General features: G+C 38.4%; 3 protein-coding genes across 12 annotated transcripts; all 3 read right to left on the reverse strand.

The window, feature by feature from the left end:
* Positions 1-4,979: 4,979 nt before the first annotated feature.
* Positions 4,980-42,353, reverse strand: ZDHHC21 (zinc finger DHHC-type palmitoyltransferase 21). Of its 9 annotated transcripts, none has more exons than XM_062017896.1 (9): positions 41,934-42,190; positions 38,955-39,157; positions 38,109-38,207; positions 35,364-35,478; positions 33,786-33,924; positions 26,154-26,270; positions 12,753-12,796; positions 12,049-12,222; positions 4,980-7,277 (listed from the first exon to the last, which is right to left on the reverse strand). In XM_062017896.1, exons 1-8 carry the CDS (start codon positions 42,185-42,187, stop codon positions 12,090-12,092), a joined length of 1,104 nt encoding a protein of 367 aa, XP_061873880.1. In that variant the 5' UTR covers positions 42,188-42,190; the 3' UTR covers positions 4,980-7,277; positions 12,049-12,089. The 9 variants fall into 9 exon arrangements, with proteins under 9 accessions (XP_061873880.1, XP_061873886.1, XP_061873881.1 ...); XM_062017898.1 differs by lacking the exon at positions 4,980-7,277 and adding an exon at positions 15,610-15,662 and having other exon boundaries at positions 12,132-12,222; XM_062017902.1 differs by lacking the exon at positions 41,934-42,190 and adding an exon at positions 42,233-42,353 and having other exon boundaries at positions 4,980-12,222.
* A 9,798-nt stretch (positions 42,354-52,151) lies between these two features.
* CER1 (cerberus 1, DAN family BMP antagonist) lies at positions 52,152-54,350 on the reverse strand. Its single transcript, XM_010195521.2, has 2 exons — positions 53,823-54,350; positions 52,152-52,445 (listed from the first exon to the last, which is right to left on the reverse strand). Exons 1-2 carry the CDS (start codon positions 54,348-54,350, stop codon positions 52,152-52,154), a joined length of 822 nt encoding a protein of 273 aa, XP_010193823.1.
* An 8,009-nt stretch (positions 54,351-62,359) lies between these two features.
* On the reverse strand, positions 62,360-121,220 carry FREM1 (FRAS1 related extracellular matrix 1). 2 transcript variants are annotated; one of them, XM_010195630.2, is made up of 36 exons: positions 120,925-121,220; positions 116,115-116,209; positions 115,264-115,565; positions 114,565-114,761; positions 113,645-113,968; positions 111,772-111,880; positions 111,514-111,645; positions 108,486-108,830; positions 107,735-107,877; positions 107,222-107,418; positions 105,934-106,024; positions 104,733-104,900; positions 103,988-104,196; positions 103,109-103,202; positions 102,397-102,649; positions 100,316-100,513; positions 98,923-99,108; positions 97,815-98,011; positions 96,811-97,039; positions 95,096-95,240; positions 91,694-91,835; positions 90,142-90,337; positions 89,114-89,378; positions 82,978-83,392; positions 82,337-82,538; positions 81,728-81,872; positions 79,663-79,792; positions 78,192-78,264; positions 75,165-75,314; positions 73,740-73,978; positions 72,872-72,919; positions 72,442-72,624; positions 72,046-72,171; positions 71,221-71,336; positions 64,506-64,591; positions 62,360-63,479 (listed from the first exon to the last, which is right to left on the reverse strand). In XM_010195630.2, exons 1-36 carry the CDS (start codon positions 121,150-121,152, stop codon positions 63,280-63,282), a joined length of 6,558 nt encoding a protein of 2,185 aa, XP_010193932.1. In that variant the 5' UTR covers positions 121,153-121,220; the 3' UTR covers positions 62,360-63,279. The 2 variants fall into 2 exon arrangements, with proteins under 2 accessions (XP_010193932.1, XP_061874158.1); XM_062018174.1 differs by having other exon boundaries at positions 82,930-83,392.
* Positions 121,221-144,179: the final 22,959 nt, after the last annotated feature.

The raw sequence follows: 144,179 nt of genomic DNA on the forward strand, positions 1-144,179 counted from the left end.
CAGGAGGTTGGGACATCCCTTTTTTCTATAGTAGCTAGCAACAGGACAAGGGGTAATGGGATGAAGCTGGAACACAAAAAGTTCCACTTAAATATAAGAAAAAACTATTTCACTGTGAGAGTGAGGGAGCCCTGGCACAGGCTGCCCAGAGGGGTTGTGGAGTCTCCAAACTTGGAGTTCTTCAAGACCTGCCTGGACATGTTCCTACTTGACCTGATCTCGGTTGACCTGCTTCTGCAGGGGGATTGGACTAGATGATTTCTAAAGGTCCCTTCCAACCTCTACCATTCTATGATTCTATGAAACTTTAGAGTTATCTCAAAAAACCTGTTGTCTGTACAGATTGCTTTCCACATTTTGCCTTCTCTCTCTACATCTCCAAAGAATAGCAACTCTTTACAGATCTATGATCATAGAATCATAGAATGGTAGGGGTTGGAAGGGACCTTTAGAGATCATCTAGTCCAACTTAGAAACAAGCAACAGAACAAGAGGAAATGGACTCAAGTTGCACCAGGGGAGGTTCAGGCTGGATATGAGGAGGAATTTCTTTACTGAAAGTGTTGTCAGGCATTGGAACAGCCTGACCAGGGTAGTGGTGGAGTCACTGTCTCTGAAGTGTTTAAGAGCAGGCTGGATGTTGCACTTAGGGAAATGGTATAGTGGTTGATAGGGCTGGGGTAAAGGTTGGACTCGGTGATCTTAAAAGTCTCTTCCAGCTGAAATGATTCTATGATAGCAAGTATCAAGTCTGCAAACTTACATGACAGAAGTTAATTTTCAACATTTGTGATTTTTCTTCATCATTTCAAAAATTTTGTATCTCATTTGTCAGAATATATTTTGAAAATAAAAATTATAGCACCAAAATCTTTTATTACCTTTAACAATGTTATCCTTAACATAACTCTGTGGCATAAAATACTTGTAGTCCAACTCCACATCAGTCATAGAGGCAGAAAGAAATGGAGACTAGATGCAATAAAAACCTACTACCTCGTCCCTAGAAGAGGATGTTATAGCAGTGGATACTGGAGTTTCAACCTGCAATGAAGAAACCATGGGACTTGGAACTTGGTGAATAGCAATCACGAGCATGCAAGATGTGGTAGAACTACTCAGACCTGGCAGGAGTACCAAATACCCTGGGAAACAGCTCTAACTGCAATTCCTGCTCAAAGATATGCGCAGACACTTGCTCTAGCCATAATGTGGCAATGGCTGCCTCTCTAGTCGGTGAATCTATGCATCCGGTGTTTAGGCTGCACGATTTGGGGATTTCAGGGAAGGATCCCCCGTGTCCTGCACGAGAGGTGAGTGTGCAGCTCTTCAAGCAGAGGTATCCTGGGCCAGTGGAGACGACACATTGCTATGGACATCCCAGTAGGTCTGGGAATCCAATATCGATTAATAGCCTCAGCTGCTGTGTCACTGAGTGCAGCAGCACTTGAGCAAGGAATCACAGATTTCACTTTTAGAATTGCAGCTCTACTCAACTCTTGCTTCAGGCACTCAGTTGTCTTCATCAAGACAGCTGGAGATCACACTAAGAAGTGAAGGCAGATTTTCTGAGACCCAGACTCATGGTCTAACTCAGTGGGTAAGTATCCACTACCTATCAAAACTGACTATCAAATTTAACATTTGTACAGCTTGAATTAGCACATTGTCTGCATTTATACCACTTGGAAAAAAAGAAAAAAAGGAGCCCGTCAGCCAAATGGCAATCAACAGACTGTAGAAGCAGGGATTTTGGGCACAGCTACAGACAAGTCCCAGTTTCACAGAATAAAAGGGTGAGGTTGTGAAACACATCCTAAACAGCAAGATCATGTTTTACTTAAAGGTAAATTATTACTTAGGCTTGAAAAGAATCATTATTCCTCAGCAGAACCTGTCCAGTTCATTTTATATTCAGTTCTGTGAGACTGGAATACATCTTTTTGGCTTACTGTATACAAAGCCTATTGCTGCATGTGTCTGATCTTAAATTAATCCTTCAGCAAAGGGAATGTTTGTGAGAAGGGAAGTCTAATGAGAAAAGTATTGTGAAACTAGAGGATATACAAAGAATATGCTGTGACTGACACAAATTCTCATCTGGTTTTTTTTTTTCAAATTATTTGTATTTTATTCAGACTAACACATCCTCCGTCCTTCCTCAACCCTATCTACTCAGCTGGATGTCCACAGGGTCCAATTTTCCCTTCAATTGCCCTTGCACGCTAATATAATTGCAGCTCATATGGGTAATTGGTCAGCCTACAGCAGTGTTTGCATACATTTGTTCATCTGTGCTACCTGGCAGCCTCATAAAATGCATTTATAGGCTCAAAATTCTGTCAAATAATTTGTTTAATTCCATTTATAATAGGACAAAGCACATCAAGAAATGCTTCCACAAGCTTTAAGCATTAAAAATACTGCAGTGTACACATTAAAATTATTTTTATGGGCAAATCTCTGTTTCCACCTATCAAAAAGAAGGCACACACTCACACAAGTCAGTTGTATCTAATTTGTAAATACTAAACAAATTTCATAGCAGAGACCAACCAGACTTGAAATTATTACATTGGGGAAAAAAAGCTCATTGAAATTTCGGACAAGTAAAACTAAAATTGTTGGTAGCAGGCAATAACTGCTTTTTGTGGAATACACATAGAACACAGAATTTTACAGGCTAGTTTTGCACTATTATGGAAGGATCAGTGTGGAAGTGATTTTTATCACTGTTATTACCAGAATCCAGTTTTTGGGCTGGAGGAGAAGATTTAAGTTTTGTGCCACAAACTGTCATCATGTAGTTTGTGCTCTCTTATTCACGAGACGTCAAAAGTCAGCTATTCTAGTCATTTCATTGCAGGCATAACCACTGGCTTTTTTCTTTGGCTCAGTACTCTTACCATAGATCTTCCCAGGTGGCTAAATTAACCCTTCTTCCACAGTTGAGACTACTGCTCACACCGTATCAAACTACTTCTATTCTTCCCAGCTACATTTTTCTGTGACCAGCAATACTTCTGCATTTCTTTTTGCATGTCAAATCCAGTATCTTACTTGAAATTTGAGACCAAAATGTATGAAACTTCTGCATCAAAATATGACATAAGTTCACAGGTACGCAAAATGTATCAGTTGCTGAATCAGATCCATTTAACTCTCTCAAAATGTTGTAGTGGTTTTGCCTGGGTCGGGTTTTGGTAGTGGAGGGTGCTACAGCTGTGGCTTCTTTAAACAAACTGCTGCCAGAAGCTTCAATATGTAGCTGACAGAACTAATGCCAGTCAGTTCTAAGATGGACTCCGCAGCTGATCAAGTCCTGGCCAATTAGTGATGGAGCTAACACCTCTGTGAATAACATATTTGAGAAGGGGAAGAAGTTGCTGGGCAGTTGCTAAACTGCAGCAGCAACAGGGAGTGAGAATGTGAAAACATCTGTGGAGACACCAAGGTCAGTGGAGAAGGAGGGGGAGGAGAGTGCTTAGGCCCTGAAGGAAAGACTCCCCTGTGACCTGTGGTCAGGACCATGGTGAGGCAGCTGTGCCCCTGCAGTCCATGGAGGCCACCAGGGAGCAGAGATCCACTCACAGCCTGTGGAGGACCCCACTCTACAGCAAGTGAATGCCTGGAGGCTGTGACTCCATGGGAAGCTCACCCTGGAGCAAGTTCCTGGCAGGACCTGGGAGTCTGTGGGGAGAGAGGAGCCCACGCCAGAGCAGGTTTGCTGTCAGGACTTGTGACCCTGTGAGGGACTCAGCTGGGGCAGTCGGTACCTGAAGGACTGTTCTCCTGGCGGATGAGCCATGCTGGGACAGGGTGTGAGGAGCTGCCACCATGGCAGGCCTCATGCTGGAGCAGTTTGTGAGGAACTGTAGCCCATGGGAAGGACCCACGTTGGAGAAGGTGCAAAGGACCCCACAGTGTAGCAGTGGGAAGTGTGAGGCCTCCCCCTGAGAAGAAGCTGTGGCAAAGTCCATCTGTAATGAACTGACCACATCCCCCATCCCCTGTACCACTGTATGGGGAGTCCAGAGAAGAGGAAGGAGTGGGGGGAGTTGTTTTAAGATTTGGTTTTATTTCTCATTTCCCTGCTCTGTTTGATTAATAAATCAAACCTTTTTCTCCCCAAGTCGAGCCTGTTTTGCCTGTGATGCTAATTACTGAGTGATCTCCCTGTACTTAACTCATGAACCTGTCATTACAGAATGTACAGAACGTATACAGAATGTGTAAACAGAATGATGATGAACAATCTAGTAGATTGTATTAGGGTTTACTTTTAAAAAAAAAAATCTTCTTTTTCAGAAAAAATGGGAATTTATGCAACTTTTTGTTTATAGCTACATCAGATGCTGTTAGGGATTACTGAAAACTGTGAATGCCATCGTGGCATAAATATGCCAGAAGATGTCTTCTGTGATTGTACCACTTGATCAGCACAGTTGAGAGATTTGTTTGGTTTTTTACTAGAAATCAAAAAATTATTAAAAAAATGGGTGGGGTGTGTGTTAATGCATTGGTATAGCTGCATACATGTAACTGAATTATTTAGGCAAGAAATTTAACTGATAATGTAACTACTGTTGTTACACCAATAGATATTCCTAACAGAACTTTTCAATGCTTCTGCCAACACTGATTTGCTCTCTTAAGAGCAAAAAAACAAAGTTCAGATAACAAGTACCTCATTCTTTGACTTTTCACAGTTCAGTTTTGCAACATGAACATTTGGGATTATAGCTTAACCTTGCCATAATTAAAAAAAAATGAGTACTAAGAGTAACTTATAAAAGAATTATGAACGTCTAAAAATTTATTTGAAAAATATTAGCAAAGTATTTAAGCAACTTAAGGCAATGTAAATGAAATCCAGAGCAGAAAAAGAGATTTTAATTATTAAAAAATAAGATTTCTACAAAAACACAGTGCATAAGAAATCTCAATAAGGATGAAAAAATAATACTTAATCTGAAAAGAAAAAACATAAACATTACATTAATAAAGAGAAATAAAAGGCAATACATTGTTTTTCAGCTGGATATACTCTTAGACTTCTAGATTTGATTAAAAGAATACCAGAGTTCGTTTTCATGTTTTGATATTATTCAACCATTTACTTCACACATTACCCATTCAGGTACAATCAGTGTTAGACCACATAATCTTCTTCAAGTTCAGCATAAACCATGCCCAGTATTGTTTGAAACCAGTCAAGATCATAGAACAAATTAGTAAAACCTGTTCATATGCCCATGTGTAAACTACAAAATTCAGAATGCTAATTTACAAAAATCAGTTCAATTTTGCTACTTGTCACTTAGATTGAAGCTGTTACAGAGAGAGTTTCTGTCTATAGAAGAGACAGCCTTCTATCTACAAATTACACTGTGATCTACAGAATATCAGTCTTGGGAATGTGCATAGAAAGACACAGTAACTTATATTTAAGTTTCATATTTTTTTAACTCAAAAAGTACATGATCCATCATAAATCTGAATTATTCTTACTGTTATAAATACAGGAGACAATGAGATGGCCCTTGTTGCAACACCTAGTTTGGCAAGACACAAGATGCCATTGAGCAATTTCAGAACTGAAGTCCTAGGCTTAACACAGCTCACAGACAGAAGTACTTCAGTGAATTCTGAAGTTCAAATACACAGTCACTGAGCAAGTAGTACAAAAATATTTTAAATAATGCTTCCTGAAGTATTCAGTCACATGGTACGTCACAGAAACAGTTACACTGTTTTTAGAAGTACTGATTCTTCACAAAAGCAATCCCTAGGATCATATATAGTTATAAAGACTGATGCATAGGAGATCAGATTTATTCTTACAATTCCAAGTATGTGAAAAATCAAGTCTCTCAAGCAGATCAATTTTTAAAAGTCATTTTTTGATACAACAGCCCATGGATCTTCATCTCCTAAATACACCTGTGGCAGCACCAGAACATTGCATGTACTAGCTTTGGTCAAGAGATACTGACTCAGGCACCGACAAAGTAATAACAACTTTATTATATGCAAAATGATGCTTAAGGTTATGAAAAGCTCCAGCTGTGCTTTATTACAGAAAAATTTATTACAGAAAAAAAAAAAAAGCATCATTTGTTCAAAACCCATGAAGAGGTGTGACAACTCCACAGCTTTCCAGGCTACTCTACCACAGTGTCTATTCTGGCCATGATGATATGAACGTGACTGCAGGTAGGACTATTCCATGCTGCTGTTTGTTCAGTGAGAAGACAGAAAAGGAAGCATTAAAGTTGAAAATGAGCAAAAGAATGAACAGAATTCATTCAAAGTAGTAACTTTGCTATGGTAGAGAATTCATGGCAATGGAAATGATTTTGTCGGGGTAACTGAGACTCAAGTACAACAATGGTAATTGCTCACAGGCAGAATTTCTTCCTAGGCCAAGGAAATGCTTCTTAAAAATATTCTAATTTACACGAACCTTCCTACAATGCAGACTGAGTGTCAAGCAGCAAATATTTTGGACAAAAGATCCAGAGCTGAAAGAAAAGTCATTATCATACTCATTTTATGGGAGATACTACCTGCAGCTTCAAACTCTGAGTCACCAACGGAGGTTACTTTTCAATCTGTCTCCCTCTTTTTCAAACACAAATATCATGTCATTAATGTCAAGAATCCACCACTCAGCAGAAAAAGTTAGCCAAACAAGTAATTTTCTTAAAACAAAGTGCAAAGTAAGCTTCCAGAGATCTGGGATTTCTTGTTTCAAAGGTCGTTCAAGGATTCACACTAATTAGGACATCACAAAGCCTAAGGGTTGCTCAAAATCCATTGTTTGCCCAGCTTGTATTTGGGCTTGGTACTGTCTTGACACATATGCAGGACCTTGAACTTGGTCTTGTCGAACTTCAGTTAGGCTCACATGGGCCCAGTTCTCAAGCCTGTCAAGGTCTCTCCTATTGACCACACAGCTTGACGTCATCAGCAAACTTGCTGAGGGTGCACTCAAAAGCACTGCCCACATCACTGACAAAGCTGTTAAACAGTGCCAGTCCCAGCACTGACCCTGAGGAATGTCACTTATCACTGGTCTCCACTTGGGCACTGAGCCTTTGACCGCAACTCTTTGAGTGCAACCAGCCAGCTGATTTCTTATCCATCAAGTGGTTCATCTGTCAAATCCGTGTTTTTCAAATTCAGAGTCAAAGGTGCCGTGTAGGACAGAGTCAAATGCTTTCTCCAAATGTCCAGGTAGAAGACATCAGTTCGTCTTCCTTTATCTGTTCTGACTGAGAAAGGACAGGCTCTGAGAAGTGTATACATTGGGCTTGTGATATGCACATACAAACCCATTTATGCTTATTGATGCTGCTGGACAGCTACGATTGCTCAGTTGGATCTCATCATTCAACTAAAACCTTTGTCCACAAACTTAAACATCAGGTATGACATTCTGTGGCTAAACAAAAGCTATCCATTTCTTGAAGTGCAAAAACCAAAACAGTACCTTTGTCTTCTGACTGTTACCTTCCATTTGGTTATAAGATAATGAATGAAAGTGTATTCCCTATACATACAATGCAAAAAAATCCAATTTATTATGTTTGCACACATTGTAGAAGTACATGACTGAATGAGAAGTATTTGGTGGTACTAATTAAAATGCACATTGTTTCACGCAACTCTTATTCTTCTGAAAGTACACTTAGCTTTTATTTTAGGACTAGTTGAGAAGTGCTAATACAGTACTACTGATGGTAATACATGTAGAATAAGCAACAATTTCTGTCCAGAAAGATCAAGATTCCATCATCAAAGGAAAGATTTTTAAGGAATGCATTGGTGTTTCCAGCTGGGATACTGACAAGAGTCAGTCAATAGATTTTGTCTTTGTGATGTGGTTGTTCCAACAAACCTAAGTTAGCCTCTTATTTGTGAGCTGCAGCAAGACTGAGTGTGTGGTAAAGACAGAGGATGGAGATGGACAAGTTAAATAACACATATAAGTGATAGCATCCCCAAATATGTAACAGAAACACTCTGCTGTAAGTGAGGTACTGCTGTGAGGAGGGCTAGCTAAATGCAGTAAATAAGGCATTACGAAAAAAGTAGCTTATGTTAAGTAACAATTCCAGGTTACTAGAAAACCCATTATGATGTTTCAGCTGAATGTAAAGTTGACCTGAGAAAGATTCTCTTTCACAGTACTGCAGAAATGCTGTCTTTGACATCTACATTCGTTACACTGGCATTAAATGGCCTGCTACAGCAGGAAATAAAGCATAATTCATCATTTTTCTGAAGTATCATTTACTGAATAAAACTGGACAACTGTAAGATGAACATTGAAAGACATCATATAATGATGGCATGTGTATTTAACTCTAACTCCCACTCTTTGTGATCTCAGTTCTTTGGGTAAGGTTTGGTAGGAAAAAAAAAAAAAAGACCACTCTTTTGACCTCTTCTCCATTTACACTGTGCTTTCTGTTCTTAGATAGTTTCTTACTTGTGAATTGCCCTCAAGACTGAAAATTATTGTGTCTTAACTGCCAGCTGCTCAGTGAAACCTGTCCTTCAAACGAAGAGATAAGACAGGTTGGTAAATATTATTTAAAGCAGAATCTTTCATTTTAGACATCAAATTCAATCAAATTAAATCTCAGATCTCTGATATTATGAGAAGACAGTGTCGTTCAGCCTTACCAGGCGCTACCCCATACTGCAAATCAACAGTTATGTTCAAACGTTTTGACTTTGATTTTTATTAGTGCCTTGACTTCTCTTTGTTCTCCTCAGGAAATCAAATGTTGTCAAGTTCATAGCTAATATCTGCTGTGCTCAATAAAGTGTGTGTAGTTCTGATGTTATGTTAGGATGAAATTCATTAATATCGTATCAGATTTTTTAAATTAATAATGATACCAAGGACTAATTAGTCTTAATCATGCAGCTTCTACTAAGATAAAAAGAATCATGAAGCAGAGCTGGAGGGAAAGAAGTGTGATTTCAATGTAAAGAATCAAAGGATTTCAAGGTTTAAAGGATTTCAAATTAGATATTAAAAGTCTACCTGCTCTTTTCCTGATATAACAACTCTTTCTGAGAATCAGTTTCAGAAACATCACTCTAATAAGTTAACAACATGATAGGGTCATTGGCTGAAATCTGAAAAAATATTTTTTATTGCTTTCATGCTTTCAGAGATTTGTCATTCAAAAGAGCCCAGTAACTCAGTAACTCTCTGCAAACTTACCCTTCTCTCCTCCACATACACAAAAATGGGATTTTAAAAAATTAAGTAGCTACATTAATCATATTACATATTGATTCCTAATGTTAAGGATGGATGGGAGACTGAGAAAAAAATGTATTTACAAAAAAAATTCAACAATATAAAATAATTTGAGAAAATGTGAATCTGTGAAGTCACCATTTGCATTTGAGTCAGGCAAGATTTTCAATTACATCATTTACTTAAATGTATACTGGATACTTCAGCCTCAAGGTTCTTCTGGTGATTTAAGTATCTTAGAATTTATAGATTTCTTATTTTAAATTTATAATTGGTTGAAAGGAAAGTCGAACACTTCCAAAGATTTTCTGGATGAAGCTGCTATTCTGCACTTCCAGGCCCAAAGAAATCACACAGCCTCTGCTCCCAATACCTGCTGTGCCATAGCGACATGGGCAGCCAGGCCCACTGCAGGCCAAGAGCCCACCATTCCCGTGCAAGATTCCCACAAGATGTGGGTTTCTGTACCTGCAGGCCACAGTTAATCCCCACCTGTGCCACCTCAGTGCTGGCTTCTTATGTTTGCTACTTTGAGACTACTGGAATAAAACTCATGACATTTGGGCTATTTGTGGACTTTCATCCCAACAAAGCAGGAACTTAACAGTCTTGTTACTTTATCATGTCCAAAAATTAAATGCATTAAATTAATAACTAAAGTTCTGACTGTCAAGTAGATTCTGTATTACAGACATGGTTTTCCATGCATGATTAAATTAGTAGAAACAATGATACTAGCAAACAGAGTAATTCTATGCCTCCATAATGATTGTATCAAGAACAGTTACATTCTTGAGCCTCTTTCTTAATAAGCTTCAGAACTGTGTGATCTGCTATTAGAATTAATTAGCATGAAAGAATTTTAATAAACTTACTATGTTTTGCTCATGAAACAGATTTATATACTGGCATGTAAAACAAAACTGCTATTATTCCCCCGTATGTTTCACAGAGATTATAATAGTTAAATTCCTTAAAAAAAAAGAGAGAATACAATTGTTACTTTATAATGTACATGTGTATTTTTTTTCTAATTTTAGGCACTGCTACAGTCTTTCCATGCATCCTACTCAAGCTTCTCTTTGTTTAAATATTGCTGTCAATACCACCTGAAAGTCTAAACTCACTTCTAGAAAATGCCATGAAAGAAATGGTTGAACATTAGTCTTGAAATGTAAATGAAGCAAATATTCCATCCATTTTTAAAAGTAAAGTTGGTTCAAATGTTTACATCCATTTGAAAACCAAGTGATTTTTAAGATGCAGCTTTTTGAACTTTCAATGGCTCATCAAATCTGTTAACAAAGGAACATAAAACATTAGCAATGACTGTTAAGATTTTAAAAGAGCTGATGTAAAAATTCAGTGTGCATACCACTCATAACAAATCTAGCCCTTCCTTTTGAATATACTGTTCACAAATGAACAATGACTCTCTCAAAACACTGTCTACATATATTCCATCTGGATTTTGTGCCCTTCGTTATCTTGCTGCATGACTCTCATTTAAGGTGTACCTTCATCTGGTTAGACTAGACAACAAACACAGCAGGGCAGCATAACTGAAGACACTGAAGCTCTGAATTTCTCATAAAAAGTCACAGAACTTTCAAAATTCATCTCAGGCTGATATCTGTATAGATATAGAGGGCTATAACAAAAGATATCTTTCTTCCAGGTACAGCTAAACTGAACCAGTACACTGGGAATTGTCATTTTACCATATGCAATCTTAAGGATGCTTTCTTTGGTTAACATAAAGGGCCCACAAAAGGCTGTGGTACATCAACATAGTACTCTGTTAAATGCATTAACATACTTCACTATACACGTTAGTAGCAAATATCTGTATTTATGTATAAATATTTTTAAATATTTTCACATATATTTCCAATACACAGTTAGACCAATTTCAGCTACTTATCACTAGACAAAAGGAAATATTTTTTTACTTTATTGACAATATACTCTTCTTTATGGTACATTTTGCTAACTGATTAAGTTTGCATTTTCAAAAAGTGATAATTATAGTATCTGTAATACACAGCTTCTTTGTTGAATTATTGCAAAGAAACACTTGGGATACACTGAAAACCTCCATATCCGCATATTTTACCCTGGAATGTTTCATCACTTTTGTTGACATAAAGACACAAATATTTTCCATTAAGATAATGAAATACAAGTGTAAGATCTCTCTATATAAACACTGTATTTATGTGTATATATAAAAACCTCTCCGAGAAAGGTTTAGGAAGAAGTCTGCCTCAGTTTTAAGTGTTACCTTTTATAGTACAATGCCGCACAACTGCTACTGTATATCATAAAATAAATGGCAGATTCTGGGAATTTTAAAGAAATGTAGCACAAAAAAATACATGAATATTATCTAGACAGATCTACTGATAAAAATACACACAAAACAATTTCAAGGAAGAGTAAGATAGTGTAAAAATGTAAACTTCAGTGTTTCCTACCAAAAAAAAAAAAGTCAAAAGAGCTAGTACCAAACAAAGAGAGTAAGACTGCATTTCAGTCACCTAGTTTTGGTATTAACCTCAAAGATTAAATAAATCCCTCTGGAAAGCTAATTTGAAGGTAAATATGCCTTAAATTAAATGTACAACTTGCATTAATGTCAGAACAGAATCGAGACCACTCGTAAAATAAAGCCTGGGGCACATAGTGATACTTGTGATTGGTGGGAGGATTTTAATTGACTTGAAGACTGTCATAGTCCTATTATCATAAAACCTGTAACGCACTTCCAGCATAGAGGACCCATCTGTGCCCACCATCCATCTGTTTAGACATGATTGGCAAAGTGGTAGGGAACTCGCAGCGGTTGTCTCTGCCTGAAAGGAATAAACCACAGGATCTTCCAGTGAGTGCCAAAAACTTCTGAGAAGGTCTGCTGCCATGGCTTTCGGGGCCTTGATCTACAGAAGACAGCATTATTAGTGAAAGACAGCACGCCCACAGTGCACTTCAGTCACCTAGAACAATGCAGGTTGGCTCAGAATCGATTGTTGGACTCTGATGAATTGTGTTCCAGAATCACAAATACAGCTTTTCTTTTATTACAGCACACAGCTGAGACTTAATTTACAAGAACAGAAACTATCTGTGTCAATCAAGCAAAGGCAACTTTTGAAGCAGAGGAGAACCTTAGAATCAATGTATATCAAGACACAGCAGAAAGTGTCTTTTGATTTGTACTATAGAAAGAAAAGAAAGTTATTGGCCTTGAGTAGGAACAGAACGGAAACAATGTGAGGCTACTTTGCATACAACCAGTATTAAAAGATTAGTGAGCTGCTGCTAGAGATAGGAAGTACAGGACACAGTATCACACAAAATAATCTTAACAAAGTGCCTTTAGTCCCGTTTCCGTCTCACATCGTTAAAAAAAACCCAACTATTGTTTTATCTTTTCAGCAAATATATGTAGAAATTTTACAGCACTTACATGTCTTCACAACAGTTTGACATTTTTTCTATACTTGTCGTGTCCTGTTGAAGAAAAAAAAACACACTGAAAAAAGTATTTATTTACATTCCCAACTGTTAAAACATTGTTATGAAAGCAGGGAACCAATTCTTAGTATACACTGCTTTGGCACTAGTCCAGTAGGTCACATATTACTCATACGTCATACAAATTTTAAACAGCTGTGAGATTTATATGCACAAATTTACTCAGTCTGTTAAAATTATTTTTGTAAACATGATATGAAACTATACTGTATGGTTTTACATACCACAGAATGTCACAAAACCTTACAGCATCAATGCAGCTAAAATTAATTCCGATATTACAATTAATTCATGGGACATTTAGGAGTATTAAGTGTGTGAGGTACATTCTTGCCAGATTTGCAGTAGTCCACTGAGATAATCACAGGAAAACTCAGGAAAATGCAACTATTAACTGATGTAGTATTTTGAAAAATAGGAGCTATTACATTTTAAAATAGTTGTCTTCATTGGTATCACAATGCTAACAGCATCACTAGCAATATGTCATCCGTTTCCACAGTCACTACAGGTGACCAAATGTAGTAAACCCTAAATGATGTTCAGAGTGAAGGGACCCCTGGAGTTAGCAGTCAACTCAAGCTTTACTAAACATGATTAATTTAATGAGTGATAATCTTTTACAATGAACAAATCCATCTAAGCTTTAATCATGCTCAAATAAAACTTTAAAAACTACCAACAATAGTACTTTTTTTCTCATTATTGCATCGTGTATTTAGCAAAAAAAGCTTGCTGTGTGAGGATCACTTAAATTTTAACTCCAACACTATTAGCATTTTCAATGCATATTCATAGTTCATTATGTCCAAAATAACTCATGAGGTCCAAAATACAATAACTGAAATATTTCTCATGGTTCCATCTCCTTTTCATGGTAGCTTGGTATTTCCCTTTACTGTTCATTGATTTAGGCATGCACATAATGCACCTGTCAGATTACACTAGCATTTGAACAAAGCCAAGAGTTAGTCTCTATTGTTCCAGCCATACAGAGACACAAGGGCTGTACTTTAATTAGGCTGCAGTCTCATTGTCATCTGGAAACACTATCTAGCAATAAAACCGTACTGTGTTCCTTGATTGTTCCTGCCATTAGTGCATCCAATTCAGTGCAGGCGCTGCTGGGAATCCGCCACTATCCTTCATAAAGCTTTGAAGGGGAAGGGTGAAATGTGAGTGGAAAACAATGTACAGAAAGCTGCCTCCCTGCTTCACCAGACATGGGTGGCCTCAACTCTCCTTGCCAAATTTTGTCTTTCTAAATCCACTTCCCAGCCTTGACAATTTTTGGAACAGGATCCCCTACTAACACATGCTTAACAGTAAAAATCTTAATTTTGCCCACAATCTACCCATCTGAATCACAGACACATTATGGCTAAGAAACCCCCTCTTCTCATGTCAGCCCACCATGATGCACAAGTTCTTCCCTGTTTGTGCAGAAAAGGCATGCCCACAGCACACTATATAAATCATTCTGGCCTCATCACTAGATGGATTTGAACAACTCCTCAACAGTGAGGCAGGACATAACATGAGAAACAGATTGTATTATCTGTTGTTTTGATTCCCATACATACTGCTTCCCCTCTCCACTGCATGGGTTTGTCTAGCATATCCCCCCTCACCTGCCACAGGTGGCAGGAAAGCATTTTGAGACACAAACTTTTCTCCTGGTTAGGGTAGGACTTGACTGCATTGCCAAGAGATATTCTTCTTCCTTGGGTTGGCTTTTTATCCAACTCTTGTTAGAACAAATGTCCTTTTCCGACCACAGAAAATCACACACAGCTTTCTGAATAAAAAGGACTAAGTAAACACAGGTATTACTTTCACATTTCAGTGAGATTGTAACAATGTCTTCACAAGATGCTAGAGCTCCTTCTGTAACTTCAAAAATACCTCAGCTGTAGGAATTTTCCTCTAGTGAACTCCAAGCTGTCTATCTGATAGTACAAAATAATATTATTGCATTTCAAGGTAACAAGTGCTGATGGAGTTTTTTTGTATAACTGCAGCATGCCTGTCCAGACTATCATTGATTTCTAGCTACCAAAGACTTATGCTATCATTTCACAAAAGGAGCCTATAACCAGCTTTGGGTGCAGAAATAACTTAATAAAATAACATTCCCTAAGAAAGTCCGTATTTGAGATTTTTTGAGGAATTCCAAGGCTGGGAACTGGGGCTTGTATTTCTTTTTAATTGTTAACACAGCATGTAATTAAGACCTGAAAGACGCTCATCAGGCTCCCCACAAAAATGTAACTCATTAAATGTAACCCATAAAAATAGCTATGTGAAAGCACCAACACAGAAACTGCAGAAAATGACCACAAGAATAGATTGTCAAGCTTCCATACCTTTAAAACAGACCATGGATTTTAATTTGATAGGAAGTCAAATAAAAGCCTTCCCCCTTCCTTTTTTCCTTCTTTCTCTCCCTCCCTCCTTTTTTCTTTACACTAAAATTCCAACATCTGCTTAGAATACTTTTGTATTCTAAGGAATACAAAAGGAAATGGGATTGAATCCTTTGCTTCTGGGATCTCCTTCGGAATTAAAAAAAAAAAATCCTCTATAGCCACATTTTAAATGCTGTGAACTAGAGCTGGAGGGAATGGGAGGAAATATCTATCTGAAGTTCAGCTGTTTAAGAAGTGCTGGTGATTGAACTTAAGAAACCAATGATTCTATGAAATTCCTCTCACAGCTTCCCTCCCCCAACACTGCTTCCAAACACGCCCATTTGAATTGTATTTTCATTTGCGAGTGAACCAATTTACCTTTTCACATGAATGTGAAACTTCACAGCACCCCAGGAAACTTGGTTGCCCCTCTGGAGACAGAAGAGGAAGGAAAGGGAGAAGACCACAGTTGATTTTTGGCCTGTTATTTAAGGCTTTCTTCTCAGATAAATTTTTCTTCTTTTGGAGACAGGAGGACCAGAATAACCTCTGTTCTTCTGAACGACAAGGTGTTACGTTCATTAATGCATCTCACCAATGGCTTTCAACTAAAGTATCATCTCAATTAATTATGCATTTGGTGTATACCACAGTTTTGCTATAACATCGGTATTACCGTGTTCAGCCTAAGAGGCTTTGGCTGTCTGCATTTACTATCAGCTCGGATTAGTATCAATACAAATAAAACTCTGCAGAGATATTTTTTTTCCCGCCAGACTCACAGCAAAGGCTGATGTTAAAATCTTGTGGAGAATTGGCACTCACCCAAAAAGTTGAAAATAGCTTGGTATGTGCAAATATGTCATATCTATTGAGTCCTAGTAATCTCTATCTCCAAAAATAACAGAAAATTTACAATTACATTCAAGATGAAATGGACTAACCTGCAATTGATTAACTTCCCATGAGGGTTCATCTGGACCCTCAAAGTCATAATCCAGACTATTGTTACTGCACCTGGTTATTCAGACACATATCCATTGCTAAATATCTTAAAACAACTAGCAAAAAAATTATACCTTAGAAAAAGGCCAAAGGTTTCAGATTCTGCTGAGCTGATGAAGATATTTTTTTTTTTTTTTTTTTTTTGCTTTGAGGACTTACTACAAATCTGTAACGGCAGCTTGTCAACACAAAGTGAAGTAAGCTACTGCCACAGCTATAACTCTTACAAAGGAATGGAGTCAGGGCAACAACTAAATTCTGCAGACCAACTTAAGACTCATTTGCAAACAAATGCACCTGTGTTAGCTACTAAGAGAAACAGATTTTTCAGATCTACATTTTTAATTAGAATATCTAACCGTCTGAAAAAAATTTGTAAAAAAAATACCACACACTGTTTAACATCTGCCATAGGACGGCATTCACTGTGAGCTCTCTTAATATGGAAGAAGCACACAGGAATATTATTTTCCTCTTACCAATGCATGTTTTCCAATGGAAAAGCTGCAATTCATAACTCACAGGACTAGGTCCAAAGCATGCACCCACAGTCTCTGGTTCAATTTTTCTTCTGTGTTTGCTTAAAGTGACATGTAATCAATACAACCATAATACTTGCAATAGAAGAACGTATTTCTTAACAGAATATTTTCAAATACTAAGTAAGAATCAGAAGGAAAGCATGATAAAGCAGAAAGAAGAAAAAACCAAACAAGCTTGCAAGCCTTCCTGGATTTGCAGCCATTGCTTTTATCCAGAAGTACAAGATGACACATCCTCTATCTGACCCATACTTTGGCATTCCTTTTCCTCACACCCTTTCATTGCAAGTAGGGAAATGACAAGTGAGCAACTGAAGAATATAAAACACTGAACATCTTAGACTGTGATTTCCCTTTTTAACATTAATTACATTTAGCTTTACATTTAGCCACTTTTTAGCATTGTTTTCTTAATCTAGACTTCCCACACGAGCTAATATGATTAATTTTATCAATTACAATTAGGTTCAGCCTGATAATTACTAGTTCGGTTTTAACTTTAAATCTCTATATCAGAGAACTGTATGCAAAATGAAAAATGAAGCTACACCATGTTATATCTAGGGAATACTCCTACACTCTGATATGTTCTGATGAATTTAAATAGATTTCCAATGCATTTGTCAGATACTAGAAAATTATGACATTAAAAGAAAATCTCTGGTAACAAATTAGGAAAACATCTACAAAGAAGACGACTCAGACCTTTTTCCTTCAGTCTGTTTCAAACTCGTGGTGTCTTAACTGCAGAGAGCTGCATGACATCATGATACATGATAAAACACATTCTTCTTCTGGATACTTACAAATAACTTAAGAGAAAAATACTAAGAAAAAAAATGTTCAGGAAGGCTAGCTTTGACCTTCCTCACACAGAAGCCATTTTAACGGCCTGACGTCTAAATTTGGCAAGCAATATTTAAACAAAATGTTCTCAAATCCCAAAGCATTCAGATATCATTATTACAGCTACTTACTCAACTGTTTAAAAGTATTACATTATTTAGAAAAGTAAACTGAGTTGTAAAAGGACTCCACCTTGAGAGATGAATAGGGGATGTTTTTGGCATGATATTTCTGACTGTCTGCATAGTATAAAATCTCTTTTCCTTAATAATATTGTAAATAATTATTTTAATTAAAGTACACTCACACAGTGATCTAAATAAAACAGATTACCTATTTTGTCACTTAGTACGTCTTACACTTGAATTTATTCTTACATTTTAAATAGCTCATGAAATAGTTAAAAATAAATTAGAATTTTACTTTGATACTAATAATAGTTTAAGATTGTCAGGATACCGTCACTAAAACTGTTAAACAAACTCTGAGTCTATTTGAGAAAAATAAAAGACATAAAAGTTCACTTCACACAGTTAACAAGATTCCATTCAAAGACCAGGACATCACTAATTCCTAACAATTTACCTTAGAGGACTTTGTGCAGTCTTCTAATAGGGGATTTACCCATAGGTGAATTAAAAGTCGACATAGGAAAAAGGAAGATATGGACAGATAACATTAATATGAAGTTACTTTTTGTTATATCTCTAACTTCAAATTACTATTTGGGTTTATAATTTCTATACCTTTTGCCTTCTCTCTACAATTACTTTATATCTTACACATTATTATAGCCAGGTAAAGACCGTGTTTGCCCGCGAACCTTAATTTCCCCTACCAATCCTAACTTCTTTTGAGCTAAACTTAATTATAAGGATTAATAGTTCCTGATTACATTTCTGCCATGTTTGGAAAAAAAAAAAGAAAAGAAAGTCTTTAATATTTCCCTAATCAAAAATAGATTATCTGATTAAAGATATGATTATGAATATTTTTTATTACAAGATACTTATTGTTAAAGACAAAAAGCATTTTAGCACAACTAGGCCACTTGTGCACTCTGACCATTAAAACAGCAATTTAATTATTTTGCATTTGAGTCTTTGTAAAACTCTGACTTACTAATTACACAGAGAATTTTAAATTTCTCCCTGGAATTTTTACTGTTTGCACTTCCTTTTTACATTACACTAACAAACAAAATTATACTGCTGAAGCAAATTAACTGCCTGAAATGATTCCTTTGGGACAAATATATCAAGGAATTAACTTGTACAATTTGCATCTTTTTCTAATTTCCTTAAAGGGAAATTTTTGTTCCTTTGAGAAGTCCATCACAAAATAAATAATATTCCTTACTGCATGTTCACTGTATTAGTCACTCTAATTAAAATAGTTAAAATATATGAATTATGAAGTTCAAGACATTCATGTGGAGATGGATCTGTTTACAAGAACAAAAAAAAATAGCTACTGAAATACATTTGCCACTTGAAGGTGAAATGGAGAAACACTGCAACACTAAAACATACCACTTAACAAATATCAACATTAAAAATTCTTCTAAGGGGAAAAAATTCTGTGGTAGGCATCACATTGTGCACCAGACAGACTGCTGAACACCAGCTGTTAAATTATTTTCCCTTCCATTCTCCTCCAAGCAAATAAAGGGAAATTTCTCTCTACCACATCCACACAGTACTGATGTACAAGGATATTGGCATATCATTGTACACCACTCAAACAGTTAATTAACAGGAAACCCTGGCAGCATTAATTAAATTAATAAAGTCACTGTCCATTTAATTTATTAGAATACAGCCACTGCCTTGCACAGACCACATGGTATCTATTAAATGTATAAAAACTCATTCATTACATAGCTTTGCCCACAAGAAACAAGTTTTTTATTAAGTAATTTCAACTAAAAATTTTACTTTGCAATATGAACACATAAAAATCACATAAAATCATACTTGACAGACTTTATGGAAAAATGCACAAATTTTCTTTAACTCCATATAAATAGTATTAATAGATGGAAAATGAAAACATAAACTGTTTAGTGTTTGAACTAAAAAACAATCAAAGGTAATCCTTTAAAATTAGGGTTCAGATTAGTCTCTGAAAGGATGCTGTTTAACTGAAACATCTGGTAGTGTTACGTTGAGAGACGGGCCTTTTTTAACTTTGGAAATGAGATTAGTAGATCAGTTATTTGTAAGTGTCCAAGTAATTTCTAATTATTTTATCTGGGTCACAGATAATCCGCTTTTACAGGGCTCCCACAATGACATCAGAGGATCACTGATGAACTGATTATCCTGTTACCTTCCACCATTCATGGGAAGACGGGATTTTCCTTTTGTTCAGAGGAAGAGAAAGAAGTGGCTGATTGCTTCAGACAGGTGGCACCCAATAAAATAAAGAACAACACAGATCCTGAGAGGAAGAAAACCTTGCATATGCAAAAGGTATCAGCCTCTAAAAAGGTCAGCAAACTGATTACTTCTTAGTAGTGTCCAGTGTAACTTAAAATCTCACTAGATATGAACAAATATAAAACAATCAGACAAGCCATTGTTTTAAAAAGCATGTCATATTATTCTTCTACAGGAATGCCTTGTAGATCAAACATAACCAATGGCACAATCTTATTACATAAATTTAAAAATATATATGTTTTTAACATTATCTAACTACCGAAATGATGTGAAGTACTTTCTCAAAGTAAAACCAGAATATGAGAGAAAGAACTGCAAATGCAAATGCCAGGGTTAGTGTTATACTAACATACACATGAGCATCCTGATAGTTCCACCTTTCTAAAAGAGGTTGAAGTGCAGCTCTTTAGCTCCTACCATCGCAAATGAGAAGCAATCTGTAGCTGATAAAAAAGCCCTTTTTTTTTTTTAGGTGAATATATACCTTTTCCATGACATAAATGAATAAAAAGGCTAGCTATGTATTTTTAAGGGGAAAGGCATCTGTTACATATAAAAATATGAATTGAGAGAGGATTTCATAAAAACACATACCAAGAAAATATGTCCTCAGAACACAAGCAAATTTCTGGATACCACTTTATTTAGCCTCCAATTAAATTTTATTATTTTATACGAATATAAACACAGAAAGAAAAGCAATTGCAAATGAAAATAAGACAGAAATGTCTTGCTCAAGATTTTCTTCAAGGTTAAGTGCAAAGTATTTTTTTGTAGATAAACTTTACATTTTCTGTTGTAATGCAATGTCATTAACAAGTATAGGCCATAGTTGCACAATAAATTGAAATTTGTTAAACTGGTTTTTTGGTGGAAGACTTCAAAACTTTCTAAAATTAAACTATCTCTCTCAATATGACAATTTATGTGTAATAGTATTTTTACTGTTTATTGCAAACAATCAAATATGTGGATCTGCTTTGGCAGGAGGGTTGGACTAGGTGACCTCTAAAGGTCTCTTCCAACTCCTATGATTCTATGAAATAAAGACAACATGGGAGTATGAAAACGTCTACACTACAGCTATCTTGATATGCTGTAGCAGTTGAAGTAAGAGAGGAATAATTGCTTGTAGGAGTACAAGTAGCAAAAAATGGTCTGAAGTAAGAGGTATCAATAATATTTTTTTTTAATTTTTTTAATATATACGTTATTCTCAGTAGGAAAACATTTCATTTTTCTAGGGTTCAACTGGCAAAACATTTTTTATTGGTTTTGGTTTTTTTACTTTCTATTTCATGCTAGGATTGCTTTTATTTCCCAACCAGTGTCATTAAAAACCACCGTTCTGCCTGGGAATGCAAGTATAAAGGCTAGTTTCCGGTTAAGGAACATAAAATTCAAATTTCTGCTGCAAACAATGACAGAGAATAGAGGACTGGTAAAGCTATCACCAAGCACTGAAGATAAGCAGGCCTTCAATATAAATGTATGATCAGTTTGGAAATTACACCTGACAGGGCTTTCTTCATGGTGAAACTGACTTCTTCCACCCAGCACTCTATGAAAATTACAATTCAGAAGACTGTTATACTGAGATTTTAAGAAGTGCATCTCTTACAATCCTAAGATCTTCAATTTTTATTTTAGAGGCTTCTGATTTAGAGACAACTTACATACTTCGACTTCCAAAGTATGTAAATAAAAGTTCCCCAACAGCAATCTCAAGTATGTGCTGGGAGAAGTGTTAAAATTCAGAATGATTAAGAGAGGAAAGGCAAACAGAGTTTGGGGAAAGCAACTGGAGAAGGAAGATGAAAAGAGATATGTGCCCCTTCTGCTAGAAGTATGTTTCACATATGCCAGTTCCTTAGGAGAAAGCACTAATCTTGTATACAGAGGCCACCTCAGCTGTTACCCTCTTCATCAGAATAATTCATGTCAAAAGTTCCTGTAAGGACAGTTTTTGCTAGCCAGCTGTTATCCTCTCATTGTAGGAAGGAACCTCCCTTGCTCTTTGGCTTCCTGGACCTCCAGATGAGAACTGAACAGTCTCCTGCTAATGATAATCTAACAGTGATAGCACAGTAAGAGAGGTGGCAAACATACTCAGAGAACTATCTGCATGACAAGTATCTCAGTCTATTAATCATCTTCTCAAGCAGTAGAACCTTAAGAATATGCTGTGTGCAAGAGTCAAATTTGAGTACATACACTAGAAAGCTTTTGCTTTTTCCAGACAGCACATTTTTTCCAAGCACCTTGCTATCTGTTGAACACACATGAAACTGGAGAACAGCAGATTATATGCATTTTTTTCTTAAAGAACTTTTATATAATGGCTCTACCATTGTAATCTATGACAGTTATGCAGTGACAGGCACAGAAGATCAGCCAACTGCACATCACCACTGAATTTTGGAAAGTGTAGGCACACACATCTCATCTGCACTTCATAATATGCTGCTTTACCTTCTGGTCATTTTGCCCTTCACAGAAAACAACCTTGGAGTGCATCAGATATATCCTTTCCGTTATATGTTCAGTTGAATAACATTTTGTCACTTCTAAAAAATATTTTTTCATAAGAGGAGAAAATGCCAGTATTACCCCTTAAGATCCTATGAAACAATTCTCATTTTTATGGCTCGATAATTTATCACTTAGCTCAATCCTAGTAAAGAGAAACTCTGCTTATAAAAATGCTGTATATGAAAGTCACTTAATGCAAATTAATTCTATACTTTATCTATCTTGCTGCAGTCGCAAAGGGATAAACGTCTGTAAATACGAAGAATCAGCCCAAGTGCTCTCATGCAGAGTACATGTCGTACACCATAATGCATGCTATATCCCAATCACTGACATTTGAGTAGGGCCACCAGACTGTGGAAATCAATCACAAACAATGAAGCATGAAGTTGGTCTTAGTTCCTTATTACTGATGATGCTAAAGGAGAGCATGTACCTCTGTAGTTTCATTATTTCAAGTCAATTCTGTGAGACTGGGAGTGAGCAGAGCATTCTGTGTGCATACTGACAGACTGAGAATTGGGCATTTTTTTTTAATCTGCATGTCCCGTAGTCCTGGAAAAAGTTAGTCTGGAAAATTAAGTTGACACTCAAGCAAGTTTACCTTACGGAGAATCAGGAAGTTTTGCTACAAAAGGGTGAAAGTTTGATAAATCTGGAGTTTATTTTCCATTCAAAAAATGTAACTTTACTTTAAATATACTTGAAATACGGGTAAATAACATTAAATGCCAATAAGCCTGACTCATTTAGCAACAGTATGTATCAGTGAAAATTTAGATCACAGAGCTGCAATTATGATTGTCTCTATTATTTAAAAACATTTTTTATACAGGAGCTGTGGAACAACAGGCACAGACTATGAACTAGGAAAACGTTTATCATGTGTTTGAACTGTACCTTAACTTAGTATAAGCTGAATTTTGTTACAAAGTCATTAAACAGAGCTCATTTCAGACACAATTTGCTTAGTTTATACAGGAAGGATAAATGCTGAACAGTAACTCCAGCACAGTACACAGGAAGAACATTGCTGTGAATTAGTGATTACAGCTCTTTGCTTCTACAGGACTTGAATGTCTTCCACACTGTATACTCAGCACACCATGTAAGTGGATATACCCAGTTTCTTTGTTTCACTATTCTGCGCATAATAGGTTTGTCTCTGGGGAAGCTGTAGAGGAACTACTCACTCACCTGCCACCCTTTCTCTCCTCTGCTTTTTCCATGGGGTAGGCAAAGCTGTTGTGCTTACGAAGGTGGCAAATCCCCTCACTACAAACACTCATGATCAAAAAAATTTCTGACACAACTTGCAGAGTAACCACAATCTCACCAAACAGATATGGCTTTGTTTGTTTCAACCCTGACTAGTTGTTCCCAGGTTGATTTCCTCAAAATGACTGTAGTTTATTCTTGCTAATTCTATACTCATGAAGAATAAAAAGGAAGAGGATAATTTTGCTGCTGGTATAGAAATGCTTTAAGCGGGGGATGGACTTGATGACTTACTTTCCTCACTTAGCCTATGTAAGAATATCCACATGGCATAAATGGGTTTAGAGGTCCTGGTAATGCATTTCTACTTGCCTGGCAATTCTAACCCAAGATCCTATATTTAAGAACTTATCCATATGAGGCAAGCGCAATAGCCCCTCTGCTACAGGTAGGGTGCTGTGAGAGCCCCTAATGCAGAAGATCTGTACTTTACAGCATCTCCCTCTCATAGTCCATCCATATCTGCAATTACTGTGCTGTGTTTGTTTCACAAAGTTTGGCAAAAGAAAGGACAAAAGAAAGTATGCAGGCATACAGCAACTGAGCGATCCACAGAATTACAATTTGAGCCCAGAAAGGGAGGTTGGTCTTGAAAATGCTATTAGGTAACATCTGTTCAATGGCAGTGGCCATCTCAGCAAGTGCAATGGGACATACTTCACAGTATACCACATAACCCATGTAGAACAGGCCACTGCAGAGGCAGCACTGTTGGTATCCTGTGTGAGAACAGAAATGTCCCAAGTTTCGGGTCTATCTGACAGAATCAGCTTCAGTCTGAGGAGGTTTTTTTTCATGTATACCATCTGAACGGATGCTGATGGCCACTGACAAAACTTAGTCCAGCTTCTGGCACCACAGAGAACAGAATGCTAGGCTTACATTTTGCTCCTCCTTTTCTTCCGTATCATTTCTGTGGTTTAGCGTAGTACCAATCTTACAGGATTTTGTTGTTTCTCATAGATCCATAGAGACTAAAAAGACATCCATATTTCAGCATCTGAACTCTAAGGTTCCTTGAGTTTCTGTCTCTCCCACTACTGTGAGGGAGAGTAAAGGGAATATAAAAGTCTGCACCACTTCAGCTAGATACCACATAGACATAGTGTCAAATTAGAAAAAAATTCAAACTCTAGAAGATGTAGGTACAAAGGCTGTGTGCCAGCATTTAAACAGGGAGGTGAGAACTTGTCAGTAAGACCCTGGAACAGAAGTCAGGCTCACAGTAAAGTGGCACAAAGGCAAATCTGTAGACCTGAGGGTTGACAGAAAGTGTACAAAGCAGCCTGGTAGAGCAACTGAAGGATGGCAAAAATAATACACAGCACACTGCAGTCACACAAAGAACAGAGGGCAGTAAACTTAAGGTAATAAGATAAAAATAATAAGAAATATTATTGTTCTATGTAACAGATGGAAAAACTATACAGTAATTTTTGTCCTTTATTCCATACAAAGCAATTACACAATACAGTTCAGAGAGTTTCCAATATTCACCTGCAAAGGTTAATACTTTGTAAACCCTCATAATCCCAAAACAAAATCTCAGGCCGACCTCAAATCGGTTGCAGTCACAAAGATGCTGTAATCTTATATGTTACTGTCTTAAAAAAAAAAAAAAAAAATGCAGGCCAGATCACACACCCTTTCAGACATGTACAGATCCAATTTGCTCTGTTCAACATTGCAGTACTTCAAACGCAGATTCTCAAAATAACTTAGACTTCACCAGCAGTCACTAGCTTCTAATGTACAGAACAAGATATCACAGCAACGAATAATCGTTCTTGAAGATATTTATTACATTACCATAAATGGAAAAATTTTCAATGCAGACGAATTTTTTTTCTGTACTTTTAAATGCAGAGTATGCATTTGGACTGTAAATTGTACATGGCTCCATTCCACAACTTAGTAACTAAGATGTTAATGTAAACATGTTTATTAAAACACATCCATAGAATGTATGATTTATCAGTGAGCTTCAGTATCACAAAGTATAATTGATACCAAAACCAAGAATCAAACCCCAAGAATACATACCTTACGTACTGCATAATTCCAGGACAATTTATGGTTTTGATTTACAAATCAGGAAATCATCTTGATAGAAGTATTAGATACTTGTTTGTTAGAAGGTTTCTTGAGACTTCCTTGGTGACAAGAGTCTTGACAGAGTACATACCAAATAGATGCCTCTTCCCTTAAATGCATCTGCTTTGATTAATTTTATTGAAAATAAAACTAATATATACTTCTAAAATTAGATACTTACAGTGAAAATACCCATTAGCTGAGCGTAAAACAGTCCGCTTATTCCACCTAATATTATTAGACCCATTAAGGCAGATATTCTTAGGAGAGCAAGTTCATGTCTAAACACAAAAACATCCTAGAACAAGACAAAAAGAAGAGATGCTTTAGCACCTACAAAATAAGTCGTTGAACTGCGTGGAAATACCAGATAAAAGTTGTTCCTGGAGACTTACAGCTGAAGGCAAATACTACATTTTACAGCTACTTTGCAAAACATGTGCTAAAATTATAAACCAATAGTCTTTTATTTATACATGTAAACAGTCACAGAAGGGTTTTACCAGACTGCTCACTCAGGTATTTAATGTTTGGGAACAGACAGGGCTCAAGGGGCTATTGCTGAACCTTTCATCTCAAACTGTACCAGATTGCTACACACAACTCCAAAACATAGCAAAACCATTCAATTGAACACTCTGATAAGACTCCTATATCTTGGCTCCCAGTCACAGCAAATTTCATTTTAACATCATCTCTTTTGTAATAAAAACAACATCCTAACTTGACTCTTGAGGATGGTATTTACAAAATCCAAGCGTCTGTATTGGAGTGGTCTCCCTGTAATGCCATTATTCAACACAAACATTTCATAATCTTTTCAGTTTTGGCTTTAAGTGGATTACCATAACTTTGGAAATGGTTATACAAGTTGCCTCTGGGTACAGGACAGTATGAATTTACTGTATCAGCTGATCTGGAAAGTCTGCTTTCCCCCAGCAGAAAATATGGAAAGTACAAGAAAGTCTCATATATCTGTTTGAAAGGATAAAACACAACACTTCTATCACAGAAAAACATTTGTGGATGGCAGTTGCTGTGGATGTACTGCAAGTTCACTTCCCATCTTAACCCTTTGATAACAAGTTAGGACACCCATTCTTTTCTTTCTAAGTTATGATTATGTTGTCAAGACTGTCTTTTGAACATACACATCGGTTTTCCACTTAGAAAAGTCAGATCACGGTAGAAAAAACTTTTCAAGTAAACTTTCAATTACAATCAGAACATAAAAATGAACTGAATGGAAAAACAAAATAAAAAAAACAACTCCCTCTACCCCCAAAATAAACAGAAAAAACCCACTGCTTTTCAACTTTTCTTCTTTATGTTCAACTAGTAGGACTTAAGGAAGACGAATTCTTAGATTCAGGAATACTGGGTATTAGTTAAACAGAGAATAGTTTAAGCAAATTGTACCTAGCAAAAGAAATCTGATTTTAGATTATTTCCATTAAGGTTCAAAATATAAATCTGGGAAAAAGTTTATATTGGCTACTAAAGCTGTGAAGAAAGTCAACATTTAATGAGTTATCACTAGTTAGCTAGATAAAGCAAAAAAGAAACTCTCATTAGTCTTTTCTGAACTGGTAGGCCAGTTCTTGTTAGTATTGGGTTTTTGGTGCTGCAAAAAAATACGTTTCATTTCCTTTTTTTGAAAAAAGTAAATTCTTACTTAGTTAATGACTTAATTCAAAGTTAAATAAACTCAAAATAAAAGCATCTGTAGTAATTTTTATTTCTCTTTCCACCAGTCCACCAAAGGTTTGAAAAAAACCAAGGTCGGACATAAGTTATACTAGCCATAAAATACTTTCTCTTCATATCTTCATAAGCATGTTAGTTTTTGTATCAGAAATGTCTTAATATATTCAAATTCAATTTTACATAAACCAGTGACACATAAGAGAAGAGTGCCAACAGTGAAGTCACATTTTAGATCTAGCATCATGCTCCCACATCAGAAAAAAAGCTTATAACACCGCTCTTATCCCCCCCAACACTGTAATTAGAAGAGTTCTTTCTCTTGAGCATCATTTTCATAAAGAAAAGATATCACTTGACACATGAAAACAGAAAATCCTAACATAAAGATTCCACAAGTTCCATTTTGCATTTGGTTCTTCTAATGCATGTTAAAACTATAGGTACAGAAAGACCTTCCATACTGCACTGGACAAGGAATACTGCACTGTCTTTCCTCCCTTCCTACAAGATGAAAGCATCTACTTCAAAAGAGTGTGGGTTGCCAAATTACCAGTGCAAAGAGGTAGCATCATCAATGTTTTTTCCTGTTATTACACAACCTTAGGGAAATCAAAGTCTCCGAGGCAATGACAACCTGGAAATCAATACTGGCCCCTCACCTAGCAATCTCTACTGACAGAACAGCATTTTTCTATAGAAAATCAAAGTATACACAGGAATAAAGTATTTTGGTAATCCAAGGTTAATAACAGAGCTACTTGAACAATTCTGCATTGAAACAGAAACCTGTGACTCCACAAAAATAGAAAAAAAAAACCCAAAACCACCATTTAAATCACAATAATAATCATAATGCATTTTAGGATGTTGTTGCTTTACATAAAAGTTCAATCCAATTTGGTTTTATTATTTCTTCTCAGAACTAACAACAACATCTTTCCCAGATAAGAAAAACAATCAAAATTATAATAAATTAACCCACACGACTAGTCAGTAATTAATCATCCCTCTTTTAAGGTATTTGAAACAGATCCTTTCATTCAAACACCATTTAGGACTCGCCAATCTCAGTGCAGTGTAAGTACAGTGTAAGCATGGAGAGAACCTGCCCCTCCACCCTCCAAAATTACAAAGTAACAGTGCTAAGAGAAAAAACTATGCAGACAAAGCTTACACATGCATAAGCTAACATCACCAATGCATGTGATCTCTCATGGCACAATAGGGTATTGCCCCATAGAGGTTTTTTTCCACATTGGGTAGGCTGACATATGCAGCCTTTGCAAGGACGTTAATTGCATAGTTTTAACTACTTGAAAGCTGCTCTTCAGGTAACCCCTTCCTCATCTCCATTTTGTCAACATCATGGCCTAACTGCTCCATCAAAACATCAGTTCGTATGGGTTGCTGCTACACAGGTTGGATGTGTTCTCCTCAAGAGGCTGTTGGCTGTTCTAAAGGTATGAAAAAAAAGAAATGTATACAATAGAAGCTTGCCACAAAATAAGAAAGTGTAGGTCTGCACGATATGTTGAGGAATGGATTATAAACCATGAGATTTTTCTCTTAACAAGCAATACCAAAACATGCCACAGAATGACAGTCTCTGAGAGATTCTCACAAGACTTCCTCATCCCATGGCAAAACACAGGCCATTTTCTTCATATGTGGAACTGCTGTGGATGATGCCTATGATGAATGCTAATACTGACTAGGAAAATAGTTGTTATAACTTTATGCCATTATACAGGATAGAGGTCAAAAACAATGATGGGTCCAGCTCAAGATCATAATCACTGATTTGACCACTGCTTCCAAATTCAACTTTCTTTTTACGCTGCTAAGAACAACAACAAAAAACATAAAAACATTTAACTAGTCCTTGCAATTTGCAGTATTGGGCTACTATTTTCAAGGGTTTACAATACTCCTTTAAAAACAGCAAACTATGTAAAGAGAATGGAGCTTGCAGCAGGATCAACGTAGGTCTGCTGAATCTGTTCCAGAAGAGACAAAGGGAGAAACAATTTTCCTAAGTTCTCGTTTACAATGTGAGACTCATTTACTCAATCTTGATTCTTTACTGAAATATATACACAGAAAGTAATGTACTAACAAAATATATTAAGATATTTCATCTTTCCCTTGGGGAAGAGATGCCTCACGTAACACATGCTAACCTGCTTGTCTATTCTCAGTTGCAAATGTCTGGGATGTCTGTCCCAGTCTGCTGATGAAGTCAGTCTATCAACCTGAATATCAAAAAAGCAGTGCAGAATACAGAACAAAGCCAGGCTGTCAGATTCAAACAAGCTAAACAGCAAACAGACTGCAGGTTTTGCAGGAAGAAAGAGGAAGGAGAGGTACAAGAAAGAAAATTCACACAATCTGCACTCTAATAAGCATTGTTGCAAGGCTACTTATTAACAATCAAAGTTTATGTAAAGCACTTTTTGATTCAGAACTATTTCAGGTGTCCTAAATGAGTAATTTTCCAGTCTGATTCATGACCAATTTGGTTTCAATTGAAAATGGGAATAGCATTGATTCCAAAAACTATGGTCTACATAGAGTTTAATCCAAAGTGATAATTCTGAAATAATTTAAAACTAGAATAGATTCTAAGAAAAGGTCATACAATCTTTGAAAAAAAATGACACTATCAAAATATTAAGTTTTAACAAAATGCTATCCTCTCATTTGTTCCTACATTTTCTTTACAGACCATGTATTTACTTTATAAACTGAAGTCAATGTTCACATACTGTCCTTACTCAGAAGGAGATCAGTTAGGTTGGTTTTGCCAAACACCAAGAAGTGAAATGTTGATGAATTTGCATTTCTTTAAGTAAGTCATTTCATGACACTGAAACAATAAATTTTCTTTAGATTCTCTTTACAATATAAATGGATTTTGGATTATACATATTTCCATATTTTAATTAATATTAATCAATACATAATATTGCAATAGCTATTACTGTAAATAATCAAAGTCTAATGACGATTTCCCAGCATCATTTATTTGGAACTGGGAAAATCAAGTCACAGATACAGTAGGCTGACACTGTCACACTGTTTTCTCCATGATGTTCTTTCCTCCTTCTAACAATAAAGCCCAGAACACTTTAAAAATTGGTTCACAATATTTTCATAATACAGAATGAGCAACTGAAGAAACAAAATCCAAGTAAAAGGAGTTTAGGTTTTTATAAGCCAAAGGTTTCTGTGATAATATTCATTCTAGCAACCTTTATAGAAACAGAAGGTATCAGTTAAACTTTCGCTGAAAAGATTCAAAGCTTCTATGAATCAGGTAAAACATCCTACCGAAGTAGTTATTTTTGCTACTATTGACAACCTGGGAGAATCTGTGCCAGAACAGCCACACAGAGAGCAACTATGTAGTCATAAGAAGATTGCTATTTGTTCACATCTCACTATCAAAAAAATAAGTGTTTCCTAAGAGATGTAGAGTTTCTGGCCTTGATTTTTTTAACAAAAATCCAAAATTAAGAATGTTCTAGTCTTAGCCTCTGAAAATCACCAACGCTAGGAGAGGATCTCATATGCTGCTTTATTCGAATTACATATTCTGCTACAGTTTCACATAAACAACCTAATTACCATTTCCTTCATTTCTAGCAGTAATTGTACTCCTCCTGCTGGACAAACACCTGCAATAGCCATAATGCCTCTCTGACAGTGCATCAATTATAAGACCTATGAATACCATAAAGCAATTTTCTGCTATAAGATCTGAAACTGAATGATTGAATCTCTATTGAAATGGCTTCCTCCATCAGCTTTAAAGCTATCATCCTTATCTTTGTATACTAAATAAAAAATGTTTGTTTTTTTTTATTATGTAATCCTTTAAAAATTAAAAAAAAAAAAAGTTCTCATTCAGAAGGATATACCAAGATGTAGACAGTAATCACATTTTCGTAATGCACTAGTCAGTACTGTGCTAAAATTATTATTTCACTACAGCATTAAAAGCAATTTTAATTCCACAGCGTCAATATTATGTACTATTTTATATCCAAAGAATTAAAAATTAAGATGAAGGCACACTGCCAAAAAAAATCACAAGTATTTTTAATGACCAGGAATAAGCTAATTCCAGATGGCTGTTCAGAAAAAAAAAAAACTTACCCAGTTTTTTGAATCTGTGCTGAACACTAGCCCTTGTCAACTCAGATAAAGTAAGTTCTTGATAACAGTCAAATTTTCAACAAAGAGTATTGCTTCCACAAAGGTAGAAGGTACTGCACTCTCTAGATTGTTGTGGTACTTCAGCTTTAATCGATATACAAAGACTAAATTAATTGTGCACAATGCTTGCCTAAAAATCTAATTAATAATAAGTAAATCTTCTCACTCATCCTGTTCATTTAATCTCAAAACTATACAAGTTATTTCATGACACAAAGTGATACACCACCATATCCTTAGCACCACTTTAAAGTTCAGCTTAATGGGGCTCTGATGTCATCTTACAGGCAGATACATTGACTAGATACCCAATCATATTATTCTTAATTTTCTGTATTTCCACATGTGCCCCTCAATCCCACAGCTGAGAAAGCTAAATACTATTTAGTGTAATATGAGACTTAGCAACGGTCTGGACAGAGTAGACCTGCTGTGTCTATTAAGTTTTTCTATATGGTGTAAACATATTTATCTCTGTGGTGCACAGAATGTTATCTACTACAACATAGATCCAGTTTTTCAAAAGCAAAAGTGTTATTTGAAGTGTTCACACACATAAATGGCTAAAGTCAAAAAACCCACTGCTACACCAAACCAAAACTGAAGAGAACAAAATACCTCTTTTTTCATGACTTGGTGTAAATTTAGGCAGACAGACATGGGAATCTGATGCACTCTTCAGGCAACTACAGTAAACTGGGTTAAAACAGTTCTTTCGAGTGTATTCTGCCTCCTAACCTGTCACACCTTCTAAATGGTAGATATTAAAAGGAGACCTCTCTCCAAACGACTTGAAATTAACAGAGCTAAACTACCAAGAAAAGAGTTTAAGATGTGTTCGTTTTTTAACTGTTATCATTAACAACTATTTACAATTACCTCATTAGAGGTGGTGAATATGATTTCCCACTTCCTGTCTTACACAGATCATCTCCAAGCAAATAACTTGGTTTCCTTTCATCCAGCTTTTTAAAAGTAAGGCTAACAAACAGAACTTGGGTTTGTCATCTAAACACAGTGTAATTACGTAAAGGTAGTTAGAGCATTCATGGGACTCTCATAACAAAAAGCAAATATTCTACCATGAAATTATACTATTAGAGAAGAACTGCCCATTTCATACAAAGGCTTTATCTTTGGAAAAGTCCTTTCTCCAAAAGAGTGTCAGCATTGCTGTTCTAGCTCCTCCAAGCATTCAGCAAATTCCAAGCACTTGAATATTCTGAACATTACAGATAACAGACTTTAAATGGCATCAGACACAGAGACTTTACAACTTCAGTTCCATAATGAAAGAAATTCCATAACTCTTTTCCATTCTATAAGTTCTTTTTCTCTGTGTTCAGCTGCATCTCGCTTATGACAACTGAACTTAATTCTGCCTTAATCTACATGAACCTTTGAAAGCAACACAAAATATTGCTTCAAGACCAATAAACATTTTCCTTCTCTCAGAACAATTGCATGGTTTTTTTCCATTTTTCTGGCAATATCAGAATTTTTAAATGGGGACTTAGGATAGATATAAACTCTGCATAAATTTACTCTGGAGAAAGTAAAAACAAATTTGAACACACTTGAAGCAGTTACTTTGCTACTTCCCAGTATTCACTAATCACTTCTAAAGGAGCCTACTTAGTTCTGTACTCCTTTCCTACATTTCTAAGAAAATTTGTGTTGAGTTTTTAACAGAAATCACACAACCTTTAAGAATAGTATTTTGTTACTTAGCAAAATCAATGTTTGCTCATTTGATAACATTTATCTACATGAACTCTCTTCACTGTCAACAACTAGGCAAGTAGAAATGTGTAGTAATTACATAACAAAATAAATTACATTGCAGTACTAGCTGTTCATTCACTTTGTAGAGAAAATAGATTCTTACCCAGTTTTCTTTTTTCAGAGGCAAAAAGTAGTAGTAATGGCAGAAATCAAGAATCAGTGTATAGGAACTAAGGATCTGAGTGTAGAAACACAGCTGTAAAAACAGCCAATGATTGTCTTCACCAACACAATTATTAATCCTGCAGAGAAAAAAAAAAGGGTATAAAAAGACAGAAATTTAAAGACTGTGAAACAGACATATGATCATCTATGGAGCAAATGTAAAAACTATTGACTAATTACTCCATTCTAAATCAAAGGATGTCATCTACATTAGAGATGGCAGTTACCACAAAAAGTGGTTTCCTTGCACTGCCACTTGAAGTGGAGGGTGCATTACTGAGATCACTGCTTAGAACAGGACACATATTTCTCTGTTTCTTCATACAGAAAAGGCACTCCTACAATTTTAGGTCATTCTCAAGTAATAAGAACTATGTAGAGTCCAAAACTTCGAAATCAAAATGAACAGTTATCACAGGTATTCCAATGACAAACACGCATAAAATAAGGAGTCTAAGACAGAAGCCAGAACATGCATCTTTCTTCAGAAACTCCTTGTGCCTACTCCATACATAAAGGAATCACAAGGATTCTAGAAATATTAAGTAAGAGATTCAAAATTGTTACAATCTAGGTCTAACCTACTTCACAGAAGTTAAATTCATGCAAAAAACATCATTGAGTAGCAATTTTATACAAGCAGTCGAATAGACATCAGTAGTACCAAGCTAAGCTGTATCAACAAAAGCACTACACTGACACAATTTTCTCAAGCAGTGATTGACAAAAAGGGTAGTATGAAAAATGGCTAAATCAACATAAGAGGACTCTGATGTGAGTTCTGTCCTCTACAGTTCATCGTTGTTGTCTTGGTGCTAATGATACATCAGAACTACTAGAGAGAATGTTTTAAGCTACAAGCAATCAGTTTAGAAAGAGAATTTTACCCAGGATAGTTCATTTGGATCAAAATTAATTAGAGAACACTAAACTAGCAATTTCATTACAAATTCAAAGTGGCCATGACAAGTAGGGTACAGTGTAAGTCAATAACATTTTCTACTCAGTACAGCCATTCAGTAAACCGAAAACCAAAAACTGTCTCAATCCATGACCTATGTTTATTATTATAAAGGCATTCTCTCTTATACTGCAATTTTATTTTTTTAGTTCAATCCAAGAAAAATGAATGTTTCATTTCTAACAAAAAAAGAGATTTTTGCAACCTTAGAAACTACATGACAACAATAAGAAAATAAATCTGCAATATACAAAGGAATTATGTTCAGATGAGCTTTAGGAGTCAAAATTCCAATTCTTTAAACAAATTATATGAACTTTCCAAAAAGATAAGGCATATAACAACTTGACAATGATAGAATGGTACACTGTAACAGTTCCTACTGTCAGTTTTACTGTCGACATTAAAAAGTCTCAAAGCTGTTCTCTCTCTGCTCTAAATGCCTAAATGAATAACCGCTACTGGGACACATATAAGACAATAGTCAAGGCCATAAACTTTGAAATTATTCACTAAAACAGCAGCAGATTGTTAGAACAAATGTCCTGGTCTTACCATGGACAGTGGTGATCCATCCTTCTCACGCAATGTCCACAACGACTGCAGTGGTGTGAACGCTTTGGCCTCATCATATTGCATTTGTTACATAATTCCCAATATTCACGTTCTACTTGCAAATTTAAATATTAAGACACTTTAGAAATATTTCAACTCAACACAGCAAACTCATGATAAATCTTTATGCTACTAAAAAAAAAAAATCTTACTATGATCTGAGAAAGGTAAGCAGGATATAAAAAAACTTTTTTCCCCATGGTCACCTCAACTAAACCGGGAGAAATTACTGCCACTCTGGGCCGGTTTTCTTCTCCAAAATCTTCTCTGCTCCTGTATATTTGCAGGGAACAATTATTACAGCACAAATCCTGTCACTCAAACAAGGAATTCAGTTCTCACATGTCTACTATGAAAGAACAAATCTGCTATCTAACCATCATACAATCTCTGTGCTATTCCAAAACCTTCTCAGGAAGCACTGCTACTCAAATTTGTTAAAGCTAGTTAAGTGAAATAGATAACAACAAACAATTCAAGAACATCTTCTAGCTCACAGCATTTTAAGACATGCACCTCATAACACGCAACTTGAGACATAAGGAACCAAAGAACAGATAGAGGGTAGGCTTGTATTTAAAAATATAAACTATATCAAATGTGAGACTCTAAGCTGATCTCTAGAGACAGTGAGGAACTGAAGTTACCAGGAGCTACTGTTGTCACCTTAGGTAATATTTATTTCCAATTGCATAATGCAAATTAGAAGAAGACTTTAAAAAAAAAAAAAACAACTGATACAAGAAAGTTCATCTTCACATGGGAAACAAATCACACTAATGCTGTAATAGTTTCATTCACAAAAGTACATATTTTCTGCCTTTAAGGAAAATGGGTGCATGACTGAGGATCTTAAATACTTCAGCTGATTCCTTCTACCTTAATAGAACTATTCTGATGCTGAGAATTTTTCTTAAATCCCAGGGGAAAAAACAAACAAAAAAACCACAAGTTTAGTTTTTACAGTAGGGTATTCTGAAATTTTATACAATAAAGCATGTAAACAAATTTAGAACTTCTGAGCCACCTGCAGGCAGCTCTAACCTTGTCTTTCGTGCTGCAAAATAACATTTGGACACTGCAAGTAAAGGAGCCCAATATCTGAGATCATTAAACTAGTAATAACACCAGATGGAAACTGATTTACAATCTGTTCCCATAAATCCAGTGTCACAAAGGTGTCATTCCCTAATAGGGTAGCTACCAGCAGAGTTCAGAAACACCTCAACCTCATTTTTTAATACAATTTAATACCATGCAAAAATGTATCTTCCTATCAACCTAGAGAATACCAGACAACTAAAGTGCTACTCTAGCAAATACAAAATATCTGATACATCACACATCATAATATCAATGTCACAGTCAAGTCTAAATGTTCCATCTTCAGAAGGATCTTTAAAACACCATTGCCATGTGAACTGAACAGGGAATGCAGAGGTGAGAAAGCTACTTCAAAAGGATACCTTAAAAGAGAGAGAAACATTTGTGCACAAAGGGAATTTGTATTGGTCCTGACATTTTGCAGGTAAATGAACACTCAGTCATAGATGTAATAATACTGATTGTCTCCATTCTCCAGCTCTGGTTGGCAGGATCCATGTTATTCTTTCTGCAGCAAGAACTCTGACTGCAGAACCCAAGTCTGAGTCACCTTTCATTTAACTAAGACTTAGTTACGCAGAGTAGAAAGAACACTGACATCAGATTTTCTTTGATCTTCATTTCAGACTTGAATCCCAGGGAGATATATCCCTTCTTACTATCTGCTGCCTAGTTTGTGTGCATTGTAACATCAGTGCTGAGGCTAAATAAATCACGTGTCCAAACATGTCATCCTAGATTGTCACTAATATCAGGAAGAGTAAAATGTTACTCCTGGCATCTACCACATCACAAGACAGGACTGCACTTGATACATTTTTGAAATTCAAAAAGTCTCTTCAGTTAATTCTCCTCATGCTGTCAATAAACTCTAAGCATTGAAAAAGCACCTTAATAGCATCAAGCAATTCATTAAATATTGGCTTTCTCTGTGGGCAATTATTAAAGTTTCAAATTTCCTTCAATTTCTAGAGCATTGAACACCATACAGGAATTGTAGGATAAATTCTCAAGGACAGAAGTGAATTCTCACATGTTAAGCTGCTACTCTTCAGCAATGCAATGTAATGAAAATCATATTTGTTTGGGTAATAGCCCATACAAACATAAGTCACTGAAAAAAAAAAAAGTAAAAAATGCATAGGTAAAATCCAGCCTAAGAATATCTTCTACCACCACTTTGAACACCTTACAAATTTATTTAGAAAAAAACCTGTATATTATAGTGACTAATCATCATTTAATATTAAAAAGTTAGAAGTATGTGAACACATCTGGAAGCCTAGAATGCAAAGAAAAGTCTTCCCATGGAAAAACTTCCTATCGTAAGTTCCTACACAACTAAACTTCTGATGCAATACAAGTTTTGAGAAAGATGTTTTGAGACTACACAAGGGAAAGTGATAGAGTTTAAAAAGATAAGAACAGTGATATATTGATTTTAATTTCATCAACAATATCAGCTTCAGCAGAGACAGCTCAAAGTTTCCACCAAATCTCACAAAAATCAAACTGATTGCTAATTATTTTGAGGATATGAAAATAACTTTGATTCAGTTATAAAGAAATAACTTAATGTACCTGTAACCGGTATCTCTGGGTTTTCAGGTAGCTTTCCTGGATCAGCTACTGAGGCTCTTAGTAATGAAGCTATACAAAACAACGAGCAGAAGTAATAACCTGAGAAAAATATAAGTTTTTTTTAGTCTTCTTCAGGTGTACAAAATATCTCCTATATACTGCATCAAAAATATGACACTTCAACACTGATCTGTTTATTATCCAGTATTGTACAGTCTACAATATTAAGTATTCCACGGTCTTTAAAAGGGAGAGGAAAAGGTAGCAATGCACATTGTTCTGATAGCATGAGCAGGATGTCACTATGGCCTTTACTGCTGTATGTATGTAGTTCCTCCAATGTCTTATTAAATAAGCACTAATCATTGTACATTGCCTTTATGCGTAAGGACATTACCAATAGTCCCACTTCATTTCAAGGTCGGTTCTACTGATAATTCAAGTCTCTTGCTCAGCAAAACCTATTAGCATAACTTGTGTTAGCTGACTCATTCAGGAATGTATGACAAAACTCAGTTTGGCAACCAACAGTACTACCACCCCAAATTCTGACAAGCACGAAAAGTTGTGGGGTCTGAAATTCTGTCAACAAGTTCTACCCACAGGATCTGAAAGCCATATGAATGCTTTTCCCCAGCTTCCACACTAATAAGTTTTACCATAATACCTTTGAAATGAATGAAGTGTTATCAACTTCTCAGAACACAAATATGTAGGCAGGATGAATCCTAGCACTCTTATTCTTTATCCTTCAGTTTACTCTATATTTTCTGACCTTTGTCATATATATTAACTACTGAACAAAGATATTATTTTGCCTAGCAGAAAAAAGTTAAACTGACTTACACAAAATTGCCACAACTGAAATATGCCCCTCATCATAGTGAGGAAAAAGGATGACTTTTGGAATGAAGATTGTATTGTACAGCCAGACCAAGATAATCAAGCCCATACAACACCAACCCTGAGGGTCAACCACAAAGTGTATTTGTCGTCCCATTGAACACAGCAGGTAATACTCTGTCAGGATCCAGGAAGAAAAGATGATCCTAGAGAGATAAATTAAAAAAGAAGAGTAAATTAACTAGTATCTTACAATCTACAGGGTTACACAAATACTGAAATATGAAAAAAAACCCAAACAAAATTGTCAGCTATTATTTCAGGAACTAAATTAAAACTTACAGACATTTCACACACACACTGCTCAAGAACCAGAAAGAAAAATATTTTATGATTTCATTAGTTAGTTATACCTCACTAAAAAGTAACATTTATCATCAAGATGCAAGTAAAACAAGTTCCCAAGAAAACTATTAAGTAACAGATAAAGCTTAACACTGTCAGACAGATGTTAGCAACACAGGACACAAAGAAGTCTCATATGAAAATAAAAAGGTTGCAAAGCAAACAAGAAATACAAGGAATTATTTATGTTATGCAGGATTTAATACCACCTACCTGTCATAATCTCCCAAATATATTTCAAGATGATTTTTTAGAAGCCTTTATGCTTAAATAGTCACAAGCCTCCCTAGGAATTTGTCATTTTTCCCTGACTAAAAAAAAATTATGGCATTTATAGATACCAATAGAGAAAGGAACCACACTAATCTAGTATCTTCTACATAGCTCATTAAGAGTTATACAATAACAAGTTGTCTCACTGTTATGCTTAAAATGTGAAGGTTTCCATTCTGGTAGTCTAAGTGTGCAGAGGTTCTTTTTTGGTTTAGACTAAAGAAATCCCCTTCAATGTGAACTTTGGAGTTTTATAAACAGATCTTCATAAAGATGCAGTACTTAGTTCTTCATACCTTACCTCACTGAGCAGAGCCTCTTCTCTAGCTGCTTACAGAGAAACTCAGACTCTTTGCCTCTCATGTCTGAACTGACATGCTGATTCTAACTAGCATTCCTTGAACTTCAGTTCTGGGCCATTTCACAATTTCAATATAGTTAAAAGGATGGAAACATTCAGAGAAAGGTCTATATAAAACTGCACTACTGCCAGTTTAGTTCTGTTACTTTAAATGCCTTGCAAGTTACTTGAAACACTCTTGCCTCTTGCAAGCCTGTTGTACAGATAAGTTAGGTTTTCTATTTTTCATAAATGCATGGACAGCATTTTTTCCTAAGCCAAATTCAAGTGACAGTACCATAAACTCACTACAACTCCAAAATCATTTGTCATGTGATGTCCACTGCTAACAAACTGAATAACAAAATGAGACAGGCAGGTAGGAAGTCACTTAAGAGAAATGAGAAAGCTCTGCACTACCCAGGGATGCTAACGTGAAATAAAATTGTCTTAATAGATTCATTCAAATGCAAACATCAAAAAAAGTATACAGCTTTGCATCGAGACTGTCTCAAAACACACTTAGAAAATCCAATTCCATAAGTAAACTCAACACAAGTAGTACTCAATTTTTCAACCTAAGAAGTCACAACAATCAGCTCTGATGACATCCTTCTCCTTGCGCTTCTATGGCTGTTAAACTGATATGGAACTAGAAACCAAGATCCTAGACATTCTGCCTCACTTTGGCCCTTGACTTCTTCAGTAAGAAAAGTAAGACCTGTGAAAACTCACTTCCAAAACTTGTTTTCACAAATGCTTAAACAGGTACAGAATATCACAGATCAATCATTTATAGTGCTGTTCACTGTAAAACACAATGTTAAGACCCTACACAAACTGAACAATTCTATGCTCTGTAAAACACACTCCTAGAAAAAACACCACTTTCTAAAAAGGCTGTATTCTAAGCAATCCAGACAGAAAAAGAAACAGAAAGTAGAAACACGAGAGATACACTTGCTATAATATTTGTGCATCCAAGGTAAGGCCACAATAATCAAAGCCTCCATCCACTTGTTGATCCAGCTGTGGTTGTTTATATCTGTGAGCTTCCTGAAATCTAAAGTATTACTGTCAAGAATTACTATTATATAGTTAAAAATATACTTCACTGGAAAAAAAAATAAAAAGTCAACTCAAACCAACCAAATTACTTTCAACCATGTTTTAAAGAAGTCACTTATGTGACATTATCAGGTGTCAGAACAGAATTACCATTATGCTTAACAGTGTCTGAATACCCAGATAATGCACGCAGCAGTATACTTTTGGCATGACAAAACCCATGTACCTGACGTTGCACACGTTTATAACAATAGATGGTTGCCAGTACAGATCTTGTCACTACCCAGGTGGCAGATAGTTGTTGACAGGTTGGTTAAGATAGGCAAGACATTCCCACTTGATTCTTTTTTACAGATAGGGTTTTGCAAGGTATAGCTGTAAACATCAACTGTACGCATGATTAGCAACACATGTGCTTGGACTGGGATGTGGCTTGACTTAATGCATACATAGTATATCCTCGCTGATCATAAATTTACATACACTATCTTCATCTACGACTTGCTTGCCAAACAGCAGCCTGTGGACTGATAATATATTACTTAAACAATCGCTCTTTCGATCCTTAGGGCGAATGGATCAAAGACCCACGACTTTCCTTTTGGTAACTACTGGAGGCAGAAGATGAAAGTGTGAAACCCAGAAAGGTCACGGGGCGTTGCACTTCCTTATGCAGTGTTGCCAGAGCACACAGTCAACAAGCCTCACAAGATGCCACTTCCATCACCACCTCAAAACCAGCAAATGCCCTCTCCTCATTCTGGAGCTTCCGGAAAAAGACAACAGTACTTCTGAGACGCTCACCAAGCCCACGAAGGATTCTTCTCTCCCGGCTTTCATTCCTGAACTTAGGGTTAACAGGGGCAGAGCGGACACCCATCAGGGGTAACTCCCACCTGACACAGGTACCTCGGTGGCCCCAGCGCGCCCTGGAGACCGCGCACCGCCTTTCCTGAGACCGCGTCGCAAGGCGCCCGCGAGGCTCCCTCCGCTTGCCACAGCGCTGCCGGCGGCGGCCTCCGCATCGCGCCTCTGCTTCGCGCGCGGCACGAGGCTCCTGCCGGCGCGGGGCTGGGGCCGGGCGCAGCCGCTGCCACGGAGGTGCGCTGTCCTCGCCCGACTCGGCCCGGCCCGGCCCGGCCCGCCGCATTCCCCCCCCCGCCGACGCCCTCCCCGGCCACGAGGCGGAACCAACCGTTGCGCAAGGCCGCCAGGAGAAGGGAGGGGCGGCGGTCACGCGCGCCCCTCAGCCCGACTCTCCATAGCAACCGCAGAGCCACTCCACCGCTCGCCGCCGCCGTCGCGCCTTCCGCTTCCGCGTCTGGAGCTGCGCATGCGCGCTGGCGGCGCAGGGGCGGCCGGGCGGGGCCGTGAAGGCGGGGCGGGGGGTGGCGGCGGCACTCGGCGGTGCGGCGGGTGCTCAGGCGGTTGGGTGTGGGTGTCTCGCCTTCCGTCCGTGCGCAGGCGGGACGGGCCACACGGAAGGGACGCACTCTGCCCGGCTGCTGCGGGAGTCGGCGCGACCCGTGTGCCCTTCTCGCGAGCGTGAAGCCCTTTCTCTGTAGCATTGGGGTTCACGGGTGCAGCTCGTTTCCCTAGCGCAGGGATGGGTTGCGTTTGTGTCTATAATGTCCCTTTCCAGCTCCTGACGAAACCTTAACCTCTGCCTAACTTCTCAAGCACCTGTTAGGACAGTGTCATTCCCTAGAAACATTGATTCATAGAACCATAGAATGGTAGGTGTTGGAAGGGACCTTTAGATATTATCTACCCCTGCAGAAACAGGTCCACCTAGATCAGGTCACACAGGAAGACATCCAGGCAGGTCTTGAAGACCTCCAGAGAAGAATACTCCACACCCTCCCTGGGCAGCCTGTGTCAGGGCTCCGTCACCCTCACAGTGAAACAGTTTTTTCTTATGTTTAAATGGAAATTTTTGTGCTCCAGCTTCATCCCATTACCCTTGTACTGTTGCTAGATAAAATAGAAAAAAGGGCTACACCACCCTCCTGACAGCCACCGTTTATATACTTGTAAATATTAATGAGATCCCCCCTCAATCTCCTGTAGACTAAACAGCTCCATTCCTCACAACCTTTCCTCATAAGGAAAATATTCCCAGTCCCTTGATCATCTTGGTAGCCCTGTGCTGGACTCTACAGAAGTTCCCTGTGCCTCTTGAGCTGAGGAGCCCAGAACTGGACACAAGACTCCAGATGACGCCTCACCAGGGCAGAGTAGAAGGGGAGAAGAACCTCCCTCGACCTTGCTGGCCACACTCTTCTTGATGCATCCCAGGATGCCATTGACCTGCTTGGCCACAAGGGCACATTGCTGGCTCATGGTTAGCTTATTATCAATCAGGACTCCTGGGTCTCTCTCTGCAGAGCTGCTCACTAGCAGGGCAATCCCCAGCCTGTACTGGTGCATGGGGTTGTTCCTTCCAAGTGCAGGATTCTGCACTTGTCCTTGTTGAACCTCATGAGGTTCCTCTCTGCTCAACTCTCAAGCCGGTCAAGATCCTGCTGAATGGCAGCACAGCCTTCTGGGGAATCAGCCAGTCCTCCCAGTTTGGTGTCATCAGCCAACTAACTTGCTGAGGGCACATTCTATCCCCTCATCCAGGTTGTTGATGAAGATAGGTAGGTATTACACCAATTAATCTTTATGGAATTGTATTAACTTTATTAGTAGTGTGAAATCTTCTTAGCTTTCTGAAGAGATACTTAATTGGCCTTGCCTACTGCATAATCACAGTTGCATTAGCATAACCAAAAGGCTCAAGGTCACAACAAGAAGGAAAAGCATAGCCCCAACCTTGAAGACAAGGAAGTTTTTTTTCACTGAATCTTACAGCCATCCATGAAGAGGAAAGGATGCCCCTATACCAAGACAACACTGTCATCTCAGCCCTTCCAGGAGTTCTCTGAAACCTACCCATTATCTGGCACTGTAGTTGGGACACCCGGGTCAAGAAAGAAGCAAATGGATGATAGCACCATAGGACTGCAGTTGTTTTTTAAAATATTAGCAAGTGTGTATTAAGTAGTGAATGATTGAAACATGTTGGAACTGAACACTTCAACAATATGCAGAACTGTATGTAGTGTGACCCACTTTGAACGGGATACCTCACATGCATGAATAAAGTTGTAATTCTATACTTTGCATCCTAGCTCATCCCTTGGGCAGCAGAGGCCAGTTGTGAAATTTTCATGCCACTGGGGTCCCCTGCTGGGCTGTACCCCTTGCTCACAGTTGGCTCTTACATGGCTGTGGAAGCCAATCTTTGTTTTTAAATTATAATTCTGACCCGTGAAGGATTAGCAGTGGCTAAGAGCCACAGACAGCTTGTAATGGACAGCATTTTCAGTGTTCCCAGCTGGGAGTTGTGCCTTGAGCACCCATTACTGATGCACATACATGATCCTTTGGCTACCTAAAGGTATCTCCATCTGTCTGAGTGGCATGGTTCCCACTGTAAATTGATGGACTCTTTCCCTGGAGCATTTTTCCTACACAATAATAGATTAAATGGATGAGGAGTGACATGGTGATCGCTGTTGATAAAGCAAACTCTTTTTTACTACTGAAAACATTCTTCCTAAAACTTATTCATAATATGATTGTTCTGCAAAGAGAGTATCCAGTCAGTTAAGTGTGTTTCAGGCTTTTGTTGGTAGGGAGATCACTCAGAAATCAGCAACATGAGCAAAACAGACTCAACTTGGGGAGAAATGGTTTGATTTATTAATGAATAATCAGAACAGAGCAGGGAAATGAGAAATAAAACAAAATCTTAAAGCACCTTCCCCCACCTCTTCCTCTTCCCAGGACTCTTCTTCCTTCCCACTCAACGGCACAGGGGATGGGTGTTACGGTCAGTTCATTACAGATGGACTTTGCTGCTGCTTCTTCTCAGGGGGAGGCTTCATCACACTTCCCACTGTTACAGTGTGGAGACCCTCCCCACAGGAGGGGAGTCCCTCATGAACTTCTCTAGTGGGGGTCCTTCCCATGGGATACAGTTCATTCTGAACGGTCCTTCCCATGGGATACAGTTCATTCTGAACTGCTCTGGCATGGGGCCTCCCATGGGGGCAGCTCCTCAAACTCTGCCCCAACATGGGTCATCCATCGGGAGAGCAGTCCTTCAGAAACAGGCTGCTCCAATGTGGATCTCTTACAGGGTCACAAGTCCTCACAGCAAACCTGCTCTCTAGCATGGGCTCCTCTCTCCACATGGGATCCCTGATCCTGCCAGGAACTTGGCTCCAGCATGGGCTTTCCATGGAGTCACAGCCTCCTTAAGGCATCCACCCACTCCGGTGTGGGGTCCTCCACGGGTTGTGAGTGGATCTCTGCTCCCTTATGTTCCCTCATGGACTGCAGGGACACTGCCGCCTCACCATGGTCCTTATCACAGGTCACATGGGAGCCTTTCTTTCAGGGCCTAAGCACCCTCCTCCCCCTCCTTCTCCACTGACCTTGGTGTCTGCAGAGGTGTTTTCACATTCTCACTCCCTGTTGCTGCTGCAGTTCAGCAACTGCCCAGCAACTTCTTCCCCTTCTCAAATATGTTATTCGCAGACGTGTTACTTCCATCACTAATTGGCCAGACCTGGGTCAGCCATGGAGTCCATCTTAGAATTGACTGACATCAGTCCTGTCGTCTACAGGGGAAGCGTCTGGCAGCTCTTTGTTTAAAGAAGCCACCCCTCTAGCCCCCCTGCTGCCAAAACCCAGCCCAGGCAAAACCGCTATATTCTGATTGATTTTTCAGTGTCCACTGTCATCTATTATATAGGGAAATTATTAACATTTCAAGCTCAAGTTGCTCTGACTGAATATATGTATTATTAGCAGGAATCTGAATTTGGAAAGAGAATGAAGCATGTTCCAGATAAACCAGAAGACAGCACTTCCTCAAGAGAGACCTACATATGTTCCTTGGACTAAGTTACACTGAAAATAAGAGACACATTAGTTGAACAGTTAAAGCACATGGCAAAAAGAGTCTCTGGAAAGGTCATAATAAAAAATAGCCTCTGTCTCTATGCCATGACAGATTTCTCATATGAATTTATCCTTATGTGTAAAAGACAAAATAAACCATGAAAACTTTTCACTGATTTGAATAAATGTAGATGGGGAAAAAAAGAAACCAAAATCTCTACCAAGAGGTAGAAAGAAAACCATGGACCTGGGAAATAAAACAGAAAAATAAAGAGGGATTGTGCTATCAATACAAGTACCTTGTAGAATGAAAAAGAATCCATCAGTAGTGTCATCTTCTAGTCTTCTGGGTATTTGCCTGTGTGTAGTGGTTCACTATCAATGGCCACTCATTAGAGCTGGAGTCTTGTCAGACAGGTTGTACTATACTCTTTTCTACTCATGGAAGTGCAGAGTAAACACATGTTGCAGAACAAGGGCAGTAGTTTATTCCAGCTCAGTTACCAACAATGCAGCAGTTCCCATTTGTTATTTCTTTTGGGGAAGCACAATGCAGGAAGAAAAGCTGGCAATCCTGTGCTGGACTTCCCAATTTAACTTGTAAAGGCTTGGACTACAGAAATTACCTGACTCTTTTGCCAGTGCATCAAATCCATATGGATGATGAATCTTTGTGGTGAACTCCATTCTGAAGGAAAAAACCATACCTAAGGGGAACAATAATTTGCATAATATGGACTTGACATAAAGTCTAATATGGATGAATTACACAAAGGTTATTAGAAGTCTGCAAAATTAGAAAAATACCCACATTCTTCAATGCTGAATATTGCATAGTAGTGTAGAATTCCTCTTGGAGTATCTGATGTCTTTGTTGTGTTGTTGTTGCTGTTTATAAATTACCACAGGAGCCACCAGCTGTCATCTTATAAATTTTATTGGCATTCTGTAAATATTAAATCAGCATGCTAAAATCAAGCCATGTGCAGTAACAGCTGATGCTCTGTTATGGAGAGCACATGCAAGAGAGGTATGCACTGTGATTCCCACGGCTGTCACTGCTTACAAGCACCTTGCTTCATGAGGCTGTTTTCCAGGATTCATTTTAAGCCCAATTGTGCCCCTTGATTGATGTACAGAAAGGTTGCTGTCAGCACACAGAGGTCTTCAAGGCTGAGAAACCAGTCTTCTCAACAGTACTCATCCTCCTGGGTCCTTCTGAATTGCACAGTTTGTAATTGCCACTTCTTTTCAGCAGCACCATTGCATTGCTTGCTTCCTTGTAAACCTTGCTGATGTGCATAGGAGACACTTGTTCACTCTAGAACAGAAGCAAAATTGTTTATGTTGTGAAGATCCTTGCCATGAAGGTAGAAGCCTGTCTTGATGACACACTGTACTGAAACAATGCCTGCCCTGACCCAGAAGTTTTGTCAGTCACAGTGTCACATACTGAGAGTGAGGCAATAGATGTTAAAGGAAAATGTCTCCTGCTCTCCATTTTTTCTCTCACCTAATCACCAGAAAAATCAAGGAGTAGGCATAGTGAAATCTACTAATCCCCCAGCCCAGATACGGGCTAAGCTACACCAGGCAGTATTGTAATTTAGGGAGTTAATTTTCATACATGAAACTTCCACGGCGTGAGGAACTCTGTTCAGGTAATGTCTAGCTGCAGATGTCCTAGCATTAGCTCTCCTAATGCCCCTCTCCCTCCAGGAATTGGTGTCTGAAGTCCAGACATGGCAACAGATGGGTTAAATACTTCCATATCTATCGCAGTGCGAGGTGAGTTTGAACGAGCTTCAGCAGAGAGTTAAGCTGAGGTACTGCCTTGGTCAGAATGACAGATTTGGTAATAGCCTGCTCCATTTGAACACCCTGAGCACAGGCTGCAGCCACCACCACCAGCCAACTTCAGACTGAATGGCTTATATTAGCAATACCCTAAACCAACAAAGCAAAAATGCCTCAGAAAAAGCTTTGGAGAAACACAAAGCTGGCTGACTTTTCTTATTATTATTGGTCTATTTTTTGCTTTTCAAGTTGAAGTGTATTTTACTCATGCCATGGAACACCAAGCAGTGTAAAGGGCATGATTTTGTTCTTGGTGTGGACAATTAACATTTTTATCAATATTCTTGTAGTGGGCCAACTACAGAGTCTTCTCATCCTCATTCTTTCCCATCAGAGCAGAGGGAGGGTGTACAGCTGTCAGGGAGAGATTGCAGAGGAGCTGAAGTTGGTGGCTGCATACCAGATATTCAGCTGAGTTAGGTTTAACAAAACAGCCAATACAAAATATTTGTTATTCACAATCTACGTTCCTACTTCTAGTGGCAGGCTTCCTGATGGGTGACCTGAGGAAACCTGAACCCCACACCTCTTCACGTGCACCATACTGCACTGCACACAGTCCCAGACATGATGTGATTACGCAGCTGTACAGACTGTCAGGGAGCTTCTCTGTGAGTAGGGAACCTTGTCATCTTGCTATTGCAGCAAAGAGCTAGTATGTTTAGGAGAAAGCACCACAAGAGGCTTCACCACCTGTCAGTAAAACATGCTAAAGCTTGTTAGCTGACAGCCATGAGGTCAGCTGTGAATATTTCATAAACGGTGAGTAAAGAACCAAGCACAGCATGAATTGTCCAATGCAAATTCAGAGATTTTTCCCTGGAATATATAGTTGCACAGAATTTTATAAGAGCTTTATGCAACTCCAGTGTTTGATGTAATTACAGGATTAGAGACAGATGCATAAAATCTTTATTTAAGAGAAGACCATTTACTGGAGATTTATTTTGCTTAAGCAGTTAGAATAAATGACATTTCCAACTACTTTCGAGGTAAAGTACATCCATTTGGAAAAGAGAAAATATGTCAAATAAAAAGGCAGAATTATACAAACTTCACTTGGGATTCAGATGAATTTTTAGAGTGCTCTGCAACTGTGGCTTAGTCTTGTTCTGCAAGATAGGTTTGCACAAGGAGTGCTCTGAAATAGAAATCCCATCAACAGTACTTCCATTGTAAGCATGATTACACTGAAAAAGCTTTTGTTACAGAAAGCAACCTCTAAACGGACACAGCTAAATTAAAGTCATGCAGGTCTGCTGCTCTAATGGAATTACTACTGGAGTGTTCCATATGGTGATATGGATCACACCCCTCACCTTTTTGACCCACATCATTACACTAGGAGAGGCCATCCTAGTTGTGCTGAGAGAGCAAAACACTCTGTTAGCCCCTGGGCACAACTTATTCCTAATACAGAATTTTTAAAGGCTGAGAAATCTGATCCAATTAACACATACTTGATTTTGCAGAATACTGTGCTAATTACATGCAACCAGCCACTGCTGGGTTAATTAAACATTCATCCAAAAAACCTACAGCACTAATCTAATTAGCAATTACTACAGCTGTCCTTACCTCTTTTCACCTACTTTTAAGCTGTGCTAAGAATCTGCTCCTGCAAACTCTTGACACAAATAGCTTGCTTTGACTGCAAGAATGCTCCAGTACACAGAAGGAGCTATAGAAATTAGGCTGAATACTTTACAGTCCATACAATAGCATCATTTCTGTCATCCTTATGTGCAAAAGTCATAGTTTATCAGTCAGTTATGTCAAAATTCCATGACTGGAAGATTTTTCTTTTTAATTGGGAGTGTGTGTAGGTCCTACCTTCAAAGAATTCTCTGCAAGTACCAAACCTAAAACATACTTGCATTTCAGGAAAACAAACAAACAAAACCCAAAACAACAACAAAAACCCCAAACAACAAAACCCCTCATATATTCACACAGGTTTAAAACATCAGTGGTTGAAAGCCTCAAATGATTTACCTTCTTCAGCTTTAAAGTTGGGGGGAAAAAAGAAAAAAAAAAAAAGATGCTTTGTGTGCTTTTCTTCCTTAGGCTTGATTAAAGATGAACACTAACAATCACACACTGTAACTTTCAGAGGTTTGATAAGATGCTGAGGTTTGAACCTTGTGGTCAGTCAGGAAGTTGTTTCCTAGCTTTTCCATGTGCATATAGCATGCTTTGACAAAGCACCAGTCATTAAGCCTGGCAGTGCAATTAGATGTGCCCAGGGAGGAGGAATGTCTAATTTAAAAAAAAAAAAAAAAAGCCACACACCAAAAGAATTATATTGTGGCATCTGAAACTATACAGTTGCTAGCTGGTGCTATTTGCTGGTTACACAAGCTTTTCTCTATCTGGTTGAAACCTGGGCCCATTCCTGCTCAGTGCAGCTGAACACGTGAAGGTAAATTTCTGAATCCGAGTGCAAGTTCATTGGAGTAGCATCCTGAGAATATCTTTACACATTATAAAGCTATAATAAATATTAAAATAAGTATTTCCTTTTTTCCATTCAATACAGAGATGGGAAGACCTTGATAGCTTGTTACTTTGGATACTACTTTGGGTAGTATCATGTATCAGGCCATAACATACCAACAGCCATAAGCAGTTAGCACATCAGTCCTTAATGTAAAAGGATAGACATAAGGCTTTGCTCACTTTTAATATAAATTTTTTATTATTTAAAAACAAATGTATATATAATGAAAGGTAACTGTATGCTGAATCTTCAGTTTGCTCACTGCAAGTGACCTGCAGAAGCAAACAGTTATCGGAGCAGTTCAGATCCAGTATCAGAATATCATTCATGTGCAATTTTCAGTAAATATTAAACATGGGCTTCACACTCCAAACCAGACTGAACAGGTTTAACAGAATACAGTTAAAATACTGGAATACACAGTACAGTTAAAATACTGGAAACTGCTTACCCAACCCTTGAATTGACCAGCTAAATCAATACTGATTTCCCATACTCCAAAAAAAAAAAAAAGCCCTCCAACAAAACCCAAAAACCAAACAAAACCCAAAAACCAAACAAAACCCAAAAACCAAACAAAACCCAAAAACCAAACAAAACCCAAAAACCAAACAAAACCCAAAAAAATGTGGCTGGTTTAACAAGAGAGGCCCAGGTCTGAGTGTTTGGCAGTAGAAGTGCAGCGGATTACCAGAGAACTGAAGAAAGTGGGTTAGAAACAGGCTGAAATCTAGTTACTGGAAGCTGATCACTATCTGGTGTGCCAGGTTTGCAAGACAAATCCAGGGAGAAGCAGCTGGAGAGAGCAGGGAAGCCAGAAGTTCAGCTAACAACCACTGCTGCTGTGTTGGCTAGCACTAGATTCAGACCTTTCGTAGCAGAGCCTTCTCAGGTTCTCCTGTAAATCTATACAAATATTGCCATGCTGATAAAATCCTTCTGCAGATTTTCAGTCACACAAATGCCTTTTCTGCTTGAGTTTAGCTGTTGAGAACATTACTTAAACATTATCTTGGAGTCACTGATAGTGTTAAAATTAATCAGACTAAAAAGAGTACCTTGTCTTTCTACTGTGAATTTAAACAATTATAACAATCCATTTATTATGTTTTCTGTGTGTATTTTTTCCTTCTTCTGCTATGTAACACTTTCAATAAAGGAAATATGTAAAGCAAATACAGACATGCTGAGGGTAAGTGGTTTTTCTATGGCAGAAATAGCTTTTAAAGCCTGTAAGTGTGTAAACTGTGAGGAGAATTAGTTTTCACTGGGAACTGAACTCCATCTGGGAGCAATCACAATGACCTTAACTAGTAAACAGCATTCTGTCTATCTTACGTCCATTTATATTTTCCACTTTCCAGGCACTATCTTGATGTAAAAGTAGACCTGCTTTTGCAGGGAAGAGACATCGTCTGTGTTGCCAAAACATCTATATTGTCAGTCCCTGCAAGAAAAGGCAACATAAACCAGCCAATATGTTGGTTTTGCATAGATAAATCATGACAGATCTTCTTGCTGTTTACTAGCATCCTAGAAGAAGTAATAAGAAAGGCACAATTTTTTTAAAAAGGTTTCCATTGTTAAAGTAAGAACTCTACACAGCTAGTAACCTCATGTCCATTTCTTTAACTGCTGCAAAGAAACATGTTACATTTTAGGTAAAGTTATTGCTGAGGCACAGAAGCAATTCAAGTAGAAAGTCCACATACTTAATATTTTTGTGTATCTGTGTGATGAAAGCTCTAGTTTTTCTTTAGCACGTTCTTATCATCAAGGAGTTAAGAGGTACCTTCATGGGTTAATTATGCTCACGTACATTTGCACGGAAGTCTGACATCAGAGATCCAGTCTCATGGTCTTTAATCTTCCGAGTCTCACATTTACACTCTTCCACAATCATGACTTCTTTGACCACTGGGGTAGAACTGGTGCAGTTGAGGTGCAGATGCTTCATGAAGAACTTACTGGGCAAACACCGAGAGCAAAAGGTGTAAAGATGATCTTCTGGACCAGGAACATGAAAGGAACTACATTTTCCAAAACACAGATTATTCTGTATGGTCACCTTCTCACAGTTCTCATGAGTAACACCCTGAAACAGAAAGCAGTTTCAAGTTTATGGAACATGAATGGCCCATGGAATTTGCCAGAAAGCAGAAAGGGAAAAAACAAAACAAAACACAATACTTCAAATTTTCTGAGAAGAAAAAATACCTTAAACGTGAGGGGTTTCTGGTTTGGTGCTTTTTTCGTTTTTTTTTGATGTCAAGCAAGTAAAACACAACAACTTATAAAAGCACATTTTAGCACTTCTATGGTAATTAGATTGAACAACAAATGCAAAATGTGCTTCAGTCAGAGCCTCTGTGAGCTAATGAGTGAAAAATCAATCAGGTGGTTTTGTCATATTTAGCTTTTAATTGCTCTTTTTATGACATGGTTAAGCAGTCTCACCCACTTAGCAGGACTTAAAATATCATTTTGGCCCCATGTTCTTGTATAGTAGCCACAGGTAGACTCAAGTGTAATCTTAAAGATTTGTCTCCATGTGGAAGAGACATAATGTTCTTCAGCATTAGGATTTTTTAATTAAAATCATAAGAGTGCAACAGATGTTCTGTAACCTCTTAGTTTGCAAGAATAACAATTCCTTCTATCAGGAGAGCCTATGTCAGTTTCCCAGCCACAAAAAGCTAGATTGAAGTCAGCACTTTTATATTGTCATAACCACAGCCATCCTGGAGAAAGCTTGCCATATTACATAGCACAAAAACTAAAATGGTACCAATCTCTAGGCCATATCTGTCTCTATATGTATCTGCCAGGAAAATAAATCTAGTGAGAGATATGAAAAAAACATGATGCTTGGTGGACTGTTATAAAAATATTGTGCCTTATGTGGAATACAGCACTTCTATATGCACTCTTTTCTTGTCTCAGCATTCCAGTAGGGCAGAATGGCTTCACCTGTACATGGGACCACTTACCAGTTCTTCAGCATGCTTAGCACAGAATTAGATGTATCTATCAGTCTTCCAAATGATACACAAAGCTAGTGGCATCCTTACTTGGCTGTAGAAAACCACCAGCTTCTTCTGTACATACTTACCCTGGGAATATTTAGATAGGCACACATACACACACACACACACAGAGGTAGCTCACAATATGCAAACTGTTTAGGTGTATATTCATTGAACAGATAATTCTCACTTGCTTCCTCAAGCTAAGACAGAGTATCTAGCATAAAAAGAATAAACAACTCTCTGAAAACTGAATATGTGTCTTTACAATACCACAATTTAGCAGTTTGCCTCATCAGACTAAAGCTTTTTCAGCAGTGTTTTTCAGCCAGGATGTGAGAGTCCTGAAGCACTGGGACTTAGCAAATGAAATAACCTGTGAGTCTTTAGTTACTGATTACAAGAGGCAGGGGACACCTTTGTTGATCTTAGGCACCTGTTCTTACCTGAGAAAAAGGCAAGGTTCTGCAGTTTTCTTGGTGCATTTCATTGGTCTTAATTGGCAGGACAACCTCTTCAGATGCTGAATTTTTCTTTAACATAAAATGGTCCCAGAATTTCTTGGCATCTTTTCTATATGGACGTTCAGTCTCCTTCTTGATAGAATAGTGTGATGGAGGGAAGCTTCCTGCAGGAGAGATGTCTCTAGGTGCTGCCCAGGTTCTCAGGTCTTGGCCTGCATGAAGTTCTGCATTGGGAAGGATGAATCTGGACATTTTTTTCTCCTCTTTCTTCTCACTTTCAGATGCTGTCTGTGGAATTGCTACAAAAAAACTTGGTTCTCCCAGAATTTCCTCAACACGTACTGGCCTCTCACTTCCGAATTCATGAAGTCTCTGACTTTCAAGTAGATTTTTGTCCAGATAGAAAAGGCGATGAAACAGCCTTCTGCCTTTCCTCCGCAGTGAATCTCTCTGCATCTCAGTGGCCCCAAGACATGTGAGCACTAACAGCTGAAGGAGCAGCAGTAACATGATGCTGTTAAAGTGCAACCCTGCAGACCTGCTGCTGTTGCAGTGAATGTAGCGTGCTAGCTTTATACAAGAGCCTGGTGTCAGCTTATGGCTGCTGTCTGTGTGCAGGTGAGGGGAGGGCTCAGGGGAGACACTGGTGTGGCTAATTACATTCATTTACTGTAGATTACAATTATGATAGGGAACTTTGTGCTAATGAAACTCTGCTTTCAATCTGGATTATGTGTATTAGAAGTTCCTATCTAAAATCTAGTAACTCAGGATGGCATACAGGACAGAAGGAGTCATCAGGAAGAAATGTTTGGATAAGCTGTCTAGTTTAGGCCTAAGAATTAAGGAAACATTTCAGGTTGTGTATTAGCATGTTCAATGTGGTCTTCATTGTTTATTTTGACTTTCCACTCCACAAAGCCAGAGACTGTCAAAACAGGGAGTGTTATTTTATCACAACAGGAAAAGGCAAGATAATTAAAATTTGCTAAAACATGAAGCTGGATGTGGAGGCACAAAATCAGCCCATTTTCAAAAGCTGAGCCTTTCAGATTGGAGATAGAACCCAAGGCCTGCAGCAGCACCACTGCAAGCTGTCAGACTGGTGCTCATACACCCAGTGAAATCTGACAGAGAGCACTAGCCCTTGCTTCACCTCCTTCACAGCAGGTTTGCAGCTGCTGAAGGGCAGACTAGCTCAGAAAAAAAGATCCCAGGGTGAAAATACTCTATACTCTAGATTCTCAAAGATTAGCTAATGCAGCTACATCCTATTCAGATACCAAAGCCACTACAGCCATCTTATAAAGTTGGTAAACAAAGTGAGGATTTAAACAAAGCAGGTTAGAACTGACATATTTTATGATTCTAGACATCAATGTCTCAAGGTAAATATCCAAAGACCACTAGACCCTTAACTGGAGGCATCTTTTGCAAAATTAGTACACTTTGCAACATGTAAGAAAAAAAATCTGATAGAAACTCATAGATTGGAAAGTTTTGAGAGAAAGAATTTTTTTTTTTCAATATACATTGCAAACTGATCCTAATCTGAAAATACAAAAAGGAAATTCTGTTTCAAATAGTTTGCCATTTAGGTACTCTAATCTCTACACACTCCTGTCTCTACCAGAGAACATCTATCAATAAATTCTAAAATTTTCATCTGATCTATTCATTATTCTTGAAAATTTAAGTGGTTTGTATAAGATGCATGGAGCTATTTGACTTTCATTTCCAGGGAATTAGTTTATTCCCCGATAATTGAAGTAAACTAATTGCCCATCAACATCCTGATGAGGCAAAAACTTCTAACTGTAGCACAAAGTTAGTGGACATAAGAGCTTTTCTGTACATGTACTTGACACTTGAGTCAAAGTTTGTTCTGATCTTGAGGTTCATCATGACACAGAAACAAGAATGGGGTTCACACACCAGCACTAGAGAGTGGATGTGCCTTGACCTCCATGAGATGATCTTGTTAAGGAAAGCACAAAAGTCAAACATTAATCTTTATTGCTCTGTAATTTCAGCCGGAAGCAATTTCATTCTGTTACTGGTTTGTTGCCTTCCTGACATCTCAAGTATCCCCTGGGAAGGGCAGATTCTTCCATAATTATCAGGAGTGAAATCATTGGAAATATGTACATCAGATCAGATGTGAGGTGTGCATGCAAAAAGGACCTGCATCATATTTACAAAAGCATGTGCAGCATGAGGGGGGAGCAACAACGAGCCAAGAGGATTAATTTGGTGTAGATAATTGAGTAGCCTAGCAGTGTAATTTGAATCCTCACATCCTATCTTTATTTGCCAACAAGCTGAACTGAAGCGATTGACCTTTGAAACTAAAATTCCTTATGTCTGATGCATGCTGGTAGTAGTTATTAAAAATTATTCAGCAAAGATAAGGACATCACATTTTGAGTTTTCCTTCTTTTTTCCCTCTTTATTTTAGTTGCCCAGACACTGGGCTGATACTCAGACCTAGGTATGATATTAACACAGAAGGGTTTGACATGTTTGTGTAGCATCAGGAGGATGGAGCCAGGTGATGTCCAACGGTAGGACAAGGAGCAATGAAACATAAGAAGCTGAAACGTAAGAAGTTCCAAAGAAACAGAAGTGACAGAGCACTGGAACAGGCTGGGCTGTGGAGTCTACTTCTCAAAACCCACCTGGATGAGTTGCTGTGTGACCTACTCTAGGAGGTCCTGCTCTGGCAGGGGGATTGGACTAGATGATCTTCCAATGGCCCTTCCAACCCTTAAAATTCCATGATTCTGTGAATTGGCAATGGCTTCCAAACATGATTTTTATCTGAAGCAAGATATATTTTTGCAGCACTTTGCTTCAGAATTTAAAAATATAAACCTAATTAGAACAATTTAAAGATGATTCTGTCTGGATTACAGGAATACAACAGAACTCCTCTGTTTGCTTTTATCTGCCATTTTTTACTTCCTTTGCCAGGAAGTGCCTTTTTTTTAAGTTTAGACCACTAGTATTCCAGCTCTTTCTGTTTAAAAGTTCCAGCTGTGGTCTTCATCCCGTAATGTCTGTATTTAACTTTATCCATATAGGCAAAATTGCATTAGATTACTCAGATGCATGTTTACAAAATTGAAAACTGGGTTTTCAAAGGCCCAATTTGCCTCCCTTCATAGCCTTCTTAAAGAAATCTTTTAAACCTCAGTTTAATTGTATCCCAATCTTTCTTCAATACATATGTGTATGTGCACAGGTATGTCCTGGCCTTCTTATCTAATGTGGCTGAGGCATGGTTTGATGCATCTTAGTTTCTGCCAGAGAGTTAATTTCTTTGTAACAAGAACATGACCAAAATCATTTTGTTACTGCTCTTTATAGAGAGTTCATTCTACAGCTCTCCACAAAAAATAAATCACGTTGCAAGCAGCACATGTGGTACAAACAATTTAATGATTTTTCCATTGATACACAGATAAAAATTAAGTGAATGCTAGTACTGGAATGATTGGGCTGCACAGACACTTCTGTCTAAATTAAACTGGTCTGGATTATTGGTTCAGTGCAAATATTAATGAGGAATACAAAAACCTTAGTGTTGGCATATATGTATAGATGTTTAGCTTCTACTGTTACATTTGCAGTTCAATGGCAGTGAAAAAAACCCTTGTTCAAGATCAAGATCCATCCATAGTACATACCATTCTATTTTGTAGCAAGAAAAAAAGGCCTGCCTTTGAGGGCTTCAGATGTAAGAGCACAAAGTATTATTTACAGAAGGGTAGGAAAGAAGGCTGAAGCAAAGTAGTGTCAACAAATCACTCCACAAGCAAGCCAAAGGCAGAAAATGGAGCTCTCCACCTCTAGGTCAAGACAGTTCTACTTCCTGGGTTTTCTTGAATGGTTTTACCTAAGATCTGCTGAGAGCCAAAAGCAGTATGCCAGCCCTGGTTCTGCCAGGCCAATCAATACTGTTCCTTCATGCCTATGGTAATAAACTGTGGCTGCTTTCCAAGAGACAAAGTGGTAAGAAAAGGGGTAAGAAATGGGATCTGGTACATCTAGGCACAGTTTGTTCTATATTTATATATTGTCTAAATGTGTTTTGTAGTCAGCTGCCTGTATAACTCTGCACAGGTAGCAGATGTATCTTCAGCCGCTCAGCTCAGCCAGGAGCATGCCTGCATGATGGGAAGGCAACCCAGCTCAGACAACAAGTTTTGAGAATAATGCTGAAGTTAAAAATAGTAAGTATTTACAAGTCTGTTTGTGGTGACATCAACTGCATAGACTAATAATTGACAACAGAAATTGGATTGGGCACATAATCATTAGTTTTAAATACAGCTAATCTCAGATTTGTACAGAAAGCAATGCTGTATCTTTTATAAAAACTTGTTTTCCTGCCTGATTACCCTTTCATATAAGCATAGCACATGTTTTCACTGTATTTTGGTTGTTAAATCTTGTCACTAAATGCAGCAGTGTCTTTCAAGCAGGCTTTGATTTGCCTTCATAGTACCAATTTATTCAGGACATTCTGTTTTCAATACAAATAAGCACCATGAATGTTTGCCCATCCTTTTAAAACTGCCAGGCCTATAGATGACAAGTGCTATGCAAATGCAAAGTGGTATTATTCATTTGTTTTAGAGATAGAGTTTATTCTGTCATTATGGACATAAACTGGGTAATTAGTTACACTGCCAGTTGATGCCTAAAAATAATTCTTAGGCAGTGCTTGAATTACTTGCCTTCTGTTGAGATAAATAGGCTCATCATAGGATGATTGATGATTAAATCATTAAAATGGATTTCATATATTACAGCCCAGTTCAATATCCTATCATTTTCCAAACACATCCTTTGTAGACAAACTTATATCCGGATATATCTTTTACAAAACCCACATGAAGACCTCAAAACTAATAAATTAACACTATGAAGTTTATTCTTCCATTATTTTACTTATCAAAGAAACCCATCTGTGATCTTTGTTTTACTAAGTTTCCAGAAAACAGATCACAGACAGGCATCTTGGGAAAGTTATAATTATGAAATCAAACAGCTTTTTATAAGGTATGGTATGAAGAACAAGCAATAAATCTGTTTAGTTTTGTACCTTCAATCTTAGATATTGTACATCATTAATTCCCTCCCTTTCTATTCTGTTTAAAGTAGTCTATTGCATTGTTTCTCTTTTCACTCTTTTATACTTTCCCATTCACATTTCTCTGTTTCTTTTCTTTGTGCTGCAGCAACAGAACTGAGAACAGTCTGAAGTTTCAGACTGCTGCAAAAATGCAGATGCTCGCGCTGAAAATGACCACAGGTGTGTCCAGTAGGGCTTGAATAAGTGTCCTTTCATGTGTATTGGTTCATGTTCTCATGGCCGTAGGTATGTACACGGGATGTAATGGATGGTTTTCTCTCTGTTACAAAATGCTGTAAAAATAAACAAAGAACCTCTAATATGTTCTTGTATTCTAACCTTATACTGCTTATGTACTGATGTAGAGGATAGTAGTTAAGCAATGGAATGAGAGCAGCAGTTCTCCATATTACAAGTAGCATGGCTTCTTAAAGGGTAGTAAGATTGTAGAACTGACATTAGCATATTTTCTGTGAAAAGGACTGAGGTTACTGAGGGACAATGGCTTTTTTTACACATTCTCCTTTAAATCAAGAATCATACTAAAATTAAATTTTGTGGACTGACAGTCTTTCTTTAATTTATTCTGCCCCTTGTATATCTGCTCTCAGAACTGTAACTCTTCTTAAATCTGCTTCTGAAAATAAACAGCATTTTCTCTTTTAAAAATGGCTTTCTCATGATACAAATGCCCTTGTACTATTAATTCAGAAATAGGATCATGCAGGAAAAGAAACAGAATTCATAAACTGTAGATATATTTTACTTAACTATAAGTGAATATTTACTATGCCCAACACTAGGAAAAAAGCTCTTGTGAGGTTATGAAACAGAAGAAACATGTATGCACCAAAATATGTTTCAGTTTTGTATTAACACATATAAAAAAGGTAAACATAACAATATATATATAGTGTTCTGAATACAAGAATTACAATAGCACCAATCTTGTAATGTAAATAATGTAGAATCACAATATTTACTGAATGAGATATATAATTCTCTTAAAGCTATTTTTTTATGATTTTAGAATGAGTGAAAAAAGACTTGAAGGCATTCAGTAAGTTTCAGTTTGTACAAGATATCAAGAAAACTTTTTATATTTTTGTCAGATTGAAACCTTGATCTCTGTGAAGTTAATAACAAATGTTTTAGAAGTGAAATAAGTGCTCCTGTGTCCAATTATGTTTTTTTTTTTTTTCATAATCATCATCTTTGAATCTCCCGCTTCTCTGTCAAATTTGCTTGAAATTGGTCAATAGATTTAAAAGATACTTCACAGAGAGAGACAGTGGTTAAAAGAAACAGGCAGACAAAGCGCTCACATTGCCCCTCCCTTTTTTGAAATCTAAGCTAACAGCTGAGTCCCTTTCACTGGGCAGTTGTGTCTTGGTTCTATTGCTCTTAAAAGTTACATGGATAGTTCTGGTGAAATAAATCCTTTATCCAGAAAGTTTGGTATCCATAGGTGATGTAAGAATTTCCATGCACTTTGTTCTTACTTTCAGTCTCTTGAAGTTCCCTGCTAATCCTGATTGTCTGAATAATTATTTTCCCTTGAGTTTATTTAGTCTAATTCAAAAGTATTGAAGACTGGAAAAACTCCCAGTAACTTCTCAGGAGGCCTTTCTTCTGCTAAACCTCTTAGAGACAATAATTTTCTATGGCAACAGAAAAAAATATTTATTTGTGCTTTCCCTGATGGAGTATGTTGTTTGAACTCTAGTATTCTAATAAAAGGTATACAAATCTATGGAAAAAAAATACTTGATTTTTAAGGACAGAAAATTAAAATTTATTAATAAATCTTTGGAACTGCTCATTGTATGGAAAGACAATTGAGCAGTCTTTCAGGGTAGGAATGTCCTTGCACTTCAATATAAGAATTTTTGCTTCATTAATGTGGTGTATTAGATCTAATGAAATTAGTAAGCACACAGTTTGCACAACTAACAGTCTACTGTGTACTGAAATTTCAATACTTTTCAATCACTTTAGAGTAGTTCAAATGAAATACAGAATAGGGAAACTCTTCCCTCTTCTCACAAAACCAAAGCTCTGAGATCACTGTTGTCTCAGACTAGGCTTGAAACATTTATCATGAGTTACTGAACAAGTAGCAAGCAGCTTGGTCAAAATCCCCTCATTTACTAAACAATTGCAAGAGGTATTTAAATAATCTGGATAGGCTTTATCAAGTTAGCACCAATAAACTGAGTAGTTTTTAAAAAAAGAAAGCCCTAAAAAATGAAAGTTTATGTCTAACTAAGCCGATTTTCTCCGAAAAGAATCCCAAGAGAGGTTTTTTGGATTTTAATTTTTTTTACAGTGAAGACTATCAGATATAAAAACAGGTCTGGATGGGTACTCAGCGTACTTGAAACAATTAGATCTATCTATGTTGATCTAGAAGACTTCTTCAGCAAAAGTGTTATTGTCTAGCAAAAGTATCTAGAAGCTTGGCATAAAGATTTTCATGACAAAAGAAAAAAACACATCCTGGAAATATTTTTGTCTGTATCTGTTGATACCAACAATAAGGGTGAGGAGGTTTTGTCCATAGTATTTTTCCTCTAATTTTGCAATGCAGTCATTTTTATCTTCAACAGTCCTTTCAGAAAGCTTCTCTCCAATAGGCTATCCAGCTACTCACATGCATATTTGTTTTGCATGTCCCAGGCAAGGAGGATGAATAACCCATACATACCAAAGGAAAGGAGGAGAGAGAAATAATTCCTGAAACCATATTCTTCAGCTGGGAGAGCTCATTCTGCTGCATTTGTTTCTCGCAGGACTGAGAAACAGCTGGAAGAACCCCAAAAGGAGATTTTGCATCTCTGGTGCAAATAGTGTACAGATGTGATTGATCCAGAGCCTGGCTGAATAGATCAGCTGATAGGGAGCAAGGGGAGAGTGAACCATTGGCAGCAGGCAGACAGATGGAAGCGATGAGAGTTCATAAGGAACAGGGTAAATGCACCCTACTTAGAGCCACACCAACTGACACACACTCATCATGGGCAGAGGAAGCATTAAAGAGAAGCTTTGTTTTTCTTTTTTTTTTAGGAAGCTTGTGACTTCCTTCTTTCTTTCTTTCTTTCTTTTTTAATTTTAAGGTTGGCAGTAAGAAGATCTTAAAGCAAAATTTTTGATAGGTCAAATATAAATTTGCTATAGTATTACAAAATGGTGATTCTACAACTGCATATATTTAGAATAAGTTAAAATTAAGTTATGGGCAGCTGTTTTTTCCTATTAAATGCTTATTTTTAAGCCTCAGAACAAAATATGGATTTTTTATTATTATTTTTAAAAACCTCAAATCCTTAATAAGGACTTAGATTAATACTTTTCAAAAGCCGTAGCTGCTTTAGTACAAAATGTCTCATGATTACATTGGTTTAAACACACATATAAATCCTATTGATGTTCATGTATTGCTGAACATCCCAAGATAAAATTCTAGGATTCAGCTTTAGTATTAATTTTTTTGTATGTGTAAATCATCCTTTGATATAGCATTAGATTTATAGAGGTCCCATTATTTAATTATACTAAAAATTAGAGCACCATCCTGCAACTCCAAAACACATAGAACAATTTTGGATAGGCATGTGAAACAATATGCAGCTCTGTGTGACCAGATCCATTAGGATCTGAAGCCATCCTTGGGAAGCAGAAAAAGAAATACAAGGCTTTGCTCCAGTTAGAACTCTGTTACTAAATCCTACTATTGGTATTTTCGAAAGACAATGTACTAGGACATCCACTAAAAAAACCTCAGTCTTCTGGCATAATATCCCCTTGTCACCCAAGAGGACTTGTTTTTAGTCTAAAGTCTCTGCCCTCATTTCTACCCTAAGCAGTCATCCTCTTTTTGTGACTGCAGGATAAAAACGCAGTTTAAATTGCAAACAAATTAAAGCAACAGCCAATTCACAACCTCTCGAGAGCAAGGCAAATCAACGGATTTACTACTTTCTTTTTTTAAAAACCAAAGTATTTTCACACAGAAATGTGATGAAAGCCTTCAGATCTAGCTCTTCAGTGTAAAAACACATACAAGTAAGTAACAGATCAAATTCTCTAGGAAGAGTTCAAAACCTTAACCTGGACTTAATCTTTGCAACTGACTTCTATTCCTTTGTCAAAGTCCAATCATCTGCACCTCTGGCAGCATATAAAATCAACCTTACTGATTACAGGACAATTTTCCAACTGCGCACCATCACATGCCCGCAGAGAAACAAAACTCAAACAACATGAATATGTGTGTCTTTCACAGAGATCCTCCATTCTTTATAGCTTTCTTGAACATATATAGTTGTTCCTTTTGACCTTCATGCAGTCAGTTGCCTTCCATTTTCCTCGCTTCTGGACCAATACACAATTTCTTCCTCTCTTTGGAAAGTGGTAGGAGCCTCTTCTCCAGTTTATGTAGGTTACAGGTTCTCCTCCGTTCCACTCCCAGTGTCCAGGATTGACTTGGTCATTCAAGCCTGTGTGACATCAATACGACAAAATCAGTGATGTTTATCATCTCTGGAGCCTGTTGCCCGCAGAATCATTGTAAAATTAGGTTGTGTAACTAAGACCAACATGGGAAACATGTTTTCAGTCATGACCTGTCTTCTTAACTAGAAGAGACCGAGATCAGAAAATTGACACAATGATCTTGTAGTCTTTATTCTTATCAGATGAGTTTATTTCTCTCAGGTTAGCAGAATTCTGATACCATTAAACATGACTCCAAACTAACTGTAGTATTTAAGGTTAATTTAGTATAACTAGTAAACCTGTCCCAGGAAAGAGGAGATTAAAACTGTAGTGCACTAAGAGATGAAAACTGAAGTTCACGATTGCAAAAAAAAAGGAACTTAAAATGTAGACAGTATATCAAAAAAAAGAAGTGTTAGAAGAAAACAATAGCACTAGTCCATAAGCTAAAGTGGTCATTCACAGAAAGGGATCAGAGGGTATAGAGAAGGCTCATCTCAGTTCTTTGCATTTCTCATTAAACGAAAGGGCTGTAATAATAGACAGCTAAATCTGGAAATGTGATGAAACTTTTAGCTGATCATCTAATTGAGTCACAAGAATTCTAATACAAGATATGTATACATCATTAAATTATCTGTAACATATATCATTAACATCAATTATCTAAAGTTTAAAAAAGATAAATTACAGATAAAATAACAATCAAAAGTAAAGTGACGTAAACAAAAAAATAGGAGCTCCACCAGAACTTGTTTTACCAGCTAGTATTAAAATGTGAAACATTTCAAGGCAAAAACAGCCTAGTAATAGGCAACGTGATAAACTCTTTTTGATAAGGATTTATAAAACAAGCCAGGTAAATTATGGTTTTCAGTTTATGTGTTGCTCTGAAATCAAAAAAGCAGCAGAAAGTTGGGGACACTGCAATATTTGAAAAATGGACTGTAACTTCTGCTGCAGTTTCTGCTTTCCAAGGTGCACAGGAACCATAATCCTCCAAGAGGACAGGCAGTTGATGTACTTGCCTATCCAAAAGGGTTTCCTCCCACCGAAGTTCCACAGCCACTGCATGTGTTGTTCATTAGCCACACTTGCTAGTCTCCCCAGGTATCTAGGCTCAAGGAGAGAGGATGGAGTAATTAGCATTCCACAGAGTGATAGACAGCTCCCATCCTCTTCTGAACAAGGCACACTGAGTATAGTATGAAGCATATAAATAATGTTGCACAGGAAAATCACTACTTACTGTTGTGAAAGATGAATTATGTGAAAACAAAGTCTTAAAATTCTGGATTGCTTGGAGATTGCTGGAGATTGCAAAGTCTTGGTCTGATTTTTCTAATAGAAAAATTAATTCAACTGGGCAACTGAAAGAAATATATATAGGAAATGTGTGCTTCACACTCACAAACTGTATGTATATGTGTACCACTGACACAATCATTGATAAAGTCTTTTCTTTAAAATAATACTCTGCCCATACTAAAATCCAAGCCATTGAAAGATACAGCTTCACCCATTTGGTGGTATAGTAGACTATATCTTTCTTAAATCATGTTCTCACAGAATTAAAGCTTTGAATAACACAGTTAAAAGGTCAGCCACGTTTCAAAACAGAATTAAATGTGTGTAATTCACAGGTGTATCTTAGTGTGGTAGTGTGGTTCTAAGAGGTAATGTTGGATTGTGTGCAACAATGAAGCATTTAATTCAGCTTGGAGAGCAGTTGTGATGCTTATTAACCAGACTATTTAATAACTAAGGCAATGTATAAGCTCTGCTCTGTGTTTGCACTGAGTACAACAACCCATATGGAGGGCTTGCAAACCCTAGCCACTGATTGGCCTCGTTACTGAAGCCTTTCAACTAGTACCAAGCATGCAAGCACCAGCAGGCTGCTCTTTAAGCAATTTAGAGACTAGACTGAACCCTGAAGCAAGACAATTGACATCTTTCACATTTGCCAGGAACTGTCAGCCATCAGTGGCTCTGCTTTCTTATTTATCCATCTTTTTTGCATGCCTTGATATCATTTCACCTTTTTACCCACTGCACCTCTTGTTTCTTACCCTCTGACTCTAAACTCTGTCATTTCTGTTGTCCCATATTTCTTATTGCCATTAACAACAATGCTAATCCCTTCAGCCATCCAGAATAACCTGAGTGATGCTTCATAGAGCCCAAGCAAACAACACTGCTTGTCAAAATATGTTTGAGGAGAGACAAAAACTTTTGTACTAAGTTTTAAGTACTTAACCCTTAAGTACTAAGGGTTTTGTTAATTTCATGGCTGTTACCAGAAATAGAGACAGATCAGACTTCTCCAAAGGAGGTAGACTGTCTTCTTTAAGGGCTTGGATGACAACCAGGCCTCAAAAGTAGCACAGCAGACTTGAACCCACTATGGAAACCATAAATAGATCTTGGGCTGCAAGCCTACAACCAGGCCTGCTGCCCAGTTAGAGACCCAAGCCTGGAGCTCCATTCCTGTTTGCTGCCTTATGTCTTTTCTAACAGTATTGATCCTGTGGGTGCTGTATAATGCCATACAAGATAGGGTATTAGGCAAATTTTACATTAGGAGGGATGCAAAGTAGTAGCCCACAATATCCTGCACAGTCTCAGCTGCGCAAAACCTGGATCATACCTTCATCTGGGCACATAGGGGTATGGTATGTTACAAATTCATTGTAATTCTTATGGGATGGTCCTGCTCCTCCATTGTCCCTGCAGTCAACCAGAGCAGCAGGGTGGTCATCCTCTGCTCTGCTTTGTATGTTGGGTCTGCCAAGGCCCACAGGACAGCTGTGTATTAGCTCTTACAGCCTCTCTGGATAAATCAAGGCTGCCCTAGACCAAGCACTGTCTATCACATACCTCCTATCAAGATCCCTCTAACTTCAGGGGCCATGGGAGAATAAAGTATGAAGTCTCACTGACATCTCTGTATGCTCTCCTCAGGTAGAGGTATGGCAGGATGGCTTCAGAAACATTGATCATAAAATTGCGAATGCCAGATTGTCCAAGCACAAACTGGTTGTCAGCTGTCTGCTAAGGGTCAAGATTGTGCACAGGCTCCCAAAGCTTCACCCAATGCAGCTACCAGCAGAGGTTGTGACTGTGCTTTTCATCAAGGTAAAATTTTGTGCATGGTGTGTCTACATGTCCCAAGAGTGACATATTTCCACACTTTAGGCCTCATCTACCAGAGAAACAGGAACAAAGCTGTTACACTGTCAAAAGCTCTTGAAAGTTCTGCACTTCATCCGCATCATCGGACAAAAAGTCCAGGAGAGCTGGCCCAGTTAGTTCAGGGTGTCCTCCCAGAGTAACTGATGCAGCAGCAGGATGTCATTCTGCCTCACAGTGACTGGGGATGGCCACTGACTGGACTTGGGGCTAAGAAGACACTTAAGCAATCTCTATGGTATCACTACTAGCTGAGCAAGAACAAAAATAGAGCATTTTATCCAGCTTCTGCTTTAGGACAATCAAAGCCTTGGTACTAAGTCGTTTAAATAAGCATAGCTTATTCCTGTTCTTTCAATTGTTTTAGAAAATGTGAAAACAAGAAGCATCAATGTGTATTAGTACCTAGTATATCATTTATGACACACAGGGTGGGCTGAATAATAACACTTTCAGACTTTACTTCAATCCAAGTACCAGGGAGAGATTTCAGCATTGTGAAAGGAAAGCACTGCAATAATTATAATGTTATCTAATCTTTTCTCCATGGGACTGCTTCCTAAATACAGTCTGAGAAATACACATGACTGAAGAGAGAACAGCTATTCTAATTGTTACACCTAGTCAGGGATTTTGATGTATTGTAGGGAAATGAGATCAACCCTGAAGGAACATACCACTTACAATAATATTACTAACTGTACCTCTAGGCAGAGTGCCAGACACAGGAAATGACAAGATAATGGTATTTATGGAGTTATGTAAATCTAACACTTCCTAATGTAAATGACTCTTGAGAAGGGGTCATAATGCCTTACTGGAGATAAACAAACAAACAAAACAAAGCACACGCATCACTATTTTCTTTTCGGAAGAAGTACATTTTGAAATTGTTCCTGTGTGCTTTAAAAATGTTGCTATCAAGTCAAGAGCATCTGTCATCTCAGAGCAACTGCCCAAATTAAGGAAATATTTTAGGTAGCCATTAACCTTGAAGCATCATATGGAAAAAAAACCTTTCACAAAGATTTTGCTGATTTTAAATTAATTTTTCCAATACATTTAAAGGAGCTTTGTACTGTTCTGATAAATTTGACTTCAGCAAAAGCACACATGACTAGCTATGAAGTTCTCCACAGCACACAAGAACATTTAATTTGAACTGCTGTAGTAAATTACTGCCCTACACGGGTAGTGAGTGAGTGACCAAGAGTCTCTTATCCCAGGCTTTTGTTTGATCACCTAGGGAGTAATACTGGTGCTTTGAAAAAGGTGGCTAGTGTTGCCTACAACACCTTGTGGTATTTAAAACATTCAGATGAGGCTGGTAGACATGATGTAGAGCTTACAGGAGTGCTTTGCTTCCAGAGTGAGAGTTGAAAGTCAGACAAGATACATCAGGTCTTTAAAATGACCCTGGGTACCTGAATCCCTATGCTGGAGTCACAAACAATTACATAAGCTAAATCAGTCACTTACAGAAGTAGCGCAGCATTAGGCATGGAGGGCCAGTGTCCACCTTGCTTTGCACTAGGCAACACTGAGCCATCATGAAGGATCTAACCCATGATTTTAGATGTGATTCTGTCTTTGATTCATAAGGGCTGAGGCCACATGCTGCTAACATACAAACAAGCAAAGTAGCATCTCCAGCCTTATAGAACTGGCAGTAAAGAATGTGAAATCTAGCCATACTTCAGCTCTAATTAAATGTTCAGGTTTAAGAAGTGGAAGGTATAATCTAACAAAGCAAAAGATGCAACTGTGGGTTCTCTCTATGCCGTGGAGAGTCCTTTCAAAGGCAGCTGTGAAACCATGTCACGTAAGAGTGAACCCTGCTGCACTGACCCTTAGGGAGGACATGTTCCTGTGAAATAAACAAGAACAGTAATATAAATCACCAAAATTATTGCTAAATCAGGCTGCTATGGGATCACTCAGCCGTAATATCCCCCAGATGCTTCTCTTCATGCTGCCAAAGGCCGCTTCATGCATACAAAACAAAGCTAGAGAAATGAGTTCTTTGACCACCTTTCTCTCCAGTGTATTGGAAAAGGGTTAGAAAGGCTGCAAGATTTTCAGAACAACGAGCTGAGATTTTTTTCCACCTCCACTGTCACCATGGTATACAGCAACTTGAGTCAAGACAAATACATTTTTATATATGCTTCTACTCCTGCTCATGGAAAGCGAAGAAAAGGCCGGTATGCCACCTGCAACAAATGGATGCAATATATGCCCAAGTTCATTAGAAGCCTGAATAGGTTTGCAAAAGCCCGTGCACATATAGTTACGTCCAGACAACAATTGCTTCCACAGTTAACTGATAGCGCTGCTTTGATGGAATAGAATCATAGACTATCAGGTTGGAAGGGACCTCAGGGTCACCTCGTCCAAGCTTTCTTGGCAAAAGCACTGTCTAGACCCTGCACCCTGTCCAGCTGAATCTTACAGGTGTCCACTGATGGGGAATCCACCACATTCCTGTGGAGAACAGATGATTTTTCTCTTTATGAAAAATGTGTCCAATCAGGATCTCCCCAGGCATAACTTGTACCCATTACTCCTCAATCTTTTCCATGTGACTCCTTGGAAAAAAAGGAGTCTCCATCTTCTTTGTAGCTACCTTGGAAAAAAGGAGTCTCCATCTTCTTTGTAGCTACCTTCTAAGTACTGGAACAGGCTGAAAAGTTTTCCCCCGAGCCTTCTCTTCTCAAAGCGAAACAAACCCAGTTCTCTCAGCCTTTTCTCATATGGCAGCCTTTCTGGACCTTTGATCATCTTTATGTACCTTCTCTGGATCCTTTCCAGCCTATCCACATCTTTTTTGTGTAGCTTGGTCTCAAGTCCAGAATAACAGTGTTTGCTCTAAGAGGTTCAGAGTTTGATTTGTTTGAGACTGTTACTGAAACAACCTTACAATGCTTGTACTTTTTTCCTGTTTTGTTTAATAGAAAATTCCAGCAACAAAAGTGAACAGAAGATCAAAATATTGCCATTTTTTTTTCAGTAGTAAAAATTACTGCTTTTCAGTGAAATAGACTGATTTAATGAAAGTCAATTCTAATACTTTAATGTCTAATGTTTGTTTGATCCGTTAAAAAAAATAGGATTGACCTCCATGATTATTTTATTTGCTTCTTAGAAATATCAGGTATTAAATGTCAACAGTAGAAGTATCAATAACAGGAATACCCCAACTGGACCTGATGGTCATTGTTGGGGGGCGGGAAGCAGAGGAAGGGGCAGCAGGGCAGTGAGCAAAAAAAGCACAAAATATAATTTATTATCTTCTTTTGCCTCCTGTGTGTGTGCCTGGGGTTATACTTTTGTAAATCAGTTCCAGATGGAGGCCAGGAGTATGCCATTTACCAGGATAAAGCTTCCTTTGTCTGTGGTAGTCTGACATTAATTCAATCATCACTGCTCTAGGATTCATTTGCTTGTGGATTCAGTGATATGCTTTGACTTCTTGTGTAGGTGTTTAAAGCTATCATTTATTTACTGTTATTCAGTTTAACATCTACATTGCACACTGTAGCCTTCAGCAAGAAGTTAATGCCTAGAAATAATACTAATAATACTCTTTTAGGAAACTGGGAACAACTAGCAGCCAAGTATGAGTTCCTAAGGGATTAATTGAATGTCGAAGCCTTCAGGGGGAAAAAAAAAAAAAAGTAAAGGAATATTCATAACTCACAGCTTTGCTTGGATAAGTAAGAAAAGAAGGTGATAGAAAACCATTTCAATAGCTGAAATTCTGAGTACACCAAATAACAACGTGAAACATGTGGTGTGCTTACAAGAGCAGGTAATATTTATATTTCAGTGTAGAGTAACTTCTATGAGCTGGTAGTATTAAACCAAAAATTTCCTTTTGTATCTTAGCAAGACAAAATGTCTGGCATAACTGAATGGAATGAATCAAGGTTTGTTATGCATGCTTGTCCATGTCTTCTGTTTTCTGCATGTCCTTCAACCACTTATGGAATATATTCTGTTTTTTTAATCTGCAACTCTTCCCTATATCAATTTTAATTTCATAGAGTAATGAAGAGGTTTGTTAAAGCCTCTCCTACTGTTCAGCTGGGTCTTCAACATTATGTTCAGAATCCAACACAAGGTACAGAACATGCGTGATCCCAGTGCAAGTTCCATGTTACTATGGCTAACATTTCTTCCAGTCCTAAGCTATCACTTGTGAAACCAAAATCATAGAGAGATGAAAGACTGAGAGGATGAAAGACTGAGCCTTTGTTCCATTACTCATCTCCTAGACTAACTCTGGTGTTAGGAAAGCACCCCAGTGCAGACAGACAGCTTTTGGAATTCATGTTGTAAATAAGGCAGCATCACCACCTGAAATGTTATGCAACTGATAATATTTCTATCCAACACTGGGTTTGAAACCCAGGACTGTTCTATTTTGTTTTGGAGAGTTGTGCAACACAGCCAAAGTACTTATCCAAGTAAAATAGGCCTTGAGAGCCACATTCAGCTCACGGCAACAGCAGTGCACAGCAAAGACATTCATTTGGAGGAGTCTCTTACTGCTCTCTGCAAGCCTGCGCAGCAGTGTTCCAGGTGACCTTGTGATTCACTACCAGGAAGTAGCAGCTGCCCTCATAATGACTCCATCCAGAGGGACATTCCTTTGTGCCTACCTCCTAGAATGAAAGAAGAAAAGGCAAAACAGACTCCTTTTTACAGTGATCTACATCTGTGGGCTAATAAGCAGGCTGAAGGCCAAAGGTGCAGCTTACAACATCCCCAGAATTAAATTGAACATAAACTTTGGTGTGTATCAATAAAACTACAGCATTGCTTAAAAGACGTAAAAAAAGCCTGGCAAAGGAGTCTAAGATTTATAATGAGTAGATTTAAAGGTGAGACAAGATTCCAAATCTAAACATCCTCTTGGCAGACCACATTAGTTTTTGATGCTATTTTCTCTCTCCTGCACTCTGCGTAGGGAATGCAGTACAACAAAACTCACCATGATATGTTGCATGGTGGAGGATATGTATGTTTACAGAATACCTAAATGAGCTAATTTTACTAACCCCCACTCATTTTCTCCCAGACTTCATTCACTGATTATCTCATGCCCACATTCCCACAAGCACCATGATATCAGCGCTTACGTGGTGTGTCCAGGAGCACCTGTGGGTGACAGATAGGAAAGGCAACGCCAGTAATCAAGACCTCATGTATCTCTGGAAATTTTTTTATGGCAACAGCAAACCTGACTTTGGACAACTCTTTTATTTCGTGTACAAATCGATAATTGTTATAGGAAGATTTGTTAATTGAGACTCTCACCCATCATAGACTCCATGCTCTGATTTAGATGCATACTCACGGTGACATTTTTACCTTACTTTGAGAATTCCAGAACTTCCATATTATCCCATCACACTGAAATAACTTTTGACTGTTTTCTTCATAATGCAAGAGTCCTTTTAAATCTGGTGTACAGGCCTTTGGAAAAGAGTTAAAGTCCTGGAAAGACAAATGTCATTTAATCATTTTAAGGAAAATACAAAAAAAATAACAAGCTACATAAAACAGATTACATAGGTCCTATATTAAAACATTATGTCATGAAAAGTCTTCCAGGGATGAGTCGTTAATCTTATCTATGTGTTGGTTAAACTCAGCTTTGGACTGGGTAGGGTTAGATTGCAGGTCTCAGAGGTTTTAAATCATTTCAGAAAACAACATGACAGAAAAGTGATGGTGAAAATGCCTATGAAACAAAAGATTTCATACCTGCTGTCTGGAGCTTGGTTTAGATGCCAGTTCTGCCTTATCAGCTTGTGGGATTTCTTTCTTCCTAAATGAGTCAACATTTATCTGTGGTTTTGCTTGGTTAATTACTGACACTTGAGCCTTCTTGTTTGCTTTAGTTGATGAGGTGTCATCCTCTATTTTGAGTGATACCATTCCGTGATACTTGCGTTTTAGAAGAACAGGAGAGGGAAAAGAGAGAGTTAGTACATACAGGCAATTCTTAAAACAAACTAAATGAAAAAAAAAATTAAAATACAAATTATAGAAAATCAATGGAAAGTGACACCAAAAAGAAAGATAGATAGGAAAAAATAAAGTATCAGACATAATGAATTATTAAGAGTGAGAAAGCCTGCAAAGAACAGCATCAGAAATATAAATGCCTGAGCATTATTCATAACGCTCTTACTTTGTAAACCACATCAGTTCCATTTCTAAATACAGATGAAGGATGAACCTAAAAAAGATAAATAGCAGAAGGCATTTTCACACATTATAGAAACAATAAGACTTTATGCAAGATTCATTACAAGATCTAGGTTAGAGATCATGCAGAACACATCTTCAGTTTAGTTCTTTCTCTCTCAGAATAGAAACCAATCACCTCTGAAATCAACTACTAAAAATGACATGTTAAAACTGTATTTATAGACAGATTCCATTAACTTTTATGATCATGATAGCAGGATGTTACTAAACCACCTAACTAAACCAATGTTACTTAAGCAGGAAAGTCAATTCCTTGGAGGTCTTCAAGACCCTCCTGGACACGTTCCTATGCTACCTGATCTAGATGGACCTGCTTCTGCTGGTGAGCTGGACTAGATGATCTCTAAAGGTCCCTTTCAACCTCTACCATTCTATGATTCTATGATCAATGGGCAAGTTTTAAGTAACTGTTCCCTCTATAAGCTAACAGGAATTCCTGCTTTAAAACTTTGGGACCATGTATACATTTGCCTGGCTCCAGTGACTTCTTTCTTCTAGGTCATCCATAATTTAGACAGGCCTAGAAGCTGCATAATTTCTGAAGTTGCTTGATGCATGTTTCATTCCCCCTTTCTTGTATACATGGATCTTCAAAATCAGGATTGATTAGGGGTTTTTCCTTGCAGTATTTTTAAATAGCTCTCAGGTCTGACTCAGAGCAAACTCAGGTCATTTATGGCTATCATATGGTCAGGTAGGATCACTACAAAAATTAACAACTAAATAAAGATATCACATGCAAACAAATTGACAAATCACTCCATCAGTGCACTACAGAAGTGTCTTACTATTCTGCCATTTCCAGTCACCCTCAGCCTGGTCCTTGACCAATTTGTGGAGCTGTGTGCCTGCCGCAGGTCCCCTCCATGCTCTCTCATCCCTGTAGGAGGAGGCAGTGGTATCCCTTCCATGGGAGCCTTTCCAGGTCTGGGAGGGGATGAGGAGCTGAAGGAAACTGGAAACATTTTGCCTCTCCCCCAGACGTCGTGCTTGCTTTGGCCAGAAGAATGGGAATATCTGCACTGACCTGAAAGCATAAAACACGGCAGATGGTCAGCTCTAACTGCATAAGCAGATAACTGGTCGTGTTGACATGGGCACAGAAAAAGCTTGTCAGTAAAAGCTGGGTGATTCTTGATGTGATTGATTTGCTTTTTGTTCAATCATCCTCATTTGTGAGGTTATCTATGACTATAACTGCAACTACTACCTGTATATGTATGTTTTCATAAGTAATGTGTTAGTCTACCCACAGATCAGAATTTCAGCCAAGCATCTGCTGAAAATACTGGTTTTCATGTATAGATCAAGATTCGGAGTGCTTTTTTATTTTTGGTCATGGATAGGCAAGTATCTTTAGCTAATGTTGATGATACTTCCATCATTCCAAGATAATTTTCTCTTTAGAAGTCCAGGACATTTATTTCTGCAAACTAGTTGTGTCAATTAACTCCTGAGTTACATTATGAATATTACAGAGAAAACAGACCTTAAGTTTTAAAAGGTGTTTTGTAAAATGAAGCCTAATTCATTGCAACACAGGTATTAAAAATATTGTTTCACTAAGCACCAGAAAAAAAAAACCAAAACAAAACCATTCTTCAGCTTTCAGAGGACTCAGCTGCTTTTCTAGTTATTTCTACTTCCCTACAGTTGCTTCTTTTTTGGTGTGATTTTAGGCATACCACCTTTGATCATTGAAAAACACAATACAGACATAACAGATCAGACTCTGTAATGATCACTGCTGTGTGCGGCAATGTTGTGAACTGTTTGTTAAGCATTAGAAAATGTATTGCTAAGAGCTGGGTTTAGTTGTTGGGTTTCTTTTTTGAGACAAAAATAAATCTTTTAGAGGTGCGTAAAAATTGTTAAACAATTACTAGAAAAAAAATTCTAATGGACCTAAAACCATTTCTTTTTCCACACTCTAATAAATGAAAACCAAACTCATGTTGCTAGGAAAAGTGGTTTCTTTTCTTGTACCCTTCTCATTTTGTACTTGTTGCTTTCTCCATGCTGTGTTTCCTAAGAGGATTCATATGACTGTGTGAGAGAACAAAGGGTCTGCACTGTCAAGCCTGTTTTCTCTAAAAAGAAATTAAGCATTTTGATGTGAAGGTGAGTGTTAGGAACAACTTGTGGTTGAAAATAAGTAGCTACTCAGCCAAGATTGTCCCACCTTCTTAATGATGAAGATCAAAAGAGAATACCTCCTTTCGAGTCCAAAATTTTCACTACAGCTTTTGTCCGGGTGCCAAGAACAGCATTTACAGGGGAGTTCAGAACTACTTCAAAGACTTCATCATCTTCCTCTAATCCGTCATAGGTAATTGCTATATTCCACATCTTGGTTGACATTCCTAACAGAAATAAACATTCTAATTACTCTTTAAGTGCTATTTCAATCTATCAGAGTGACAAAGAAATATATTAATTAACATGTCTGCAGCTAGAATGGGGTAGCTGGTGTATGCTATTGTGCTCCTACCAACTGACTGGACTCCTGCTGTTCTCCCAAATAACAAGAAGTTTGATTCTGTTCCTGGGCAATGCTGATTCACTTCAAGTTCTCGCTGTAACAAAAAGCTCTTATAGATGTGCAAAATGTAAGCACAAGACACAGATTTAAGACTTTCATTGCAATTTTCAGGAGAGAATGTATGGTATGCTTTTCATCTTGAAAGCTTAGAAATGGAGAATTTCTTTAAAATGATTCTAAGTGGATCAAAGACCATGTTAGATTGAAGTACGACCTTTTAGGCAGATTTAATATTTGGTTACAAAATTTTTACCTGGTTGCTTGCCTTACAGGGTAGCTTCAGGCTTCCATTATTAAAATAAGAAATTATCACTCCAAGATAAAGGACTAGGCTGGTTATTACCCAAAGCTACAGAATTTTTTCAGAGAAAGTCAGAGGCAGTAGGACAGAAACAGATCTCAACATATATATTGCTGTCAAGAAAACATCTTGGGAGCTGTTTCTGCATTCCCAAAGTCAGTGCTAACACCTAAAATGAATATCAGTTACATTTGCAATATCATCCCCAAAAAATCTCAATATCCCCATGGTACTGCATAACCTCTATTTCCTTGTTTCTTTCCAGTATGAATAAGAGAAGCTATAGGATCACAAACAGATACATAAACTTGAATAAGTTCTTCTTCTTCTCCTACCATTGCAATTTATTGATCACAGTCCAACATGCCAATCAGTACAGTTGAGGTTTATTTCTAAAACAAACCTATCAGCCTTAATAAGTAACTAATAAATACTACTAGCTAATAATTATCAAACATCTTCTATTTAGAACTAAGAAGCTGATGCCTAGAATGTAACAGTTCGGAGGGTCCTTCCCTTAGGTTAAGCCTAAGCAAAGGACTTTTGAAGAGAGCTACACAAAAAAGTCTGTGTAAGGGAGTTCAGCTGGCTTAACTGAGAAGCTAGCCATGAAAGGGGAACAATGTGCATCTTTCCTGTTAACTCCAAACTGTTAACTCCAAACTGTTGCGTGCTTGGAGAATCTGCATAGACTAGAATAAAAGGGAAATTCTAACAAAGCACCTTGCACTTTGCAACAATCCACAGCTATTTCAGTCCAGAGACTGTTAAGCTTGACTGTATATTACAGGAAAGAGAGCCACGATTCTGAGTCATCACAGTATGAAGGACCTTTTATACTAACCTCTCAGATCTTTCTCCTCTCTTCTAATTTAAGCATAAATAAATGTAATGCTAAACTAAGGGTCTCAGAGAATGACTCATCAGTTTCACAGGTTTCCTGTGTGTTTCCTGTGTGTTCAAGAAATACTAGAAATTAGGGCAGATTTCCACCATTCTGTCCGATTTTTTAAAATGCTGTCTGCTGGGTGTCCTCCCTTATCCATCTCTGAAAGCTAACCAGCAGTTGCTCATTCTATACCTTTGCAGGAAATTTGTTTTCTCAAGATGGGCTTTAGTGGCAGATTTCCAGAATAATCAGATTTGTGGCTCTGAACTTAAAACTACAAATTTTCCTAAGGGACAGACAAACAAAGTTGGGCTATATATGAATTTGTCCACGTGATGCAGTGCTACATAAGCTCTGTAGTATGCAATGTCTTTTTTCCAAAATAATAATCTTAAGTTCTGAAGTAAAGATCCTTAGACTTTAGCTGGAACTTACTTATATTCCACATATCTGGGGTTTTTTGGACACACGTAAGCACTTAGACTAATTTTTATCATCCAGTACATGTCATTTATTTCAGCCTTTCACAGATGATGCATTTTGCTTCCTCTGTAGTCACTGTAACTTTCTTCCATTGAAATCTAACTGCTGGCAGTCTTGCATTAACCTCTTCTGATATGGCAGACAACATCCTGGGAGGCCTGTGCAGATCACATTTTCGAAACTCAGATAAATCCTGGACTATGCCAACAGGATGTGTTCAAAAAAAACTCACATTTGCATATGCAAAGGAAGTGATTATGATAGCAAATGAGTTTTCATTAACACATAATCTATTTAATGGGTAAACCCAAGTTTTTCAGGTGAACACTAAATTGTGAAACTCTCATCTGGACTGGTTTTTCCCTAGACCCAAGAAGATAAACAAAACATAATAACAACAAATTGTGCAGAACACAGGAAGCTTTTTTCAATATCTTCACATTTGCATTCATTTTTACTATTGATTCTCCCTCAGAAAAGAAAAAAAAAAAAGTCAAGCTCCTTTTGATAATACAGTTATACAGTTACTAAGAATTCTTGCTATTTACAGCCCGAGCCAAAGATAGACTGCTGTTATGGTTACAGTGCGAGCAGAGATGAGAGGTGACAATTTTCTGGTTCTTCTGCACCATTCTGGTCTTGGATACCTTGCATAACTTAAGCTGTACTCAGTTTTGTCTACATTTGGCCAGCATCCCAGGAATTAAGTATTATGCCTTAAATCTTTAAAGAATCTCATAGCTCAACTCAGGCTGAGTCTTCCCAGCCTAGCTGTAGGGCGATGAAAAAATAGCATTTCAGCACTTTTGATATTTTAACTGAAGGGATCAAACATCATCTCACCCTAAGTAATAAGGAGACTAATTCACTGAGGAAGCCTACTGTACTTGCAGAAATGAGCCCAAGTGTCTTTAATCCTACTAAGCTCCTCTAACTACAGATATATCATAGTTTTCACTCCACAATAAGAGTTAACAATTTCAAAACCAGCAAAGTTTAAAATTATTCAGTACAGTGAGTCATACCTGGATCAAACTGAACAAGTTTGGAGGGAGTCACTGTAAAGTCCTTTCCCAACATAGCAGATATTTCATTGACCTGAGAGGAAATCAAACAGTAAATACCAAGCTGTGTGTGTCTTGTTGCACCAAACCACTGATTTCTGCTTTGTGCTGAAGCTGCTGTGAGCCTCTCCACAGAGTTTCTTTAGAGACACGCCAACTCACACATCTGCTTAGGCTGAAAAAAAAGGATGAAGGCCTAAAGAACTAACCTTGTGATGTGCAACTGTCATTCTGTCCTTGCTCATGGTTTAAAACTCATACTCAGGAACATTTGCTCATCTTGAAATTTTGCCTTATCTTCTCTCAAATTGCTACTTTACATCATCAAGTAACAGAGCTGTTCACTATGCCTGGGGACGCAGCCATACCTAGCCCAGGCACACCATGGTCCGGGAAGGGCAGCCTGGCCATGTTTATCTAGTTGGCACTTTGTGAGGTCTTGGAAAATGTGTTTGCAGGCAGAGCTGTCTGTCAGCCCCAAGGGCTCTTTAGCATAGGCATGAACCCTTACATAGGTCAGTATGGGGACTCTAGCAGCTCCCTGAATGTTCACAGGAGACCAGCAGAAGGCAGCTGCTGCTACACCGAATTCCTGATGCTGGGGATAATTCCAGTGGTCTTTTTAGCTGAATGACAGAGTAGACTCATTGGATTCTGTGCAGGATAGGGCAGGATGGCATCCAATGAAGTCAGTAGCAAAATTCCCAGTGACTTCAATGGAAGAAAAAAATCAAAACTGTTTCCAATTAGGGCTATCATCCTGAGAAACTGTGAGGGAGACTTTTAGTATTTTTCTAGCAAAGGGAATTGGTAAAATCCTGCAATTTTCACATTATGAGAAAAGATAACATTTGTAAAGGCAAGTTGCAAGAAAAAACATTTTACAAAATTTTAATCTGTAGCTTTTGGTCTAATTTTTTTTTTTTTTTTTTTTTTTTTTTACATAAGACAGAGACTATTACAGAAGTTATAGGGGGTTCCTTGGATGGCAGTGAGGGAAGGAATGGGAGAGGCTGCCATGACTGTGGAGCTGCAGCTTCCATAGGTCCTAGGCTCATACAGTCTGATCAGTGGAGTGAGAAGTCCCAAGGCTTCAGATTGCTCAAAGCCTGTATTTTAAAGGTGTAAATGCTGGACATCCAGCTTCTGAACACAGTGCTAGAGGAAACTGCCTGCTCTGTCATAAAAGGTCATCAAAACTGCTCCACAACATTCCAGGTTTGGTTAATCAGCATTTCTACTTAGAAAGTTTTGTCAGAAATGTTTAAACTACTTGTACTAGCAAGGACAGTGTCCTGGTAAATATGGTTTGAATTGCATGTCCTCAATGCTGATTTACTCAAATACTTTTTAAGTCTAAGAAAGAAATTAATGGGGTTCACTACTTATGAAGTTCCCAGTTAGGGGCTTGGCTTCTATCTTTTAGCTTTACCTTCACAGCAATAAAGGCAGACTCTTCTGAGTGTCCTGCCCTGGTGATTTTCAGAGGCAACAATCCCAAGCTCTCACACACTTCATATTCAGTCTGTTGCATTTCAATCTGAGACCACCGCAGCTCCAGCCTATGAGCAAGGAGAGAAAGCCTGTGTGAAGCAAAGCCACCTCCCTGCTGCCCATACCCCCTACTGCTCCCAGGTTCCCTGAGGAGACATTTCTCTCCTGACTGCTGATTTGGCCAATACACATACTGAGTCCTTGTTTACAAATCCAAACATTTGTGTGATTTGGCTGGTTAGAAAGACAAGAGGCAGTTAATTCCAGTTGAGCCCTGGTCTACCCCCAAACTAAGTGTGAACCTTGCTTCAGAACCAGAGGTGTTTCTGCAGCAACTTTGAGAAGAGCAGAGTTTGTTCAGAACATCAAATACGCCAAGATAAGCTACTGATGTTTCTTCCTGGTTCTCTTTAACCCTGTAGTTTTATTTTACTTTCATTCCCCAGTATTTTATCTGTCCTTTTTTTTCCTGCTTTTCTTCTGCTAGCCTCTAACTCTCCTCCCCTAGGGTAAAGGGCATGCTCTACGACATAATTTCCTCTGTGCAAGTTTACTTCCCACTCTCCTTACTTTAATACCCTGTGTACTGAATCCAGGTGTCTCATATACTGGATTTTAGTGTTGTTTATAGGGGCTCTGACCAAACTTCAGAGCACTGTGTGCTGCACTGGGTAGCCAAAAAACATCATGCCCTTTTAAAAGCTGTGACAAAAATTACTGAGGACTGACGAGGAACGCAATAGCGTGGAAAGAAAGAAAGGAAATGAACTGTGGTAACAAAACAATAGGAACTTTTCCTAACCAAACTTCTAGACCTTTCAGGCTTGATCCGATATTTAAAAATATTAATTTTTGCTTAAAAGACAAGTTCCCCTTTGTTCTGAGTTCCGATGCAGCTAACAGATAAATTCTTGTGCTCTGAAACTCCTATTTTCCATCCAGAAAGTGCTTTCTCTTTCTTACTCTCTCTTTCTAACTTAGAGCCGAGAAGGCAGGATTTCCCGGGAGGGGTGGCAGCGTTCCCGTGGTGGTTCTGGCGCCAGTGCGTCTCTGAGGCGGCCTAGTGCCGGTGCAGCTGGAAGCGCCCAGGCTGTCCCTGTTCAGATGTGCTTGTGTGTGGGGACATCTTTTGGCACAGCGCGTAACTGCCGAAATACTGCTTCCAGCTCCCCTCAGCTCCAATCCTCTGTCCTGCGTGCACGGAACTGTTCTGCAGAGTAGAGTGGCCCCGGAGCCGCCTCTCAGCTCCTTTTCCTTCATCTGGTTTGTGAGTAGCCAGTTTAGCCAAGGAGCATAGCCTGAATTTTGAGGGTTTTTTTCTCAGTTATTTCTGGTTAAGTAAACTAGCTGAATGTTCAACCCTATTTTCAGAAATAAATGTGAGCATTGTGTCTGCTGTAGGGGTGGTACGTCCACATTTGCTCTTTATCATCAAAGCACAGTTCAGATGATACCCCCATCTCTAATATTTGTACATGAGGCTTATCATATGTCACAAGGAAATTTTTATAATATGCCTAATATAAATTTTGGCAGTGGATGACAAAGAAGATACTGTGTGCCTTCCATCTTCTTTTAGTGCTCTGTTGCTGAAGTATGACTCTTACAGCTTTTACTGCTTGAGAGGATCCTCTTGATCATCATCTCAAGCTTGTGAAAAAACATATTGTCATCAGTGCAGGGTAAGAGTGACCTCCAGCTGTGGCACCATGTATGTGAAGCAACAGTCCCTTCTCTCAGCACCCAGTATCTCAGAACTCAAAATTCCCAAATGCTACTGAAACTCCATTATGTTCTTCCATGAGGCCTCAAAGGCTCTTGAGAACTGTGTCTGAGGTTTAACCTGGAGCTAGTCCTTTGTATTTCACTCTTCTGAGGGCAAAAACCTCTACTCTTCAAGAAATGGCGGTTTAGGTCATAGCTCTCTTCATGTTTGCGGGCACAGGTTCTTTCATCCCAGCACACAATGCACCACAGCACACACCACTGAGGGTCGGACCAACCTTTGAGGCACTGCAGAGTTTCCACTGGCATCTGTGACTTGAAATTCCAAGCTATCTGAATTCACTTCCCTCAATGGATTGATGACATAAAGTATGACTTTGCTGGTCAAGTCCTTTTGGGTAAACCCTTCCTGAATACATCCACCTGTAAAAGAAGATAAACATTCAAATATATCAAAAGCTTGTTAGTAAGAACCATGTATCTCATATAAACTGTTTCCAACTTCTTGTTGAACACTTTGAAAATTTGAGCTTGCAAAAAGATGGTTTTATAGCTAAACAGAAAGTTCCCAGCTTATTACAAGCCCCAGCCAGTTTCTTCCCATGCAATATGTTTATGAAATGGCCAAGCTCAATATTCTTTTTTTTTTTCTTGACACAAAAAAAATAGTTTCTCAGTGGCAGCTATTAACAATTGAATCAAAGTCTTTGAGAATTCATTATGAACATGAGATGGGTTTTAGTGTAAAAGCTTTCTTATTACATTTAAGTCTTGCAAAAAAAGTTGCTAAGAAAATTTTATTTCTTCTATAAAGCAAACTTTGACAGGGTAGATTTTGGAATCTGGTCTGCTAGGTCCCAAAATACAGAGATTATAGAAAACAGTACCTGTTGTTGTATTTTCCAGGTAGCCATAATTAGGACCTCGTAAAATCTTAAAAAATATTTTGTCATCTTCTGTATTGGGGTCAGATGCCTTCAGGGACCTGGTAGTAATATAGATCCCATATTTGCCATTCTCCAGCAGTTCCACATCAGAAAAGCAATGAAGACGAATAATTTTTGGTGCCACTTTGTCCAAACGATCCACCTAAATCAAAGTTAGACAAGTGTATGTTCATTTTATAGCATCACAATGTACTCTGCCTTACTTTTAACACAGCAGCCTGCTCGGAGTGGCAATAGCCAGTCTGATTCACAGCCCACTCCAGAAGAAATCAGATCTCCAGTTAAGTACTACTTTCCACAAGAGGTTTCCAGGCCCAGATTGCCAAGACAGTTGCAGCATGCAGCAGGAGGCAACACAAATTCGATACCTCTGCCCCACATTCCCCACAGTCCTTCTCTTTTTTGATGTATTTGTAGCAAGTAGTTAAGTCTTCTAATTCATGGAACATGGACAGCAAACATTTTAGCGTATCTCAGTTAAATTAGAAAGTGGAGCAAGTACCAGTTTGCGTAAAAAATACTGCATTTTCCACCTTATCATGCTCTATATCTCTTTTAAATAGGCCTGTGGTCAGACTTGCCTGAATGGTGAATGCCACCGGCTCACTCTGCACCCTCCCATTCACGATGAAACCTTGATTAGTCATATCTGTTGCAACAAATGTAAATCTGTCAGTCTGGGAATCCCCACCTCGGTGCTTGTATGCAACATTCCCATTGTTCACATCTTGCTGGGTGAAATTGTACTGCAGTAGCACAGCCCCTCGGTAATAGAGATTACCATACTGGGGGAGTTGGGCCAAGAGGAAAGTGAGGTTTTCTTTGTCAGTGTCTGAGTCTGAAAGTTGCAGAACGTCAGGAGAAAGGAGCGCTGTAGCACCTTCCACTATTCTTAACCCTGTGTTCCTAAACAGTGTTGGCAAATCTTGGTCAACTGCCTCCAAGGAGATGATGAATGTTCCATGCTTAGTCCTCAGTCCATTGCTGATGATGAATCTGGCAAAGAGAGGCAAGGTAGTCTTCAGCATGTGTTCTTGATTCACCATGTACTGAAATGACATAATACACACCTTTACTACAGGACTTGCCTGTGTTGATACTGCAAAAGTAGTAGAGCTGGCTTGAGTTCAAACCCAGACTGTGGGTAGGGCGGATGTATAAATTAAAAACATGAAAGCAGATGGTCAGGTATATGGCAAGTGTTTCAATGCATCTGCAGGAATCTGAATAGATGCCAGAGGAATGGCTTTGAGTATGTAGCCATCAGTCTCAGCAGTCATAACAGAGCTGATCTAATCTTCTAGCACAGACATAGATGGAGCAGATATAAAATGGCAGGCTGGCTGGGGGGCTTTTGCACCCTGTGTCATACATACACATTTGTACACATCCTTAAGTACATCTTCAGTCAGTTATCTAGCAGTGGCAGCTGCTAGTGAGAGTGCTGGCTTTGCCTACAACTTACAGGAAGAAGTGTGCAAAGTGTGTGATCTGTCTGTACAATGATTTTTCTCCTGTTCAGATGTTACAAGCCTTTTGTACTCAGTATCGCCTAAACTACCTTAAAAAGCAAGGTGGAAAGAGATCCATCCTCACTTTATATGTTTGTTTAGGCACTAACTGCTTCTGTCAATTTCTGTATACTCAGAGGAAGTGATTTATATTTCTTCACAAAACTCAAGTAACATTTCACTGAAATACTAGGACTCTGGCAGCAGTATCAGACAGAACTATACGAGTTGCTAGGGTAATTTTTAAGATGTAGATGTCTATTCCATGTGTTTATCAAAGGGTCAGATCTGCAAAGTTCTTGTTTCATGCTGGAAGTGTCTATTAATAGCAGTATAGTTTCTGATAATTCTCTCTCAAGCAGTAATATTTCTTTAGATATACAAAAAACACAATTATGCTTTACAGATAGTTTTCCTTTCTTAAACAAGAGAAAGATAAAGATGTCCAAGGATGGAGAGAAAATCTGTTGGAAGCCTACCAGCTGGGTAGGGGATTTTGTCATACAAGTCATAACATGCTCTGAAGAAATTTAATATCAGTTTTAGTTGTGGATAAAAATAAAGAGAAAACAGATGTTTTAGTCTTTGAAATACAACCTAGCTTTCATTGTCAAGACTAAGTATTTTTTTCTAAAAGCAATTATCATGCGTATTTTCGTGCCTGTAATAAGAACTTTTGAGGGTATATATAACTAAAAATCACTGTGAAAACATCTCACAATTGTTTGTGTCCCAATACCAGATAGTACATAAGAGTTAATTTTCTTTCTACAGAAGCTTCTGTACTTATACTGAGTAGTTGTCATTTTGTCTGGGTCCAGTTTTGGTAGCTGGGGGCTACAGGAGTGGCTTCTTTAAACAAAGAGCTGCCAGAAGCTTCCCCTGTAGCTGACAGGGCTAATGCCAATCGATTCTAAGATGGACAGCCCGCTCACCAAGGCCTGGCCAGTTAGTGACTGAGGTAACATGCGTGTGAATAATGTATTTGAGAAGGGGAAGAAGTTCCTGCGTAGATGTTAAACTGCAGCAGCAGAAGGTAGAGAGAATGTGAGAACAATATCTCTTCAGACACCAAGGTCAGTGGAGGAGGTGGGGGAAGAGGTGCTTAGACTCTGGAAGAAAGATGTGGACTATAGTAAAGACCATTTTGAGGCAGGGACCATGAGGGATCCACTCACAGCCTGTGGAGGACCCCACACCAGAGCTGGTGGATGCCTGAAGAAGGCTGAGACTCTGTGAGAAGCCCACCCCATAGTGAGTTCCTGGCAGGACCTGGGAGTCTGTGGAGAGAGAGGAGCCCACACCAGAGTAGGTTTGCTGTCAGGACTTGTGATCCTGTGAGGGACTCAGGCTGGAGCAGTCAGTACTTGAAGGACTGTTCTCCCTGGGCAGGGTGTGAGGACCTTCCCCTGTGGGAGGCCCCATGCTGAAGCAATTCATAATGAACTGTATCCCATGGGAAGGACCCATGCCGGAGAAGTTCATGAGAGACTGTCTCCCGAGGGGAGGGATTCCACACTGTATCAGTGGGAAGTGTGAGGAGGCCTCCCCCTGAGAAGAAGCAGCAGCAAAGTCCATCTGTAATGAACTGACCATAACACTCATCCCCTGTGCCACTGAGGGGGAAGGAAGGAGAGTCCTGGGAAGGGGAAGGGGTGGGGGGAGGTGTTTTAAGATTGAGTTTTACTTCTTATTTTCCCTACTCTGTTTTGGTTGTTTATTAATAAAATCAAACCCATTCTTCCTGAGTTGAGTCTGTTTTGCCCATGATGGTAATTGCTGGGTGAACTTTCTATCCATATCTCAATTTGTGAACCTCTTCTTATATTTCTCCCTCCCCTGTCCAATTTAGGAGGGTGAGTGATAGAATGACTTGGTGTGCACCTGGCACCCAGCCAGGGCTGAATGCACAATGCAAAAGCATCTCAGAGAGTGGTTTTCACCCATGTTAGTTCAGCCTGAGACAGAACAGTGTCTGCTTTGCAATAATATTTACTTGTGGTAGGCTATTTACATTCCATGACCTTCCTTTTTTCTCCCACTATCCAATGCCCAGTACTTTCAATGCACATACAGTTACCCTTATGCAGTCAGTCTTGTGTGGGCCAGTGTCCTGGGACAGTTTCTTCAGATAATATGAGGGCCAGCCTACCTGGCTGCTTTCCACCTAGCATGCTTCTACTATACACAAGTGAAATGAGAACTGGTGGACCTTTAGATTATCTGCCTCCTCTTTCTTTTTTTGACTGCAGGCCTCAAAGATGTTTTTAAATAATCACAGGTTCATAACCTGACCAGTTGTTTTGTGGTGTGTATGTTAGTGACCTTCAGTAGGTCATAGACTAGCTCACTATGTCACTCAGATTGTCATCTAAAACTCTTCACTGCCTTCACCAGTGCTGGATGATTAGGATTTGATCTACTTGTAAGCTGGCAGTATGCCATGAAACAGATGGGAATAAGCATAGGCAGACCAGGGACTATACAGCAGTTAGAAATATGTTTACCAAGGATGGTATTCCCAGCTGGGAGCCTAGAGACATCTGCCTGCACTGACCGAATGCTATTGTGCCAATGGTAAAAGGGTTTTGCTATTAGTAATCTAGCTGAAATCGAATACTAAAATAATGATGATAAATACTGTGCTAAGAAGAAATAAAAAGACAAAACACATTCAATCTACTCCTTAACTACCTCTCAAAAAGTCTGGAAGTGAGTTTCCTCTAGGTGTTTTGATGTCTATAAAATCATTTGAAGACTATCTCAAATGATATTTAAGTGAAAGACTTAGATAATTCAGTCCATGAAACTGAAGATTTGTCCAATGTTCTATAGACTATCAGACAGAATCAAACCTCTTGGTTACATACCTCAGATTGACATTTACAGTGCAAATGTTATACACTGCTTGGTTTCACAGGTGATGGAGCTGCTTGTGTCCAAGACATAATTTTTTTCTGCCCTTTGGCAGATTTTTGCTATTTTTGTTTATGGTTGCTTCATCTTTTCCTTAGGAACAGGAAGCAGACAATATTCTCCTCACTCTGATGAAATTTAGGGAACAACTCTCAGGCACAGTCAGGAGGACATGTTGCATGGTTTGATTTCACCATTACCAACATTTCATGCTTTCTGCAGTTTGATGGCAACAGAGTTGGCTATAGGACCTGCCATCTGTCATGGCATTTAAAAGATAAAAATGGAATCATAAATAGTGCCAGCTCATTACAAAATCGAGCCAGCGTGTCAAAATGGAGGACATTAGCATGTTCTTTTAGTATCCTGCTGCCAGCATCTGATGTCAGGTTGCTAATCACTTGCAGTCATCTGTCCAAACAAGTACTGCCAAATCTTTCTTCCAGGCCAGCAGCATCAAACAATACAGGCAAATTTATATCTGAAGGAAGTACTTCACTGGAAAGTAAAAATCTGATCAGTTAATCCTTGCCCCCTCCCCACCCCCCGTAATTACCCATATAATTAATGTAACCATTCCTTGTTTAAATAATAATAATATTCTGCCACAATATTTGTATGTCTACACAAAACCAAATTTTTTTGCAAATGATAACATAAAGGAACATCAATTACTGTGATTAAGATAGTTACTGAATATCAATATTTATTAAAGCATCATAAGCTTACTTTTATAAGTTTAACTTTCTAGTTTGGTTCTTGGCCATTGGCCTAAACAGAAGACATTGGGATTATCCACGTGAATGATTTCCCTAGAATTGTTTGGTCTGCTTTCACTAGTGTGGTATAGAGTTCATCCTACACTCCCCAACCTAGAGTTGGCATGGCTGCAATCTTACCTGTCTGAGGTAATTCTAGTTTTGGTCATAGTGTTTCACAATCAAGAAACATAAAGCCAGAGAATATTTGTTCACTGTTTTTGTTATGACTACAAGCAGATCACACAAGTCTTCTAACTAGAATTTTCACTGCATTGAATTTAGTTGAAGAGATAGTTTAAAATGTTTCAAATGAGGAAAGTCTCAAAATTACTATTGGCTTAACTCTAGTTAATGTCACCTGAGCTGCCCCAGGAGGGATTTGTTTGTTTATTGTCTCCGTAGCTTGCTTGCTAGACTTCCATGCAAAAAACCCCTCAAACTGGATGATGCAAGGTATTTTTGAATCTTCACCATGTGTCATGGTAATGTCATTCAGATCAGGAATCTATGCATAAAAGAGTGTTAAAAAGGGTTCTTTTCTGAATTGCAGCTCATAGGAGCTAAATCCTTGATTTTTTTTTTTTTTTAGTTACAAATGAAAAGAAACAGTAAGGGTTTTTTGTGTATGTGAAAAGTTTGAATTTTATCATAAGTCCTTTTTGTGTCAAAAGCTGTTTTCAGAGGAAATTGACAATGCTAGCAAGAAGTTCTTCCTTTAGAAACATTTTCCTTATTTCTGAGCCTTTCTTTTTCCCTTAATTTTCTGTTTTACTAAATTGTCCCTGAAACTTTGAGCAGTAATACATATTCTCTGTTTTTAACAGATAACTCATTAAATCATTTTTCTTTATAACCAAGGGAGGTTCATTTATTAATAAAATAAGGAACTATTAACTTTACAAGTACCCTTGGTCTGAGGGCAAGGTTCAGAACCAGGTGAAAGTACACCTAAATGTGACTAGGCTACTGACCTGAGCCTATAGGTAACTAAGTTTACCCCCAAAATCCAGTTGTCTCTGAATGTCTCAGCTATTGTAGTGTCAGAATAGATAAGTGGACTGTTTTTCAGAATGTTCAAGATCTGCTTATGGATTCAAAGTAAATACGTTAAATAAGAATAGACGAGAAAGCAGTTATTTAATACCTGGATGGACTAGTTTTACCACATCCAGTTGTAACAAGAAACCAAAGAAAAAATCTACAATGTTCTTAGCCTTTCTACTCCACTTAAATCTTAACAGCTGTGTATGTTTGGGTGCTATAATAATATTGAAGATAGGATCATTGGGTGAATGTAGCTCTGGGTACAGGTTCAGCATAAAATAGAAAATGAATTTATTACAAAGGTGGTCACAACTGTGTGTATTATAGTAGAAATATCTTTGCTCTATATTGAGAATCCCCACACTGGTTCCACCTATTTTAAGTAATACAGTTTGGGGTTTTTGCTTGTTTTTTGTTGTAGGGTTTTTTAAAATATCCAGGATATACAAGGAGAAAAGTTTGAGAGGTGGGGTATTATGCCTCACCTGAACGTATCTTCAGGGACAACTTGCTTGGTGTTGTGAACATAACAGACTATCTGTCTCGCTACATCCATTTGACTGAAGCTCGTAATGGGAATGCCAGGGTAGCTGACATGCTCTATTTGTCCATACTGGGGTGGGGAAGTTATCACATAGAGGAGCTCCTCTGGCTTGTTAGTACCATCTAGTGCAAGGAGGACATCAGTTGTAATGTAGACCAGATTCCCTTTTAGCACTCGAAGAGGTTTTGTGAAAACAGCAATGTCTCCTGCAAGATAGACAAAGCAACACTATTGTTGTATTGAATTGTAAGTTTATCTTTTACGCATTACTTGGTCACATGCAAACCATCACCAGTGAAAAAAATCAAAGGATTGTAGGATTATAGGGAAATTCAGGCTAGAAGGGACTCTGGGGTATCTCTAGTCTACCCTTCTATTCAAAGCAGTGTCAGCCATGAGATCAGCTGTAACCATGTTGGTCAGAACTTTATCTCATCAGTGCATGAAAACTGCAAAGGATGGAGAGAGCACAACCTCTCTGAACCCTTGTTCCAATATTAGCAGTGTCACATTTATTTGGTCTCATTTAGGTTTCTGATAAGGATGCAATAAGGGAAGAGAGACCACAACACTAGAAAATAAACCTGGGAGACAGAGTAGCTCCTGAACAGTGTTTTGCCAACCTTATGACATTCTTGCCATTTTTTCTGTGCTTTGATTTACTCAGACACAAATCTAGTTTCAGAAGGATGTTTTCAACTCTATTTCAAAAGTATCTGGGAGTCCTGGAAGGCAAGATGCACCACATTGCCTTAGGCAAAGCCTTTTAAAATCCTAGAATTTTTCCTTCACAAGCAGGAGCATCAAGGCTCTAACCAGCAGTGAAATCCAAGCAGTCAGACTTTTTGAATATGCAGGTAGATTTGCCAAGGGCCTACATAGTGCTCAGGGAAGGATCGGGACATGTATTCAAGCCATCTTTGTTTTAGAAACAGGCACTGTAAAACATCAAGTCTGGCAGATCCTTACTCTTTTCCATGTCCTTTATATTTATGTAGAAGTCGACAGCTGGGGATCTGTTGTACCCATCCCACAGATAAAATCTGAAGCTGTCTTGGTTCTTGGTCCCTATAGCTCCTGTATGGACATATCTCACAAGGTTCATATCCAATTCTTCCTGAGTGCACTTCATTCCAGTTTGGAGAGTTGTCCAGCTTTGGCCTACCTAGAGAGAATAAGCATCTTTCATTAAATAGATAATTTCTCATGCATCCTCTGCAGTTAATTGTGTTTCTTTGCAGTTATGCAAAATGATAGGGACAGTAGCCTGCCTTCCCTTCTGAGCTATAGACTCTTTTGTCATAATATATTTTAAAGGGCAGCAAATAGCTGGAGTTGTACCCAGGCACCTATAAGGACGAAAAAGGTGTGATGATCATTAATAAAATGGATTAAGTGGCATTTAGCCACTGTTACTTGAGGAAATATATGATGAACACTTTTAAGGGAGACAACAATGAGATGAAAATGAAATGGCTCCTGACCTAGCTTATATTTTCTGTTTCTTAATTTTACAATGTTGCTCTTGGATCTATCCAAAACCATACCTAACAAGGTATCAGGATAGAACCTACGAGGTACTTCAAGGAAGCACAGAAATTCAGAGACTCAGAGATCCTCTGATGGAAAAATGTGACTCACCCAATAAAATTTCTTGTTTTTCTGAAGTTGTCATAGTACTCTATATTGGATTGATCTATATAGTTGAAATTTAGCCTGCAGTAACAGGCTTGCTTTGGAGCAAAGGTTGTGAAGGACAGAGTACTCAAATACACACAAGTACCCTGTATGTTCAGACTATCTCTTGCCCCAGCGTATGACATTCCTTTAATTCACTAACCTCACATGATCCACAGATTCTTGCAGAGATTCAGAATAAAAGTATTTTCCAGACTCACAGGTCTTAAAAACAGTTTTGTTTTTTTTGTTTTTTGGTTTTTTTTAACTATTATATAAGCATGAAATTTAAAAGGGGTGTTTTTGATCAAGATATAGTCATCTTTCCTTCCATTTCTAATCTTATATTCTCTTTCCTCTTGCTATATCCTTTATCCTTTCCATCTTCTTTTTTCCCTTTCCCTCCATAATTTTCTTCTAATTCACTATTTGTTACTCACTCTTTCACAGAGTTCTCCCTCCATTCTTTCTGAACTCTCAAGTAGTTAAGTAATGGCTTACTTTTTTTTTAATCAAGGACCTCTTCCTCCCTGCCTTCCAGCTTTGATGCTTTCTTTTCCTGCTCCATGGGTTGATTCACCCATTATCTCCCTCCATTTTCAACTCAGCTGATCTGATGTGCTTTACACCCTATTTGTCTTCCTGTTGATGATCTGAGCTTTAGTGTCAAAGCCTCTAATGACAGCATTAGTGTTTGGTTCAAACACTCTTTCAGAAATCAAACTGGTCACACACAGCTCTCAAAATGTGACAGACATTTGGGAGAAAAAGAAGGTGAACATCATTCTGCCCTAAAAAGATAATTCTTTGCATATCTGCTTTTTGTTGAAGCACAAACACTAACCTTGAGCTGAAGCTGACCATTTTCTGGAAGTTTTTCAAATAAGTAGAAAATTCTCCCCCTGGGGGTATCTTTATCTTCTGCTGACAGAACAGCACTAGAAATTATTCGAGTTTCACCCATGTTCACCTCTATATCATCCTTCCTGCAAAAATCAAAAGTCATATATTGATGCAATAAAAGAAAAATAATGTTTCCAACGTATAATTTCTCTGCCAGGAATATGGATTACCCAGATGCTGACAGAAACAGCAACTGCAAAGCGTGTTCAAAACAAAACAAAACAAAACAAAACAAAACAAAACAAAACAAAAAAAAAAAAAAAAAAGCAAATGAGCTTCTCCTTGCAGTGGTGAAAAACAAGAAAGCAAATACCTACGTCAGCCTGCAATTTACTTCATCTGTCTTCCTCCCCTGGGCCCTATTCTGCTTATTTTCACACCATTTGTAAGAAGAGGACAACATAAACAAATAGACTGTATTATATATTACTGCTACTGTAGATCATAGCAATACTAGCTCAAATAAAGTGATTATTTGTTAGAGAAAAGACTGTCTTTCAAATGACTAGTCTGTCACTGCTCACCTTAAGAGGCACTACAAAGTGTCTATATTGGCTCCTTCTCTATGTTCACCATTGCACAATTTTCCAGGGTTCTGGGTTCTGAAAAGAAAGTTAAGGCCACCTGTTTCTTAGCAAAAACAGCTATCACTAGCCACAAATAAAATTTGAGGTGGCTTTGGGGGAAAATATCCCATACAGTTTGAAATTCATGTAGAGTCTTGCTCCAGAATGGTTATTAGATTGTGTCACCTCTGTTTCCATTCTCAGCTAGTAACCACCCTCGTTTGCCTCTGCACACCCTGCATTATTGTTTTGCTGTTAGCTGTCTTACATTTTTTGCAACGTAGCACCAGAGGAGATTCAGCACATTCAGTCACTCCAGGAGTGGGAACTGCTGAAGCTCATCTGCCCAGGGACCATGGAACAGGTTAGAAAAGGACGGATTCCTTAGACAACTGGGCAGCTGAGCTCTGCCTGAACACAACCGAGCATGTACAAGTCATGCTCTTTCAAAGGCCAAATTCAGATAGATTTTTACAGGAACTGTTAAAGACACATTCTTCATATAACAGACTTTTTCCTTTGCCAAGCTGAAAGTGCCTGCTCCAAAGCAACTGAGTGACAACCGAGTCACTCAGTGACAACTGAGGCTTCCAAACAAAAGGTTATCCAAATTATTTAATTATTTTGGAAAATGTCTTTATTATTCTCAAAAAGAGTGGAGGGTTTGGTTTGTTTTTTTTTCCCCAGAGCTTCATATTCAAACTGGAATGGATATAAGGCATAAAAAAATCATATTTGTCAAAAGAGAAGCAAAGAAAATGTCATACGATAAAGCATATCGAGTCATATTAATGACAGATCAAGCAACCTTAATGATTTGCTCATACCTGCAACAAACATACTGGGACAGTGTAAACATTATGACCAAGCGTCTGACATAAAGATTGTATGAGCCAGGAAGAGAAGATTCAAACAAAAAAGTAAGTGAAGTAAATGTTTAGCTGTACCCCGAATGCTATAGAATCTCAAGTAATTTCTCTGCAAAGCAGTTAACTAAGTTAGTTAAGTCCTTCCAACATCCACGTCTCATCTGGAAAAAAAACCTTTCAATGGGAATATATGAGGGCCTTATATTCTCCAAGGGCACTCCTGCCTACACAATGCAATCCAAGAGGTGACAGATTGAGGTTTTGGCAATCACTGTGAAAAAGAGCCATTGTGTGCCAGCCAAAAACATCCCATCCCAGATACTTCAGTCAGTTGACCATAGCTAATGGGGATGAGAACTGAAATTCCCCAGGTTGGAAAGATGCCCCCAGATCAAAAGGCAATAAAAAGCTTACAGATATTGTCAAATGTTCACCTGTAAAACATTGCAGTGGGACAAGAGAGCTCCTATGCAACAGCAAGGATGTGATGATTGAGTGTGGCAGCTAAAGCACTTCAATGTCATACTGAACATGTTTCATTAAAGCACTACTGCTTAACTGCTGGTTGCATACTGCATCTCAATGGAAGAGTAACAGGTACAAAGCAGTAATTTCTTGTAATGAAATAGCTACTTTACATGGAGATGGCTCACTATGCACTACTGTTCACCACAGGAATGGCAAATAGTGAGGCCTAACATCACCAGACAAGGCACCAACAGTTTCTGGACTTCATGCATTCCATCACCTTCCTTCAGAGAGAAAGGGTGGAAAATGACATATCAGGCTTTACCATGTGAAGAACAAATGGGCAGTAATTATCAGTATGTTGTATGAATATATCAACTATACCCTTTGTTCTAATTACAAATGGACTTTCTTGATAGCATTCTGTGATCCTTGATACTCTTTCAACTATAAAACTGGCATTTGTTAGTGCAAGAAATGGTAACATGATAAACAAACCATTCCAAATTCTCTGCATTGGGAAGTGTAGGTCTGATCAGAAGGTAGGCCAAATATCCCGAGGGATCAGAAATTCCACTTTAGTGGCAGCTTGCTTGACAGGCTGTAAGTCATTTCTAAAATGTAGACTTAGAGTTTCAGAGCTATACCCCAAAAGCCTTCAGGCCCACAACTCACCATCTGCCTGCCTGGGGCTGGAAAGCAGCCAGGAAGGCAGAGGCCCTGATGCTCTGTGGCAGGTCATCAGCTAAAACATGGAGATCCCAAGGGACAAGCTCCTTCTTAAAATGTCCAGGAGGCAGACAGCTGCCTATCTGCAAATGGTCTGCCAGGCAATTTCTGACCATGTCAAATTCATTTATGACTCCTAGTTTTGAACTGCAAGGGAAGTTAGCATGTACCTTTTCAAAAGCTGAATTATGGCTAAGCAATAGAGTTTTATAGTAGAAGAGACTCATTAAGCTCAATGCCTTTCCCTGTGAAGCAAGAAAGCACCAACTTGTGGATTCTCTCATGCAAAAATCCAGAGCTGCTTTCCGGGAGTTGTTTTAGGCAGGCAGTTGCACTAGGGAAGGGGAAAGCAAAGTAACTGCACTCAATACCATGGTGGTCACTAGCCAACAGGTGTGTGCAAAGATCAGTGTTCTTAAGCAAACACCATGAAGTTGTGAAAGACAAAACAAGCACATTCCACTCCTCTCCCCCTTTTTTATCTATTCTTTTAACACTGAGCAACATTAAAGCATCCTCTTCTGTTACTAAAAATGGTTTTATTAAACAGGTTCACGTGTTTTCAGCCACGTGAAAACATCTGTATTGGCATTAGTCTGTGACTAGGTATGGCATTCTCTCCCCATCAATTACTGATTTGCTGTTTTGATCACTTTGGGATCATTTTGTCTGAACTCATCCCTCACTCAAAGACAGGAACATGTGGCTTACTTGCTCAGTGCTGGTATCTCGTCATTAACTGGAATGACCTTTACTGAAATGGTTCTGAGGACTTTATGTTTCCCATCTGATAGTTGGATTTTAAAGCTGTCAGTGAAGTTTTCTGAATTGTCATGCATGTACATCAGTTTCATTCCTATGCAGGAGAAGAAAAAGGAAAGAAAGAATGGGTATAAACTGAAAGAACAAATGAATCTGACGCCTGCAAAATATCTAGCATAATTTTCTTCTGCTTCCATTATCCTCTTTCCACCTCCCCCACACGTATGCACCGGTCACAGCAAGCTTGTTTCATCTACCAGAAAATGAGCTTGGTGAGCCACTGCTGTTCATTAATCCAACAATATACTAGTGACTCAAAGACACCAGCCTGACCTGGATAAGGAGTGACTCCATGCACAAAAGGAGTCTCTGTTGGTCTGGAAAAGGCACATTTCTTTTTATATACTCATTGCAATTAATTTTAACATGGACAACAGAAATGCTGGGGCTATCAGGCAACAGTTTTCTGTGCCTTAAAGAATCCACAGGGATCTTTAAACAAACCTTGAGGAGGACAGCTGGCATTTTGGTTATGACCATAGACAATCAGAAGATATTGGTTGAAGGTGGCTCGGTCACCATTGTGAGCAGCGAAAGAGAAAAGCCAAGCAATTGGAAGAGAGTCAAAACAAGACTTGAGGAGGCTGAAGAATTTGGAGTGGGGACCTGATAATTCTGAAGGCTCATATTATTAGACAGAGAGAAGAAAAATCTTTCATCTAGTTTTGAGGGTTAAACTTCAACCTGAGTGGCAAGATTGAATTAATGTCCCCCTTTATATCGATAGATCTTGTATGTCACTAAATGGCCAGTCTGGAAGAATCCACCATACTCTCAGCAATGTTAAATATGCTTTTTGAACATATGTACTTGAAAAAGACTTGCTGCTTCAAAACAGGTTAACTGATCATGCTAAGTTACAGAGTCTTAGTTCATATCTTTATCATTAGGTATATGAGGGTATGATGAAGGTATTGAGGCCTTTCAATATACAGAAGAGGCTTATAGAAAATATAGAGTCATTTTACCAATGCTTATAGTGACAGCACAAGCAGCAAGGTTTTAAAACTGTAAGAGAGTAGGCTTAGCCTGGACACAGGGGAAAAATGTTTTACAATAAGTGTAGTGAGACGTTGGAACAGCTTATATCTCATCCTTGAAAGTGTTCAAGGCCATGTTGGATGGGGCTTTGAGCAACCTGGTCTAGTGGAAGGTGTCTCTGCTCATGGTACAGGGGAGTTGGACTAGGTGATCTTTAAAGGTCCCTTCCAACACAAACCTTGTATGATTATATGATTCTGTGATTATTTAAAGCAATATTTAGCCCCATGATCAGTTAATGTATTTTTTAATCAATCTGTCTGCCTCTGGTTTAGGTGCTGTCATACATTTTGAAATCTGTTTGCTGATATGTTGGAATATTTTTTCAGGGCAGATAATCATAGTACTATCCTTCTTGACATGTAGACCTCTCAGGGTAATTTTACTGACAGTCCTGAAAGCAAGAGACGACATTAGCCTTAAATAGGTTAGCTTCTATTCCTAAACACTGTCTTAGAAATACACATAAGGCAAGCAAATAAATAAATGGTGAAGTTTTCTTACCAAGCCACCTTGCCTCATTAAAGGAATGAGAGGTCAATGTCAAAGAATGCTGCACCTACCATTCTTCAATAGCTCCATGGAAAAGATATGAACAAGCAACCCATGGCTGTGGTGGTCGTGGTTAATTAGCTGTTTATAGTGCAGAATATCATTGCCATGAACTCCATTAATAAGAAACCCATACCAGGGCCTCTGCACAACTTCAAATACCAAATGGTCTTGAGGCACATCCAGGTCAACTGCATTGATAACAGAGAGATCCAACTCTTTCATCTCCCCCTCTTGAACCTGAACATGGAAGAAAAAAAATGTTCAATTCTTTTACAGGACAAGAAATTATAGGATTTTATTATGGCTTTCTGAGTATTTTTGCATGTAAGTATATCTCTTTGTTTCCTCCACTTTTTTTACAGTAGCTTTTGAACTAGCTGCTGATTTCAACCAGCAGTAAATAGTTACAGTGATAAAAAAAGATGGTGAGATGAGGAGTTCATATTTCCCCTAATAGAAAAGCTGATAGGTAAGTTAGTTACGTATTAAGTGCTAAGGAATGCACAGCGGAAAAAGCTTTTAAATACATAAATATACATAAAAATATGGATGTATATTCATTTATACACATACACATACTTTTTACTTTACAGTAAGATAAGTTTACATTGCCCTAGCGTGGCAGTCATAGAATTTTTATTTATATTAAAAGCAATCTTCTGAGAGGCTATGCCAGGAACACTAAAAAAAACAACCTCTGAAAAAACATTACAAAAGCTTCCAAGAAACCCAAAGAAGCATAAATATTCTTTTTCTTTCTATATGACTTACTTGTTGAAAGATTTGAGTCTTTGCAAAAACTCATCTGCAAATTACCAAACAGAGCTGCATACTGCTCCAGTGCTACTGAAGCTCTGCCTTACAGGTGTACATGGGATTTAACTGGTCTGTTTCTGAACTACACAAAGTAGGGGAGAGATGCAGAGGAACAGGTATCAGAAAAATGTTCTCATTTATATCAAAGTGTTTTCCGCTATAAAATAACTCTATGACAAGCATTTTGATTCCTTACAGTCATATTCCTTGTTATGAATTCTGGAACTTCATCATTTGTTGGGTTGATCAGCACGAAAAATGGAGTCTCTGCAGAACGATGCAGCCCATCAGTGACATAAAGTACAAAGTGGTCTGCTGTTGGCTCCACTCGCAAGTGTCTGGCTTGTACATAGTTTATGTTCAGGGCTTTCAGGTGCTTCAGCTGAAATGAAGCTAGAAATTTTAGAGAATGAGTCAGCATAACCTCCCCCTGCCTTCTAGTCTTACATATCATTAAAAAATCTGAAACTATGTCTATCTTCAAAGAAAAATTACCTAGTCTTTCTAGATTGTTGGTCATTTTTTAAGCTGAGTTACACTGCATGTTCATGCGGGGCACATGCCTTGGAAAAAAAAAAAAGCATGCTTCTTCTTAAGAGACTGGGCAGCTTTGTATTTCTCAGTTCAGTCTTCAGAACTGATCTCAAATAAAGTGACCCAAATAATAGATAGGAACAGAGCAGAGCTGTAAGTAATTGCATTAATTTTTATTTAACTGACAGACCGGGAAAATAGGCACCAAAAGGCTCAGCAATTCTGCATGTCCAGCTAGAGACACTGGTAAAAGGTGGTAGAATTACAGAGTGTAACAATTTGTTCTGCTTTACACTGTTTGAAGGCAGACAAGGGAAGAGACTCAAGTCAACCACCATCTCTGTCACTCTTGTAACTTTGCCTTAGAAGCTAATACAGGAGGCAGGCTTTTGAAATTCACAGCTATAACATTTAACTGACAGTGTATAGGTGAAGTGCAGGAGCCATGGATGAGGGAGTGAAGGGGGAGGCAGAGAGAGCAGATTAATGTCTCATATGCCACCTCTAATAGATTGCAGCTGGAATGCATAAAACAAGGGTTGGCTTGTTTATTTCAAGTGCCAGTTCTTCACATTTGCAGAGCTGCAGTCTCCCTTTGAACTCCTCCCACACAGTCCCACTGCTCTTCATTTGCCAGCACCTGCCTTCCTCAATGAGCCCATATTAATGCATACACCTGCAGCTACTTCATCAGAGCCCATGACACAGCGCTCCCCCTACAAGCCCTCTGCATTTCATGTGCTTGATTACTGTATGTTATTAAGACTTACCTATACTTACACCAATGTTGCTCTTCTCAAACCCAGGAGAAGGTAGTATATTTTCAATGTAGCCAAACTGGGGAGGAGAAACCAAGACAAACTCTAAATCATCTGCAGTGGTGTCAGGGTCAGTGGCAAACAAATGGTTGGTGGTAAAGGCTGCTGAGGAGCCCTCCTCAACCACAAACCTTGCACCTGCATATAAACAATATGATAAGCATTATTGCTCATTTAGCTCATCTTACTGTTGTTTTTGTTAACAAGAGTGGAAATATTAATGGGGAAAAAAATAACAAAGATATACAGAGTTACTGAGGCATTTTACTTTAGGTATTTTACTTTGCTTTCACCATCGATACTACTTTCACGATCATGTAAACAGAGAAGAAGGGGATCATGAAATTGTTTTACTGGTAAGTTATTAGATTTATGTGCTGCTCAAAATCAGTTGTTACCTCTGCTTGTCATAGCATTAATTACATGAGAGCTGTTACGAATTGCTCATAATGAACAATTTTTCATGCATCACCACTTAATTTCCCTGCTGGGACAATGCTTCATTTCCAGAACATTACTTGGGTGAGAGCCTGCAAATTACAAAACTACTCATACATATGCTTAAATATTCTCTGAAATGCATAACATCTACATGATGCTTACAAACAAATGACACTGAAAGACAAGCATACAGAAACCGTGCCTTTAATATGTATGTTGCAGACTTCATCCAAAACCAAGTAAGTCAATGGAAATTTCCCATAGTGGGCTCTATTGGAGTAAATGCATATTACTACCACTATTTCCATTTTCATTGAGTTTTTTTGAATAGTAATGAAAATATGGCTGCACGTCTATTAATTTGATCCATTATACATAGTCTAGATTTGTTTTTATTCACTAACGGAATTAAATATAGGTAATAAAAAAACCTCTGGCTTCATATAAGGGCCATAGTCTAAATTTCTCTTGTATTCTTTGTATGTAAAGGTAGAGAAATGTTTATGTTTATACGTTGTCTAAACCTGACAATTATCTGGACCCAAGTTCAGTTCAGGGGCAAGATATTGATGACTTTTACTAAGACATAGTTTACATGTGGGGCAATAGACATGTACAAGTGGAGGGAAAATACATCTGAGCGATCTTAACCACATGATTTAAATATACAGTCTAAGAGGCACAAGCAGTTACTCATGCTTGCACCTGAAGTTGGCAGTTACACTGTGCTAGCAAAAAGAAATAAATATATTGATGAATATTCTGATCTAAAACTTCTGTGCACTGATCTCTACTGACTCTTTCTGATGTTAAAAAAAACCAACCAAACAAAACTCTTTAGTCTTTAGCCATTGTGGTACTGCATAGCCCACATTATAATTCCAAAATGAGAGTAAGCTTTCACCAGTTGCAATTGATGGAGGCTGGTTATCCACTGGAAGTACAGTAACGTTAAGGTCATATACTGGAAATGGATCTCGAAGCGGAACTGGAGGAGGAAGAGGTCCATCATAGCAGCAGTCTTTCACATCTCGGCCCACCTCACCGTCACAAACAATGAAGGTTAGGATCTCAGTGGAAGGAGTCAGGCCGATCTCCCCACCTGGAAAAAAATGTTGCTGCTCAGAAGAAATACATTACTAAAACTTTGTGAAGAATAATTTTGTATCCTGCAATGGCAGTTTGTAGTATTTGAAGTCAAATAAAAATGGAAAAATTACTGGAATTCTTAACTCTGTCTGGTGGGGGTGCTGTTTGGTCAGGGATTTGGTTTGTCATTTTAATTAATTTCAACCAATTTACTTATATTCTAACTGGTGTAGAAAATGATAGAACTAAGCATTACTAATGGTTATTGCAATGTTATATTATAATTGTCATAAAATTGTTAATAGCCCCCATGATTCTGTTCTTTTTTGCAATACAGCATGTGCAAAATGCACATTTGTGGAGAGAGAGTTTTTTTCTGCATTTATTTTCAAAAATGTAGGAAAAGCTTTGTATTTTATATACAGATATACTTTCTATGACAAGTGCTAATATCCATGCTCCTCCAGAAGAAAACTTTTTCGTGTACCAGAAATTTATATATTCCCTTATGTCTCTTATCCCTACAAAATGGACTATAACAAGAGCTGTGCTTTGTTACCATACCATGTATTAAAACTACACGTAATCCCTTTCAAAAAGTTGGCTGATACCACACAGGACTGGGAACCACCACCCTATTCAAGAAGTATCTGTGGCTGAGTATATTACAGTTCTCAGCACTTCAAGCAGACTGTGTCTTGCATTACTGCGAGATATTACTGATAAACTGCCTGCAAAGGACAAGGCAGTGATTCCCAACCTCTCTTGCAATATCAGCTGGCAGAACATTTAACATGTAAAAATTTGGGAATGAAAAACACAGACACTGACTGCACCCTTTCCAGTCAGCTTGCGCTCTTCATTGACGCTCCAAAACACTGCCATTGAAATAATATTTCTGATATCTTTAGGATGTTGAGGAAAAGTTTGTTATGGGTGGCCATAATTAAGTACTTGCTTCTCTTCTCAAATACCAGCTGTTCATTTTAGACAGTGCCAAGCCTGAAAATATCACATATTCTCCGTGCTAGCACAAAATTACAGACTAATTACACAGGAAACCAGAGCCTTTGAAAAAAAGACACTAAAGCTGTCATCAAAGATGTAGAAAAGAGAACATTTTAATACTAATGAAAGGACAAGATTAAGAACGAGAGGAGGTTAACTGGCCCTTCATTTCTGTGAGTAATTTTAAAAGACTATTTTTGGATTGTAAATTTAAAAAAAAAAAAACACAAAATAACATCTTTTTAGCACTGTGGTTCTCTTAAAGAAAATCTGAAAGTCATTTATCCTGTGGCACAGAATCAATAGAAACAATTAAAAAGTGGATATCCATTGGGGGTTGGACTAGATGATTTCTTGAGGTCCTTTCCAACCCTTAAGATTCTGTGATTCTGTGATGTAGGTTGGAGAGGTAATCAAGAAGCACCTCAGGTTCTTAGCAGTTTTCTATTAACACTTAGTGTCCTCATGTACAGTGTTCGATCTAAACATGAATACAGAAAAAGGTCAAAGCTGTTTTTTTAATGTGATGAAACAAACAAAAACAATTTTGTACCTAATTTAATAACAATTTTGCCAAAAAAAGCATAAGATACTTCATCGGCAAGAGTGAAAGAGAGTCTCCAAGATTATGATGCTTTCATGTATTTGTTCTAATATAGTTTTCAGCTGAAACAGTGATTTGGAGAACACATTAAAACATTTGGTAGTTGTATACAGTCAGCTGTCTTTCAAAACCAGCCTACTTTTTTCCCCAGTCACAACATTTGTGGTTTCTCAACAGTTACTGCTGAGCTTCTGCAAAAATTATATGGTTGATGGTTAAGATTTTTTTCCCCAAAAAAACTTTCTGATCACTTTCTTATCTTATTCTATCCTTTATTCACTTACTGTTGTGCCTATATGTGACTAAACCAGAGATAACGTCAGCTTGGGAGAAGCAATCCACAGCAATGCCAGCTTTCCTCAATACCCCATGGTAGGGCTGGCGAGCCAGCATAAACATCAGTTTCATGTCATCACTGTCTGCATCTGTAGCATAAAGGTACTCTGAGGAGAGGACCACTTCTTCACCCTCCAGGCAGTGGAGCACAGGAACAAGGCCTGTTCGCATAACTGGTAGCTCATCATTCATGGGCAACACCTATTAGAAAAAATAATTTAAGATCTTTTATTTCTCATTTCAATGAAATCCTTTTGTTTTAATCCATTGTTTTCCAGCTCAAATCAGCTGTGTGGTGTTAGTGTCAAAGTACATTGAGCTCACTTGAAATTAAACCAACCAAATTAGGGTCACTCTTAAAATTCAAAGACAAATGTAACCCAGACTAGACTGTAGCTTGAGAAAGGAAAATTATGCCCCATACAGAAATAACAACTCCAGACAGAAGAACCCAAGCTAGGGCAAACACAAATGCATTTCAGCTGATACAAACTGAACTTCTTCTCAAAAATGCCACATAATCCTGAAAGCTAGGATTGAAATGGAAGCCAAACAAGTCCTGTATCTTCCAGTTTACAAGGGAGTGAGAAGACTTTAATGAGTCAAGCTTTACACTATTCTGCATAGGCACATGCTCTCAGAAATATGCAACACACAAACCTTAACCTGTAGGATGAACTCTACAAAGTGGATGCCATCTGTGGCTGCAAAGAGGACATCATCAGTGAGAGTCTCAGAGCCATCATGCCGGTATCTGTGTGGAAAAATGAAAAAAGAACTACACAGATTTCACACAGACAAAGCAGCTGTGCTTTCTAACCATGCCAGACAATGTGGATTCATCCCAATATCTGGAAAGAATCCCTGTGCAAGGGTGTCCATCTAAGGCTCATGATTCTGGATCAGTCTTCAGAGTGCTTGTAGGGTCTCCTACAAGAAGAAAACTACCAATATAAACCAGGCATCAGCTGGGAAAAACGTTTCACTGAGGCTTTGTTGTCTTCCCTGTGGTAGATGTTCTCTTTGACTAACAAATGGAAACAGTCAGGGAGTTCTAATTCTGCATGCATACAGAGTTGAATCTTGTTCTTGCCACAAATACAGCAGCAACATTTTCATCTCTAGGTTAATCAAAGTTAATATAGGTTTTGTTGTAAACTGGTTGAGTTTAATAAATGCACAACTTCTTAGATGAAAAAAGCTGGCAACTATTGCCTTCCTCCCAGGAACTGCATGGCTGAACACAGAATTTTCCTTGCAGAAACCTCTATAGAGAAACCTATAGAGAAACCTCTTTACATCAGACATAGTCACTAGCTCCTGTTTCTTGGCCACACGACAGGTCTGTTTCCACAGTGCCTGTTCCAATCCCAAGGCTCCGCCAGCAGTCTTGGCCTGGAGGAGCTCTGCCAGAGCCATGATACGGTGAGCATGGCAAGCAGTAGCCTCTATATCTCACACCACTTCACTGCAGGAGTTTTACTCCTCCAACCAAAACACTCAGCCACCATAAGATGACAAGAAAATCACTCCTCTGACCTGACTGCCAAGGTATGCAGATCCCCACAGGAAAGCCTGTCACCTTCATTCATGGGAATGCCATCCAGCTCCACTGCCCCATGCTGAGGCTGTCTCTGCAGGAGAAGGAGGAGATGCTCCTGTTTCGTGTCCATGTCAGAGATATGAATGTGTCCCTCTGTGACAGGGCTCAGGCCACCCTCTTCCACACTCAAATGGCTTGTAAAAACCTGCATGGAGGAGAAATGCTGAATTCTCTTTTCTATTTCACCTCCAAACAGACACCAAACAAGGCAAGTTCAATTTGCTCTGCTATGAGGACATATCACACCTTAAAAAACAAAATGCCAGAGGCTGTACTCTGTTCTGCTGTGTTAGGAAAACCTAAGGAAATTACTAATAGTAGGTCCTAATACATGCAGTCCAGTCCTGGTCCCACTAACAGAGGCTCCTGGCCTTCCTAGACAACAGGGAACACAAAGAGAAGAGATGTAGTTTTGCTAACTGGGATATGACATACATATTTTTGCACACCCAGACACTGACGGTAGTTCTCACCTTATTTAACACAAAAAGTCACCTTGCATACTCACCAGATTTCACCTTCCACTTCAGTTCCAATGCTGGCTACCTGCTAAACACTGAAACTCTGATCCCAAGGAAGATTTGGTTTTTATTTCAGTTAGATTAAGACATTTCTCTACATTTCTATTTCAACTCAACGCCATTTCCAAGTCCTTCCCTCTCACCTTCCTCTCCAGCCTACCTCTGGAGCTTGATTGTCCACAGGAAGAATAGTAATATTGAAGCAGATCCCATACAAAGTGCCACCATGCTGATTGCTGATGGAAAAGATAAACTGGACTTGTTGAGGTTCGGGCCCAATGTCCTGCAGTGGTGGCATGTACGCAACTTTCATGTAGTTTACAGCATGCTGCCAAAAGGAAAGAGAGGTGAATGTAAGAAGAGATAATGGAAGCAGTTATAATTCATTACATAAGGGACTTTTCTTATCATCTGATTAGATGTCATCTTAACCATCAAAATTAACTCCAGAAACATCTCATATACTCTAGCTACCAGCAATACCTTGATTAAATGCATCTTTAGCTGCAAATCAGGTGAGCACAGGTTCAAATAGTCCAACCAAAAATAAAGACACAGTTTGTAAGTGATAAAAGAGACAGTGTCCTTATCTTCTTGATTGAGACCTTTAAGGATGATGGTCACAGGGACTTTTCTGACTATGACTTTACCACATAGAATTCATCAAAGCATAGCTTTTCTTATGACATCTCCCACAAGAAGCTGAATTTGCTCTCACAAGTAAGAATAAACTGCATGCCTTGCCTCCCTAAGTGTGGGTAGGCCAGTGAAAGAAGCTAAAATAGTCACCAAAATCTTGCATCCAGTCACACATATTAGGCATGTGAATAAGAATTTGTAGGCTCAGAGCTCCTTTTGTGGTACTGCAATGATCACCATTATGCAACCTTAACCATAGGGCAGGTTATAAAACAGGGCACTTTACTAATATTTGTACAACATCTGACAAACTACAGAATCACTAAAACTGAACAACAGAATTCTGAAAAAGGCCTGTACCATATCTATTGTTGGAGGTACCGAAAAGAAGCAGGAAACTGCCAAAGCTTTATTTCCACATTTTGTGTATTTTTTCCTTTCTCCTAACATCACTCTGGAGGCAAATTAAGCCTACTCTAAGCAACTGCAGCCCCTGCTGTTTTCAGGAGAGCTGTGTTTACATATTGCAGAACTGAAGTGTGATGGAAACATGTTTTAAAAGCTGAAATTTAATTAGCAAAGTTTTGAGCTTCTTAAGTAGAGCTCCCAGTAGCACTGCTCCTCAATTTCCACCTAATGTTTTCCTGTCAAAAAGAAACTGTATGCTTGTAACTTCTAGAATTTGTTTAGAACTAGTTATGGTATGAGGTGACATAACAAACCTGAGTGAATGACCGCAGTGCAAGAGCAGCAGGATCCTTGACCAGCTTGGGAACAGTGTCCACCATAAACAGCTTCCCAGCATCTGAATGGCTGTACAAAAATACATGTGCCATATCCTGGTTAGTGATGCTGAAGAAGTGGCATCAGAAGAAACAACAGTCACACAACTCAATCTAGCATTTAAAATTAACTTCCCACTCCCCTCTGCATTGGAAAGTATTTTTCTTTCTTCTGTCCTTGTAATTCATTTAAACATTACCACAAAAGACTGAGCACAAGAAATAGTTTTCAGGACAGTCATGAAAAATCATTGCATACTTCATAAACAATACCCAGGTTTGCTATGTGTCTCTCTGCACACCCTATATCATTAACAATACCTGCAAGTGTAGTCCATTACATTCTTATTACTTACACACCTGTGTTTATCTTTACATGGAAAAATTAATTCTTTCTAGTTTTCCTACATCTTACAAACTTCTGAAATTAATCTGCTTCCATCAAGCCAGCTTTCCAACAGCAGTAAATGACAAACTGAATAAACATGACTATCTGACTGACTAGGGAAATACCCTAAATGTCCTTCTCTCCCAGCTGCATATTGATCCTCTGTTGCTTGAGGCCAAAAGTTAAAGTGCTGATCTTCACCTTAAACCATACAATGGCTGGATTTTAAACTTTTCTATTCAGCAAATTGTTGCTGATGTTGTCGTGCAATTACTAAATGGTGAAAAATCAGTGAAATGTGAACTGCTGCTTGATCCATTCATCCCATAACTGTATTTCCCTCATAACCTGTTCTGTTTGCATTCTGCTCCACAGGTTCCTGCTCCAGGACCAGGAATCCTTCACTATGCCATGGTAGTAATACATATCTTAGAAAAAACTGTAGCACCTCATCTTCTCAATCTGTGACACATTCAGATCAGCCCCACTCTATCAGTTCAGAGAGGTACCATGATGTGCTCAAGGTTGTAGAGCATCCCACAAGATAGTATAAAACACAAGTGCAACAAAAAGAAACACAAGATTTCAAGTGCTCTCCTGCTCCTTGTGTGATGCTAAGCTGTGCTTTTTAAAAATTTTTTAATTACACCTCGTATTATTATTGCTTTCATCTGTACCTAACCCTTAATCATCAACAGGAGAGCTGCATCCAGCTATTATCACCTGCCCTTTGAGCAAACATGGAGAACCTGAGACATGAGCATTCTACTGTCACGGAGGCTGCTTCTCTTACATGGATCGTTACCCTGTTCACTGGCAAGGACAGCAGGTCACACCTACCTGCGTGTGCAAGAGAAAAATGGGGAAGTAGTTATGGTGTATGTGAGTTCCCTATCTTGCTCTTCCACATCTATGAAGTGGAGGTGTTTCTTAGTCAGGTGAGCAATCTCAGTCTCCTTAACAACCAGGTGACGTGTTGCTCCTGGGGCTTCTCTGGGTAGCTGATCATCCACAGGGATAATGTGTACCATCATCACCTGAAATAATAAAAACAGCAAAATCAGCAGCCATTTCTCTCATACATACACAAAAGTAAGTAAATCTCTGATATATGAGATATAGGATGGGGCTGCCATGTTATATCATGAACACAAGAGTAACGGAGATATACAAGATTTAAATGCAAAACCTGCGAATCAGTGGTTTGGCTTTAAACAAGAAGCAAAGGTAAATTCAGTTTCCTGGACTCATGGATGAAATAAATACTCTCTTCTCAGCTGACCTCAGTTGTAAGAGCATCAGCCATTTAAAGGAAAAATGCAGGACTCTGCCAAACATGTTTCAGTTTCATACCTGTGGCTCTGAGAGATTGGGAGGGTCATGGCTATCACACAGCACAAACTCAAGGGAATCTTCAAATATTTCTCCCCCCAAATGATGATAATAAATTATTCCGTTAAATAGATCCCTCTGAAGAAAACTGCTGACAGAATACCCTGTTGAAGAACAGATTTTCTGTTGAACAGTGCATTATTTTAATAATTCATTAAAATTGTTCATTAGCTGTGCAAGTAACTGATAAAGCACAATGTCATCTTTCTAACTCTAATTAGGACAAGCACTTTGAAATGTTATCTCATTTCCTTCAACATTTCATGAAGATCATCAGCTTATTCTATATCACTCAGAGATCACCCAAAAAATGAACAAAGCACATAAGCCTAAAAGACCTGTTTAGAGGGGGGAAAAAAGAGGGAAAAAAAAGAGGAAGAATTTTTAGCATCATTAGTGTTGTCAAATAGCTTTGAACTTGTCAGGGCTCACTGCTGACACAATAACTCTTGACTGGCCCAGCTTTTCTGGAGGAGAAATTTACACTAGGGAAATAGACTTAGAATGGAAGAATAGAATGGGATAAACTATGTTTTCAGGTATAGAAATCCTGGTGCAGAGATCAACATTAATTAATTATGGGAATTTACACCATAATAAAAGAAGTCCAAATTTGTCCTGAGCCAAAATGCCTTGACTAATTTTAATGTTTAATGTAGCTAAAAAAGGGAGGATCAAAGTAAAATATGCTCTCATGGATATGTTTCATTACCTATCAAGTTTGGTCCTGGTTTCTTCATGATTTCTCCAGCCTGTGGTGGCTTGGTAATATTGAATAGTATGTAATCATCACTGGAATCCATGTCAGATGCATGAAGCATGGAGCCCTGAATCAGGACTGTCTGACCCTCATGAACTTCAATGACAACATTGCTGATAAGAAATGGTGGGCTGTCATCCTTAGGGAGAATATTGATTGGAAGCTTATGGCGAATACTGTTGGAGCCATCGGAAATTCTAAATACCACAGAGTCCTTAGAAGAATCACTGTCATCATGATGGTAGTGAACAACTCCAGCCTGAATGTCAGAGACTGTGAACATGAATCCTTTCCGTCCTGTCAAAACAGTGGAAGGAAACACATCAAAACCACACAGTTCAACCCAATGAATTCTTCCACCAATTTGAATTAAGAGACAGAAGGAAGATGTGTTTCTGACTAGAAAAAATGAAACGTAATGTCACCTACTGGAAACAAATTTGTAGAAGCTGGAATAGCTAATAAGTGCAAAATTTGAACCTGTGCTAGCAGAGAAAATCTTCCATATGTCCATTGAGCTAAAGATAACTGGAGATATGAAGGGCTTTTAACTGCAATAGTTTCTGCTTTAATTCCGACCTCTACCTTCTTATCAGAATATATTACAAAACATATTTTAAGCATCAAAGAGAAACACACTTTTTTATTACAACTCAGCATTTCATTGCAAACAAAAAATAATGTTTGCATTTTGACGTTACTGTCTATAATTAGAACTTATGCCTCTGCTTCACTGGATTTGTTATGCATGCCCACACAAATATTCAGTCAGGTTAAAGGTGGTACTGGAAGAGATGATCTCCCCAGAGCCTCCAAGGAAAATATTTTTTATCCTCCATGCTGTGTAGCATCAGCAGAGATACCTGTTCCCTCCCTTTACTCCTTACTTGAAGAGAAATATGTGCAAACTTTAGAACAGAGAAATAACTCTCCACCAAAATAAAACTGTTAAAGGTGACAGAGGGCAGGGAACAACACTATATATAACTCTCTGGTTTTTTAATCTTTCAGCTCTAGCACTGACATTACCAAACAAAGTGAGAGATAATTCAAAACAATGGCTTTATTCACTATTTCCTGCAGTTAATAGGAATCCCTCCCCCGATTTGGACAGTATCTCAGACCATTTGTCAACAGTATTATAGTTACAGTACAGATGGAGGCCTAAAGCTGAGCTTTCCTATTTGAACACTGGTTGGTGCTTGATAGACAAAAAAGGCAATTGACAGTAATTGCTGTGATAGTTTCCTTTGCATGTGCCCCCCACAGAGATGTCAAAGAGAATAAGGGGTACTCACTGGCAAAGAAATATCCAGTGAGGACAGCTGGCCAACAGGAAGCTGAGAAACCAGAGAAGGCTGCATGCAAGGATGGGACTGCCACCACAGGATGGGCCCTGAGTTCTGCATGCTCTACAGCCTACAGCCCACTCCCTCGCTGGCTGCAGAGCCACCTGTAACACTGGGGTGAGCCTAACAGTACTGACTCCACGAGTTTCTGTTTGTAGTGTTACAGGAGAATGATTGTGAGGACACTGAACTTCTTTGCAATACTTTCCTGAGATGAAATGTGATTCTGAATAGTTTCTGTTTCTACAGATTTCCAAATACCACATTCCCCTTTAAATACTTGCTTTCAGTCTCCAGTCTATGCATTTTATGTAAATATATTTAACTCTCAAAAAATGCAGCATTGATAGCAGCATCTTTCCACCCTGCGAAGAGCAGGGACACTTTTCTTGCCTAACCACTTTCCCAAAGAGAGCAGCACTGTGCTGACTCATGAGATAGAAAGGCAAAATTAGTTATTGGCAATGCAGAGGGCTAACAAATCAGAAATCTAATTTAATTACTCCTTTTTGTAATAAATGTTAAACCTGCCAGTAACCCTAACCAAATGTTTTTGCCAATAAATCAAAATCACCTGCCATTCCTTAGGATCTTTAAGCAAAACTGTAAGAATTCAAATACAGTGCAAATACAGTAACGTCATTTCTACCTAGGTCATGTCTGCTCAGGGACAGCAGAACTGATTCCTTTGAAGTTTCAACTGGGAGATGCCAACACACAAAAGTTAAAATGGTGAATTTTTCAATATTCTTTTTCTAATCCCCATAACTAGTGTGGCTGTAGCCAGGGAAGCTGATCAGGAGGAGAGTGGACTGGTAAGCCTGCCACCAGCCTCAGCTCCTTGGCCCAGTAGACAGGGGCAGGAGAACAGTACTGGCCTGGCTTGCTCTCCACTCTAGAGGGAAACCCACAGAATCTGTTCTCTCATGCCCTAGGTTTTCTTGTTTCCTTTGGGCAACACAAAGCAATATAGAATCATAGAATCATTTCAGCTGGAAGAGACCTTTAAGATTGAGTCCAGCATTTGCCCTAGCCCTGTCAACCACTAGACCGTTTCCCTAAGTGCAGTATCCACCCATCTCTTAAACACTTCCAGGGATGGTGACTCCACCACTTCCCTGGGCAGCCTGTTCCAACGTCTGACAACCCTTCCAGTAAAGAAATTCCTCCAAATATCCAGCTTGAACCTCGCCTGGCTCTTGTTTTTGCAGCATTTTCACTTAGCCTTGGTGAGACAGGGCAGCAGCAGGCCTGCTGCATGCCGTGACAGGCTGCATCAGCTCGCTTGGGCTGACATCACCTCCCATGAAGAAGCTAAAAACCAATTTAGTTTTCAAATGAAAATGATGTGTAGGTAAAATGTCAGATATACAAATCTCTCGTTTAAGAATGTGAATAGCATAAATACACTACTTGCAAAAGTGTTCAGCTAAGATTTGACTTCCTTTATGAGGAAATATCCAGGTATTTCCTTCCACACCTTCATTTTGTAAACTTGGCTCTTACACTGGCTACCCGTAGCAGGGAGCAACATATGACACATTCTATCAACATCTTGCTGGCTGTCATATTATGGTAGCCCGTTGTCACTAGAAAACATGCTTCCAGGCCTTCAAGTGGAAATTATTTACCTCTCACTGTGATTTGTCCATGCTGTAAGCCGTCAACAATGACCAAGTGAACATTTTGGATATCATCGTTGTCTACAATTTGGAAGTGTTGCCACGTGATTGGTCGAGATTGCCCTTCCAGGAGGCTGAGGCCTGCAAAGCAAAGAGTATTATTTCACCAGAGTGTCTGCAGCATTTGAGTCTATCCACATCCAACCTTTCTGTGTTAAAGTGTTACAAATTCTGTATCAAAATAAACTGATAAAAAAGAGATCTCACCTGTATTCCATGATACCCGGGGAGCATTTGTATCTGTTGTTCTGATAGAAAGATGTACAGTAATTGGTAAACTCCTTTCAAAGTAGAAGTCATGGACCTCAAATTCCACCTGTTGTGAAAACAGACAAACTATATGTTAGGAAAAAAAAAAAAAAAAAAAGAGCCTGAAAAACAGCTGTACCTCAAAAAACTTTTTAGTATATTCTTACCTGAAAGGTCTAGTCTTTTGATAGTGTATTGACAAATGAAACTTGATTTGGCTTCTAAAAAGAGCCTTTAAGGCTTTGCACTAAGTTAAATCTCTACCTTTGTTGTTCTTCAGAATGAATGCTGTGGAAATCAAATTTGCAATGTGTGGAAATTGATGGGAAAGATAAGCATTTTCACTATTGTTTGGAGTACAAATAACTTAGCCATTTACATAGGGCTTTTTTATAGTAAGAGAAGGAAGCAACATTTCCCATTTTTTTAACATATGTAGGACCAAAATAATTATGAAAGAAAAAATATAGAACAGCACAGAAAAACAAAAAAAATTAAAACCCTCAAAATATGAAACTCCTGGATTATGAAATTTTTGAGTTGTTAAATTGTTGAAACTGTGATCAAACAATGCTAAATGCAGAACAGAGAAGAGACACTTGAGGAACAGATGATTTGGTAGGATGACTGATCCTTATACTAAGGAAATGGAAAGAAAGGAGGTTTCTGTGATTGCCAAGGTTAAAAAAAGACAAGCCTTGTCAGCATCAGGTGCTAAAGTTTCTGTAACTATTCCTCTGCTTTACAGTCCACACTTTCCCCAGTATACCTTGATCTTCTTTTCTGTCTCTTCAGTTTCACTTCAGTACCAAACATTTTGTTTCATTTGGGTTGTTGCTTAACTGTCTTATCAGATAGTTGTTATACAACTATCAGTGTATTTATATATTCCTTTAAGTAATTTCTCTTCCTTTTGTATATCCTTTTCAAGACTACTGCTTATTTCTCAAAGTGCTTGCATACTACTGAATTACACGAAATATCTAGCAGAACTGGTTACTGAAAAAAATTAAGTAACACTATGCCCAAAGTAGGAGACATTCGTCATTAGTACTCTGTGGCAGATCTAGAGGGAGAAACAGACAACAAGAAGGTAGAAATGATGCTCTGTTTGCTCCCATAAATTGTAAATGTATTCCTGCAGCCTTGTCTCATAGATTGACACTGTTTATTTGCTTACTTATTCCAGACCCTGCAGACACCAGCTAGTTCTCTTAATTTACATCATGTTCTCTATGTTAGTGATATGCTTTTACTCCTCCAAGCAGGAGCTGTTAGGTGTTCCTTTCTGTTATCCCCATACCACCACTGAAACAGTAGGTAGGGGTCAAGATCAAATGGCAGTCCTGACATTTAGCTTTTGTGGCTTTAAATATGCCACGTGTCAGTAGGTCACAAGGACCAGTGCTGTCATTTAGAGACAAAAGCTATGTGGAAAACGAACTACTGATTCTTCCAAAGATTCTTGGTTAGATCTACAAGTAGCATTATTCCCCCATCCCTTCATTAAAAAACAATAATGTAAACAAAAAATATTAAAAGAAGAACCAAAAAAAAAATCTGTTTAGATATTCTCAATCAGAGGGAATGAAAATCATTCAATGAAAAGGAATTCTTAAGTAGTAAGAAACAAGTATCTGATTTGTGTTGATGGTTAAGCTGATAAGTCCCATGAGAAAGAAGTTGTAAAAGTTGCTACCTCTGCTTCTGCATTACATATCATTATAGCAATTTTTTTTTTCTGAAAAAAATGTAATACAAATGAATGCATTTATCTACAGCTTACTGAACTTAAGGAGATGAAAAACAACAAATGTGCATACACTGTTACCTCATAATTCCTTCTCTCTGTGTGGCTGTTATTTGGAGGCTGATAGGCAATGAGCATGTCATTGAGATCTTTCCACGTGAAAGAACCAACAACTTTTGTATGGTCAGATAGATGAGTGATGAAGCCCTGCACAGGTGGCTTGGTAATGTTGAATACAAGCAAGGGCTTTGGAGTTTCACTGTCTTCAGAATCAACAACTGTGGTTGTAAAGGGGGTTAAAATAAATTGATCTACTTCCAGGATGAACTTTGCAGTAAGGACAGCGTTGGGTATTTGATTGGGAATAGCACCTTTAATCTGAACAGGGAGCCATGCATATTCAGTCTACAAGAGGAAAAAGGACAAAAGTGAAGAAAACAAAATAAATTCCATTTCCATTATCTTAATATTTGGTACTTTTGTAATTGTAATTTTTATGACTTTTGTAAGTTTGCTAATTTTGGTACATGATAAAGCAATAATAATTTTGAAAAGAAGAATTGAAACATTTTAATGAAGAAAGGCCTAAAGTAAATAACCTGAAAACATCTTCCATGTTCACTGGTCTTATTTATTCTTTAATTTTGGGCTGAAACAAACTCCTTAATTTTATGTGCTCTTAACTTAGTAATTACTGTGTATGTTTAAGTCAGTGCAGCTCATGTTCTTATTAAAAAAAAAAAAAAAAAAGAAGTGGAGTTACACCAGAATTGGTTTTGCTTTCAGGCTGAACTACTTCTGCCTGTCTGTGCACATCTAGAGGTGTTTCTCTCTAGTCATAATGGTTTAAGCATAGAGACACAGAGATGGTGTATTTCATTTGCCCAGCTGGCGACACTGTTAGAACTGAACAAACTTTCAGGATTGCTATCTCTCTTCAGAACTGTTTTTTTTTTAACCAGGAAGGCAATCAGAAGTTATAAGCTTGCATAAAAGTCTACCTTGTGGAGGATTTTGCTTCTCCTATCCGTGAGATCCAGCCTCACAGGAATATAATCAGTGTCAGGCGAGGGAGGGTCAAGGTGTTGATATCTAATCCCCATCCTCAGAAATTGTTCGCAGCTGATTTTTGTGTTCTGAACAGCTCCCAGTCCCAGCATGCAGCTCTCGTTTCCACAGTGCTGGCCCAGGCTGTCCTCTGTAACTCAGCAGAAACAATCATGAAAGTTACCAGAACAGAAATCAATGTGGGAAGCTTATCAGTATAGCAATCTAACTCTGATAAAAAGCCAATGTGATGAGAACTAGAATCCCTTTCCTGATTTAACTTTTTCTACAGGATTTTGTTTTCAACTGACTTCTGCCAACTCTAACCGTCCTTGGTCTCTTGCATGGGTGCAGTCTCCTGACAACTCTCTGGACTGTTTCTAATTCATCTTGGCACTCTAAAAGCCATGACATTAGTCTGCAGGTCTAAGACAAAACCAGACTCCAATCAGCCTTACTGATCTAAATCTGTGAACTGTGCTGTGCTTCACACAAGCTTCATGCCTCTTTTAGTTTCTATGATAGCTTAAGGTGTTCATTAAACTCCACATGACCCACACTTACCCAGCATGTCTGAAGTAACTCACCATTGCAGACTTAATCTGCTGGGTCTCTTTGAACCTACCAATACAAACAATTAAAGCACACCGTACTAGGGTCAGGGAAGAAGCTCTGTGGCTGATCTCCACGAAGCTGCTCTTTCTGCACTTCCCCAGTGATGAGTTGGCCATGAGCAGGCAGATGTGTTTCTAAAGAGTCTATGGAAATAGTGCAATCCAGATTTATCTTCCTGTCATAGTCGAAAGTGAGGACATTCTTGTCAATCACCCTAGACAGACCATAGTACTCAGGGACCTCCAGGGCACGGGAGCGCATTTTGATGATGTTACAGTCTGGCTCAAGTAACTGCACATGAAGGGTGAATGTCTCTACAAACGTTTCAGTTTCTGTAAACCTGCAAGTAGTAGAAGGAAAATAATTATTCTTAATCCCATCTTCTGTCACTCTATGAGTTTGACCTCAGCTTCTAAATTTAATTACTCAAACCATTTTCTCTCATCCCTTCTCTCAGATTGCCAGAGACCTTGAGGTGCCAGACACTTCCTCATACTTGTAAAAATAATGTCTGTGCAAAGAGTTTACTAGCTGTTTAAGAGTCTGTGTTTCTATCAGCTGCACAGCATATAACATACAGTGCTCTGAAAGAACAGCTGTCACTTTCAATAATATAAAGAAGTCACTGGTTTTCTGTAGTAAACAAGCAACACATAGTATTTATTAATGCTAACAAACATTATTTCAGCATGTCTTAAATACATCATGATAAATGTTTCTGCAAGCAGACAGTCACTCAGTTACTTGTCGACTAATGACGCTGCTACTGGATCTAACTAGTTATGTACAGCAGTACATGCTTTTACTGTGATTAAATGTATTACTTTCTCTGCCTGAGGGCAACTATGCTCCTGGTAACAATGAAGTGTGATGTCCCAATGCTTCTTACCTGTACAGCCTAAGCATGATTGTGTCTTCATCTAAAATTGGACAGCCATTGTGGGTGTATTTGACTTCATTAGGAAGGAAGTGACAGTCAAAAACCTGTGAAAGAATAGACAGATATAACACTATGAAGGATGTTAACTTCAAGGCTTTGGTTTCACTTCTCTCTGTCAGGAATGCACCAGACTAAGCAAATCTTTTATCTGTAGTTTAAATCTGTGAATAGGTATTCATTTGTTCTATGGTCTCCCCAGAAGGAGTCAGAGCAACCATTTTCATGTTCCCCTGTCATTCTACAGGGGAACAAGCATAAAAATGTGATTGTTCCAGGCTGCCATGTCCTTCCTGCACCTCAATAAACAGTTTAAGTTCACACCTCTCTACCACTGCTGCCTGGAGACTTATGGATGCAGTTGTAGTCAGTGGGAAAACTGCTGAGTACCTTAAAATCCAGTAGTTCCTGCAGTATAATATTAGTTTTATTAGCTTTTAATTTTGCTTATGGTGTTAGCTTGATTATACAGTAAATCCTACTTTACGGGCACTACCATTGGTCTCTGTTCTAAAATTTACTGGCTCAGCTTTGCCACATATTTTCAGAACACTGACTTTGTACCATCAGCCTTTAACTAGATCAGATGTCACCTCTGTGCCATACCAACAGCCAGCCCCAATGTCAGTGTAATCACACAGCACAGAAGAAAACAGAATGTCTATATCTTGTCCACCGGCTAATCCAAAACAAACTAATTCATATGACACATTTGATAAAGGCCAAATTTGGAAAGACAGTTGGCCACAGATGGCTATCTTACCATCTAAAACAGACACATTTTCAGGCTGATCGTTTGATTTAATGGCTTGCTGACTTGTGAAAATGAGGCAAGGAGCAAAAATGTCTGACCCAAATGGGAGAGTTCTGACACACCCATTCTTTGGAGCAGGGATTTGGATTCTGGGTCCTAGGATTTTCATGTCCTCACATACACCAATTTGAAAATCTGGCAAATGTAGCTATACTTCCCTATGGAGTTTAACATCTGAAAGGTCCTAGCATGATAAGACCACATCTATGTTATCTTTAAGGAGCCCTTACACAGCCTATGCATAGGTGGATGATACTCATATTTCATATCTGCAGAGAGACAGGATATATTCTTGACAGTAAGAAAACAAAAGCTAATCATTGAATTTGCTGATTATCTCACCATGAAACTAAATGTGAGTTTGATTCCGTTTTTATGAGCAGTATTCACAACTGGTTACTTCTTCTATGGACTAAAGCAGTATCTGTTCAGCATTCACTAATAGACCTGATGAGGCCATAACTAGTAAGGATTGGTATACACATGTGGCTGACTGACAAATCACATATTTTTGCAGAAAGATTATTTCTTACTATTAGTCATTTCTTAAAACACACTAAAAAAAATCATGAAAAGAAGTGGAATGAAATTCCTGAATTACCTGCATCTGCCTAACTGCTTTAGAAGATGATGAAGTGGAAGGAGGATTTTAGTGAGGTTCTGAAATATTGACTGCAAGTGCAGTGCATAGAGAAAGCCTTTGGATGTTCTGAATTTCAGTGTAAAGCTAAAATAATACTTTAATTCCTGAATTAGTTGTTAATGTATAGTTAACTGAAGCGTACCATGACCACTTGTAGATTTACATTAAAGGATATAAGAACTATTGATTCTAGTTTCTTTCTAGGTGTTAAACAGAATTAAACTTGCATGTTTCCATGACGGAAAAATCATTAGAATTTATAATCTTTCATTACTACTGGCAGTGTCCATTTTTACTGAAGTTATTCTCAAAGGCACCAGCTATGTGGTACTCATTCTATATTTCTAGTGATTTTAAAATGTATTGCTTGCTTTTAAATTTCAACAAGAAGAATAATGTAAAAAGGTGGGCATTTTTTAAGTAATGAGTTGACTATCAGACACGTGTACATGGATTTATCACTCTTCCTATTGGCTAAAACAATATTGGAATAAACTGTAATGTATGATGTTATGGAAAGTACAATTGCTTTAAAGGAAGGACAGGAACAGTTTGTGACAAACAAAATTGCTCTCTCGTGATGGAGCTTTTGATTATGTTATGGAGGTTCCATGTGTATTGTTTTCAAATGTCACAGAACTATGTGTTTCATTGTTCTTTCAGTATTTAACAAGAATGTCTTGCTTGCTAATGTCTTTTATCTTATGTCATGTCTTTTCTTTCTTAGTACAAGCTAACATAAAGGAAAGTGATTAATTAGATAGTCCTAAGTGATATCCTACCAAAAAAACCAACTAAGATAAGTGCTTAGGTGACATGTTGCCTTAAAGAAAAGAAATTTTTTTTAAAAAAATTTTAAAATTTCATTTTAATTAATTAATTAATTAATTAATTAATTAAAAAATTTTAAAAAAATCAAAACCCCATTTTATACAAAAGCCATTCATGTTACAGCCTGAAATAGTTTAATGTTTTACATTGAAGATGAGATTCTTCATTGATGTAAATCAGTGTAGAGCCCTCAAAATCTGTAGGGTTTTTAAATCTGTAGGGTTTTTGGTGACGTAGGTTAGGTGTGTACCTAACAATGAGATACTGTTCAGATGATGTTTCCCTGACTTCCTACAGCAAAGGAGGTGGTTTATTACATCAAAGCATTAATTTGTTTCTTTTTAATACATGATTACTTCAATTTCTTTAATTGATAGCAAAGGGATGGAAAATGAAAGAACTTTCCATAAAAGCCTGTTACCACTGACTGTCAATCATATATAAGACATAATGTGCTTTGCAAGAAGAAACATCTGTTTTATGTTTCCTAATATGTATCCCTTTGATATGAACAGGCAATTCTTAATTGTCTTTTAAATTTGTTGGGTAAGACAAAGGAGATCTAAATATTTTCCTAATTACTCTCAAGCATTGTTTTTTTCTAGCTCAACTGTTTTTCAATTACAATTTATAATTAAATTCTCATACATTCTTAGGACATTACTCACTTTCATGGCAGTAAAACAGATCAGACCAGAAACTTTTTCTGGCTGCAGAACTTCCTGATACAAAGAGCATGAGTGACATCAAGACAGCTCCGGCACCTCTTTTCAGGAATCATGAAAGTTCAGGCAGCACTTTTCAATGTCTGGATCAGGATTTTGTATTTTAAGACAGAAGCCCTCTACTCACAGATGCTTTCTTATTCTTTCCCAGCAAGAAAATATGACTTGAGATAGACAGGCTGCCTATGTCTCTGTTAGTCTCCCTGGGGATCCCACGTGGCAGTGTGTCTCTGGCTGCCCCACCTCTCTACCACCTGGGCATAGCCAGCAGCCACAGCCCCTCTCCAGTCTGATAACCCAGAGCTTACCTCTCCAGGAGCCTCTAAGAGCCACACTCGGCTGCCTGGGCTCACATCTAGGCCACGAAGGGATAGGGACTTAGTGGGGAGGTGGGATTGGGAGAGGGGAAATTCAAGGACCCTGGGTATTTGAAAAATAAGGTATGGTAAATATACATCTCCTGGGTTCTGAGGAAAACTGACTCTGATCTTGTGCTTGAAACACATTAGGTTACAAAGGACAATGTGGCATTTTCAAAATACTTGAGACCTACTGCAAGTAGAAGCTGAGACAGAAATAAAAAGTAAGGTCATTCCATCTGCCAGTCGGCTTGTCTTCAGAAGAAATTGGCCAGCAATGAGACATGTAAATCTCTCTTTTTTTACTCCTGGGCCAAACTAAACCAGAGAAGTGAAGAGGGGAGACAATGGTCAGAGCTCCTGTTCTGATAGCAAGCCCTTGGAAGTCTCAGCAGGGACACCGTTTCTTGGGGCCAGTGTCTGGAGAAGATCACATATTGCCCTGCTCACTGCCTCTTTTTTTCCTTGTCATGCCTCTGCTCCTTCCATGCACTGGTTCAGCTGAAGTACTCATTAGCTTTGTACAAAAATAATGATGATTGCTAAGCCAGACACATTGAAAAATCTACTCAGACTGGTGCTCCTGCATCAGTCTTCACAGAAACCATGAGAAACCTCAGAGAGGATGCCTAAAACAATGTATGTATACAAATGTATAGACATATGTGCTGTATGGTACAATAAAGAAAACTTTCCAAAAACAGACAACTATTTAGGTATGGTTCGTGAAAACTCCTCATCTTCTATCTCTACTGTTGCTTTCAACTCCTTCCTGCTGTAACTTTCAGGTGAGAGATTTGTAAGGCAAATGAGTATGAGAACAGTGATAAGTGAAATATATGTCATTATTCCTGCAAGCTCAAAATTGTAACAAAAAACTTTTTTTCTTTATATATTTGCCATCTGCTAGCAATTTAGCTGTTGCAGAGCAGAGCAAATAATGGTGTAGACAATGTGCTTATTGTATGTGATTATTTTTTTCTTAATTGTTCCGTAAGTAGTGTCTGCGTGACTAAATTGCAAATTGCTGCAGCAGGCTATGCATTAACCAAGGGGCACTGGTTACCCTCATGGTACAAACACAAGCAGTTGAGCGTCTAGATAATATCTACTAACCAAAAGTTTCAAAATACCCATTCTCCATTTGTGAGAGTCTAATTGAACTCACTTCTATGCACTCATGTTTCTGAACACAGCTTTTGGATTTCAGGGTCTCAGTTCTCCATCAGTTGGCTACTTTTAGTAAAAGATTTTATCTCGCAGACCATTCCATTTCATGCCTTTTGGTCACCACCTCAAAAAATGTAATTCAATGAACCAGCTCTTTCTAGTTTTTATCACAGCTTGCACACACATAGAAACTCAGAGCAGTACAATAAAGCCCAAATACCTGTGGAGTTAGTTTCCCAACTCTTTGTGTAATTGGCTCATTAAGCTCAACTTCTACTTTGCAGATATCCTCTCTGGGGATGGAAAACTTGAGGTCGTCTTCTGTCAGGAAGACAGACTGTCCTTTCATCACTTTCATGCCAAGGTTGACACTAATAAAGGAGGAGCATGCAACTCTTAGTACAACAGGCAGCAGTAGAAACAACCAACTTTGCTGAAAGAGCTTCATATTATGAGGGAATGGAGGCACTTTTCCACCAGTGAAAATGTAACAAAATCAGTCGTCTCTTTCTCTGCCAGTGGATTTTCCATATACAATGAAGGATCAAAAAGTATTAGTAGCAGGTAACAATGTACCACATGTCTTCTATTAAGATGCACCCACTGGCTGAAGTTTGGACTGAGGCCTTTCAAAATATCCTCAGGCTTTTATAAGATTCATCAGTTAAATCTGACAAAAAGAGGAATGTCTTCTCAGATTACTTGTAGAATTTGTTTATCCTGAAAAAAAAAGAAAAAAGAAAGGAAATTTGTATGAGGCACTGAGTAACTATTGAGGGAAAAAAACTAACCACACAAAAAACATCTGCAATTTCTTAAACTTGTATTTTATTTCAAGAGAAGCTTAACTTCACCTTAGATACTATTAAGTGCACACATGCTTAGAAAATTAGCTATGTACCAATGAAACTTCTTGCTCAGTAAACCAACTCTCACTATGAATTCCAGGCACCTTTGATCCATGCGCACATGCAAACACTTGCTATGTGGGATCCTTTGTTGCTGGCCTTTCTTAATGCTGGACCAAGTAGATAATAATGAAAGGATATGAGCATTCAAGTAATTTGAAAGTGCAAGGGTATGCATTTGTCCAGATTAAATACATTTGAAGGTGAGATTTAAAAAAAAAAAAAAAAAAAAAAGAGCCTTTTGTTTAATCTATTTCTGCTTAGACATTGAATGTGGGGGGAAAATATTCAACCTTTACTTGAAAACATCATGCCAGTGCCTCTCTACTCTTCCTACTATAGCGAGTATCTATGCCAGGATGTCAACATAGAAACGTACGATATGGCACAACAAAACTAAATTTCTCCTTTTTCACCAAAAAAATGTAACACTTCTGAGACAAATTCAGTGGAACTATGGAACAAATGATAATATGGAAAAAAATTACACAAGCCTCTCATGCCCCCCAATTACAGTTAATCTTCACCTTCTATGTTTACAAACTCAGAAGAAAAACATAGTTCTAACATTCAGCAGACACCATTGAAATCTTTGTAAGATCCTGATTTCTACAATTTTTCACTGTAACTGAATCTATGGTCCAGAAGAATAGATGATGGTGTTGATTTAATTAAATTTTATAAGATCATAAGAATTTCAAGCTTGTAAAGCACCAGCATTCCATTAGTTTCCTGTAAATTTTTAGTGCCCTGACAACTTATTTGCACAATTTCATTTAACCATAAACCTGCCACCAACAGTGACTTCTCCTGAAAGTGAAAGAAATTCCAAAACCTATACATCTCTCTTTTTTTCATTATTCTTAATGAATAAGTATTCACTCTGAATATTCTCATTCTGAACGGCCTACAACTGTCTGAATATATCCACACAGTTTTACATTCCACTGAAAAACTATCAGCAACTAAGAATTTCTTTTAAATTTTTTACTTCCTAAAGTAACACAAGACAGATCCATTGGGACTAACATATGTTTAAAGTTAGATGCATGCTGACTATTTAGTCTGAGGCACAAATCTTAACTCTGATTTTCTATATTTTTATATGAAAATCTTCCCATTTCATTGTAAAATTATGCAACCAGATCAGTTTGAACAAAATCTGAGAGAAATGTAGAATTCCAGCCAGAGGAAAGGGAATGAAATTCATGGTTTGAAGCTTTTTAATGATGTTCCAGAAACGAATAAAAATTTCAATTAATTTTAAAGTTTACTTACACAGATAGCTTTTACTGACATCCAGATATGTAAATGTACCCAAAGTACTTTCTAATTTTTGTTTCTTTCAAGTGGGATAGATATGCATAGTACCTTACTAAAATAAATGCATCTGAGACAGCACTGCATTTCCTAAAATTCACAGTTTTGAAACACAGTCTGCAATCCTATAAAGGACAACTTGGGAAGAGGGAGAGGAAAACAGATTACACTCAAACTCCAAGTGAGAAAGTATGGTTTGCAGTAAGTGCACCCTTTAACCTGAATCTCTGACAGGCATTTATCACATAGTGCACTGGTTGCTAGCATTTATCAAATATAATCCATAAAACATCAGCTACTAAGCAGGGAGAGATACTCTGAATGAAAGCCTTCTCTATTATCTGTCCTACTCCTACTCCCTGCATCAAACAAAGTGAAGATAAGTTTGAAGGAAGTGAAAGAACTTCATTGACATGTGTCTCAAGGTGTTCTGGTTTATGTCCCCTCTGACTTCAGGCATGTTGGGATCCTTGGCCAGCAGGAAACTCCTAGCAAAGGGACTGCAACAGACTTCAAATCCTTTGACTCCATCCCATGGTGAAAAAGCAAAGCCCTGAATAAGTTCCTGCTGCTTTCAGAGAAAACAAAAGTTTCTTAAGCCACAGAAGGGCTGAGATAAAAAGAAAATAACTAGAAATTTTATACTCTGACTAGGATCTGACAAACTGGTAAGAGATAGTCAATGACTGAAGCATAGACCAGATGGTTTACGACTTATGACAAGGCCAGTAACTTTATGCTCCATCATACCAGGCTGAGGCATTAATTTACAGTGCAAAATGCCTTTATTCACAGGGCGCTAGGATTCTTATCAGAAACTATGAAATGAAAGCCTCCACAGTTTTTACTTCCTCCACTCCCACTCAGATGGTTACCACAAAAACAACCTATAGTTCAGAGGCAATCTAATCACCAGTTCAGAAATGGCACTGGTCACTGTGTTGTTCTCCTTACACCTTACATCTGTACCTCTAAGAAGGGAATGCCAGCTGCTTCTCTCCAACAGCCACTGACAGGGCCGTACATGCAGAGAAATCTGCACCTCAACTCTGATGAAGTCCAGGTTGATCTGTTTCTAATTTCTGCCCCATAAACCCCAGTACTGGGTGCAGGTATAAACGCCAGGCACTGCCAGTCATTTCTTAGCTTCTTTTTCCTTCCTTGCATTAAATACTGAGAGCTGAAAGCCTTCAAAAGGAGCCAGGAGCATTTTGACCAAGTTCATAATCATTGTATGAACTATGAATTCTGTGATACAAAATTGGTCCCATGTTGTCACTGCATATTACAGTCTTATTTCGACTGTTTTTGCCTGCAGGCAATGGTACCATACCATTGTCACAGAATCAGAGGAATCACAGAATAGTAGGGGTTGGAAAAGACCTCTAAAGACAGAATCATAGAATGGTAGGGTTGGAAGAGAACTTTAGAGATCATCTAGTCCAACCCCCCTACAGAAGCAGGTTCACCTAGATCAGGTCACATAGGAACATGTCCAGGCGGGTCTTGAAGACCTCCAAGGAAGGAGACTCCACAACCCCTCTGGGCAGCCTGTGCCACTGCTCCATCACCCTCACAGTAAAATAGTTTTTTCTTGTATTTAAGTGGAACTTTTTATGTTCCAAAAATTTCTCATCTCCCTGTTCTTATTGTTACTTTAATAAATCAAACCTTTTTCTCTCCAAGCTGAGTCTGTTTTGCCCATGACACATTGCTGAGCAATCTCTCCTTCCTTATCTTGACTCACAAACTGCTCATTATATTTCTCTCTCTCTCCTGTCCAGCTTAGAAAGGATATTGACATTATGACCTGATGGACACCTGGCTAAACCACCACAATAGAACCGTAGAATGGTAGCTGTTGGAAGGGATCTTTAGAGATCCGCTTAGATCAAGTCACAGAGGACCACATCCATGTGGGTTTGAAAACCTCCAGAGAAGGGGACTCCATATCCACCGTGGGCAGGCTGTGCCAGGGGTCCCTCACCCTCACAGGAAATTAGTTTTTCCTTACGTGGAATTTTTTGTGTTCGAGCTTGTGTCTTCTTCTCATTATCCTGTCACTGAGGTCAACAGAAAATAATGCTACCCCATCCTCTTGACATACACCTTTTAAATGCTTATGTTAATGAGATCCGTCTGTAGTCATCTCTTGTCTAGGCTTTATAAACAGCCCCAGATCTCGCAGTCTTTCCTTGTAAGAAAGGTGTTTCAGTCCCCTGATAATCTTTATAATCCTCAGCTGGACTCTCCCTAGAAGTTCCTTGTCTGTTCCTTATCTAATCACAGCAAAATAAAAAGACAAGAGATCCTTTCAGCACATAATGTCAATAAAATGAGAAGATTTTGGTGTAAATGCCATGAAATTAACATTTTCTCTTCTGTGTGAGGATGGCCATTTCTTCAGCAAAGTTTCATGTGTGCCACACCATACTTAGACTGATCAACAGTGGCAGCGCATTGCACTCCTGCAACTCTACAACAGCTGGTGATGCCATCTTCACATTCTGTGGCTGCTTTGAACTTCTTTACAGTCTGCTTACTTCTCTACCCTTAATAACACAGCTGAGTCTGATTCATCCGTGTTATTGCTTGGCATACCACCTGTGTATCCAGAATGAAAAAATGTCTGATGCGTTATTTAGTTCCAAATACATCATCATATTTCAGATATACTTGGAGGCTCAAGGAAATAACGATGTTCATGAACAATAAATAAGGAGAATCAGTATTGTTAAACTAAGCTATTTCCTCATTGACTTTCTAAGGGTCTGTCTGTATGGCCCGGCACCCGAACCAGATCCAGGTGGGCTCTGTGTCTACAAGCTCGTAGGAAGCTATCAATTTCAGTCCCAGAAGAAAAATTACCATGTCCCTCAGTGGTGATGGAGCAGGTGATTTTATGAGAAGAGGCCAAGACAGCTGGTTTGTTCAGCATGAAGGAGTCTTCATCCTCAGAGATATTTAAGTACAACTAATCAGAGCCTGACTAGTCTGATGTAACTTTGGAGCTGGACTTCTCATAGGAGATGGCAGTGCTGAGAGTAAAGGGTGAAAACAGTTACCCACAGAGGTCATTTACATCTTAAATCGTGTGATGACTTTAAGCTGAAACGACAGAGCTGTCTGGATCCAGGGACCTAAGTTAATTACCTGGTATATTTTTGCAGAACACTGCGTTGTACTCTCCAAACTGTCCAGAATTCACATGAGACCCAAGATAAAACCATACTGGTGTAAAAAAATGTGTAAACAAACAAAAATGCTTGTTTCCCATCATAGGAGACAGACTGGACAAGCTGACCCTGAGAATTGCAAGCCTAGAAAAGGAGTCAAAAGACCTGTCCAAGGCATTGTGCAAGGAAAATTCCCCAAGGGGAACTCTGAGGAGCTCCACATCTGCTGGCAGATCCGTGTCTCCACTCTGCAGATCAGCCCAATGGAGAAGGCAGGAGAAGAGGCCTCTGAAGAAGCAGTGAATGTGACTCCAGAGTGAACCAAAGGACAGACTAGAACAGGAAGGATGTAGGGGAGGATTACTGAGAGCTTCAGATGTGGTTTTTTAAAAATATTTCCTCCAAATACCAGAAGAACTTGTTTTCCCTCAGGGCTGCTCATGCACATGTGAGAAATTATGCAATGGCTAATTACAAACATTAGAATTCTCACAATATACAACTGATTTTCAAGATTCTCAAAAACCAAAAATGAGGCGGACTCAAAAGACTATTGTAAAGTTGTTATCATCACAAAATGTCTGGCAATTTGTCAAGGGTCCATTTGCTTCAGAATTTGGAGAAGCATATTCAATCCCTAAGAGCACCCACAAGCTCCGTTGTCCTTCCAACAGCAAACTCTGGAGAAAATATACATCTCTGCAGGAACACATACATAGAAGCTATCATTTGTGTGTTTCTAGACCCGTGTCAAATAGGTCTGCAATTCTAGATGATTTTTGAAAATTCTTTTTTGTTATTTCAACTGCTGCATGAATGACATTTACTTCAAAGAATACAAATATTAGTACATTGATGGGAAAGTTTCCAGCACTTCTTCTTTATTGAGAAGTTACAAAGGTACATATTCCTCAGCCTGATTCTGAGGACAGCTAATGTGATATCAATAAAGACTAATCCCAATGGTTTAGATAACTATCTGCCAGCGAAAAATAACTGAAAATAACATTAGAAAAAACATCAGTAACTCTCAGCTGTAATACTTAAAACCTGCCTAAAACTCTCTAATGACCAGTGACCTTGAGCCAAGTCTAAATGACACCCTAAGGGTGTTCAATGGGATTGAAATGAGACTTAAAGATTTTCTCTGTGTGTAACAAAATCTCTGGTTGCCTGGGAGATTTCACTGAACAATTGGATCCAAAATTGCCCTCTTCTTTTGCAAAACTCAAAGAGGATTATGGAGGATGATTGTTGTGGGCTAGGAGGTGGGCTGATTCATTTTAATGAGCACCAAAAAAAGTTTACAAGAAGCAGAACAAAAAAAAATAAAGGGGGGGGGGGGGGGTTAGAGGATGAGATTAAAGAAAAAAATAACAGCCTTTCACAATTTCCAGGAAACAGGAGGAATATTATTGCAGCAACTAAAACTCAGCCCAAGGCAATGAAAAGATGCTGAGCTATTAAATTAGAGGGCTGCCACTTCAGAATATGCAATTAACACATGAAGCCCTTGGACTGTTCGTTATTTAATGTTTTTATTCTTTGCACTACAAACAAAGATTATAGGTCACATAGAAACTAAGTATTTAGCAAGGTATTTGTCAAGTTAAGGAAATAGATAACAGTTCCTTTTTGGTCTATGAACAGAAGCTCTCCACACTTTTTGACAAATCCTGTGCACTTTTTAGCAAAGTAAAGAAAGGAGAAGCATTTCCTTGCATAGTCAACGAATAGACCTTTCTTCATCAGGGGAAAGCGCTGAAGGATGTGAAACACATTGGATATATCCAGGTTATTCACTTTTTTAATTATTTGCTTCTGTGTTGTAGTAAAGTAGGAAAAAAATCCCTGGTTTTCTTCATTCTACACTCACATTGCCGATGTTTTAAAAATTACCTAATATCATAAAGAAGGGAAAACAAGGGGTTTTCTACATTCTGCTCTCATTCACATTACAGATATTTTAACAGTGACCTAACACAATTTCGATTTAAAGATATTATTTCTGACTTCAGTTTTCATTCTCAGCTTGATATTGTCACTGTCATACACTGCTATGATTCACCCAAGCTTAGGATTAGGTAGTGGAAATAGAATACAGCGGTATTCCCTTATGCTGATAAGACTAAAAGTACACTTGACAATACACAAAGGCAGACAAGTAGAAGACGACAAAAATCTGTGTATAACACCATAAACATTATTGCACCATACTGCCAAGTTTGACGCAAGGCTGAAAATTGAATTAGTCTTTTCCACATGACTGATCTCTGGCCCTTGCTGAACTCTTTGAATTTCCATTCTTTCTGAGACCCCTATCTTCATTAACCAGAAATTTTAAGACCAGAGGGGTTTCTGTCTAAGAAGCAGCAATCCACTTCTTCTCATTAAACAGATCTGAGCCATAGGGGGGCAGGTGAGGGAGCTCAGAGACAAGAACAAGAAAATAAAAACTAACACTGAAAGGAAGACTTTCAATGAATCAAGAGCAGGCACACTTAGCAGCTTGACTTTCAACAGTTACACAATATACTTTTTAAAAGGTAGAGCAGACCAGAGTTCCAGACTGGGAGCAGAAAAAGGATCTGTTGATTGTGGTTGCCCTTTAAATTCTCTCTTGAAGACAATGCATTGCTCCCTTTGAAGTGTTAAATAGATCATCTGATGTTGTTAGGAGCACTTTAAATTTTGAGATAGAGATCAAGATCACATTCTTGGCAGATGCCCATTATACTGAAGACAGCCACAAAAGCAAATAAAATTAAGTCTTGACTTTTGTTTTAATAAAGATAAGAGACTAAGAGATAAACTGCATTTTGTGAACAGGTAAATATTTTCTCATCAAAAGACCAATGAAAACATCTTTGCCCTCTACCCTCTTAAGACCTGAAAACTGTCTCACTTAACAATAGTTTAGAAGATGAAGTGATTGGTTTTTTTCTCTCTTAGTTACCTTTTATGTGGTTTTGACATCATTATACAAATAGGAACTACCACCCTTGGACTACACATTCTCCACCAAACATGAGCACTGCACTGGAACAGAGATTAATGCAGAAATTACTCTGAAAAAGAAATACTTGTATGTTTTTTGGCAGGGGTCTGAGGAAATCCATAAAACACTACAGCTTCCAGTGAGTTTTTTCCACGGATGCTATCCATAGTTTACTGTCCTTTACATGACCCTCATCCTCCTGGGTCTCGCTGATTTCCCATCTTTCCTTTGGGAGCATAAAACTATTTACAGGGAAAGTCAAGCCAGCCTAGGAGAAACTAAAGCAACCTCTTTGCCATTTCCAGGACTAATTAACTTTTCGTAAGTTTTTAATATTTCCACTTAAATTTTTCTTTCAAATGCAGCAAAGTGACTGAATTTCAGCTCTCAAAGAGGATAGGCTACTTCTCAGTGTACATGTTAACAAAAAACACTATCTTTTTTTATGATCATTGTTTTGTATTTTAATGTCCTACTACTCAGGCAGAAAGTAGCCATATAGGAGAGGTGGAAACAGGGGCTGACATTTTGGGAAGAGTATAGGAGCATTGCCAGGGCATGCAGGGGTGCAACTAGGAAGGCTAGAGCCCTTCTGGAATTAAATTTAGCCAGGGATGTTAAAGACAGCAATAAGGCATTTTCAAAGTACATCAGCAGCAGAAGGATGGCCAGGGGTAATGTGGGCCCACTGCTGAACACAGAGGGTGCCCTGGTGTCTGAGGATGCAGAGAAGGCTGAAGTACTGAATGCCTTCTTTGCTTCAGTCTTTACAGCCAAGGCTGACCCTCGGGAAGCCCAGTCCGGCAAGGATAACAGGATGGTCAGGACAGCAGAGGACTTGCCCTGGGTGGAAGAGGAAGAGGTTAAAGACTTGTTGGCCAAGCTTAAGGCTCATAAGTCAATGGGTCCTGATAGGAGGCATCCTAGAGTGCTGAGGGAGCTGATGTGGTTGCCAAGCCTCTCTTCATAATTTTCAAACAATCATGGAGGACAGACAAGGTGCCTGAGGACTGGAGAAAGGCCAATGTCATGCCAGTCTTCAAAAAGGGCAGGAAGGATGACCCAGGAAACTACAGGCTGGTCAGCATCACCTCCATCCCTGGAAAGGTGATGGAACAACTCATCCTGAATGTTATCATTGAACATATGAAGGAAAAGATGGTTACCAGAGGAGTCAACAGGGATTCACCAAGGGGAAATCCTATTTGACCAGCCTGAGAGCCTTCGATGAGCGCATAACCAGCTGGCTAGATGAGGGGAGAGCAGTGGATGTCATCTACCTTGACTTCAGCAAGGCTTTTGACACTGTCTCTCATAATATCCTCATCAGAAAGCTCAGGCAGTGTGGCTTGGATGAATGAACAGTGAGGTGGATCGAATGCTGCCTGAATGACAGAGAAAAGAGTCGAGTTGGAGGCCTGTGGCCAGTGGGTTTCCCCAGTGATCAGTTCTGGGTCCAGTCTTGTTCAACATCTTCATCAACGACCTGGCTGAGGGGACAGAGTGTACCCTCAGCAAGTTAGCTAATGAAAGTAAACTGGGAGGACTGGCTGATTCCCCAGAGGGCTGTGCTGCCATTCAGTAGTAGCTAGCAACAGGACAAGGGGTAATGGGATGAAGCTGGAATACAAAAAGTTGTGTTTAAATGTAAGAAAAAACTATTTTACTGTAAGGGTGAGGGAGCTCTGGCACAGGCTGCCCAGGGAGGGTGTGGAGTCTCCTTCCTTGGAGGTCTTCAAGGCTCACTTGGACATATTCCTATGCTACTTGATCTAAGTTGACCTGCTTCTGCAGGGGGGTTGGACTAGATGATCTCTAAAGGTCCCTCCCAATCCCTACCATTCTATGATTCTATGATACTAGTACTTTCCTAAGAACATGACACAATTGTGAAGATCAGGAGCATATTTAATCTCTCTCTTCTTTTCTCATTTTCCTCTATGAGCAGGGAGAGAGGGATCCTGGAAGTTTCCAGTTATGTCAGGGGAAGGATATAAACTAGGAGAAAAACAGTGAAAACAGTAAAGCAAAAGGTCTAGATTAACCATCCATTTTATTTCATGTATAATCATACACTGGAGGGAATAAGGCCTACTCTTCTTAAGAGAAAAGCAGTCTATAACAACACGTGGATCGCACAGTGTTTTCCCCTAATCCATCCAGAAAATTGCTCCAAAATATAAATGAGAACTACACCTATAATAGAAACTGTGGATGGATGAGAGGAATATAGTGGATGGAGGAAATATCCCAAGATGTTGACTTTGAAAAGACTTCATTTTAACAAGATGGAAAAGAAACCAATGAAACACAGCAAGCACCCTAGGATTAGTCAGCGATCGTTATGCTTGTGTTACAAAACCAAAATGTTTAGCTTCACCTTGATCCATAACTTTGACAAATGAAGACAGAAATGACAGCATTGTGTGTACCTAGCATGATAACACAAGGCTTCCAGCTCTGGAGCCTCATGATTTTCCATGACCTTTGCAAGCTATGGTAAGATCTCATGCATAAAGTGCTAGATGAGCTTGATTTATGTCAGTCACTCTACCAAAGAGTGAACACATTCCTTACTCACAAGTGTGAGGATGTCAAAACCCATAGAAAAGAAGCAGGAAAAACCTCCTGCACAAGGAATAGCAAGGTCAGGAGGTAAGGACAAGGAGGCTGTGACCAACTGTCCAACAATGACAGTTTCATTACACCATGAACCACGAGGTCAGATACTTCCACCAAACAATTGTTGGACAGTAGTAGTGATGAAATACAATACCACTAACATATTACACCTGTCCTTAGTGTTACACCTCTGCTTATGTACTCAGAAAGTTGTGTATGGTAACACTAAACACTTTTCTCCAGGAAGTAGAGAGCAAAGAAATGCTAGGGAATTTACACCTCTGACAACTCCCTCTTACAGTAGAAAACTACTGAAACACAGCATGTGGTTCTGGTGGGTTTAGAATAATTTCTTTAAGCATTGCTATTGGTTAACTGTTTAGTTGAGTGTGAGGGAAAAGGCTGAGCTTTGAGCTGATGAGCCTTAAGGGTTACAGTAAAGGTTATGAATTTTTGAGAAGGAAGGCTCTTCAAACTACTTTTCACAAAAAGAAGGTCACTGGTGTGCTATGTCTCACAGTGCTGAACAAAAGAAGACTTGCAATCTGCTACATATGCAACACAAAGGTTTTTTTGAGAGTTTAGGTTTTAAAAGCTGGTAAATGGCATGATTTATATTTTCCCACAAACACGCTGGCTTGGTTTATCTCCTTGTGCCTTACGTATGTGAAACTTAGAGGCTTGTTGGAGCTTTTTGCCAGGATTATTTGCTATATTCCAGAAGTGAAAGACATGTCTCCAAATAAATGTTCTCATTTATTTAGTCATCTAAGGGAAAGAAGATGGATTTAGCCCGGGCACAAACTTAGGTCTTTGAAGATATGTGACAGGACTCCACTGGAGTTTGATGTTCCCAACACACAACTCAAGCAATATGAGGTTCTTCTGTTAAATCTGTAAATTACTTAGATGTGATATGATTGTCTTCAAAATGTGTTTGATAAAAAGGAAGTACGTGCTAGATTTAACAGTTAAACATCTCATCAAAATTAATCTAGATACACTAAAACAAAACAAAACCATAGTTCTTCTTTTGTTAATAGTTTTTATGGATAAACCTATCCTTAAGCATCCAGGATGTCTGCACAGTGCAGCTACAATCTGTCAGCTCATGTAGTTGTATAATGGTTTTAGAAAACCTCTGTCAGGAAGCCAAAAACAACCCAGCTACAGTTTGTCTTCACAGCCAGCTATTAGAGTTCTTTGAAATAGGGTTGCAGGCTTCACAATGATAGCAACTAGAGAAGGAAAGAACATGCTTCATTAGAAAGTGTTTAACAACTTCCCAAATGTAATCTATTCAGGGCTTTTATACCCAACTGCACAGAGGCAGCTGAATCATTCTGTTGATCAGGTGTTGCAAGTTGTGAAAGGATGAAGTTGTGTATGAACACCTTAGCTACAAAAATTATAGCCCACACAGTCATTAGCCTGAGATTAATTAATTTGGGACCACAACTGTCTGCCATAGAATCTCAAAAAATGAAAGAAGCAAAATAGTGATGACAAATTATCTATTCAGTCTCCCTTTATGATCAACAAGTAAAATCAAGCAGATTGCAATTCTAATGTATGATTATTTGACTAGCATGTGCTATTTTGCTGTAACATTTTTACTGTACTTGTTGTTTGCATGTCTTCAGTATATTCACTATGCTAGACTTATGAAGTGAGCCATCATTTTTTTTTCCCGTGAATAAATTAATTCGTGTTGTCTGTTATCACAGACATGTATTGTCAAGACTACCACTTGAACTATAACTAATATTATCAGAGATTAATATTACCAATGCTACTTCAAGGACTGCAGAAAATCAGTGGCATGAGGGACTTTCATCTAAAAAATCAAGTCATTGTCCAGGAATCTGTTTAATAATTTATCCTAACACGTGCCTAGTCCTTCTCAGAGCAGGGATCTATGCTGGAAAAGAAACCATTCAAAATCTAAAGTTGCCTAGATCCAAACCACCACATTCTCTGGGTCAAAATGATCTGCATTCAGTCATGTTGTACACAAAATAAACATCAGGGAAGAATCATGAAGAAAATGTTGACAGGCCCACAGCAGTAACAGCCAAGTAAGATAAAAGAGATAAGAAAACTTTTTTAGATGTGTGTGCTCTTTTACTGTGAAGCAATTGGTGATTTACAATGCCAATGCTTCCCACAGACATCTTGAGCACATGTCAACAGCAGAGATACATATTGCATAAGGTAATATGTAGTCCTGAGTTAGTTGAGATGACGAACCTGTAGAATTCTCTACCTAGCAAAAACTTGCAAAATACCTTTTATAATACTTTTTAATAATTGCAAAATACCTTTTAATAATAATTTCAAGAAACTGTGTATCTACAAGTTTCTTGAAGTGTCTCAGCACAACACCAAGTGACAGAAAATAATCTCCAAAAGGTGATATGTCAGAGTTTGGATCTAGAAAAATGCAGAAAACAGCAGGAAATGTAAGAACTATGGAAGCATGTGTGTGTCTGTGTGTGTGCGTGCGTGTGTTCAGAAACACACAAACCTTTACATATGACCAATGAAAGAAGTCAGCTGTCTCGATGTACAAGAAAATGTGCACACTTTCACAGAACCCTACTGCAAAATAGAAATCTACAATTTTAAAATATGCATTTAAAAACAAACAAACAAAGAAAAAACCTAAACAAAGCTAAACAAAATGTATAATTTAGAAAGACTTGCTGACATTGAAAGCTTCATTATGTTTTTCAGTGATTTTTATAACATTTCTCCCTTCCAGAGTACCTTACTTAAAAGCCAATTTTAAGAAAAGAAACCTTGCTTAGTGCTTGTAAGTTCCTGTAAAAGATAAATCCACGGAGCTTTATTAGAGCTGATGGAAGAAAGTCAGCATAGTTGAGAAATCTGTATCAACTTGAGCATTTGGATAAACTAAGTTGCTTGAAATCCTTAACTTCTAAGTTAACTTTTACTAAACTGCTGGCAAAAGCTAGTGCTTTCCTCCAAAGTTAGAACTGAGCTTTCATCCATCCCGAGTACAAAAATTACTGTCCTACCGCTTTGCTGCAACATTCAGCAGCAAACTATGTTAGAAGCTGCTAGACACAATTACAACCACAAACACAACAGCATTCAGTGTGTACGAGGAACTTGAAGTAGATACTTACAGGTAGCAGTGTTTTTCCAGGAGGCTGAACACAAGATCATAGTGGAATAAAAGCAATAATGAATGTCACTGACCCAGTAATCTCTGGTTTGAAAGACTGACAGAGAAAGAAATCCAGTGAGTGGGTGACGGGGAGAAAGACAGAGGCGGAGAGGGGGGGAGAGAGAGAGAGTGAGAGAGATGAAATTCCAGACTTTCAGGTCAGTTTGGCTGTAGTTTTCTCCGTACTAAAAACCCACGATAAACACTCTGCTTGCAAGACTGCTCCTGACTGCAGAGTCCCAGAGTACAAACACTTTCAGGCTCCAAATGATAAGGGCATTCTGAGATGCCTCGGAGTGTTTACACTCAGCAAAGCTTCTCTGGCAGCCAGCCACAGATCTTCCTTTCCCCTTCTGCTAGTTAAGTCTGTTGGAACTAAAAACTGAGCTCCTATTAATAAGGTTTGCTCATTTTTTCTCCTCACTTCTGCTAGTTTATTTCCTTCAACACACACCCATGCACACACACTCATTTATGTATTAAAGATTCATAAACAAAAAGGTGACCTAAAATCTTCTCAGATCGACCAGGGGGGGTTGATTTTATTTCAAGGTCACTGATGAAATTAAATCAAGTGAATTATCAATTTAATAGTAATGCATATCGCCTACTTATAAATGTGATACTTGTAACAAACTGAAATGTTCACTTGACCGCTGTTCAAAATCCTGCTGCATGTTAAAGCAGGAAGTATTCAAATTGACATATAGTAGTTTTACTGACTCATTGCAGTTACAACAAAGGAAAATCCAGGAGTATTTCTTTTTTTTTTTCTTTTTCATTAAGAAGAGCAGGAAAGAGGAAGGGTATAGGCCCAGTCCCACCAATTATTTAATACTTTGTAGAAATCAAAGTATATCTCCAGCCTTCTGTCACAAGATTCACGTCAGATTTTCAGATTTGACTGGCTGGTGGGAGTCCTAAGTAAAATTTGTTACCACATAATGGCTCATTGGTGCACCCTGAGGAGTGAACTTGACAGCCCACATTTTCAGAGCACAGAGGCTGTGCTGCAAAACCACAATATAGGAAGAGAATTACTGGGTACAGAACACCCTGCAGCTGTCTCAGGACAGGGACCAAAAGCAGTTTTAAGTATAGGAGAAAAACAGATTTTCAGCCTGGTCACAGGGCATTGTTAGAAGGAACAGCATGGGGGAGCGCTACTGATTCTCATGTTCCCTGTGTAAGCCGGGCAGGGCCCAAAGTCAGCAGAACTGTAACTCCGTCACATGTTGCCTCCCCTTGCCCCTTTTTGAACAAGCAAGCTGACTCTGGCCCTCATGTAGAAATAAAACCGCACTATAAAAACGCAAAACTGAAGTCAACATTATGAGAGGAAAGAACCAGCAGATGTTCCTGTGGCATGACTTAAAGGCAAATGAAGAAAACAGATGGCTGTTAAAAATTAAAATGAACTCAAAGCTACACCATGTATAGTATGACACAATCTGGGCTGTATTTGCCTATGAAAAAGCACTGGGGAAAAATAATTCCTTGAGGTACAATACTAGTATCAGAGTGGTACACTGACCTGGGTGTGAGACCTGTGGAAATCTTCAGATTTTGGCAAATTTCATAAAAACCTGGGATGAGTAGTTATCTCTTCTAAGTCATTAAGAGGGTTGTTGGTTATCTTGTGTGTTTGTGTTTGTGCTTGCTGGGACATTCATGGTCATGAATGGCCTGATTGTATTGTACAGTAGCCTGGTTAGGATCATCAATATAACTGCACTTACAGGCTGATTTATAAAGTGGTGGTTTATTTTAAAGTATAATGTCTCTGACCCATTAATCCATAACATTTTCAAAACAGTTTGAGATGAACTTGGCCTCTCATTTCTTTTAGCATTCCTTAACTACAATTAATTTTTGCAAACTATCAAGGTCACATTACATAAAGGATAGACTAAAGCTACCAAAGCTTTTCCTGAGAAATGCCAGAGCACTGAAAAGAAGACACGTCTTTTGTTCATAAACTCTTCTATCTCAATGTTTGTCCACCCCGGAAAAAAAATAGTTCAGTTTCCTGTGGATGAAACTTTAACACAGTATGCATTCTTTATTAGTAGCTAAAATTGTGCAGTATAGGCTGTTGTCAGGAAAGTAGACAGTCAGGTTTTTTTCTGTAAGCTTTTTTAGTCATGATAAGTCCTTTTCTTTTCCAGTTTTCACTTGGAAAAGAAAAAAAGTCTACCTCAGGCACAGAACAGGCAAGAACACTCACACACCTCTATATCCACACACATCTCACACTTTATCTGTCCTTCATCTTTTATATTTTGACAAGAAAAAACTATTTTACTGTGAGGGTGATGGAGCAATATAACGGGTTTGTGCCCTGAGGGGTTGTGGAGTCTCCTTCCTTGGAGAAGGAGACATGTTCCTATGCAACATGATCTAGGTGAACTTGCTTCTGCAGAGGGTTTGGACCAGATGATCTCTAAAGGTCCCTTCCAACCCCTACCATTCTGTGATTCTATGATTTGATAAACAGTGGCCTAAATCACAGATTGTCATCTCCTGTAAGGAAGACGGGGTTCTCGAAGTAACAAAAGACTCATGTTCATCTCAAAACTGAAGGCTGCACAGGGGAGGATATGCTGAACTGTGGGGAAAAAAAATATACAATTAATTACCAGGTATTTACTTCATGGCAGACATTTTAATCTGTGAGTGACAGTGCCTGGCTGCAGCAGTCCCCTCTTCAGTCTCTAACACAGGCTGAAGAGAGCAGAGTGAAAGATGATGTTTAAGTGGGGAATTATTCAAACTAACTTCTCCTTTCACAGCCTATATATAATCTCTGTCCATAAGGACTCATGTCCTCCTGGCTACTGCAAATGTGGGGAAGGCCTCTGAGTGAAATAAGTTACATTCTTCCAAAACATAAAAATGCAAGATCAGCAGCATGGTCAGACAGCAAACAGGAAAATAAGGGCAGGTATGTTGACAGATAGCTGATCCTACAAGAGGCTGTCAATTCACAAGGCTTGCACGGAGGACCACCTAATGCTTTTCACAATTAAGTTTGAAAGAACACAACAAACGTGTTCATGCCATAAAAAAAAACTCAGCATACTTCCTGTAAAAGGATAATATGAAACAACTGCAGGCTTGTGGCTCGAGTCACTGTCTGGAGCTTCTTTGCAGCACCGTGTAGCATCACCACAGCTAAAATAATGCTGCTGCTCAAACCTGCTGTCATCACCCACAATAATCCATAATTTACAACCAAGAAGTCAATGGTAATATTCACAAGGAAACTGTCCACTGGTTATTTCTCCTTTCCATCCAGAAGTATTTTCTGGAGCACTATCAAGAAAATACTATACAAGATATTCCTCTGAGTTTTCTCACAGGAGACTGATGACCTACCTGTTGGTTACCAGGTATAGTCAAGGAAGAAGCATGCTCTATTTTCATGGTACAAATCAATTAACATATGTGTATAACAACAGAGGAGATCGTCTTCATTGCACAAAGTACATTCTTTTCCTCCTCCATGTCTGCGGCACTGAAAAACCTTATCCAAGACATCAGAAAAGGCTTCTCTGCTTGGTTAAACCCTCACTGACCGACAGTCACCAAGTGGCAGTGATGGTCTGGAAAACGTGTAGCTGCAGCAGCAAACTGAATAGAGAGAGATGCCTATGCAGAGACATTGCAGCCTGCAGACTCCATGTACAAGTGTTCTACATAGTTTGGAGCAGAGCCATGGGCAGTGTTGGTGACTTTCATAAAAACCCAATGGTTTATGGCTCGGTAGCTGAGAGATCCGCATTCAGCTGACACCTGCTCCAAGTATGGACATGGGAGGAGTCAACCCTCGAGATGTGGTAGTAAAGCTGCATGAGCGAAGCTCATTGCTTTTGTTATGGTTTTTTCCCTTGGGAAAGAAAAAGACTGAAAACTACATTTTATCCTTGTTACTGAGTTTTATGTCACATAGGTTTCAATCTCGATGCAATCAACAAGAATGTCAAGTGACACTCCAAACAAGGTGGCAAAAGTTTCTACACTGGTGAGTCTGAAACAATTAGGCATCACACTGTTGATGTCTCTTTCCTGATAAGTATCAGAAAACACTCTTTTAAAAGGACCATTGTCACAGAAACTTGCCAGCATTTAAAAGAATCTCTCAGAGGTCTAACCTTTTGGAAGGTATTTTCAGCTTCAGTGCCAAACAATTGACCTCTCAATTTATGAACCATGACATTGCTGTGTTGTCTGAAAAAAACCCCCTGTGACCTAAAGGGAGTTTTATCCTGCATACACTTCCACTAAAGTGATAGAAAGGCAAGCTGTTAATCTTCAGAGAATGAGAGACATTACCCAGATCCAGTCCAATGACAACAGCCACTTACATGAGGAAGCCTGTGTTTACCTTTCTGCGAAGCCTCAAACCAGAAGAAAAACTGCTGTTATTTACTTCAGTTTGCATTTAGATGTTTAGTGTGTGTTAAGTTTCAGAGAGAATCCTTCTACCAGCACTACAGCTCTTCAACTTACTTTTAACAGGTAAAGTACATGGCAGAGATGTGCCAGCATGTCAAAATGCTCATCATATTTGGTATAACATATAAAGCTAGAAATTCAGGATACTATTTGCAGCTCAGAAGCCTTAGAGCAGATTCCTGGAAAGCATTTTGTGTCTCAGTTTTCCTATCAAACAAAAACTCTGCTCACCTCAGCCATATTAACTGCCCTGATCCCACTGGTGCCCCAGTTTTATCAGCTATGTGAAGGAATAATTGCTCTTAAGGAGTGAAGATGCATGCGTGTAAAACATGAGATTTTCATATCATAGAATCATAAAATGGGAGGGACCTTTAGAGATCATCCAGTTGAGCCTCCCTGAATAACAATGCTCTTTATTTCATGTATAATGGAAAATGGTTTGTTTATGTTTAGTAAGATGTGCCTCTAAAATAGCATAAGCTTTTTATCAAAACTATAGTCTTTTGCAAAGAACAAAGAAAAAGAGAGCTGAAATGCTATTTTTGCCTGTTACAGCAAATAAAAGGTGGCGTTTTCATAAAGAAACATTTCTGTGAAACCTGACCTATACCTGTAAAGCCTTCCTCTCCCAAACTATCTACAGCTGTGTCCTTAGCAGCTGAGATTACAGGAAGCCTACTACAACATGTAACTCATCTTTACAGTAAGCACTGTGTGCTCGAATGAGGATACATCATTTGTTTTTTTCAAGTTTCTTCTAAAACTCTATGTCACATATTCTGGAACAATTAACAACTCTCCTCAGCTGGGGGAGACAGGCTCATTAGGACTTTTTTCTATATTTTTTCAAAACTCATAGAATCACAGAACGTTTTGTTTTGGAAGGGTCACAGAATCACAGAATCTTTGTGGTTGGAAAAGACCTTTAAGATCATTGAGCCCAACCACTTACCTCACACTGCCAGGCCCATCACTAAACTAAGCCATATCCCTCAGCACCTCATCTATGCATCTGTTAAATAACTTTAGGCATGGTGACTCCACCACCTCCCTGGACAGCCCATTTCAATGCTTAACAACCCTCTTGGAGAAAAGGTTCTTCCTAATCCCCAACCTAAACTTACCCCGGTGTGGCTTGAGCCCATTTCCTCATGCCCTATCATTCATTACTTAGTTGACCCCACCTCACTACAACTCCCTTCAGGTAGCTGTAGAGAGTGATATTATCTTCTCTCAGCCTCCCCTTCAAAGATGATCTAGTCCACTGCAAAGATAATCTAGTCCACTGATATTCACTGCAATTGTGTAAATGTTCAACAGAGTGTTAAGCCTCACAAGCAGTCACTGTAACAGAGTCTACTTCAGGTCGCGTTCCCGTTTTCAAATTCTCACCAATACAAATTTTAAAATGCTGCTGTGTGGTTCCTTTTGCTTCTCCATAACAAAAAATCAAGCACAGCTCTATAGTGAAGGCAAAAAGGACAGGAACTGGAATCACTCATTAGGTATTCAGATACAATAAGAAAGGGTGTGATGAATAAAAATCAAGTGCATGCTGAATCCCTAGTCAGTTAGTGACATCATTTTTTGAAATCTCTATTTTTTAGTATTTGCAACTCAATATATGTACTATGTGCTTACAAAAAAAAAAAAAAAAAAGAGTTGTCTGGTATTTCTATTAAAAGCAAACAAAGTATTGTGTCACTAATGATAAGTAAACGAAGTAACCATTCATTAAGCCTCATGCAATGAGAAGCAATGAAAATAATCCACATTTGGTTACAACTCCAGGAATTAAAGCCATGTATGGCTGTGCAACAAGCATTAGCAGCACAATCTTTATTAATGTCACATAACTTTTAAATAAATTACTCTAATGCATTAATGTCTTACATGGACCACAGTTGTCAGGAGATCAAATGCACTGTGTTGCTGCCAGCTTCATTTGAAAATACAGTCAGAGTATATGTAATAATTATAACATATCATGAATCTGGCTGAGTGCATGCCTGAGTGACCTGATCTAGGCAGACTTGCTTCAGCAGGGAGGTTGGACTAGACGAACTTTAGAGGTCCCTTCCCAACCCTTTCCATTCTGTGATTCTGTGATCAAAAGATGCTTTTGATCACAGTAATAAAATATTCAACTTTTTGACTGCAGAAGCAAAACTAGATGTAAAATTAAGAATGACATTTTGGAAAGCCAAATTAATTAAAAACTTTACAACAAGGCAACACAAGAATCTTTACTTTGTGTCATGCAGATCCAAAAATTAGAACATTGTCTGAAGCCTGATGGCATCCTGGGGTGTGTTAGAAGGTCTGTGGTTAGTAGGTCAAGAGATGTTCTCCTTCCCCTCTACTCTGCCTTCATGAGGCCACATCTGGAACATTGTGTCCAGTTCTGGGCCCCTCAGTTCAAGAAGGACAGGGAGTTCCTGGAGAGAGTTCAGCACAGGGCCACAAAGATGATAAAAGGAATGGTGCAACTCCTCAAAAGCAGAATGCTTCTCAGAAACATACTCGGACAGAAGTGACACATAACTGATACTGCTCCTGACCTCAATCAGTAGGTCCAGTAAACCCATACATTTCAGAATGTTAAATCATCCTATACTTACTGTCACATGTGCTACACACAGCACCAAGTCTAAAAATCAAGAGTGATACTCTTCATGAAGAATTTCCCTCTTCTCTGAGGTCTGCATTTTTACTTATAGCAATGCCTTAATAAGTGTGACAACATATTCTGAAAGCATTGCAATTCCCAACTGTTCAGAGGGTGTGATGAAGTCTTCAAGCACAGGATGGTGCTTTAATCTGCTATAATCCTATAAAAAGATTATTTTTTGAAGAATTTTTCTCTCTTGGCATTCAGCCAAGGTATTATTAAGACAAGAGTTTAATTAGAGAAAATTTAAGGAGTCTTCTGAGATACAGGAAGAAAACCCACTTGTATGCACCAGGAGAAGGCTTTGGAAAATCTGTGAAGGTGTGTTATTTTAGTTGTAACAGTACATATCAGATCCTTGCTTGCAATGAATTAGATTATCAACAGGAAAACTGAAATCCACAGTACTTCAGAAAATCACCACTGCACACATGGACATTCCTTTGATCCTTTTGCTTTAACACCAAAGTTGAACTGTGGCCCAAGCAAGTATCCACTGTTGTCTGGACAGATACAGACCTAAGGAGACAGAGTATGCAGGAGGATAAGAGAGAATGGGCAGCCTGGAAAGTCTGAAAATAAAGCTGAAAAGAAAAAGAGTGGAGAATAAAAACTATATTAGAAAACAGAACTTGAAACCCTGGCACCAGGTATGGCCTACAGCTTCATCTCACACAGTCCAAGGTACAGCTTTGTTTTGGTATTCTCACTAAATAACATGTTAGTGTTAAGCAAGGATCTGTTGAGGCCAAAGAAGCACTTCCCCAGCCACCACAGATGTATAGATAGATAAAACCAACAAGAATTTGATAAGAAATTATGCAAGTAATGAAATGAAGTCTGATCAGTGGAAGCATGGAATTATTTTTTCCTCTTTTTTATTTTTAGAGTAACTTTTAGGCTGACAGTGGATAATACAAGGAGAAGGAGAAAATTCTCAAGGAAGAAGTTCTCATGTCTTAGAAAGCATCTTGGATAAGTTTTGAGTTATATTAACTTCATGGTCTTCTATCTCTGCAAAAGAAAATCATAAAACACGCATCACAAAACACCTGGACAAGCTACCAAGTGCAGAGATTTTATTTTAAAAAAATAAATAAAGCTCTTCATTCGCTTTCTCTTTTGTTGCTTTTAACAAGTCTTTGGTTTTTCTAAGTCTTTAAATCAGCAGAAGTTTCTTCATTTTCATTTTTCTTCAAAGTATCTGCTTTTTATTCTCAATATTTTTTTCTCATTTGAGCCATTCCTGGATTTCTATATTGTAAACTGGTTAGCTAACACTTCTGTTACCTAAATCTCTGTTCTAAACTTTGGACACTCACATGCTTTCTCCTCAAATTGGATCAACATCTGCTGCTAGTTCTGGGGGTTTTTTTAATCTCCCTGTTTCACAATTTCAACTAGACAAGAGTCAGAAGTCATTCAGCTTCTGGCCAGAGGGTGAACCAAGTAAAAAAGATGGAAAAAAAGAAAAAAATCTGCTTCATTTAAACCCTCTTTCCAGATAAGAGTATTTACAGAGTATCAGTGAATGACAGTGTGAGATGTATTTTCACTTGGAAATTTGTCCAAACAGAAAGTAGCCACAGTAGGTCTGAGTAAAAAAACCCACAGGAAGTCTCTTGAGGTCTGCAATTGTACTGGCTGAAAATATTGGTGTTTCCAGAGAGAGCTGGGTGTTGTGGAAGGACAGAAATATGAATAAGCGACAAAGAAAATTTTCTCATTTTCTAGTCTTTCCCTCACAAAGGTCAAGGTTCAAACAGCAAGAGCACTAGATCACAGAAGTTGAGCCAGCTGCAAAATTTCAAGGCCAGCACCAAAACTCATGGAATCATAGGACATTTCCATTTGGAAGGGACCTTTAACCCAGCCCCAAACCCTCTGCAATGCGCAGGGATGTCCTTTACTAGACCAGGTTGTTCAAAGTCTTATCCAAATTCATCCTGATGTGGATTTCACAGGATGGGCTGCGAGCACACCTCAAGTGTCAGTGTCAGACTGAAATATCCAATCACTTTATTCATCCATACATACAAACAGAACGAAGAGGAATCATCTCTCCTAGTGTCTGGACAGAGTCTTAACAGCGGTAGAGAGTGCAGGGATGCAGCTATGAAAATCAC

The sequence above is a fragment of the Colius striatus genome, chromosome Z (assembly GCF_028858725.1).
Source record: "Colius striatus isolate bColStr4 chromosome Z, bColStr4.1.hap1, whole genome shotgun sequence".
Lineage (NCBI taxonomy): Eukaryota > Metazoa > Chordata > Aves > Coliiformes > Coliidae > Colius > Colius striatus.

Bases quoted from the DNA above. Each gene is read 5' to 3' on its own strand.
- ZDHHC21 (XM_062017896.1), bottom strand. From the start codon at position 42,187: ATGCGGCGGGCCGGGCCGGGCCGGGCCGAGTCGGGCGAGGACAGCGCA. The intron at 33,925-35,363 runs GTAAGACCAGGA...TTTTCTCTGCAG, and splicing joins ATGGATCACCACTGTCCATG to GATTAATAATTGTGTTGGTG. The intron at 26,271-33,785 runs GTAAGAATCTAT...GTCTTGTTCTAG, and splicing joins CTCTGAAAAAAGAAAACTGG to GATGTTTTTGTGTTTAGACA.
- CER1 (XM_010195521.2), bottom strand. From the start codon at position 54,350: ATGTTACTGCTGCTCCTTCAGCTGTTAGTGCTCACATGTCTTGGGGCC. The intron at 52,446-53,822 runs GTAAGAACAGGT...TTTCTGTTTCAG, and splicing joins GAACCTTGCCTTTTTCTCAG to GGTGTTACTCATGAGAACTG.
- FREM1 (XM_062018174.1), bottom strand. From the start codon at position 121,152: ATGAAGCTCTTTCAGCAAAGTTGGTTGTTTCTACTGCTGCCTGTTGTA. The intron at 108,831-111,513 runs GTAAATAATTTC...CTGTTTTGACAG, and splicing joins TGGACAAATCACAGTGAGAG to GACGGAAAGGATTCATGTTC. The intron at 72,625-72,871 runs GTAAGAGCGTTA...CTAAAACGCAAG, and splicing joins GAACTGATGTGGTTTACAAA to TATCACGGAATGGTATCACT.